At 42.2% G+C, this 144,179-nt stretch overlaps 2 protein-coding genes across 3 annotated transcripts; both read left to right on the forward strand.

Moving 5' to 3' along the window:
- The first annotated feature begins 2,302 nt into the window (after nt 1-2,302).
- BRWD1 (bromodomain and WD repeat domain containing 1) lies at nt 2,303-92,664 on the forward strand. The gene is made up of 42 exons (XM_081138076.1): nt 2,303-2,488; nt 2,598-2,656; nt 2,804-2,833; nt 2,993-3,052; nt 13,748-13,898; nt 15,975-16,073; nt 16,425-16,585; nt 18,360-18,581; nt 20,788-20,888; nt 21,897-21,967; nt 22,719-22,819; nt 23,869-23,909; nt 25,153-25,251; nt 28,362-28,512; nt 28,760-28,894; nt 29,947-30,075; nt 30,255-30,480; nt 36,910-37,095; nt 39,006-39,189; nt 42,878-42,971; nt 44,980-45,111; nt 47,809-47,906; nt 50,722-50,911; nt 52,553-52,678; nt 52,784-52,891; nt 54,021-54,145; nt 54,798-54,880; nt 56,139-56,250; nt 56,829-56,890; nt 59,704-59,859; nt 60,085-60,205; nt 61,341-61,466; nt 62,921-62,993; nt 64,007-64,048; nt 65,173-65,319; nt 66,097-66,249; nt 71,561-71,727; nt 72,275-72,501; nt 74,216-74,383; nt 76,511-77,404; nt 78,755-79,681; nt 89,531-92,664. The coding sequence occupies exons 1-42, from the start codon at nt 2,440-2,442 to the stop codon at nt 89,857-89,859; spliced, it is 6,915 nt and encodes a 2,304-aa protein (XP_080994202.1). The 5' UTR covers nt 2,303-2,439; the 3' UTR covers nt 89,860-92,664.
- Nucleotides 92,665-93,642: 978 nt separating this feature from the next.
- PSMG1 (proteasome assembly chaperone 1) lies at nt 93,643-103,666 on the forward strand. 2 transcript variants are annotated; one of them, XM_081138435.1, is made up of 7 exons: nt 93,643-93,859; nt 95,132-95,238; nt 96,172-96,323; nt 98,301-98,363; nt 100,136-100,334; nt 101,244-101,380; nt 103,461-103,666. In XM_081138435.1, the coding sequence occupies exons 1-7, from the start codon at nt 93,729-93,731 to the stop codon at nt 103,533-103,535; spliced, it is 864 nt and encodes a 287-aa protein (XP_080994561.1). In that variant the 5' UTR covers nt 93,643-93,728; the 3' UTR covers nt 103,536-103,666. The 2 variants fall into 2 exon arrangements, with proteins under 2 accessions (XP_080994561.1, XP_080994562.1); XM_081138436.1 differs by lacking the exon at nt 98,301-98,363 and having other exon boundaries at nt 93,697-93,859.
- Nucleotides 103,667-144,179: the final 40,513 nt, after the last annotated feature.

The following is a 144,179-nucleotide window of genomic DNA, read 5'->3' on the forward strand; positions in this document are numbered from 1 at the left end:
GCCCGCCCGGGGCTTGCAGCCTGGCTAGGTGCCCTGGGACCCCTCTCAGTCTCTCTGGGCCTCAGCTTTCTCAGCTGTGAAGTGAGCATGTTAATGGTACCTAAGAGCTGTGTGAGCATCAGTGATGTTGATCCAGGGGAGGGGTTGCTTGCTAAAGAGTAAAACATCGTAGTTCCCTTATGGGGAGATGGGTGACAGCATTATATTTTATTATCTATGAAATATGCAACTCCTTGGTTAATCTTCGACAGTCTAAGTTCTCCCCTTTTTGTCCTTGATGTTTGCTAACTTTGGTAATCTTGTTGTAGCAGATCAGACCGTCCCACAGGAATATGCCCGGAACTTCAACCGATCAAGTTGTTCCACGTAGTTATCCATCTGAACGATTTAGCTACAGCCTGTATGCCCTCCCTCGGCTGGTGACACAACCTCGACCTGCTGAGCCCCAAACGGAGATTTTTGTGACTCCTCTCACTGGACCCCAACCTCATCTTGCTGATTCACCCCCCTACACATTTCCGATCCTGCCTCTTCCTCTCCCTCCTTATAGCTATTGTCCTAACGTAGGGGTTTACTAAATACTTTTCCTGCCTCTTGGTTTTAACCCTCTCAGGTCTATTCTGAAATGAGAACTGCCTTAGAACCTTTCACTGGCTCCCAATTTTAACTTCCGAATTACTGGGTCCCATCCGCAGCTCTCTAAAGCCGCCCCAAGCTGTCCTGCTGGCAATGGCCCCTCTCTCCTTGCTCAGAGGCTGGCACCCCTTTGCACAGCACAAGCCTGGAGAACCCAGCCTTCTCTACCCTCCTCCCGCTCCCAGGCAGGCTGATCGCCCTTCTGCCTCCGCCCTGAATCTTGCCGTTATTGGCTTACACCTGTTATCCCCCAAAAGACACCCAAGTCTCTCAGGCGCAGCTGCGGCTCATTCATCCGTTTCCATCTCCCCACCGCGTCTGCAGCACCAGCAGGTCAGGCGCCGATGCCCGTCCCGGCGCGTCGGGCTCGTCGGCTCACACGTGGGAACTTTCGCTCCTCGGGGTCAATAATCATAAAAGCGAGCACGTTAGACAGATGGCGCTGACTCCGCGGGAAGGACACCTCTTAACCCATTAAACCCTCACGACCCTAGGAAGCAGGCCCAGACATTAGCTACAGTTTACAGGCGATAAGCGCCGAGGCCCCGAGGTTGAAAGGATTTGCTCCAAGTCACACATCCGATGGGCGAGTCCCAGCACAGCCCGATCTGAACCGTTCCCGGGGACCCCTCTACCCTCTGGGGGCTACCCCAGCGGGCGGGACCCCGAATGCCAACGTCTATCCCGCGGGGCAGGGAAACACCCTCTCACCGCCGCGCTGGGGCGCCGCCCGGGACCTCGGGACGCGCCGGGCCGGGTCGGACGCCCAGCGTGACAAAGGACATTTTTTGGGGGCCCTTGTCCGCCGCTCCAGCCTCAAGCCTTGTCTTCCAAGAGAGTCCTGGTGGCACGTGGTCGCCGTGTCCCCCCAAGTCTCCTGTCGGTGTCCCTGGCGCGGAGCCCGCCCGCTTCCCCCGCCCCCCGGTCGGCGGCGAGGCTGGGGGCGGCCTCCCGGCCTCGCGGGGCCGGCGGCCTGGGGGCGCCGAGGCGTCTTCAACCCTTTCTCGCCTCTGAGCCGCAGGGTTTCCCGGGGACTTGGCGTCGGTCTCGTCCCTCCGACCCCCCTCCCGCGGCGGGGGGCAACGCGGCCTCTCCGCGGACCTTCGCGGCGCCCTCGGACCCCGGCCGCCCCCCAGCTACGAGCGTCCGTCCCCTCGGTCCCCGGCCCGGCCCCGGGGCAGCTCCTCGGGCCGTTCTCTTGCCGGGCGACGCGAATCTCAGTTTTTAAGGGTCTCGCGTCTTCGAGGGGAGACGGACGACCGCCCGTGGAATCCCCCTTCCGACAGCCCGAGGCGGGCGAACCCGGCGGGCCCGCGGCGCGTCCCGAGCCCGGAAGGTCGGGCCCGGGGCGCCGGGACGCGTCCCCCACCCCCACCGCGGCGCCCGGCGGGGCCCCGGGCGGCCCCGGCCCCCGCCCAGCGGGCCGCCGACCTCCGCCCCCCGCGTCGCCTCACCGCGCGCAGGGATCCGGCCACGCGCCACCCCTCCCCCGCTCGCCGTGCCCCGCGCCGGGCCCGTGCGCTCCAGACTCGCCTTCCCCGCGGCCGCCGAGGCGGAGGGCTGCGGGGACGAGGCTCGCCCTTCTCGGCGGGGCCCGACCGCTCGGGGTGCGGGGCGTCGGGCTGCCCCTGGGGCGGACTACTTTTCCTCCCGCGGAGGGACTACTTCCGCGGAGGAGTCGCGCTGGCGGCGCGCACGGCATGGCGGCGGCGGCGCGCCTGAGGTAGAGGGACGCCGGCCCGCTCAGGCCTCGGCGCGGCCTACACGCTTCGCTCGCTCCCGCCCCTCGCCCCGCGCTCGGCCATGGCGGAGCCCTCGCCCGCCCGACGCCCGGTGCCCCTCATCGAGTCCGGTAAGACGCGCCGCCCGCGCCCTCCCCGCGGCGCCCCCGGCCCGCGTCCCTCCCCCGGCCCCCTCCCGCGGCGCGCCCGCGCCTGACCCGACTCCCCGTCTCCCCTCAGAGCTGTACTTCCTCATCGCCCGGTACCTGTCGGCCGGCCCGTGCCGGAGAGCCGCCCAGGTGAGTGCGGGCCTCGCGGGCGGCGGCGGCCGTGGCCGCGTCCCGCCGCCGCCGCCGCCGCCACCGCCTGGGGTTGCGGGAGGAGGGCGCGGGGTGGACCGGGGTGCGGCCCCCTCCCCTCTTAACTGCGCGTCTCGTCGGCTGCAGGTGCTGGTGCAGGAGCTGGAGCAGTACCAGGTCTGTGCATCGCGGCGCCCCCGCCCCGTGCCCCCCGTTCCCCCGCCGGGCCTTGTCCCCGGGTCGCCCGCCCGCCGCCCCCGCCCCGCTGCCCTCTCCCCGCTGCCCCCACCCCGGGCCCGCGCGGTGGTCACTCGTGTGCATCTCGTGTCTTTGCAGTTGCTGCCGAAGAGGTTGGATTGGGAGGGCAACGAGCACAACAGGAGCTACGAGGAATTGGTGAGACTTTTGACATTTCCGTCCCGGGGTTCCCGAGCACCCGCCCCCCGCTCCCTTTTCGGGGCTCCCGGCCGTGGGGCCGAGTGTCCGAGCCGCGCGCGGAGGCGGGTGGGCCGCCTGGTGTCTGCGGGGCCGCGGGGCTTCGCGCGGTAGGTTTGGTTTTGCTCTGGGGTGCCTGTGTTTGTTTTGGTAGGAAACGGCCCGGGGGGCCCCCTTGGGGCGGCGGCGGGGGCGGCCCGGCCGGGCCCGGCGGGGCGGTTTGCGGCGGGGAGGGCCCCCAGGTGCGCCGCCGGGGTGAGGAGCGGGGCGCGCGTGCGCGCGGGGGCGCGCCGGCCCTCGGGCGAGCTGCGCTCCGCTGTCAGTCTTCTGAACCCGGCTGTAACTCTGGCTCTGATTGGTCGTCTTCCTTGGGCCCCGCCCAGGTCTCCAGACCACTTGTTCCGCCAGAATAGAACCTCTGGTGTCAAAGGTGGAGAAATGGTCCTCTTTAGCATTTTTTTCTTTCACCTCGTCATTGTAGTAAAAATAAAAATATTGCTGCTGCGAGAATATGCCACGCCTATTCCGTTAGTGTTGCTGCTCTGAATTGTGCACTTGCTGAATGCTTTAAAAAGCATTTATTTTGATGAATGTTTACAGTCATTTGCTGGACATAATGTAGGTTCTAACTATGCAGATTCTGTTTTTGGAGAACCATTAACGTACGTTATAGTTCTCTCTCATACTTTGTCAACTTACCTAGTGGCCCTCACAATATATAATTCAGTTTTATCTATTCATTTGTCCTTAGTGGAATGAAAACATTTTCCAGAAAAATATTTTTGTCATTTTGTGTATTAGGACAAAGGATTTCTTTAGTTGCTGGGCCATGTTCAGCATCTTGTATTTGCAAAACAACTGAATAAAGAGCTGTTGAATAATCTTTCACCACAGTTCTAACACCTGTAAGCAGAAATTGTAGGATATGATTACCATTCTTGAATTAAAAAAAAAAAAATAAACAAGGGGTTTTGTCTGCATATGAACAGTTAAGTGTTAATACTTCAAAAGTCAGGTGAAAGTAACAGGGATTCTATCTCAATTGCCAGTTTTAATTGCCTTATTAGAGAATTTTTTTGTTGCAGACTTTTAAAAGCAGGTAATATCTTCAAGAAAGTGCTTAAAATTCTGCATAATGGCAGAGTTTTTTCTTTGAGTTTGATATTTTGAGATTTTTTTTAATGCAAGGAAACGTTTAAAGGACTGGTTTGTTTTACTTTTGGTGGTGAGAGAGTTTTTCTGGTGAAGCAGAGAAGCATTGATGTGACAGTAGAGTCATGCTACTGAAGAGAAAATTGTTTAAGTTTTGAAGCAAATGTAATGTTACACCTACAAGAAATAGACATATATTTAAGTAGACATATATATTTTTTGCTGTTAGAATTGCTTAAGACCCTACTTAACATTTGACTTAAAATTATTCAAAATCTCTGATACCCTCCTCTGGGATGTGGCTGTGACTGGTCATTGCTCATTGCCTGCTGATTTGGTGTGTCTGGTGGGTATCCCCTTCCTCCTCTACCTTCCTCCCCCACCAGCACTGAGTGGGACAGGATGAGCTTCCTGTCTAGAGGAGAATTGTTTTGTCAGGGGTGTGTGAGTAGCCTCTAGTTCTTCAATGAAAGTCGTCTGTTTTTTTAATATCTTAAGAAGTATTTCAAATGTATATTTGTGAATTCTCATACCATAAACAAATTCTTTACTAATTTGCTCTATTTACTTTGGTTTCTGTTTGAAATATATATGTATTTTAATAAACTATCAAATCTTCAAACAGAAAATAGAACAAGTCATCCACTGGCCTTAGTGATTCTCGGTGCACCTGTTACCTCCTTCTCCCAAGCTGTATTTTTAAGCAAACTTCAGGCATTTCTTTCTTTCATTGGTTAATATGCTGAAGTATTAAGAATTTTTTTTAATTTATTGGTTTTAGAGAGGAAGGAGAAAGAGGGAGGGCGAGGGACGGAGGGAGAAATGCTGATTGTTGTCCCACTTATCTATGCATCATTGGTTGGTTCTTGTATGTGTTCTGACCAGGGATCCGACCCGTAACCCTGGCACATTGGGATGACGCTCTAACCAACTGAACTGCCCGGCCAGGGCCTACCCTGTTTCTTTAACGAAGAAAAAAATTACATTTAAAAGAATGAATTGAATTGGGTTATTACAGAAAAAGTTTTTAATCGGAAAATTGTCAGCTGGAATTCTGGAGAAGAAGAAACTGTTAGTTGTCAGCCTTCTGCCCTTTGGGCTATTTTTTACTTTTATCTGTGCTAAAAAACTTTCCAGATGTTACTGCTATTGTTAAAGTCAATACTCATTTGTTTACCCAATCTGTATACCTTTTCTGATATTTTGTTTTTATTTTTATTTTTTTATTGATTTCAGAGAGAGGAAGGGAGAGAGAGAGAAAAACATCAATGATGAAAGAGAATCATTGATTGGTTGCCTCCTGCAGGCACCCTGACCTGGGCCAGGGATTGAGCCTGCAACCGAGGTACATGCCCTTGGCCGGAATTGAACCCAGGACCCTTTAGTCCTCCGGCCAGTGCTCAAACCACTCAGCCAAACTGGCTAGGGTGACAGGTTTTTCTTTATTCCCAACAGAAGGGCTCATCAGTGTCTGGGGTATAATTAATTTAGATTTGTTTCCTCAGTTCTGTGATGGGTTAACAAATTGTTTTTAAGCTAATCCAGCTACTTCTCATTGTTAAGAGCAGTAGTTTCTCACATCTCCTTTTAACAGTTGGAATAAATAAATGATTACTTTAAAAAATTACGTGGGCCCTGGCCGGTGTGGTTCAGTTAGTTGGGCGCCATCCCATGCATGGAAAGGTTGCTGGTTCGATTCCTGGTCTGGGCACGTGCCTGTGTTGGGGCCTCAATCCTTGGTCTGGGGGCATGCACGAGGCAGCCAGCCGATGTTGCGCTCCCACATTTCTCTTGTTGCTTCTCTCTCTCAAAATCAATAAACTTTTTTTTTTTTTTTTTAAATTATGTGGTGCATGTAACTATCTGTAGTTATCTGTGGGTATACCTAATTATACTTCCTGGCACGTAGTAGGCTCTCAGTATTTCTTTTTTTTAATCCTCACCTGAGGGTATTTTTCCATTGCTTTTCAGAGAGAGTGGAAGGGGAAGAGAGACATAGAGAGAAGCATCGATGTGAGAGAGACGCACATTGATTGGTTGCCTCCCGCATGCACCCTGACCAGGGCTGGGAATCAAAGCCTGCAACGGAGTTATGTGCCCTTGGTCGCAATCAAACCCAGGATCCTTCAGTCCGCAGGCTGACACGAATCACTGAGTCAAACCAGCCAGGGGCGGCGCTCAGTATTTATTGAAAGACTTAATGTTGTTTCACAATTAGTATATTTTCTAGCTAAGAACCAATCAACAATTTAGTTATTAAATTTTTTTATGATTTTTGATTTCTTAAAATGTGTACTTTATTTGTAGGTCAGTTAGAGCAATGTTTAGCACTGAATGGCCATGAAATACATGGTAGTTATACATCCCATTAAAATTTTGTTTTTAAATTAAATTTGAGTGACATTGGTTAATCAGATTACGTATTTCAAGTACACAATATAATGCATCAGTTTCTATTTCATTGTGTGCTGTGTCCCTTTATAAAAACTTCTTAATCCATTAGGCATGTATAAAATATTTTGGCTACTATCTTTCCTTTTTAAAAAAATTACTTACTGTTTTTTGGGGCATAAATGGCAGAGAGAGGGAGAGAGAGAGAGAGAGAGAGAGAGAGAGAAAGAAACATCGATCTGTTGTTCTACTTGGGCATTCATCGGTGGTTGTATGTGCCCTGACTGGGAATCAAACCCACTCTAGTAGGGAGCCAGCTGTTATCCAGGAGGCCTTCCATCCTTCTAAGTGCAGACTCGGTGCTGCCACCCACTGGACAGAAGCTAACTTGCGGTATGTAGGGCCAAAGAAAGGAATGTCAACCCTGGTCTGCCCATTGGTACCAATTCAGCACAAGAGGAATTCCCGTTTTGTGGGTGTGCTGAGGAAGGAAACTATTTGGTGCAAACAGCTCAATTATGAAATCTCATGGAGGTGGCCCCCTCTGCTCCAGCTAGATGTCTTTAGTGTCTCAGCTCCAGTTGGAGGAAATGCAGCCTTCAGGAAAAATGAGCTCCCAAACCAGAGGGGAGCTGACTTACAGAGAAGTACCCCCTACCTGGTCCATAATTGGTCCATCCTCATGGGATGAGGACTCCACATCCTCAGTTTGATTGGTCAGAATGGAGGTGATCTGATTGGTTGGTGTGAAGATGCTGACTAGGATTTAGTTGCACAGCTGATTAGACAGGAAAGGCCTCAGTCCTGTTGGTTGGAATACAAGTTCAAGAACTTCTTTACAAGATCTGACTCAGATGGTAAGAACACAATTCAGAGCAGGCTTCTGCCTGAAATGTAGTTAGCATAAGAGACCCTATGTGTAGAAATGGCTGCTAGGATATACTTTTAGATTTGAGCCAAGTCAGTCACCAGAAGCCCTTCTTGGTGTTCGGTACCTCCTTTCTCTATATCCACAGGAATAACAGACACTGGTAAGCCATACACAGAATCTAAAATCACAATAAACCACCAAGGAACCAAAAAAGGCCTGGAGCCACCTCCTTATAAAAGTAAACATCAAGAAAGATCATGCCTTGGTGTTTCCAGAGATTAGAGAAAATTAAGTTATTCCTTTGGATAAAGGCAAAAGTAGCAACCAGCAAGAGACGACCCAAATTATTAGGTACATTTAGAGTAAACTGTAACCAGTGGTGCTATCAGGTCCCCTTGATAGAAGACAAGTTGTTTATCTTTTTTTTTAAATCATCATATTTTCCCCATTTTCAGAGAGAGTATAAGGGCGGGGGGGGAGAGAGAGAGAAACCTCTATGAGAGACGCATAGATTGGTTGCCTCCCGCACTCACCCTGACCTGGGCCAGGGATTGAGTTTGCAACCAAGGTACGTGCCCTTGGCCAGAATTGAACCGGGACCCTGTAGTCCGTGGGCCAATGCTCTGATCACTGCGCCAAAGTGGCTAGGGCCAAGTTGTTTATCTTGAGAACTGGTAAGGGGCTATGTCTCCCTGTGTTTTACAATCTTTTTGCTGGATTATCTCTCATGTGCATCACATTCTAGTTTTGTGCTATAATTCAGTAATACTTTTCTTCTAAAAAAAATGAGTGGTATGTACAATTCACCCTTGAACTGTGTGATTCCACTTATATGTGGATTTTTTTCAGCACATACATACATTACTGTAAATGTATTTTTTCTTAAGCTTTTCTTAACACTTGTCTTTATTATTTTTTAAAAGTATGTTTTTATTTGTTTCAGAGAGAGGAAGGGAAAGGGAGAGGGGGAGAGGAACATCAATGATGAGAGACAATTATTGGTTGGCTGCCTCCTGCACTCCCCCTACTGGGGATCGAGACTGCAACCCAGGCATGTGCCCTGATGGAATCAAACCATGACCTCCTGGTTCATGGATGGATGCTCAGCCACTGAGCCACACTGGCTGGGCAACACTTTATTTTTAAAAATATATCTTTATTGATTTCAGAGAGAGGGAGGGAGAGGGAGAGATAGGAACATCAATGATGAGAGGGTCATTGATAGGCTGCCTCCTGCATGCCCCTCACTGGGGATGGAGCCTGTAACCCAGGCATGTGCCCTGACCAGGAATCAAACCTTGATCTCCTGGATCCTAGGTTGATGCTCAACCACTGAGTCAGACCCAGCCGGGCAGGGCAACACTTTCTTGTCTTTAGCTTATTGCAAGAATACAGTGTATAATATCACATCAGTAGACTATTAGTAGTTAAGTTTTTGGGGAGTCAAACGTTATACTTAGATTTTTGACTGCATGGGGTTTAGCACCCCTAATCTTTGCATTGTTCAAGGGTCAACTGTAAAATTAGTTCACTAGTCTTTTCTCTCTAAACTGACTAAAAGTTGTCTTAATGTTAAGTAAAAATTGCTTATGTTTATTGTAGAACGTTTAGAAAATGCAAAAGTGAAAATAGAAAAATCACTAAAATGAAAAGTTGATTTTTCTTTATGCATATGCTCTAACAAAAATAGGATATGGCCCTAGCTTGTTTGACTCAGTGGTTAGAGCATTGGCCCCCACGACTGAAGGGTCTTGGTTCGATTCTGGGCAAGGGCATGTGCCTTGGTTGCAGGTTCAATCCCCAGCCTTGGTCAGGGTGAGTTCGGGCGGCAGCTAATTAATGTGTCTCCCTCACATTGATGTCCCTCCCTCCCTCCCTCCCTCCCTCCTTCCCTCCTTCCTTCTCAAAATATCAATGGAAAAAATACCCTTGGGTGTCAACAACAAAAAGCCGAGGGGGCTTATTTAAGCAGGGGAGACAGCGCTTTGTCACTTCTTTTCATTGTTTTACTGTACTCTGTATAGGAATTGTGATATATGATAGTTCTAGATATAGTTTAAAGTAATTGAGACTGTTCTCACATTCATGTGTAGGACTTGAGAATGTTGAAGAGATTATTATACTGACTTGGTCAATATGCTATTACAGTAAAACCTCGATATAATGGACTAATTTGGCCGAGGGGATGTCCATTAAGGCCGAAAGTGTTATATAATAAAGTAGGGTTTTTCGAATGTGTATGTTAAGAAATTTACAAATTAGTTTACAAGTTTCTACTTATGTAGACACATTTGTGTAATTAAAATTAAGTATGTATGAAAAGTTTAATTTCATAGAAAAGCTTTCTACATGTATTACTGTACTTTTAAATTCATACTGAATAGATCTAGTAAATGCGTACATTCACCAGTCTCCTTGAGTAAACAAATGCACACAACTGGGGCGTGGCTTAGTGCACCTCCAAACATGGCCATCACGCATTAAAACTGCTTTGGAAAGTCACGCCACAGGCCAACAGAACCAATTATTGCTTGATATACGGTGTGATCATGTGCTAATCATTCGTGGAACGTTGTTTACAAGCGGTGACTCTTGGATTTAAATAATGTAGACTAGAGTTGTGGACACGTGATATTTCTGTCAATGAAATTTCTAGTGTTTTTTCCTCCAACATATGGCTTACTCCCTAAAATTTGTTAAAAATAACAGTGAATTAATAACAAAAAAATCCTGTTAATTTAATTATAAGCAAATCTTGGTTAAAAGCTTTTTAAAATTAACGGGCTGTTAATTTTTATGTAGACTTACAGACTGGAAATTTTATCTGTTAAATCTGAAGTTCGTTAAATCGAGGTCCTCAAAATCGAGGGTTTACTGTAATTATAATAATCCGGAACCATTATTGATTATTTTTATTGCTTACATTGGGACTAGAACCAAAAATTATTTTCCGGATGCACTTTGTCTTATACAAAAATAGAATAACTCCCCCACTCCTTTTAGATCTTTGATGGTTTTGTTAGAATCCTGAGAAATGCAAGGAATCTGTAATTCTCATGAAGGGAATTACAACTGCTTCCTGGAACTAATATATCTGGATGTTGCTCAAACTGTGTTGAAGCCTCCTATTGTTTTAATGATTAGTTTCACTGCTTCTTCAGTCCAGGGAGTGAGTATAATGTGCATGTTTGTAAAGTTACCATTCCATATCATTTAAGAGAAAAAGATGATCATGTCTAGCACTAGGAAGCAACCTTTTTAAAATTTCTTTCCATACCTTTTCTATCTAGAGAAATTCTTTTTATCCATACCTTTTCTATCTGATCTTCAAAAACAAGTTTCCATTTCCAGATAGACTTGGTTGTGTAACCTCAAAACTTAAAGTCAATTGTGTAAGTTCTCTACCCATCTGAACAGTGGAAATCTCAAAAAAAACTGTTAGAGATGAGTGATTTTCTCCCTTATAGAAGCCATGTTGCCATTGTCCAATGTCAATTTATCTTAATATATATATATTTAATATATCTTTATTGATTTCAGAGAGAGGAAAGGAAGGGGGGGAGAGAGGAATAGAAACATCAATAATGAGAGAGTCATTGATCGAGCCCACAACCAGGCCATGGGCCCTGACCGGGAATCGAACCCCGATCGCCTGGATCCTAGGTCGACCCTCAGCTGCTGAGCCACACCCGGCCGGGCTTAATATATTTTATATGAGTTTTACTTTTTAAAAATTTCTTGATTGATTTTAGAGAAAGAGAGGGAGGCGGGGAGGGAGGGAGAGACAGACATCGATTTGTTGCTCCACTTATGCATTCATTCGTTGATTCTTATATGTGCTCTGACCAGGGATTGAACCCGCAACTTTGGTGAATCGGGATGATGCTTTAACCAACTGAGTTACCTGGCCAGTGCCTATCTTAAATATTTAACCCTTTTAGAAATATTGTTTAGATTGATCAATGCTGTTAATTGAGTGGGGTTTTTTGTTTTCAGATTTGCATCGCTGACAAGTTTCTTAGATCTATAGTTTCTTGGTTCCTGTTGGAATTACTTTCTAGTTCCTCCTATCTTTCTTTCCCCTCCTGTGATGAGTTAATTATCTACAATAGGTTTTGGACTTTTACATACTGACACTTCGAAGCACAGAGTGCTAATTAGTAATATACACTTTTTGAGGTCTTCTTGAGTTTTGATATATCCTTTGAGTTATGCCTTGGAATATCTGTCAGGGTGGGAAATAGAAGGTTGGAAAGTTGAAGATGTTTTATTCTTTTCTGTACTAGGGCTTTTGAGCAAAAACTTGATATTGAATCCAGTCTTATTTTATTTTTGAATTCATGATTAAGAGCCAAAAGTGAGATCTATAACTATGTTTTAAATTTTCTTTGGAGCAGTGTTTCTCAGGGAATTTGAAAGTGGGGCATTTTTGGTGTCAGAGTGGCACGGGGGTACTGTTGGTATTAATGGAAGGGAGCCAGGCATACCGTATGTCCTGAATGTGGGGACAGCCCTGTACACTGATGTGTTGTTCTCAGATGCCGTTAACATCACGATTGAGAAGCCCTAGGGATAGAACATTAAAGTTTATGCCAGATACATTCATATCTGGTAAGATTAGGCATGTTCATGAATTAAACTTACACATTCTTTTTTTTTTTTTGAGGTATAACTGACATGCAATAAACTGCATATATTTACACAATGTTCAAGTTGATAAATTTGGATGTGTGTTACGCCTGTGAGCCCATCACCACAATGAAGACAGTAAACATGTCTATTACACCCAAAAGTTTTCTCCTCCCCTTTGTAGTTTCTCCTGCATCTCTCCTGCCCTCAGCAATCTCTGATTTGCTTGCTGTAACTATATATTAGTTTGCATTTTGTGTACTTTAATGCAAATGAAATCATACAGTGTGTACTCTTTTTATGCCTTCTTTGAGCATAATTGTGAGATTCATCCATGTCCTTGTGTATTATTAATAGTTCATTTCTTATTGATGAGTAGCATTCCATTGTAAAACACAGTAATTTGTGTATTCATATTCACCTGTTAATGGACATTTGAGTTGTGTCCACTTTTGGGTTTTTAAAAAGAAAGCTGTTTACAAACTTTTATGTGGACATATGCTTTAATTTTCTTGGGTAAACACCTAGGGATAGAATAGCTGGATAACAGATAGGTGTATGTATTTCTGTTAAAGAAACTGCCCAACTGTTTTCCAAAGTGGTGTACTGTTTTATGCCTACCAGCAGTTTCTCCACATTCTTGCCAGTCTTGATCTGGTCAACCTTTTTAATTTTAGCCTTTTTAGGTGTGTAGTGATATCTCATATTTTTAATTTCTATTTCATCAGTTACCAGTGATGTTGAGCATCTTTTCATGTTTATTTGTCATCTGTATATCTTCCTTGGTGAAGTGTGTGTTCAAATCTTTAGCTCGTTTTCAAAAATAAGGTGTTTTTTTTTTTATTTTAAATTAATGAATTTTACAAGTCCTTTTCAGATAAGTGCTTTGCAAATATTTTCTTTTAGTTTGTGGGTCGTCTTTTCATTCTTTTAACAGTGCCTTTTGGGAAAAAAACAAGTTGTTTGTTTTGATGACATCCAGTTTATTAATTTGGTCTTTTGTGGATTGTGCTTTTGGTGTCATTAGAAATATTTGCCTAATCTGAGCTCATCAAGATTTTCTCCAGTGTTTTATTACATAAGTTTTATGGTTTTAGAGTATACATTTAATCAATGATCTGTCTTGAGATAATTTTCATTTATGGTGTGATATTTGGATCAAAGTTTTTTTTTTTTTTTTTTTTTTTTTTTGGCAAATGGGTATCCATTTATTTTAGCACTATTTGTTTGAAATATTATTTTTCCCCCATGAACCTTTGTCAAAAATCAGTCATCCTTCTATCACAAGTCATGAAGTGAAGTATTGTTAGCTTTCAATCTTTTTATTTTTTTATTTTATTGGTGCTTTGGCTTTTCTAGGCAATTGCATTGCATTTCCGTATGAATTTTAGGTTGAAATTGTCAATTTCTACAAAAAAGCATGCTGGGATTTTGATTGGGATGGTGTTGAAGCTGTACGTCAGTTTACCATTTATTTAAATCTTCTTTAATTTCTCTCAGCAATGTTTTCTAGTTTTCATGGTTTTTTACATGTTTTTTCAGATTTATTTCTAAGTATTAATATTTTTGGTACTATTTTAAAATGATATTTTTAAAACTTGCTCTCCAATCAGGTCTTGTCCAATAAGCATGTGGCTCCTGATCATCTGTTGCAAATCTGCCAGCGCATCGGTCCCATGTTGGATAAAGAAATTCCACCCAGTATTTCAAGAGTCACTTCTTTACTTGGTGCAGGAAGGCAGTCTTTGCTACGTACAGCAAAAGGTACCTTAATTTGAAGAAGTGTTCTGCTTTGTATTACTAGCTTAATAATTATTATAATTGTGAAGTAATGTGAGCATTGTGGAAGAAAGGTGATATGTAACTATACACCATGCTGTGGACTATAAAATTCTCTGCATTTAGCATAGACATTGAATTTTATTACATAAGTGTTTAATGGGTCCTTCTGCATTTAAAAACAATGAAGGTATAGATGTTAAGCTAAAAAGTTTGAATTTATTCTGAGATGTGTTTTGAGGTTTTATCAATGTGAGTTCTTAATTTTCCATTTTGTAGCTCACTTACAACTTCGTTGAATGTAATTGTATGTGTCTAATAAACTCTTTAAATGCTAGAAGTATTTCATTTGATATTTAGGTCTTTGAAAGCCCTTTGTTATAAAGGGGAAGTGATTTTCTAAATTTGGTAGCAGTTTGAAAAAAAGCACCCAAAATGTATAATTGCATGGTTCTTTTTTCTCACCAACTTAATTTTTTTGCTAAGTTATGTGGTAGTAAACTGTTGGAATTGCTGTTCTTTTTCTGTTAGCTTGGTATAAATCACTTAGACTAAGTATATGTGTATGATATGATCTATGTATAAAACATGGCTTACCTGCTAATGGGCAAGAATGTTGGCTCTCTTGATCTTGAGCATACGTCAAGTTCATCCCCCGTGATTATTTTTAAGATCTGTTGCTGATGTGATGTTGCCTTAGATGTACCACCAGTATAAAGCTTGACTGAGAAAGAACTACCTTCCCTCTTGGTTCCATACCAGACTGGTTTTTCAGCTTTAGTTGTCTGTTAGTGCTCTATGGCCATGCCACACTGTGGCTTGAGTCAGGAAACTGTTCATATTCTTCCTCCTTCTGTGTCCCTATTCACCTTGTAATTATTCTGTTTTAGGTTGTTATATAGTGGTTGCCTGGGTAGCCTGTTTTCTTTACTTGTGTCAAGCTCAATGTCATTTTGTGATGAGCACTGCTTTAGAACTGACAGACCTTAGAAGAGACTTCAGCAAGCTGTCCTAGGGGTAGGGACCATATTTCTCCGTTTTTTCTGTACTCACTAGTGCCATGGGAGGATGCCTGGTAACTGCTCTTTGATCATGATAGTGGTAATGAATCCATTCATGTAAAACGTAATATGCCTGTTAGTTTGGGGCACCCGAGGCTCAGTGGAGGTTTATTTAGTAGGATGCCTTCCTTCCCATCCTCTTTCAGTTGTGAAGAAGCTAATTTCTAGCGCAGCGTAATCTATGTTCTGCTCTCTCCTATAGAGGGGCAGACATTTTTTCTTGGTATATATTTACTGGTAGGTCAAAGAGGGATGGGATGTTAGAATAGTGTTCAGACTCACAGATCCTACGTATGTGCTCTTGTGTAAAGATCAGCTATGACCCTTAAACAAGAGGAAAGCCATTTAATTTTGTCAATATTTCCGAAGGAGATTAAAGTCATGGTAATATTGGCCAAAATTAATTTTAAAACTCAATAACATTTAAATAGTTAATTAAGGATTTTCAGGTAAATCAAAGAAATTAAAAATTTCCTTGCAAAAATTTCCATTTTTGGAAAGTTGGATCAGTTGTGATTAAGACTTTTAATCATTAATATTGTATGCTATAATTCCACATAAAAATAAAAACTTATTTGGCATTGAATGGGACTTGGAGTCAAAAGATCTGGTTTTGTGGTCCATCTTGACTAATCATTTGCAGTGGATCTCTTTAAAGGTCCTGGAACCTTTGAGCCTCAGTTACCTCACTTGTAAATTGGCGACTAATACCTACCTCACAGGGTTGTTGTGAGGATTCCATGAGATAATGTATGTGGAAAGCACTTTGTAAATTGTAAAGTGCTACACAATGTTAGTTGTCGTTATTGTATCTGAGATGTCTTAAATTTTTTTTCCCCTTCAGAAATAGTCTAATAAAGTTCTAGGGCTTTTCTGTTAAAGTATATTAGTTGGTAAAACTTTGAATAAACAGTTTATTAAAATATACGTAAGTATTCTATAAAATCTTTCTTCGGGTTAACTTTCAAGATTTTATGTGTATCTAAAATTCATTTTAAAGACTGCAGGCACACAGTTTGGAAGGGCTCTGCCTTTGCTGCTCTTCATAGAGGAAGACCTCCTGAAATGCCGGTGAATTATGGTTCCCCACCAAATCTTGGTAAGTGAGGCTGGCTTTTTGGATGCCTGAAACCGTTCTTTTAATTTCTTGGTCAACTTTGTAACTGCTGTGTTAAAATTTAAAAGAAAATACTGGTGGTAGCATTGTTTCAGTAGTAACAAGGATCAATTTTCACGTTTGTTTTCCTAAAATATTACTAAAAGTAATAAAAATTAATTAAAAACGATTTTATTATAATAAAAAGTCTGTACCAATGATTATAGTAGTGCAGAACGGGGAAGAAATTTGTGTCCTTAGGATTTCTTGAACATAGATTTTTGTTTTGGGGCTTCTCTTAGCTTTTTACATACTGGCACCCCCTTAACCATTTTTGTTGTTTTTATTTCCTAGTGGAGATACATCGAGGCAAACAACTCACAGGGTGTTCCACTTTTAGCACAGCATTTCCAGGAACTATGTACCAGCATATAAAAATGCACAGAAGGATTCTTGGACATCTATCTGCTGTTTACTGTGTAGCATTTGATAGGACAGGACATAGAATCTTTACAGTGAGTTAACATTTTAAACTCAATTTGTTATCATCTGGAGCACTTTGGTGTTCATCAGAATCTTTTAAGAAGTCTTATACAACCCATAGGTTCTGTGTTTCTCAGTCTTAGGATTTTGACTCAGTAGGTCTGGTGTGGGGCCTGTAAATTGTGTTTTTATTTAGTGTCCCAAGTGATTCAGATGCAGGCCTTGTGTTGTGGTTGTGAGATATTTATGTTTTTATTGATTTCAGAGAAAGGGAGAGGGAGAGAGGTAGAAAGATCAATGATTAGAGAGGCATTGATTGGCTGCCTCCTGCACGTCCCCTACTGGAAATCAAGTCCACAACCCAGGCATGTGCCCTGACCGGGATTCGAACTATGATCTTCTGGTTCATAGGTAGATGTTCAACCACTGAGCTATGCTGGCTGGGTGAGGCATTGATTTAGAGCAGTGGTTCTTGGGCATTATCGTTAAGGATGCTTAAAAATATTCATCCCTAATACTTCTTCAGTCTATTCTAATCTAGACTTACTCAGGTTAATTTCTACTATGCGTATTAACGAAAATCAAACCAAACCCCTCCCACAAATATCCGACTCTCCACAGGTTATTCGTATTCACGTTGAGTACTCACTGATCCAGGGAAATCGATTACTTGAACATTGAAATATTGTTTTATTCTTATAAAGCTATATATAAGTATTTGGAATTTAATTTTACATTTTTTATGTTTTAAGGGAAAATTAGGATGGGTAAGAAGTTCAGATTTTATTTCTCAGTTGTGAGATTCAGAGTAGATACTCTACTCACATATTTATGGAATGAATGGATGTTGACTGGTACTATAAATTTTAGACTCTTGGTTATTTTTTTGCGTTTTTCTAAGTATTTTTAATTGTTAGACCTATTTATGGCTCACTTCTATTTTTCTTTTTTTATCTTTATTGTTGAAAGTATTACAGATGTTCCCTATTTTCCCCCATTGATCCCCTCCACCCCACCCCCAGGCCTTCCCCAAGCCAATGTCTGTGTCCATGGGTTATGCATATAAGGATTTAAGTTCTTGATTAATCTCTCCCCATCCACTCCCCCACCCCCACCTTCTTTCTGAGATCCCTCAGTCTGTTCCATGTTTCTATGTCTGGTAGACTCTTGGTTATTTAAAATGAAGGTGCTAGTCCCATTATTTTTTAGTTGTTTTGGGAACAACTACTCTTGTATTTCATCCTGTGAAATGTAGATCTGTCCTGACACTTACCAAATTACTTAGCTTGACATGGACTAAACTGACATTTAAAAAAAATATATATTTTTATTGATTTTTAGGGAGAGAAGATGGGGGGGGAGAGAAACATTGATCAGTTGCCCTCCCGTAGGCACCCAGACCATGACTCGAATCTGAAACCTGGTTTATGTGCCTTGACTGGAAATTGAGTGGTGACCCTTCCATGCATGGGGCGACGCTCAACCAACTGAGCCACAGGGACCAGCGCAAACTAAACTGACATTTAACCATTGTAATTGAAATAGGCGAGCCATGAACTTTTATTGGACTTAGTAGTTGGCAGAGAATTTTGAGAAGGTAGTTTTTATATTTGATCTGATCCATAGAAATGAAAACTTCACAATATCTTTATGTAGACATTCTTTGATTTGAAGAAAAGCTGTTTATAAATGTTCTCAGCAAGAGAGGATGAGTTTTAGACACTTAATTTGAGTGACATGTAAATAGTATTTTAAATGATGTAAAAGACTTCTGTATTAACATTTATTTTGGGTGTTTTTTTTTAGGGTTCAGATGATTGTTTGGTGAAGATTTGGTCAACACACAATGGCCGCCTATTATCCACATTAAGAGGTCATTCTGCAGAAATTTCAGATATGGCAGTAAACTATGAGAATACAATGATTGCTGCAGGGAGCTGTGATAAAATAATTAGAGTGTGGTGCTTGAGAACTTGTGCCCCAGTTGCTGTGCTCCAAGGACACACGGGGTCAATTACATCTTTACAGGTAAACTAGCGTTCATGGGCACATTTGTATATTATCTCCTTTCCTTTAAAACTCTTTCTCTTTGGAGATGAGAAATAGTAAGATGCTTAGTAATTATATGATCTAATTTTAAATTTAGTAATCAAGAAAAGGTGTAATTATACTTCCATGAATCTTGGAAGGGTGATTTAATAAATATGTAATGCGGTTAGAGCTTTAATTTCAGGCTTAATGGATGACTTATTGCTTTATTTAGGTTTATGGTTGAACTGAATGAGTCAGTTACAAACTGGTGATAGGTTAATGATTTTTCTACTTTAAAATTTGTGGATTTTGTTAAGCTAATTAATTTTCTGAAGTATATTTAAACTCAGTTTTAGTCCATATTCTAGAACTTAGATTTAAATAGTCACATTCAACATTTAAACCCTTCATTTTGTATGCTTGACAAGATGGAGCTTGGAAGAAGCTTCTTCTTTGAAGTCATAGGTTAAATCCTACCTCCCTTACAAAGTATATAATCTTGGGGAAAAATAATAAAACAAATAATAAACTATTACTGTCTGAGATGTTATAATGATAAATATGAGAATCATCTAAAACCCCACCAAAACCAATTCTTCATCTTTTCTGCTAATGGCAGTACTGGCCTTCTTTGCTAAGCTCCTTCTCTTGAATGTCTTGTGTGTCAGCAAGTTGTGTTGCTTCTTTCTTCCTGGCTTTCCTCCCCGTTATGGGGGAAGGAAAGGTTAAGGTTCTTAGATTAATTGGATTGATTGGATTGATTTCTTGGCTCTTTTATCTTACCTGTTTCCTTTCAATCAGTATTGTATATTGCCATCAGACAAATCTTTTGGTTGCCTTCTGTGTTTTATATGATAATTACAGTTAACTCTTTAATTTGCTGTTGTTATTGGGCCCAGATTCTCTACCCATTTCACCACTTCCAAAAATGAACACTTCAGTCATGTAGGTCTTTCCATTGCTATCACATACCATATTCTCTATCACATTTCTACTTTTTTCATATTATTTCTTTGCCTAGTATGTTTCTTGTTTTCTTTGTATTTTCCTCTTCATCTTTTAACCCTTCTTGGATATCTCTGGACCAGATCGAACTTCCTTTCTCTAGCTTATATAGCACAGTTGGTACTTTTTATTTTACTTTATTGTATTTTTTTACAAGATATGCCTTTATTGATTTCAGAGAGAAGAAGGGAGAGAGAGATAGAAACATCAATGATGAAAGATTCATTGATTGGCTGCTGCTTGCATGCCGTCCCTCCTGAGGACTGAGCCCGCAACCCTGACATGTGCCCTGACCGGGAATCGAACAGTGATCTGGATTATAGGTCGATGCTCAACAGTTGAGCCACACTGCCTGGGCTATACTTTATGAAATACAAATGTTAGCCCTATTCTGAAGTTAAAATTTAATTTTTGTATTTTTTTAAAACATATCTATATTGATTTCAGAGAGAGGAAGGGAGAGGGAGAGAGAGAGAAACATAATGATGAGTCATTGATCGGCTGCCTCCTGCCGATTGAGCCCGAAACATGGGCATGTGCTCTGACTGGGAATTGAACCACGATCTCCTGCATTCTAGGTTGATGCTCAACCACTGAGTCACACCCAGCCAGGCAACTTTTGTATTTTCTTATATTAGTTTTATGGGGTTTAAAAATGTTTAAATTGTGATTCACTTGGAATTTAACCTGGTGTACAATCTGGAGGGTAGATCCAGTTTTTCCCCTCAAGATTGCCGCACAGTTGTCCCTTTACCATTGATGCAGTGATTCATTGTTTCCCCAGCTGATTTGAGATGTCACCTTCGTCTTAAGTCTTGTATTAGTATCCAATTTGGAGTTTATATTTTTTCTGTTGGTCATTCTGTGAAAGTACCTACAGTGCCCCATAGTTTTGATTATTGAGGCTTGGTGATAGGCTTTCATATTTAGAACTAGATCTTTACTTTCTCTTTGTAAAAGTTTTTCTGGCTCTTACTGGTTTTGACAATTTTTTTTCTGGGATCACATTATGTTTATAAGTTAATTTGAGATAGACTTTACTTTTTTATAGTTTATGCTTTTATTACAATAGTGTCACCTATATTTTTGGATTTCTTACATATTAGAATGTCAGTTGAAGTTAACTTTGAAAAACAGTTTAAACTACAACTTTAGTAGAAGCTCAGGAAACTGAGTTGTATATGTTATTGCTTTTTAGTTTAGCCCAATGGCCAAAGGCTCTCAAAGATACATGGTCTCTACTGGTGCTGATGGGACAGTTTGTTTTTGGCAGTGGGATTTAGAATCCCTGAAATTCAGGTAAGTGACTTTAATTGTGTAATAAGTTTTCTTTTTTAATGTTATGATTTAGTCTAATGAAGTCTGGGCATAAAGAGAAATTATGGATTGTGGTTGCCTTTTTACTGACTACTTACTGTTTATAATTTGCTATTTAGGTGGTTGGATATGTAAAAGAAGCATAGCTATTCTTAGTGGGCACATTTTTGTGGGGGAAAAAAGAGTATGTATGTGAAACATTTTGAAAAATATTAGAAATATGTAATTAGATACAGAGAAGTTTAGGTAGGATTATTTAAGAATCAGAAGACCTGTGCTGTCCAATATAGTACCTACTAGCCACATGTGATGATCAAGCACTTCAGGTGTGGCTAGTGTAATTGAGGAACTGGATTAATTTATATTTAAAAACTGAGACTTGATTCAGTTATTATGAAACTTTTAAGCATATTTCAAACCATTTGAGTGTATAAATTTAGTTTTTCAGCTGTAAGTTTTATAAAAACTATTTGATGAAAACATTCAAATAGAGATGCATTATAAGTGTTCAGTATACTTAGAAAGATTTCAAAGATTTAATGAGAGGAAAGAATCTAAAGTTCTCATTAAAATGTTATTAATACTGTTGTGATATTTCGGATATATTGGGTTAAATGAAATAAAACTTATTTCATCTCCTTTTACTGTGGCTACTTAAAAAATACAAAGTTACACATGCGGCTTGTATTCCATTTTTGTTGGACAGTACTCGACCCTGGTGGTTTTATGCCCTGCGCTGCAGCCCTGATGATGGGCTCACTTATACTCTGAGTTGTGGTCACCTCAGTTATAAGATGGGGGCCTGTCTTTCTGTGTAAGAGGATCGCTGTGAAGATGGGGATTAGACAGTCTTCCAGAATCCATCCAGCTACAATAGCATATGTGGAAATACTTGGTATACTGCGAGGCACTACAGAAATAACGTAATAGTTAAATGTGCTGGCTTATAATGTGTAAGACTAATATATTTTAAAACATCATCTTTTATAGTCCACGTCCCTTAAAGTTTACTGAAAAGCCTAGACCAGGCGTTCAAATGCTTTGTTCTTCTTTTAGTGTTGGTAAGTACTTCTTTTAGTTTCATTTTAGCATTTATTGAATGACCCCATTATTGTGAAGGGCCTTTATCAAATAGATGGTAAATGACTTATGTTCATTTCATTAGGTTTAATCTGTCATGTTCATTTTATTAGCCTTTTTCTTGCCTTTCACGCCTCCATTCTACCTTTTTCTGATTTTGAATAATAATCGGAGTTAGTGATGGAAGAGATTGCTGGCTAAAATGAGGTTCAGGGTGTCAGTGATTCCTGTGTCATGTATGCCCGGTGTATGATACACCAAAATTGGGATTTTCTTTTAACAGGCTAAACTATATTTTTGGTAGTTAAATTTGTTTTCCACACATCTTGGTGAAATTATTCCCCATTTTCTCTAATGCCATGGCTGGTTCTCCTGGCAGTACCCCCCCCACCCCGCCCTTAGGTGATTTCCAAAAGTCATGTTGTTAGTATAAACTGGTGTGGTTGAAATGGGTTTGTTAAGAATATCAAGACACCTTTATCACTCTTATCACTTAGGAAATTCCGAAGGTTTTAGGCACTCTGTGCCATAAACAGGAATGAAGAGCAAATATATATTTACTATTACAAACCTCATATCAAACTATATTATATTCATTTAAAAATGTCTATATAGTGAATTGGAAAACGGATCTGTTGAGATAAACTTTTGGAATAAGAGATATTGCTTAATTTAATATAGACATTTGGTTTGTGGAGATATTTGTTATAAACCTTAACCTTTTTATTTCAGGTGGTATGTTTTTAGCCACTGGTAGTACCGATCATGTAATCAGAATGTATTTTTTGGGTTTTGAAGCACCTGAAAAAATCGCAGAACTTGAAAGCCACACTGTAAGTATTCGTGTTTTAAAATTCTGTAGGTTAATTTTAATAATGTTCCTGTTGGTGTATAGTCAAATATTGATAACAAATTGATTCTTTTTTAAAAAATTGAATTTATTGGGTTGTAATTTTAACTTAATTGTAGGAGGAATTGCATTTAAAGGTGAAGGATACTGACAACTCATATAGCACCTTGACAGTGCTACTATTTTCCAGTGATTATTTCATCTTTAAGTCCAGAATTTTGATTATGACAGTTGATTTGGGTGGGTTAGGTTCAAGTGGCCTATTTATCTTAACCCAGCTCATGAAATCAGAGTGCTATTTTATTAATATATGTTAAGATATATAACTCAGTATTTTGAGTTAGAGATCAATCAGGTCATGTTTTCTCCTAAGAGTTTTGTGAGGTTATTTGATAAACGTAAATTCAAGTTACTTTAAAATAAAAGAAGCCCCGGCTGTGTGGCTTGGTTGGTTGGAGTGTTGCCTCTCACAGTAAAAGGGTTGTGGGCTGGATTCCTGGTAAGGGCACATGCCTAAGTAGTGGGTTCAGTCCCCTGTCAGGGCACATGTGGGAGGCAACCGGTTCATCTTCCTCTCACGATGATGCTTCTCTCCCCCTACCCCTGCACCTTCCTCTCTCCCCCTTCCTCCTCCCCCTCCCTCTTTCTCTAAAAGCAGTTAAAAAATACATGTCCTTGGGTGAAGATTAAGAAAATTTCTTTCCATGTAATCATAAAACAAATTATTCAGCCTTGTTTTTAGCTGCTTAAACCTTTATATTTTGATGACTTTACACACATACCAATTTTTATACAGGTATTTTACTGCATGTGTCTGTCTTTGTGACGAGCTATATTTTCGAAGTCCTGTTAGGTTCATAGTTAGATTCTTTGCACTTAGTGTGTAATTCATGTTTGAATGACAGGGCTAAGCAGCACAATTGCAAATCTCCTGCTTTAAATCAAATATGCTTCTAGCTTTAAAACTTTTTTGTTTGTTTATAAACTATGCAGATGATGACTTTTGTGTTTGTTTTCCCCCCTCTGATTTAGGATAAAGTTGATAGTATCCAATTTTGTAACAACGGTGATAGGTAAGTGTTGTTTGCATTTGTGCATATGTTTTTAGGCATATATACTGTGCTTCATATTAGTATAGGTAATATGTCATTTTGTACATTGCAGGTACTTATTAGTAAATACATATATTAATTGAATGAAAAGTCTGGGGCAGTGGGAAACATGAAATACAAGTTTTTGGAATTTAGTTTTTTCTGTCTCATGAGACCAAATGTAGGTCTCCTTTAGTTTACGTCAGCTAAATTTCTGATTTACAGGAAAATTAAGTGAAATTCTTTTTAAAAAATATATCTTTATTGATTTCAGACAGAGAGGGAGAGAGAGAGAAACATCAATGATGAGAGAATCATCACTGATCAGCTGCCTCCTGCCCACCCCCAACTGGGGATCCAGCCCGCAACCTGGGCATGTGCCCTGACCGGGAATCGAACCTCGATCTCCTGGATCCTAGGTTGATGTTCAACCACTGAGCCACGCCCGGCTGGGCAGTGAAATTATGTTTGAGTAGTTAAATCTTTTCTCATCAATGACTGGGCTGTATCCTTCAATGAAATTATCACTTAGATTTTATCTTTTTTTGTGTGATTCCCAATATCTCTCAGGCATCTTTCCTAATCTGAAGCTTTTAACACTTTGTTAAAAGATTATTTTTGCACAGTGACCAGCATGAATCAATTTGAGTTTAGAGTTAAGTTGCTTAGAATGGAGCTTTTGTTCTTACCAACTTTTAAAATATGTCTTTATTGATTTCAAAGAGAGGAAGGGAGAAGGGGGAGAGAGAGAGAGAAAAACCAATGAAGAGTCATTGATCGGCTGCCTCCTGCATGCCCCCTACTGGGGATTGAGCCCGCAACCTGGGCATGTGCCCTGACTGGGAATGGAACCATGATCTCAACCGCGATCTCCTGGATCATAAGTTGATGCTCACCTGCTGAACCATGCCAGCTAGGCACCATATGTCTTTTAGTCTTCCTGTTTTTCCCCATCTTCCAGATGTTGTCTTCTCAATCTATTTGACAAGCTATTGTTTGCGTTTGAAACGTGCTTTACTTTGTAGAGCCAGGCACATCATAGCAAACCAGATTTTTTTTCCATTCAGATATAACCTAGAGCTCTCTCTTTTGACTTAACACCTATAGATTTACCTGCAGTCAAGAGTGCTACATTAAAAATTTTTTTGCTTGTGATTTTTAACTAGCTGTTGGTGGCATGTATCTAAGTATAAGGTCGTTTTTCCTCCCTTTTTTAATATTTAAGGTTTTTAAGTGGTAGCAGAGATGGAACAGCACGGATTTGGAGATTTGAGCAGTTAGAGTGGAGAAGCATTTTATTGGATATGGCGACTAGAATCTCAGGGTAAGTTGAGATGGTTTGTTGTAAGTAGATACATCATAAGTACTTGGTTTCTCCCTGGTTAGTTACCTCCTGTTACGAAGAGCTAAATGGAAGTGAATGGTGGTTACCTCTTGCATGTCTGATATAGATACTTAAATTTCAAATATCCAGAAGAATTTATTCTTAACATTTATTTAGGAAAGAATAACATATTTGTTCTGTTTCTCAAAGCATTGACTTCCTCTTAGGTGTTGCATTTAAAACCACCTATAATTTTTTTATATATATGTTTATTTGATTTCAGAAAGAGGAAGGGAGAGGGAGGGGAGAGAGAAAGAGAAACATCAGTAATGAAAGAGAGTCATTGATTGGCTGCCTCTTGCACGCCCCCTACTAAGGATCAAGCCTGAAACATGGGCATGTGCCCTGACCAGGAATTGAACTTTGACCTCCTGGTTTATAGGTTGATGCTCAGCCACTGAGTCATGCCAGCTGAGCACCTATAATTTTTAAGAGATACAAAAATAACGTGGGTATGCCCTGGCTAGGTAGCTCAGTTGTTCAGAGCGCCCTTATAAGCCAAAGTTGAGGGTTTGATACTCGGTCAGGGCACACACAAGAATCAACCAGTGAAGGCATAAATAAGTGGAACAAGAAAAACAGATGTTTCTCTCTTTCTCTCTTCCCCTTCCTCTTTAAAATCAACTTAAAAAAATATAAAAATACTCAAGCATGTCAAATACAGAAATTTTACTTTTCTGTAGATAGGATTTTTGGAATTAAAAAAAAAATCACTGTAGATAAATCTGAAGAATAAAGTACACAGTCAGCTTATTGTTAAGGTCAGAAAGTTGTGCTATATTGGGAGTGATTTTTTTCCCCCACACTAAAATTTTGGCTTCTAAAAGTAGTTTTGAAGGCAAGTTTGTCCTGTCCCTAGCTCCCAATGCTTCAAAGTTTTACACATGTTTTTGAGCATCTTTGAGGTAAGCTTAGCACTTCCCAAGAGAAATATTACAGATTTGAAAAATACTGCTGTTTTTGGTTTGTACATATTGCGAGGCAGTCCAAGTTATGGGAAGAAGACATGTTCTGGGATCAGACCTGTGTTCAGACACTACTTAGATTGTTTATAGCTATATAATTTTGAGAACATTATTTTATATTAGTCTGTTTTATCATCTGGGAAATAAAATAACCTTCCTTTAAGTATTACTGGGAATTTTATGTTTTATTTTTTTAAAACGTTTTCATTGATTTTTAGAGAGAGAGGAAGGGGAGAGGGATAGAAACATTGATGAGAGAGGAACATCAGTCTTCTCCCTCCTGCATGCCCCCTTGGGGATCAAGCCCACAACCCGGGCATGTGTCCTGAATGGCAATCGAACTGTGACTGATTGGTTCCTGGGTTGATACTCAACCACTGAGCCATACCTGGCCAGGCCATTATTGGGAATTTTAAATGATAGGATGAAAGATGCTAGCACACTTCCTTGTCCAGAGTAGGCATATCAGTGTTCTTTTGCCCAGTACAGATATTTACTTTAGTTACACTTTAATAGAAATCTGAAGTTACAAATTTTAGTTTAGAGTTTATACTTTTTCATAACAGTTTTTCTGGGGAATGTTATACATTTTGTCTTTTGGAAGTCCTTATGTCTCCTTTATTTTCAGTAATTGTAGGAGAAATTAACTTACATTCTCTGCTGTGGCTCAAACAGTTGTACTGGATTTCAAAATAAATTTCATCTTAATATTTTTGTGGAATGATCTGTGGTAAAGGTTGGAAGGAATGTGTACTAGAAATCTGATAATCCTTGTTCACAAATAGGTCTTTACCATTATTTAAAAATGTTGCACCTGGATACTCAAAAGCATGTTGATGTGAGAGGGAATACGCAGTGGAAAGTCACTCCTTGATTAGTTGAGATGAGGAACAGGAGTGAAGAGCATTCGAAACCATATTCACATATGAAGAATTGTTTATTAGGAAAATAGGAACATCGGTGTAAACACTGGAATAAAAAATAAAAAGATGAGACTGAAAACTGCTTAGTGTTCTTGCTGCCATGCTCTTCCTGGACAGAACTTTTCCTGTAATTCCCTTTGTGGTAGAAATATTCTTTTCTCATGTAAAGTTTTGCCTCTTTCAGATCTTGAAAAGCAGAGTTTCCTGTGTGTAAGAATTGGTGGGTGTGTTTGTTTCACTGTTCTAATCTTGGCTCATCAACGCAATGAACTCTAACAAGTCTGTTAGTAAATTCAAGGTTATTAAGAGGGAATACCTATTAGTTTAAAGGGGAATGTGGAGTCAGTCTTTCTTACATTTCCTCTCTTTTATGTTACACTTTTTCTTTGACAAATCTAGTAAGAATTATTCTCGTCTGTGTTCTACTGTTTACATAGATAGTTATTACATATCACTTTCTATACTCTTATAGCCATTTTCTTTAAAATATTTACTTTATTACATGTTTATAATTTTTCAAAATGTGTATGATTTCAGAAGCCCCTAGGCCTTTCCTCACCTTCCCACTGTTTACTGCTGACTATTTTACAGACGAACTTTGCATATCACTTTCCTAAAGGCTGCAATGCATTGTAGACACATGTATCCAAGATTATTCTTACCTTCCGGCCCATAGGAACATTCTATAGGGAAGTATAAAGAGATGAGTACAGTCGTGTTTACAGTTCAGCAAATTGAGCATCTGTGTGTCAGACACTTCTGTACATTGGGGATATGAAGATGAATTAACTTCTTTCTGTCTTCCTAAAATTTTTTGTTATCTCTATAGAGAGAAATAGTTAATACTATTGTTAGGGCTTGAGTTCGGAGGAAAAGAATAATAGAAAAAAGGTAGAAGAAAAAAACTTCGCTCTTACAAGTAGCAGTAGTGTCCTAAAATCTGCCTTTATATAGTCTCAGCACTGCTGCTTAATTGTCCCCTCTCCCTTTGGGTTTTGCCCCAGTGTGTTTATAGATAATCTGTTAGGGATCAGATATGGTGAACCCTATATAGACTTGGTAAGGTAAGCACAGGAACTTTATTTTTGTATAGATAAGGAATTGTATACATTGTTTAGCCTACCATCTAGGTAAATTTACACATTGTGTATTTTTTTCTTAGGGACTTAACTTCTGAAGAGGAAAGGTTTATGAAACCCAAAGTAACAATGATAGCTTGGAATCAGAATGATAGCATTGTTGTCACAGCTGTGAATGATCATGTCCTCAAAGTGTGGAATTCTTATACTGGACAACTGCTTCATAACTTGTTGGTAAGTCTTATCCAATATAACAAATTAAGATTTTTTTGAACTATAATTTTATTTTTAAAGCTATGAATTTAATTTATTAAACATGTTTCACTTACATTATCAAGTAAATAGAAATTTGTACATAAACTGATAACAATGACTGTCAATACATTTTTAAAAGCCCTTATTCACTATGACAACATGAGTTTTTAAATGGAAACGTAAAACTTGCAAACCTTCCTTAACTATATGACTTTGTTGAATAAAGGGACATGCTGATGAAGTATTTGTTTTGGAAACACATCCCTTTGATTCCAGAATTATGTTGTCTGCGGGACACGATGGCAGCATATTTATATGGGATGTTACAAAAGGCACCAAGATGAAACATTATTTTAATATGGTAAGTGAAGTCCAGTGTGTCTTCATGCATGTTTGCATTTGTTTCAAGTACCTGGATTATAAAATTTAGTCAAACAGATCTGCATGTTTTGGCAGTTTATATTTCTAAAAATCGGGGAATTTAAAGCCTAATAAATATCTGACAGCCAAACGTACATACATACATGAAATTCTCTGTATAGCTGATTCACACGAGGGAAAGATTTTCAAAAGTTACTTAGCTTTGTGTGTATGGCTGAATGTGTGTCTGTCTGGGTTTAAATTGGCAAACTTATGGTAATTATACACAACTTGAGACTTCACAGCATTACAGGTTTTGCATGGTGGTCAGTCATCTTAGTAGCAAGTTTAAACTCCAGAAAAGTATTGATTTGAGTTAAAGAATATCACACTTTATTAATCTTAAATTATTTACCTTATAGATTATTAGTCAGTAGCCTTTTGTGTTTGTATTAAAACAAAGGTTTACAAAGGTGCTTGTCATTCACTTGTCAGAAATAAAGCCTTCACTTTGGATTGGTTTATGATCCTTTATTCAGTCATTTTGAGAACAAATTCTTAGAAAATCTTTCAAGCATTCTTCTAGGTTAGTGGTATCTAAAGTGAATTTTAGCCCTGGCTTTTGTGGCTCAGTTGGTTGGAGCAATGTTCACACACCAAAAGGTGGTGGATTTGATTCCCAGTCGTATATACCCAGGTTTCGGGTCCGATCCCCTGTTGGGGCACATATGAGAGGCAACCAATCGATCTTTCTCATGTCGATGTTTCTCTTCTCTCCCTCTCCCTTCCCCTCTCTCTAACCTCTTCCCTTCCCTCTCTTCTCAAATCAGTTTTTAAAACTGTGAATTTTATTTCCTGAAAATATAAATTGACATGCTTAATGAAAAAATTTGTTTTTCAACATGAAAACAGTTGATGTAGCAAAAGCATGTGCATAAAGTTGGTCATAACTTTGTCCCCCCCCCCTTTTTTGTTTTGTTTTGTTTTGTTTTGTGAGCATGTGCCAAACTTTTATTCAACTAATGAATGAGGCTTTTTTCCTCTGTTCCCTAGATTGAAGGACAAGGGCATGGAGCTGTATTTGACTGTAAGTTTTCACAGGATGGACAGCATTTTGCCTGTACAGACTCTCATGGTCACCTTCTGATATTTGGTTTTGGATGCAGCAGGCCATATGAAAAGGTCATTTTAAATACTTTCTTACAGTATGTAAGATAAGTACTTACAAAAGATATTTTTTCTTTGTTTTTTCTAATTATAATTAACTGCTTAACATTTGTTTTCTTCTAACATGTATAAACCTCAAAATACCAGTCTGTAAACTTCCTTTTTTTCTTTTTCTTTAAAATTCCCTTTTATAGATTCCTGATCAGATGTTCTTCCATACCGACTATCGACCACTGATTAGAGATTCTAATAATTATGTCTTAGATGAGCAAACCCAGCAGGCTCCTCACCTTATGCCTCCGCCATTCTTGGTAGATGTAGATGGAAATCCTCATCCAACTAAGTATCAGAGATTAGTACCAGGCCGAGAAAATTCTGCAGATGAACATTTGGTTCCACAGCTAGGCTATGTGGCAACAAGTAAGTGCAAAGTCCTCTTTTTTTTTTTAAAACTGTTTTTTGAAAGATGTAAAGAAAAATACAAAGAACTCTTGTACTTTCAAAATTCACCAGTTGTTAATAGTTTGTAATGTATGTTTTATCATTTATCTCCAGATACATATTGTTTTGAACCACTTGCTTAAGTTCTGGACCTCGTGTTCAGTTACCCCTAAATACTTTGTGTTTTCTAAGACCAAAGATACTCTCTTATATAATCATAAACAATAATCAAAATCAGGACATAAAGCACTCAGGTAATACTGTTAGCAAATGTATAGTTTAATCAAATTTTGTCTGTTATTCTAGTGACGCTTATTACAGCGTTTTTGGTTCTCCTAATGTAGGTTTCAATTTGGGGACTGCACATTAAATTTAGTTGTCATTGATTAAGTCTGGTTATGCATTTTTGGCAGATACAACATAAACAATGTTGTAGCCTTCCTGGAGCATCATCTCAGGATGCTTATGATTGCGGTTTTTTCAATGGTAATGTCTTTGGACACTCAGTTAAGGTGGTGTCTGCCAGGTTTTGCCACAGTAAAGTTACTTTTTTCTTTGTAACTAGTAAGTAGTTTGTGGGAACATGGCGTAGTGCCCTGTTCCTTGTCAGACTCGCGTTCTAGAGCTCACTGATGATTTTTGCCTGAATCAGTTGTTACTTGAAGTTGAAAAATGATTTTTTTCTAACCCTGTCATCACTGAGCCTACATTTTATTAGTTGTCCTTCCACTACCCTTCCTTTTATTTATTTATGTAATTCATTAAGTTTTAGCTTGATGGGTTGTAATGTAGTGGGTTATAGTCCAGCACTGTTACTCTTTTGTTGCTCATGTTATCCTTGGATTTGACTATGAGAGCCTTCTTAACATGAGTTTTGTATCTTCTCAGGTCTCCTTGAGCACTTCCTTACTTTTTGGCATAAGATGTTCCAGTCTCATCTTGTACTTTGCTTGTCCTAGCGAAGTACATAGTTTTTGTATTTTTTCATAGCAGTGCAATATTTTTCCTGAATTATTATTGAGCAAAGGAAAAAAATGCATCTGCAGGCATACCTTGGAGGTATTGCGGGCTCAGTTCAGACCACTGCTGTAAAGCGGAGAATGCAGTACAGCAGATCGCATGACTTTCTTAATTTCCCAGTGCATATAAAAGTTATGTTTACACTGTACGGTGGTCAGTTAAATTTGCAATAGCATTATGTCTAAAAAATGTACATTGCTCAATTAAAGAATACTTTATTGCTAGAAAGGGCTCACCATCATCTGAGCCTTCAGCGAGCTATAATCTTTCTGCTGATGCAGGGTCTTTTCTTGATGTTGATGGCTGCTGACTGATCAGGGTGGTTGTTACTAAAGTTTGAGGTGGCTGTGGCAATTTCTTTAAATAAGACAACAACAGTGAAATTTGCCACGTTCTTTGACTCTTCTTTCACAAGTAATTTTTCTGTAGCATGTGGTGCTGTTTCATAGCATTTTATCCACAGTAGAACTTCTTTCTGTATAGGAATCCTCTCAAACCCTGCTGCTGCCTTACCAACTAAGTTTATGTAATATTGTAAATCCTTTGTCATTTCAACCATCTTTACAGTATCTTCAGGAAATTCCTTCTCAGGAAATCACTTTCTTTGCTTATCCATAAGCAACACACCATCTGTTAATGTTTGGTCATGAGATTGGATCAGTTCAGTTACATCTTCAGGCTCCACATCTAATTCTAGTTATCTTGCTGTTTCCACCACATCTGCAGTTAACTCCTCCACTGAAGTTTTAAACTCCTCAAAGTCACTCACGAGGGTTGGAATCAACTTCTTCGAAACTCCTGTAAATGTTGATATTTTGACCACTTTCCATGAATCACAAGTGTTTTGTGTGTGTGTGTTTTAATCCTCACCTGAGGATATTTTCCACTGCTTTTCAGAGAGAGTGAGGGGGGGGAGAGAGAGTCATCAATGTGAGGGAGAGACAATTGGTTGCCTCCTACACGAGTCCCAACTGGGATCCAGCCTGCAACTGAGGTATGTGCCCTTGGTCAAAATTGAACCTGGGACCCTTCAGTCCACAGGCCAAAGCTCTAACCACTAAGCAAACTGGGTAGTGGGCACAAATGTTGTTAATGGCATCTGGAATGATGAATCCTTTCTCAAAGGTTTTCAATTCAACTTTGCCCAGATCCATCAGAGGAATCACTATCTATGGCAGCTGCAGCCTTAAAAATGTTTCTTAAAATAGCAAGACTTGAAAGTCTAAATTACTCCTTGACCTGTGGGCTGCAAAATGGATGTTGTGTTAGCAGGCACGAAAACGTTAATCTCATTGTACATCCCCATCAGAGCTCATGGGTGACCAGGTGCACTGTCAATGAGCAGTAATATTTTGAAAGGAATCTTTTTTCTGAGCAAGAGGTCTCATCAGTGGACTTAAAATATTCAATAAAGCGTGTTTACTTTCAACAAGCTTCTCACTAAGCTTCATCATTTCTAGCTTTTGATTTAACGTGAGAGAGATGGCGGCTCTTCCTTTGACTTGAACACTTAGAGGCCATTGTATAGTTATTAATTGGCCTAATTTCAGTATGGTTGTGTCAAGGAACAGGGAGATACAGGAAATGGCTGGTCAGTGGAACAGTCAGAACACACACAATTAAATTAGCCATCTTATATGGGTGTGGTTCTTGGCGTCCCAAAACAATTACAATAGTGATATCAAAGATCTCTGATCACAGCCCTGGCTGGTGTGGCTGAGTGGTTAGAGCATCGGCCCAAGTACTGAAGGGTCGAGGATTAGATTCCTGGTCAAGGGCACGTACCTGGGTTGCAGGTTCAACCCCTGGCTCCAGTGGGGGCAAGTGCAGGAGGCAACCAATGGATGAGTCTCTCTCACATCAATGATTCTCTCTCCCCTCCTCCCCTCTTTTTCCTCCCCCTCCCTCCCTTCCAGTCTCTCTAAAAATCAGTGCAAAAAATATTCTTGGGTGGGGATTAACAACAACAACAAAAAGTTCCCTGATCACAGATCACCATAACAAATGAGTAATTACCAAAATGTGACAGAGACATGAAGTGAGCACATGTTGTTGGAAAAATGGTGGTGATGTACTTTCTCAATTCAGGGTTGGCACAAACCCTCAGTTTATAAGAAGCAAACCATACTATCTATGAAATGCAATAAAGTGAAGCATGGTAAAATGAGGAATGTGCTTGTATTTTGTTTGGATGAGCATGGATTTACTGAAACTGAATCACCAGGTTAAGCTTAATGTGAAGCACTGTATGTTTACTGTTTCAAATGTTTATTCTCTTAGTTTGATGAAATCTCCTTTGCATCCAACAAAATTCACTATTTTTAAGTGCACTGTTCAAACGAGTTCTGACAAATGTTAGTCATGTAACAACCACCACAATCAAGATATAGAACATTTCCATTTCCCCAAAAAGTTCTCTTGGGCCTACTCGGAGTCAGTCTTCTTCCTTCTTCTGGCCCCTTTGTAACTTCTGTTTCATTTTGTCACTTTAATTTTGTCTTTAAGGAATTTTGTACAAATGGAGTCACACAGTCTGTGTAGTCTGTGTCTGGCTTCCTTCTCTGCCATATTGCTGTTTGCTGTTTCTTTATCCTTTCTGTAGTCGCCCCTTTCTCTCTTTTCTGCCTTCTTTGGTTATATTTTTTAGTGTTTCTTGTTATCTCCACTAATGTCTTATTAGCAACACCTGTTTGTCTTATTTATTTTTAATGGTTGCTATAGGTCTGGAACTGTCAGTGTGTGGTTTGCAGACCCATCATTTTACCACGCCCTTTAATGGGGTCTTTGAGGTCACAACCATCTTTATAATAGGGACATTTTATTTGCCTTTTTTACACTGTTGACATTTGTACTGATGGAACAAAAGCAATGGTGGGTAAACTTTTGGCACCTTAGCACAGATCAAGGCCTTGGCACCAGACTACTAGCAGTCCCTGTGTTCTTCACTGCCTTGAACACACATTTAAAAATATCCTTTGTGTTAAAATTAAAGGTGTGCAAAAAGCAGTCCTGTGTGCTGTGAAGTCTCTCTGTTCTGCCTATGAGAACACAAACTATCTCCAGCCCTGTGAGAGCTCTGGGATTCCCCCTCCCCACCCCACCCACATAAGCTTTTTCATGCCCCCCCCCCCCAACATGGTGGTGGTTTACCATATGCATGCCCACATTGTTAGTTAATCAAAGAATTGATTGGTCTGTGCTGTGTGTCTGAGCTTTCTGTGCATTCACTCCTGATATTCAGCCTGTATAGTTTAGTCTTCCCCCCTGCTCCCAAACTCTGACCACTGTCTCCTCCACTCAGTGAGACTTCTGGTTGCCATCTGGCTTCCCTCTCCTCATTTTGCAGCCTAGAAACTGCTTCCAGGCTTTTACCTGTAGTGATCAAAAGGCTGGACTCATTTGTTTGTCTTCTCTCAGGGATCACAGTCCTGTGCTGCCTGTTTTCCAGTGTGTGAAAGCCCTTGTTTCCTGAAATTTTTTCCATTGTTGTAGTAGTTTATAGTGGAAGGACATTTCCTGTAGCACTTAAGCCTTCATGGGTGGAACCTCCTTTAATATTTGAATAGTGACTGTCCCAAATAGTGCCAAGTAGAAACAGTTACCATTCAGATTATATACTACTCCAAGTTATGATTAAATGTTTTGTGCTTTGAAAGAAAAGATATATAGACTTAGGGTTTTTTTATTTTTGGAAAAGACATTTTAGAAGTCTCATTTTCTATTGTTTCCTTTTGGGTCCCATGTTATATTCATAGGAATTTTATGATATACCCACTTTTAATTAAAATCTTTTTATTTTATTTATTTTTTAAAAAATGTATATTGATTTCAGAGAGAGAGGGAGAGAGAGATAGAAACATCAGTGATGAGAGTCATTGAATGACCGCCTCCTGCACGCCCCCTACTGGGGATTGAGCCTGCAACCCCGGCATGTGCCCTGACCAGGAATTGACCCTTGATCTCTTGGATCAGAGGTTGATGCTCAGCTGCTGAGCCACGCCAGCCAGGCTGAAATATTTTTATCGTTTTAGATTAGAGCTCCACTTCTTGCATTTATAGTTCATTTTTTGAGAGTGATGAAAAATTTTTAGTGATATTAAGATAGTTAATCTAATGACAGTTATGACATTCAGTGGTTGTAAAGTTCTTCATTGATTTCCATAGTAAAATGGAGATGTTAGTGAGCTATAAGAGAATTAGTTCAGATAGTAGGATGGAAGTGTTTTTTTTTTCTTGATATGGTATATGACATTTTTTAGTTTTTGGATCTGTTACCATGAAAACATTCCTTTTGCTTAATTCTCTACTAATTTCAGTTAGAGTTCTTAATTTAAAAGTTGGTAAGAAGTTGATCTGTGTTACATATTATGGTCAAAGAAGATGTATCTTATGGTGGGGGCTATGTAAGGAATTGTTTGCATGAAAATGTTGTTTTGATAAATTTTTAGACCCCCAACCATCTAACACTTTTTACTCATTAACACTGACTCTGAACCTATTAAATATCTCTGAAAAATAAAGAAACAGACACTTTTTAAAAACCTGATTTTGTACTTGAAGTAAGAATTATGGCTACTGGCTATGCTAAAAGCATATCTGAGAGAGAGAAACTTAAGCTTAGTTGGAGAGGCATGTGTAGCTACCTCCCTCAACTGCACATGTTTTTTCAGGACATTGGGGACAGGGGGAGAGATAGAGTTATAGTTTGTTGAAGACCAAGAAGGTGTTATTCGTCCTTTTAAAGTTTTTTAAAACAGTAGAGAAGAAATGCCACTGCTTTTCTCTACGTCAGAAATCACACATTGTTGCTGTTTCTAGTTAGAGACCTTGGGCAATAAGATTTTAATGAAACATATCTTGTGTATATTAGGGATGTTAGTGTGAACTAGCAAAATAAAGCTTCCACTGAAACATGTTTCTACATGCTCACTTGCTGGGAGTTCAAAAGCTCTGCTGAGGTTTTTGTGGCACTTACTACTCTCTAAAGGAAAGGTTGTCTAGGTTTTGAATATTTTTCTTTCCTTTTTTAATTGATTTTAGAGAGGAAGGGAGTGAGAGAGAGGGACATCGAAGAGAAAAACATTGATCAGCTGCTTCCTGCACGCCCCCTACTGGGGATCGAGCCTGCAACCTGGGCATGTGCCCTTACTGGGAATTGAACCTGCTACCTCTTGGTACATGGGATGACATGATGCTCAATCAACTGAGCCACGCCAGCCAGGGCTTGAATCTTTTCTTTGACTTAATTATGAATATGTAGAATTATGTTTATTTTTTTCAAAAAACAGGAATTCTGACAATTGCTAATGTAATTTTAACTATAGTCTATTGAAAGTTTTTTCCCATTTGTATAGATTGTGATTTTACGTTCATTAATTGACTTTGCAGGTGATGGAGAGGTAATTGAACAAATTATAAGCCTACAAACTAATGACAATGGTGAAGGAAGCCCAGAGTCCAGTATTCTGGATGGAATGATAAGACAGTTGCAGCAGCAGCAAGATGAGAGAATGGGAGCTGGTCAGGATAATATTCCAAATGGACTTCCAAATGGGGAAGAAACACCACGAAGAGGTAATAAATATATGAGATATTTTTCCTTAATATGACTGGATTGAAATTGAATAAAGGACGTCATCAGGTACATGTTATATGAAAAACTTGAAGTAATCATGATATTTTCATAAGTATTAGTCTGGAGGTAGCTTTATTAGATGTAGAGTTGATGTGCTAACAAATAGACATTTGATGTTCAAGTACTGTGAAAGGTTTTCTAAAGGAAAACGACAGTTTCTGGGTATCTGTTGCTTTAATCGTTTATAATTTAACAAAACACAAACCAATAGTGTAGAGCACTGATGTTTTTTATTGTGAATCAGAAGGCTTGAAGTAAAATTTCAGGGCCAAGTAGTTGATATTGGAATGTAGTAGTGATTACATTAGTAGTGGAAATAATCTAGAGGAGATTAGCAATTATTAGGCAAATGACAGCTCTCTCTGGGAAATTGTTAGGTAAATGCCTGTGAAAGCTTCAAGAAGTCTATCAAATGCCATAAATCCCAACAGTGAGATATATTCATATATATATTAATTGATTTTAGAGAGGAAGGGAGAGAGACAAGTTAGAGAGACATCGATGTGAGAAACATTGATTGGTTGCTTCCTATATCCACCCCAACTGGGGACTGAACCCGAAACCCAGATATATGCCCTGACTGGGAAGTGATCCCAAGGCTCTTCAGTGCACAGGATGACTCTCCAACTGATTCACACTAGCTAGGTCATGGTTCTCTTTTGTTTTAAATTATGATGTTAACTTACATCTATTTATGCGGTCTTCCTGTTTTCCTCTACCAAGATAACAATTATTTCGGATGTTGTGTTGGTCCTTTTAAAGTAAATAAAAAATACATTCTTACATGTATTACTAGAAAGCATTTGCTTTCAAACTTTATAAAAAGGTTAGTAGGTTGTACATACTCATTTGAGACTTAATTTTTTCATGTAATGTTATATTTTAAGATTGCTCCATTGTCGCATCAGGTTCATTTTGACTAATGTGTATTACTCCATTGTATGAATATATCTGATTTTATTTATTCATTTTCTCAATGGGCTTTTGGGTAGTTTTGAGATTTTGCTAATTGTGAGACGAAATGATGTTAGTAGTCTTGTATGGGTCTCATATACATTTGAAAGAATTTCTCTTGAACATTAATCTCAGAGTGAAATTACTGGGTATGGATACATTGTGCCAAACTACTGCCACAGAGCAGCCCCCAGTTTCTCTGCTGCAGTAGTAGTAGGAGCTTCTTCACCCTGTGTTTTAAGAAAACAAGCACTTTGCCTGGTACTCCCTCTTCCCCTAGACAGGTCTCCACCTTCTGTGACTTCCAGTTCGTGAGAGGGTGCCTTGCCTCCTGTGCCTTCCTGATTGTCTCTGCACAGCTCAGGGCTCACTGTTGTCTGCTTTGCTCTGTCACCCACTCCCCAACTCCAATTCAAGTGCTGGCAGCATTTCCCCACTTTGCAGTTTAGTGAATTTACTTACTCTGGCAGCTGCCTGTCTGAGTGGCTCAGATTATCTTTGAAGTTGCAGTTAATATTGTTAGAGCTCTTGCTACAAAGCCACCACAGTTTGAGTTGTCTAGCTTCAATGCTAATTTTTCCAAAAAGATGTGGTTTTAGTGTTTGGTTTTAAAGAAGGCAAGGTTTTTAGGAATGCAAATATGTTATAGAGAATGCCTGTACATGAAAAAATTTCAGAAAGTCTAGTAAAAATAGAAATTGAGATTAATAGTTAATGTTTGTTCTGTAGTTTACATTTTGATCTCAGTCACATGAGGATTCTTTTTCCTAGATTTTTTTCAGTAGATCTTCATTTTTGATTTGTATCTCAGAGGGAATGTATACTATATGCTTATTATATGTTAAATGCGTATAGATTGAACTTTGGGAATTTTTTCTTGACAACTTTTCCCTAGGTTTTAGAAGACTAAGCTTAGATATCCAGTCCCCTCCAAATATTGGTCTGCGTCGTAGTGGACAAGTTGAAGGTGTTCGTCAGATGCATCAGAATGCTCCCCGTAGTCAGATTGCTACAGAGCGTGACCTGCAGGCGTGGAAACGAAGAGTGGTTGTACCAGAGGTACCACTAGGCATATTTAGGTTTGTTTTAGGATATCTATTAATATTGTTTTATCAATGAAAATATATCTATATGGTTATTTACGTATCTTAATCCATTAGTGGTGCAAATAATCATATAAATATATTTTAGTAATGAGTTGAAGTCTATTTTAATTGTGGTAAGAAGGAAGTCTATTTTAATTGTGGTATAGTGGAAAATACCAAACTTGCTTTCTAAATTCTTTTTTTAAATGTTTTTATTGATTTCAGACAGAGGAAGGGAGAGGGAGAGAGAGATAGAAACATCAATGATGAGAGTCATTGATTGGCTGCCTCCTGCAAGCCCCCTCCTGGGGATAGAGCCCTCCACCTGGTCATGTGCCCTGACTGGGAATCGAACCATGACCTCCTGGTTCATAGGTTGATTCTCAGCCATTGAGCCATGCCAGCTGGGCTCTAACTTTTCACTATGGTAAATTTTTAAAATAATCGATCTTGTTTCATCTACACAGACACCGACTTTTTTTCCCTTCAGTATTATTTTTAAGCCCTAAACATAATTTTGGCGAAAGCATGTCAGTATGTATTTCTAAATGATAAGGAATTGTTTTAAATATAACTATAGTGCCATTATATCTTGAAAACAACAAACAGTTCTTCAGTAGAACTAAATATCTAGTCAGTGTTTACATTTCCAATTATCTCAAATGCCATAAATGTTTTTAGTTCTTTTGTAAGACTTCATTAGTGGTAGTAGTTTTTCAGGGTTCATAATATATATGTATATATATATTTGTGATGCTAGCAGGCATTGATGCTTACTGCTTAGATTCATTAATTCATTATGGTTTATAAAATTGTGATATTTCAACTCTATGAAGTCTTCATTTATTACCTTGCATACTTCTAAAAAAGAAATTTTCTCAAGTCTAATATTTGATTATTCAGTAGTGAAGTTTGTATATAAAACACAGGATAGATGTTCACTTATTTGCCTTTAAAGATATATTCCCTGTTATCTTCCAGTAATGACCCAGTTTATGTGTGTTTGTGTTTTTCACTGTGTTGATCACGCTGTTAAGGAATATTTTTAATATTCCTTATTGCTATTTAAGTTGTCCTATCTTTGACCAGGAGGAGCCTTTTTAGTTTAGCTTCTGAGTCCTTTTGGAATGATTGTAGTAGCCTTTCATTGTATCCTTGCTATTGGGCATGGTAAGGTGTTACAGGTTTATCTTGTGAATTCCTTGACCTAGACCTGGACTTAGTCTTTTCTCTTAAGGAGCTCTGTTTTCTTTTAGTGGGAAATGGTATTTCATAATTATAGTCTGGACAGTGGAGTCTTCCTTGCTATTGAGTTTTTGAAATGGAGGCAGCAAGTACTGTTTTTGTTAATATCTTAAACTCAGTATTCTGTCATGTTTGTGTCTTATAATAACTAATACTTTGAAGATAATTTTGTAAAAGTGTTTATGTGTATAGCAAGAAGACTTTCAGTGATTGGTGGAATAATATTGGATTCTTATAAATTGTGCAGTGAATTTGAGAATATTTAAAGTACACAATAAAATAATGAAAAGCAAAATCTGAATTGGCATGAGAAATACAGAAAATCAGTTTCGTGCAAGTAGAATGCTATAATTAAGCCTTAAAATTGTGTCTGAGTTGTACGGTCATCAGAACCCAAAGTGTTATTTTGGGATACTTTTTGTTGTCAAAACCAAGGGAAGCAAACATATCAGGAATGAAAGAACCTGAAGAATAGTTCCTTAAACGTTAAACAAGCATTTGTTCTCTAAACATAAAGGAAGACTGGAAATAGTTTAAGGCTGGAATCATGGTTCCAGTTAATCAGAGACTCAGGTTCCTCTGTTTCTGATCTCCATTTTAGAGTGTGACTTTTAATCTTAAGGTCAACTCAAAGTCCAAGATAGCTGGTCTTTATATACTAGCCATTACATATCTGCATCTGTGAAATACAGGCCAGAAGAAGGAAGAGAGGCAGAAAGTAAAACGGACATTCCTTTATTTAAGCAGCGTTAATGACCCACATGACATTTCTGCTTATTTATTGGCCAGAATGTCATCATACGACCATACTAAGCTACAGAAGAGGCTAGGTAATAGTTTTAATTTAGGGCAACAAAGAACCTAGGTAAAAACTGAGATTCTGGTTCTAAGGAAGAAAGAATGAATTTTGAGAGTCAATTAGCTGTCTACCACAAAGTAATTTTTTCAAAGAAGAATGTTGCTCTTTCTAGTGCTATATTCTGATATACACGTGAGAGCTTGTGAAGGTGATGCTGAGTGATAGAATAGTGGTCAGTGCCCTTGACAACATTCCTTACAGTGGAGAGCAGTGGCAAATCTTACATGACGTTCCAGTGTCATTTAATAAAGATCAAGAGAAGCTAAAAATTTGTTTTCTTCCTATAAAAGTAGTATGTATCCACTGTGAAAAATTTAGGTAGTAAGGTAAAGGCATGAGAATATAAACTACCGTATTGTGCAGAAAGAGGAGCACACAGTGTTGCTTCCTAGCAGAGGAATTCTGTTTGGGGCTAGAGTTCAGGAATATAGTTTGCGTTTATCCAATAATAAACTTTTGTTCATTCTAAAATCTTTCATAATACCACTTTTCTTAGCTGAGTGATATTAGCGATTCATTAGGCATGGAATTGCACACAAAGATGATACTTTTGAAGGCTAGAGTGTTCCTTTGTTTTATTGTTAAGAATGAATTATATGTAGTGTTTTGTAAAAAGATATGGGATAGGAATTTCATTTGGCCGCAAGTGAAAAACCTGATATAATCCCTTAAGTACTTATAAAAGTGGTGAAATTGACAGCTTGTGAAAGGTTGAGTCTAATTTAGAATTTCCCTGTGGATAGAATAATGTTCCACTGTAATTTGAGTGTGGGTTGCAGATGAACCTTGAGAAAAAAGTGATTTTCTTAAAAGTCCGTTTTTGTTCTTACAGAATTTGTGCTTATACTCATTTGATTGTCCAGTTATTTCTTGGGGCATGGTCATGATGTCAGTTTTGAATCTTTTCTGGTGGGATTTTAAAACGAACAAAAACAAGGCCATGTGATTTCAGTAATGTTCAACTTGGAGAATGAGGACCTTCACTCATTCTCTAAGCATGGAGAAGGAAAACAGTGATCAGGAGTACCTTCCTCGTGGTGAAAGGGTCCCCTGCTCTGAAATTGGTCACAGAAACATTATACTGTTCTTTTGTATTATGGAAGTAAAATACAGATGATTAGAAAAAGTAGGAACATTGCTATTCTGGTTTTCTGCAAAGGTATAAAACATGCATTGTGAATAGGTTAGAGGAGGATTCTGCTCTTATTTTTTCTTTAGAGAAAGGAATTTTAACCTTGGAAAATTACAGGGACACTTTGAGTAGCTAATTTGAGAGATCCTGTTTGACTTGGTTGAGATAGGGCCAATCAGAATACAAGCAAATGACCATTTCTGTGTAAAATATGAAAAATAGGACTTCCTAACTGCTGCTGAGAATTTAAATTTTCATATTAGATTTCTAACATAAAGTACAGCTTGACTTAAGTTTTTCTCTAACTTTAGGAAATCCTATATTAATTTAAAAAGTAGTATATAAGCTTATGATTTCTAAAATCATGATGATTACTTTTTCCTGTTAATATCCTCTACTTATCCATCAGTTCAGTAACTAATATAACCGGGTAATTAAATTTCTAGGAAATTGGAAGACTTCAGAATAGAGAAAGGTGAAGAAGAAAGAAGTCTTTATGTAATTGGAAGAAAAAAGAAGACTCTTCAGCTCTCACAAAAGGTAACCTAAATTCTATTTTTCTTAATAATAAGCAAATTAGAAATTAAACTGGAATTCTTAGTTTTCTTTTGATCAGTGAAAATATTAGTAATTTTCACCTGAAATAGAATAATATATCTTGCTTAAAGCCTTCTGTGTGGGATTTAGAATAGTAGACATAAGGTTGTACAGCTGTTAGGAAAGATTAATAGTTTGAAAACTTGAGGAAAGTAGCCTGGTGCCTAATAGTGTTAACAGATTCTAGGAAATTACTGTCTAATGACCACTCAGGTCAAGAACTAGAACATTACCAGCCCATCAAAAGTATTTTGTGTTCATTCCCAATCACTACCCTCTCCTTTCTCCCATAGGTAACCAACTGTCTTCTAAAACTGTTGGTTAGTCTTATTTATGAAGTTATCCAAATCATGCATCTGTAAAAATTTTTAGATGTTACAATGGTTTGTAACCCTCTAAACTCAAGAAAATTTTATTCCTTAGTATTTAATTTCTATTTGGAGTTTCTTGAACATCACATGAACAGCATTAACATGGAGTTCATGGAAAATACACAAAGTGTATGTAAGATTAGTGCTACAAAACTGGTGAAAATGGTTGCATATGTGCACGATTTTCTCAGACTTGATCACAAGGATGAACTAGTTCCTTGGGAGTACTGTCTAATTCTTCGTAGCCTTGTTAAGTATAGAGTGCCCTCAAACTGATTTTTTTTTTAACAGATTTTTTTTTTTTTTAACAGATGATTTTTTCTTTTGAGTGGTAGTTTTCATCCAACTGTGTTTACACATTATAAATTATCAAACTTATTAATATTAACGAGTTTTTGCTTTAACAAAAATTAGTATTGACAAATTAAGGAAAGTGTAATTCATTTAAAAATCAGCCAGTAATATGTTGAAATGGTAATACACACTATTGATTATCAAACAAGTTACTAATGTGCCAATTTATTTGTATATTACCAAGGACTATGTGCTTTTATTGAGTGATTTCACATATGACTTTGGTGTTTGAGGAATATAGTTTGCCCCTACCCCCCTTTAAAATACACTCTAGCCTGGCCTGACCGGCTCAGTTGGTTGAGTGTTGTCCTGTGTACCAAAAGATTGCCAGTGTGATCCCTCGTCAGAGCATGTATGGAAGGCAACTGATTAGTATTTCTCTCTCTCCACACGCACACACACCCCTCTATCTTTCTCTCTTCCTTCCTCTATCTAAACGTGTCCTTGGGTGAGGATTTAAAAAAAATTTACAATGTCAGTATTTTATTTGGATGATTTTTAAAAATTATTTAATTATTTTGTTTTGATAAAAATAGATTTTAAAAATGTAAGCAGAATTGGCAAGTACCAATAACAAATCATCCAAAAATTTTAAACCTGGACATAACTAGGGTTAATATTTGAGGATTATTTCAGATAGTATTTCTCTATACCTGTGTATACACATAGTGATATATTTTTTACGGCTGGTTACTGCATTATAATACATATTTTCATTTTTAAGATATATAAAGTGATAAACTTTTTGGGTCATTATTCATGGTCAGCTAATTAACTTAGTTTTATTTGGAAAATGCTCATCTAAAGTGTCTAATTTAGCCACGTCTTCTAAGTATCTTAGAAGACAAAGATTGATTTAATAGCATATGGCAAAAATAAAATCCATTAAAGAATATCTTCCAACTATTATTATTATTTATTTTTTGCCTTAAATCTTTTTGGGAATTTGATAGAATGTGTATTTGGTTGAAATTGTGGTAATTTAGGTATTGATTTTTAAAAAAATTTATCTTTATTATTGAAAGTATTACAAATGTTCCCTTTTTTCACCCATTGATCCCCTCCACCATGCACCCCTCTCTCCAGGCCTTCACCACACTGTCCATGGGTCATACGTACATGCATACAAGTTCTTAGGTTAATCTTTTCCCACACACCCACCCACCCACCCCTACCTTCCCTCTGAGAGGTATTGATTTCCATCTACATGTTTCTTTATGTTGCAGTCTGATTCGGTGGTTTTAATGTCACAGTTTAGGCAGAGGACATGTAGGCGTAAATATCCAAATTATGGTAGAAGAAATGTTGGATGGATTGAGTTATCTTCTGGAAATGAATCTTCAAGCTCTATAAGACATGTGAGTTTGTAACTTTAAAATATACAAAATAATTTTAAATAAATTGTCTTGCTTTGACTCTACCCTTCAATTGTGTGAAGATACAGTATTCTGTAAAGGTTAAGATGAAATTTCACATTTTGAGTTTTAACAGAAATTGTGCACAGCTTTGTTGAGGTACTCCCTGTACTAGTGTACCATCCAGTAGTCTTGTGTATTAACACAATTGTGCCATTATCACTACTATTTAATTTTAAAATGAATACTTGTTCATCAACTCTAAAAAGAAACCCTATACCCATTTTTTGTTACTCTCATTCCCGTCCCATCCCGTCCCTGGAAACCACTACTTTACCTGCGTTCTCCGTGGCTTTGCCGGTCCTGGACGTGGCATATAGGTGGAGCCCTACCGTAGGATTTTGCTGCTGGCCTGGCTCAGCGCGGTGTGCTCGTGGTTGCCTCGCCTGTGGGCTGTGGAGCGCTTTGTCCTTTCCTTGCCCAGTGAACGGACACACCGCGTTTTGTTTATTCACTCACCGCTGGTGCACGCCTGTGTTATTTTCACCTTGTCATTAATGAATAGTGCTGCTTACTAATATTCGTGAAAGGCTTTTGTTTGGACATAAGTTTTCAGTTCATTTGGGTTTCTGTTTAGGAGTCTCATGGTAGCCCTACATTTAAACTATTGAGGAATTGCCAGACTTTTTTAGAGTGGCTGCACTATTTTATATTCCCATCAGTGTTGTATGAGGGTTCCAGTTTCTTCACGTTCTTGTCTACACCTGTTGTGATTGTAGCTGTGTTAGTGAGTGTGAAGTGGAATCTCACTGAGGTTTTTTTTTCTTCTTTCTTTTAAATATATTTTTATTGATTTCAGAGAGAGGGAAGGAGAGGGGGGGAGAGAGAAACATCAATGATGAGAGAGTCATTGATCCACTGCCCCCTGCATGCCCCCAACGGAGGATTGAACCCCCAACCCGGGCATGTGCCCTGACCGGGAATTGAACCCCAATCGCTTGGATCCTAGGTCGATGCTCAGCTGCTGAGCCGCACTGGCCAGGCTCTCCCTGGGGTTTTGGGTTGCAGTTCCCTACTGACTGATGATGTTGAACCATGTTTTCATTTGCTTATTTTCTATTGGTACATCTTTGGAGAAATTTCTCTGCAAATCTGTTGCCCATTTTTCAGTTTGGTGGTTATTTTTAATTGCTGTAAAAGTTCTTTTTGTATTCTGGATCTTTTTATCAGATACATGACTTACAAATATTTCTCATTCAGTAGGTTGTTTTCACTTCTTTGATGGCTTCTTTTGAAGCACAAAAGTTTTACATTTAATGGAGTTCAGTTTATTTTTCCCTTAGTTGCTTTTGCTGTCATATCTAACCCCTTTACTTGACTTTCAATAATCATACGTTAGTCACTGGTCTTCATTTTGATTTTTCTTGGGAAACCAATACTTTTGGTAAACAGTTTAAAAAAAATTGACATTAGAATGTTAATATTTTCTAATTCAGTAACGTTTTGAGGAATGAAATGTTCCATATGGGTGAACAACTTATTTTACTGCTTTATGAAGCATTAGAATAGTAGTCAACATAGGGCTTGAATTTAAATCCAAAGTCTTCCACTTTCATAACTTGTTTAAACTTTCTGTGCCTCTGCCATATCTCTGAAAGTTATTAGTAATAGTACATCCCTTAGAGGTGTTGTGAGAATTAACTTAATCATATAAAGTGCTTAAAACAGTGCCTAATATCCAATAATGTTAGCTGCTCTTATCATCAAAACTGTTCATTTAAATGTTGTATATAATGAGACTAGTTTTACATTTTCTTTTTATTATATATTGAGCATTTTTAACTCTTTGTTAATGGTTTTGGGTAATTATGATAAACCTTCTCATCCATCCTCTCTAGATAATTCATTTCACTACTAGTGTCTTATTCTTCCTGTGCTTCCCTCTCCCCCACATTCAGTCAGATACATACATATTTTATTATTTCTTCTTTGTACAAAACTATAGCATACTACAAGTGCTCTTTTACACTGGGTTCTTTTCACTTAAAATATTCTTGAAGTCACTTTATATCAGTGCATAAATATTTTCCTTGTTTTTCTTTTTTTTTTTTGAGTTGTATCATAATTAATTGTGTGGTTCTAACAGTTTATTTAACCACTCCTAGTTGTTGCCATTTAGGATGTTTCCAATATTTTCGTTATAAATTATGCTATAACGTGTGTATTTTTGTCCTGTTGGAGATGTAATTTGAGGATATATTACTTGAAAGGGGAATGCTGGGTCAAAAACTAAATGCACATGAGTTTTAGGAGATTGATAAAAATTCCTCCTAAAGGAGCATCTGACTGGCACTCCACCTATGGGTCATGAGAGAGCCTGCTTCCTGCCCTTCGGCAGCAGGACGTGTTACATGCTTTCATTTTACCACTTTAATTGCTGAGAGTTGGTGTCTTTTTTTTAATGTTTTGGCTACTTTTTATGTGATAAAATTAATGTGAAATTTACTATTTTAATGATTTTTTAAGTGTACAGTTAAGAGGCAGTTGACATATTTAATTGAAAGTGAAACAATGGTGAGACACTAGTACATACCTGTTACGGTGGCTTTAGTCCAAAACATTGAGAACATTTACATGACTTATTAACTTCACTCAGAGATCAAGATTTCTGTTTTGTTTTTTTCTCCCCTCATAAATTAGACTTCCTGTGACCAAAGTGAAGGTTCCTGTTCTTCCGAAGAAGAAGAAGAAGAATGGAAAAGTGATAGAAAAAGTGAAAGTGATAGTGACAGTTCAAGGTGTGTCTGTTTCTAATCGTTTTTCTCTCTTAAGCATTTTAGTCATAGCCTTGGATGGAACTGTACCTTCAAGATGCAAGAGCTTGTAACCGTAGAACAGTTAACATTGAGTTTTTAATATATTTGAAAGGAGAAGGAAACTGGATTAACAGCTGTTTCTATAGAAAATACTTTGGGTATTTTTATTTGACTGTAAACATTTGAGCTAGGAGTGTAAAATATGTTTAACCAAAACATTTAGTTAGCCTTGCTGGCGCATGGCTCAGTGGTTGAGCATCGACCTAGGATCCAGAAGATTGCCGTTCGGTTTCCGGTCAGGGCACATGCCTGGGTTGCGGGCTCGATCCCCAGCAGGGGGCGTGCAGGAGGCAGCCAATCAGTGACTCTCATCATTGATGTTTCTCTCCCCCTCCCCAGAATCAATAAAGATATATTTTAAACACAAACAACAACCCCCCAAACATCTAGTTAATCTTGGGCTGCATTTATAAAGAGTAGTATATAAGGAATATGTGGTAAAACCATTGTACAGCCCTGGCTGGACGACTCAGTTTGTTAAGCATCACCCAGAACACCAAAAAAGCTTGCGGGTTTGGTCCCTGGTAGGGGTGTGTGGGGGAGGCCGCCAGTGGATGTTTCTCTCTCTCCCCCTTGCTCTCTCTCAAATCAGTGGAAAGGTTCTTGGGTAAGGATTAAAAACAAACAAAAGTTTATCATTACATTCATTACGTATTTCGTATTTTGTTTTGTTTTGATATCCAGATTTCATGGGACTGAGATGTTAACATCTGTTCATCTTGGTAAATGTCAGCTTTGTCTTGACAGATGCTTAAGCCATAAACCTGGACACAATTCTCTTCACAGTGTATCCATCACCAGGGTCCAGAAAGTTTCCTTCTAAATACGATTCAGATAATCTTACTTCTGTTTGCACTGACAGAGTGCGGGTCCAGACTCTCGTGCACACTGCCAGCCTCCTTCTCCTCTTTTATTCCTCCCTCCCTCCCTCCCTTCCTTTTAATATATCTTTATTGATTTCAGAGAAAGGAAAGGAGAGGGAGAGAGAGATAGAAACATCAATGATGAGAGGGTCATTGATGGAGCCCGCAACCCAGGCATGTGCCCTGACCGGGAATCAAACCCTGATCACCTGGATCCCAGGTTGACGCTCAACCGCTGAGCCACGCCTGGCTGGGCTCCTCCTCTTTTATTTCATTATGATTAAGAGCTGCAGTGATTGTTAGAACACTGTGTACTCTTAAAAAAATTTTTTTTCATTGCAGCAAATCTTACCTAACATAAAATTTACCATTGAAACCATTTTTAACTGTACAGTTCAATAGTGTTAAGTACATTCACAGTCTTTGTGCAGCCAATCTCCAGAACTCTTTTCATCTTGTAAAACTGAAACTGTATGCCCATTAAACAACAATTCTCTGTTTCACCCCTAGCCCCTGAGTTTTATCATGCAAATGCTCTTAAAATTTTTTGAAGATCTCTTTTTATAATAAGCTTTTGGACATGTGTATGTTTTATTGAGCCTGAGAGGTAAGTGGTTGGCCAATAATGGCCCCGGTAGAGGTCTTTATGTATTTGCTGAAGCTGGTAGTGGGCTGGCAGCTAGTGTTCTATGTGTAGTTTCCCATTTGACTCTGCTTTTGCTTCAGGATGGGCTAGGATTGGTCTCTCTCTGGATCTTCTGTCATATCCAGGAAAATCTCTCTCTTGGCAAGAAGCTGTGACCACTTATAGCTTTCTGTTTGGTGTGGCAATGCTTTCCTTGGGCTTCTCAGTGTATTCACTGATCAGTTTGTCATTGTGATTAAAATTTCTAGTCCATTTCTAGTCTCCTCCAACTTAGGGGATGGTGATACTTATGGTTCTGTGTGACCTCTACTATTTTCATAACAACACTTCATTATTTTTAAATGATTTTTAAAAATTTTTTAAGGGGGGGAAGGAAGAAGGGTGGGGAGAGAGCGTAAGATCAATGTGAAACATTGTTTGGGCACTTCCTGCACCCCCTACCAGGGATTGAGTCTGCAAACCAGGCATGTGTCCTGAATGGGAATCCAGCCGGTCACACCAGGCTACACTCTTTTTGTTGTTAATGCTCCCCCGAGGATATTTTTTCCATTGATTTTAGAGGGAGTGTGAGGAGGAGGTGGGGGGCGGGGGGGAGACACACACTGGTTGGTTGCCGCCCATACATACCCCATCTGGGGCATGTGATCAAACCTGAGACCCTTTGGTGCCCAGGTGATGCTCTAACCCATGAGCAACACCAGCCTGGTCCTTTTTTTTTTAAAAGGGGGCATTTTTTCTTTTTAAATATATCTTTATTGATTTCAGAGAGAGGAAAGGAGAGGGAGAGAGAGAGATAGAAACATCAATGATGAGCGAGTCATCGATGGAGCCCGCAACTCGAGCATGTGCCCTGACCGGGAATCGAACCCGATCTGGATCCTAGGTTGATGCTCAGCCGCTGAGCCACGCCCGGCCGGGCCAGGTTCACTTTTTAAAAGGGGAATTGTTAGTTGGCTCTAGATGTCTTTCATGTGGTCTCTATTATACTTTAAAAATTCCTCAGGCTTATATTTTTTCTTAATTCTCAGTGTCAGTGAAGATTTCTCTCTTACCACCTTTGGTCATTCCAGTATTTATTGATGGAGAGGGCAGATTGTTCAAATTGAAGTTTCCTAGGATCTCTCTCTTCCGTGTCTCTCCTCCTATCTCATCTTAAGGTTATATGATTAATTTGCTATTAGGGCTTAGATTCTGGTTCCATACAACTTAAAATGTGTTTCTTTTCTAGTGACTCTTCATCTCGATATTCTGATTGGACAGCTGATGCAGGCATCAATTTGCAGCCTCCTTTACGTACTTCATCTCGTCGGCGTATTACCCGGTTTTGCAGTAGTTCAGAGGATGAAATGTCTACTGAGAATTTATCTCCTCCAAAAAGGAGACGAAAGAGAAAGAAAGAAAATAAGCCTAAAAAAGAGGTAAGAAACATATATCTTTATAAGTAACACCTATGTACAGTTTATAGAGGCTTTTCTGCCCATTTTAAAAATTCAGAATCTTCTTGAAATTGAAACCTTCATTTTTATTGACAACATTGTATTATCAGGAGTTAATTGTAAAATGAAAACATTTTTGAAAAAGCTACTTTATTTTTAAAACTTCTCTTTCTAATATGTTCAAAGTTGGACTTGGGACTTAAGCCTTTCTGAATTTGAAACTTAAGGGGAGAGTTCTGTTTTGCTTGGATCTCACCCTAACACCTTTTACCTGTTAATTTCAACATCAGAAATATACTTCAAGGCATTTTAAGGCGTTTCCTTCTTTGGTTTGTTATTGACATGCTTTCCATTTTCATCTGCTACGTTCTATCTGCATATTTTCCTCCTAATTGTAACAACCATATTCCTTATATGTACCGGGCCTGTGCTCCTCTTGTGCAGGCAGCTCTCATTATTTAAAAATGCCGTGTCTTCGTATTAGTTACCTATTGCTGTGGAACATATCACCTTGAAACTTAACTGCATAAAATAGGAAATGTATTATTTCATGTTTTGATGGGTCAGGAATTTGGAGGCTGATTAGCTAGGGGATTTGGGCTCATGAGGTTGCCTAATTGTGTTGGTTATGGTTGCTGTGGTCTGAAGGCTTGATTGAGGCTAGATGATCATCTTTGAAGTTCATTCATGTGGAAGTTGGCTGGTAGCCTCAGTTCCTCACTGCATGAACCTCTCCATAGGTGAGGTGTCTTCACTACATGGTAGCTATGTTTCCCAGAGCTAGTGATCCAAAAGTGTAATAAGCAAGCCCTGGCCAGGGTTTTCTCAGGGGTTAGAGCACCGGCCCATGCACCAAAGGGTCTCGGGTTCGATTCCCAGTCAAGGGCACATACCTGGGTTGTAGGTTCGGTCCCTCCCCGGTCCGGGCACGTGCGTGAGGCAACCAGTCGATGTGTCTCTCTCATGTCAATGTTTCTCTTTCTCTCACCCCTCCTTCCCTCCCACTCACCCAAAAAATCAGTGGAAAAAATATCCTCAGGTGAGGATTAACAAAAAACAGACCATTAAAACAGAACAAAAGTGTAAGCAAGGATGTAAGCCCTGATTCCTTTTATTACCTAGTCTTAATGTCAAACATCACTTTTGTTTTATTCTGTTTGTTAGAAGCAAGTTGAGCTCATACTCAAGCGGACGATACTTTGGAGAGGACGCGTATCAAAGAATTTGTGGTCATAATTTTAAAGTCACCAGTCCTAAAACCTCCCATGAAGAGGAGACTGCCTGTGGTGTAGTCTGTGGTGAAGTTCATACTGGGGTCTTAGGCAGAGCAGACTGAATTGAAGGGGATTTAGGCTGGGAATTAGCCTCTTGCGTAGGATATAAAGTGTTAGGCAGAGCCTGCTACGTCCAGGAGATGCGAGGAAAGCGCCAGGTGGTAGATGTAGAACGCAGACTATTGAGATGTCCCTGTGTATGTTGAGGAAGCAAGTATGTATGGTATTTAAAAACTAACCATTGGGTGACATGCAGTAAATAGTCAGTGAATGGTAATGTTTCTTTTGTTTTTCAAAGAGCACATGCTTCCCCTTTCTTTTCTGTTAAACTGTTTTCTTCCTCTGGCAGGATGTGCGGAGAATGACACCGCCGGGGCCTGCAGATTGGGCGCATCTTCACGAGCTCCATCCGCCGGTCTGGGTAACTGACACCACTCTGCGGAAGTCTCCTTTTGTTCCACAGATGGGCGACGAGGTGCGAGTAGAAAGATTTAAGACGGGAATGCGGAACATGAGGCAAATTAGTGCTGCTCTTAAGGCTTTATTTTTATTTGTTATTTTTCAATGTATCCTTTTGTAGGTAATATATTTTCGACAGGGTCATGAAGCTTATATTGAGGCTGTGAGAAGAAATAACATTTATGAACTGAACCCTAACAAGGAGCCATGGAGAAAAATGGATCTTAGGGTAAGATGATAGTATTATTAAACATTTAGCACATATGTAATTAAGTTACTTATAAACTCATTAAAAAAACCCAGAGACATATTTCATTATTATCGTTCCATTAATTTCCTACTTAAAAACATTTCTGTTATTACCTTTAAGCTTTAAGTTCCATTTGGAAGACTTGTTTATCAGTGGGCAGTCTTCATATATTGCTGATTGACATGTAAAATTCTTAAGTGTGTTAGAATTTCTTAGGAAGGCAGTTTTGCAACATGTATCAGTAGTCTTAAAATATACAGACCCAGGACAGATTTTAAAAAGGAGTGCAAGTTTTCAAAAAAAGAAATACAAATTGGAAAAAAGGTTCAACCTCATGCATAATATAGAAAAACTTAGGTTCCCTCTACAGAAACAGCTGTCAATCTTCTTTATTTCTTTTAAAATATATCTTTATTGATTTCAGAGAGAGGAAGGGAGAGGGAGAGTTGAAACATCAGTGATGAGAGAGTCATTGATCGGCTGCCTCCTGCACACCCCCTACTGGGGATTGAGCCCTGACCAGGAATTGAACAGTGATCTCTTGGATCCTAGGTTGATGCTCAACCGCTGAGCTATGTGGGCTGGGCAACAGTTGTCAATCTTAATTGAGATGGCCCCTAAGTGACTAATGGGTGGGTAGTTTATACAGTGTGGATACGCTGGACAAAGGAATGATTCATGTCCCAAGTGGGAAAGAGTGGAGTAGTACGAAATTTCATTGTGCTACTCAGAATGGCACATGATTTAAAACTTACAAATGGTTTATTTCGGGAATTTTCCGTGTAATATTTTTGGACCACGGGGTACCACAGGTAACTGAAACAGTAGAAAGCAAAACCGTGAATGAGGATGTGTTACTGTATTTTCTAAAGTGAGTGAATATATTCCTTACATTAGAAACAGTATTAAATGTCTGTCTTCCAAAAGGTGTGAAGATTAACTTTAGCAAAAATGATAGTAATTAATAGTCACTTAAACTTGTCTGCTGGTTTGGAAGCCTAAATTGTGAGTTGACTAAATTTTGTAGTATATGGTGAATTACATTCTTGAGGAATTGATTTATTTTAACCATTTTAAACATTGATTCTTTTTAAAAAATCTGTTGAAGGATCAAGAATTGGTCAAAATAGTTGGAATACGATATGAGGTTGGGCCCCCTACACTCTGTTGCCTCAAACTAGCATTTATAGATCCTGCAACTGGAAAACTTATGGACAAATCTTTCTCTATTAGGTATGTGTTATTTTTTATGGAATTAATTAAATTTAGATTTTTTTTCTTGCTGGTTACCATTCTCTTTCCATTTAGTTGCAGGGTAAATAGTACAGTACCGTGGACAGCCTAAGGTGTGGATGTATGTTCTGATAGATGGGAGCCTCCCTAGAAGTAAAAATAGGAATGCTACAGCAGCAAAAATTAGGCATTGGCATGTTTTATACATTTTTTCATGCCACTTAAATGTGTGGAGAATTCTGGCCTGTAGGTGAAATTGCTTCTGCTTTTGTTTTGGAGAAAATATTAGAATAAATAATTTTCTAAACCTGTGCTGTCCATAATGGTAGCTGTTAGCTGCATGTAGCCACTGAGCACTGGAAATGTGGCTGATTGGAACTGAGTGATACAAATGTACACATTGAATTTTGAAAACTTGGTGTGAAGAAAAAGGGTGTTAAAAAACCAATATTTTTTATTGATTACGTAGTAGGATATGTTGGGTTAAATATAATACACTATTAAAATTTAGTGGTTTCTTTTTATTTTTTAATAAGGCTAGTTGAAGATTAAAGTTTACGAATGCAGTTTCCATTGTATTTCTTTTGGACAATGTTGCTCTGGACTATAACCTGCTGTACAAGGAGTTTAATAATCTTTTGTTTCTGTTTAGATATCACGATATGCCAGATGTTATTGACTTTCTTGTGTTGCGTCAGTTTTACGATGAAGCAAGACAGAGGAACTGGCAGTCTTGTAAGTCTATCCTTATGAGTGTTAAACAGCCTTAGAAATTAATCTCTCCTTTGGTGGATGCAAACATGTAAATTCTGGCAAGAAATACAAGTGACTTAAAAGTTTATTTTGCTTAGGGTTTGGCCCTCACTACCACTTTTTTTTTCATCCTCCCCTGAGGATATTTTTCCCATTGCGTCTTCAGAGAGAGTGGAAGTGAGAGAGAGAGAGAAACATCGATGTGAGAGACACACAGATTGGTTGCCTCCCGCACCTGCCCTGACCAGGGCTGGGGATTGAGCCTGCAACTGAGGTACGTGCCCTTGGCCCAAATTGAACCTGGGACCCTTCAGTCCTCGGGCCAACACTCTAACCACTGAGCGAAACCGGCCAGGACTACTAAAGACTTATTAATGCTGAATGATAGACTTTTTTCCCCTTATCTATTTTGTTTGGAAAATAGTGGGGTGGATGGAAAGGAAGAAATAGGGTTCTTACAGCAGTCTATGTTTCTTTTGTAATATATGTAAAACAAATGTATCAGTCAACTATAGTTTATTCCCCTAGAAGTGTCATCATTTTAGAATACATTTAAAAATGTGTGTTATCTAAAATCTCTGAAGTCAGTTGAAGTATTGGTTCCACAGTTTGTTAGCCTTACTAAGATCTGCTTGCCTGCTTTTATGTTATACTGAGATAATGGGATATTTGGATGTTTAACCTGATTTTTATTATGAGATCTTAAGAATTAGAACACTGTTTTGTATGAAGATACTTATATAGGAACTTTAGAATAATCATGGATTAAATTCTAATCATAGTTAACTTTTATAATTTGTTTTGTTCTTCAAGAAGTGTTATATATTTTATAAGTATGTATTTAATATACTTAATACAAAAGTGTTTATTGATAGTATATATTGTTGTAAAAGATTTTTGAGTTTTGTTAAATTTTGTTCTTCATTTTGTGTTGTAAATGTAATAGAACATGTTTTGGAGGGGGCATTTGGATCCACTAAACACTGGAACTTAGTCATAAACCACTTTAGCCTAGTATGTTTATGGTTATATGCCTTCAGTAAATTTCTGAGTGTAACATTATCTCTTTTTTGCCTCTTTTATCACTAAAGATTGTTGGGAAGTAGGGATAGATGGCTAATTCTAACATAAAAAAAATGCTGTGATTATTTATCTTCACTGGAATCTTTATCATGATATTTTACAAATTAAGAAGGTTAGTGTTGGAAACATGTCTCAGACTGGGTCATATCTCCTCTAGGTGACAGGTTCCGTTCTATCATTGACGATGCCTGGTGGTTTGGAACAGTGCTGAGCCAAGAGCCCTACCAGCCACAGTACCCTGATAGTCATTTCCAGTGTTATATTGTTAGGTATGTATGCAGATGAAAATGAATGCTTACAAACATTTGTTCATTGTGGTAGGTTGCATGAACAACTAATACATTGCAGGTTAAAAAAAACCCATGATTTTAATCTGTCATTAAGTCTCATCAGACTCACCTTTACAGTATTTCTTTAGCACACCCCTATCGCTAGTACCCCTCGGGGTACAGTCTCTGCTTGCTTCCTTGGGGCTTTTTCTGTAGCTTCCTATATTTTCTCCAGCTGACATTGCAATATCATTGTCCAGGAGCATGTATTACTTCCTTTGTTTAAAAAACATCTTCGCTGCCTTTCCATTGGCTGTGGAATGAAATCCACATTTTGAATCATCCTGCTTGAGGCCTTCACGCTGTTAGAGTTTTTCTTGCCTTACCCTGGCACAGGGCACAGAGATTTCTGGTTTTGTCCTTGAACCCACCATGCATTTTTACACTTATTATAAACTTTTACTGCTACAATGAGGTTAATTTTCACATTTTCTATTTACTCTTGTAGTGGATACCTAGTTATTAGCCACAGTTGTCTTTATGAAAGGTCAACTAGACTTTTCTTTCGGTTTTAACAGGTGGGATAATACTGAAATTGAAAAGCTTAGCCCATGGGATATGGAACCAATTCCTGACAATGGTATGTAATTGTTAAATAATGAAAGTATTTTACCTTTACGTTTTTAATTTTTTGTCTTACATGGAGCAAATTGTATTCTTTGAGACATGTTTTCAAACTACTGTGGTAACTGAGCTTCACTAAAAGAGGTCAACACAATTATGTGTATCTGGTTCATTATTTCTTACCTCGCGTTTCCAGCTTGATTCTGGCTGTATCTTAGTAGCCCACTGTCATGTCTCATGTTAGCCTGCGTAAAACTTTGTGGACCTCCTTCCTGTGCCTCCCGTTGCCTTTTCCTCACCCTTACTCTCACCTTGTTCTTCCTCCAAAGGAGAGCTCTCACTTGACTTCTGTCTTCTGCTTTACCTCAGCTTGTCTGTCCTATTGAGGATGGTCTCTTCCTTTCCTATGAGACAGTGTCTGTTCTAGAGCCAGCCTCTCCTCAGTACTTGCTGTCCCACTGCATTTAAATTCTCTTGGACCTGCTACTCACACTTAGTTTATTCCCTCCAGCAGTTCTAGTTTCCTCTTTCCTTTCTCCTTTTTGAATTTGAATTTGTCTCTTATATCTTAAAACATCTTTTATTTGGCTTTCTTGAACATTTTATCTGCTGAGTTATTCCTCTTGCAAACTTTTTGGAGGGGTGCTCTTTGTCTCTTGCCTCCATTTCTTCACTCTCAAGCTTCCTTTTATTCGTGTCTATTCAGTGTAAAAACATACAAAAACTTTTTTCCTTTAACCCCCACCATTTTTTGACACGTGAAATCTTTACTCCACAAGTTTTTCTTGTCTCTGCCTTAGGGACCTAGCCCTTCTCTTTGTATTTACTCTGATATATCTCTATGAACCACTGTCTTGGTTTACTTTGGAAATGAGGATTTTTATGGAAATTAGAAATTTTTTTCAAAAAAATGTTTTTCTAATAACTGCAGTCTTGAGAGTGACCAGTGACTTCCCTTTGTTAGATTTTTATTTGAGCTTAGTATCTTAAACAAACAATAGGAAATGACATTTTTCAATATAGAAAGCATATAATAAATAGAAACCAGCATTTTTTCAGAACTTTGTGTGTATCATTTCATGAAATCCTGCTCTGAGGTTGATGCTCTGTTACTAATTTTAGAGATGAAGGAACCAAGGCTCAGAGAGTCTGCAGTAACTTGTTTAAAGTCGCACACAGACACATCTAGAAAGGGTAGGAGTTGGGATTCTAACCCAAGCCACAGGCTCCAACCACTGCTTGTAACTGGTTACAGCTGCTCTTTTTTAGAGGATAGTACAAGTCAGGGAAAAACACTCACGTAAAGAGGCTTTGCATGTTAATGAGATCCATAAGCCTTTAGAAGAGTTGTCAAGCAGGCGTTAAAATAAACGAACGTGAGGAGAGGCTCACTGCATTAACCATCTTTGAAATGTGTGTTAAAATCGTCCGCTGGCATTTGACATTTTTCTTCTCCTTTTTGTTAATCTTCACTCGAGGATATTTCTTTCATTGACTTTTTATTTTTATTTATTTATTATTATTTTTTAAATATATCTTTATTGATTTCAGAGAGAGGACGGGAGAGGGAGAGAGAGATAGAAACACCAATGATGACAGAGTCATTGATCGAGCCCGCAACACGGGCATGTGCCCTGACAGGGAATCGAACCCCGATCACCTGGATCCTAGGTCGATGCTCAACCGCTGAGCCACGCCCATTGACTTTTTAGAGAGAGTAGAAGGGGGGGGGCAGAGAAACATAGATGTTTGAGAAACACATTGATTAGTTGCCTCCTGTATGGGAATCAAACCTGCAGTTGAGGTACTTGCCCTTGACTGGGAATTGAATCCATGACCCCTGGGTCCGTAGGCCGACACCAACCACTGAGCCACACGGGTCAAGGCCAGGGTGACATTTTTTGTTTTTTATTTGTGATTTTCAGAAGAATGCTTTCTGAATATTTACAGTGTCTCCTCTTTTTAAAATGTGCACTCTTTCATTATCAGTTTTTTTAAAAAAAATATATTTTTATTGATTTCAGGGAGAGGAAGGGGGGGAGAAAGAGAAACATAAGTGATGAGAGACTCATTGATGGGCTGCCTCCTGCACATCCCAACTGGAGATTGAGCCTGCAACCCAGGCACATGCCCTGACTGGGAATTGAAATGAGATCTCCTGGTTCATGGGTCAATGCTCAAATACTGAGCCATGCCGGCCGAGCTTATTATCAGTTTTTATCACACTTTTAAAATTCTTTGTTTTGAAATAATTTGAGACAGAATGTTACAAAAATAGTGCAAAGAATTTATGAATACCCAGTTTTCTCAAATGTTAACATCTTAGATAACTGTAGTGCAGCTGACAGTCAGGAAATTATCATTGATAGAATTCTAATCCATAGACTTCAAATTTGAACTATTGTCCTGATGTCCTTTCACATCCTGGATTTCATTGCCATGCTTTCTTAGTCTCTTTTAATCTGGTATCCCTAAGTCTTTTAATTATCTTTTATGATCACAACACTTTTGAAGAGTCCCGCCCAGTTATTTTGTAGAATTTCCCTCAGTTTGGGTTTGTTTGTTGTTTTCTTATGATTAAATCCAGGGTTTGCATTTGGGACAAGTGTGTCAGAGAAATGATGTGTTTTCAGTGCATCATATTGGGAGGCACATGATACCAGTTTATCCTGTTAACTTGAATCATTTGATTTAGGTGGTGTCTGCCAGGTTTCTCTACTATTAAGTAACTACTTTGTCCTTTGTAACTAGTGTCTTTTGTTTATGACCTTTGACAATTGTTTTTTTGTTTCCTTTATCATTTGTATTCTTTTTTAACGGAATTCATAGTTGATCCACCTGAAGAATTAGGAGCTAGTATTTCTGTTACTTCAGATGAGCTAGAGAAATTGCTCTACAAACCACAAGATGGTGAATGGGGCCAGAAATCGAGAGATGAAGAATGCGAACGAATTATTAGTGGTATAGATCAACTTCTGAATCTTGGTAAGTCTTTAGTGTGAAAAGTTTCATGCTCAAGCTTTCTTTTCCACACAAGTATTTAAAAATGTATCATAATTGTGGTTGTGTTTGTTATTACAATTTCTTCTTGTTACCTTTTGGTTAAACCTGCAGTGTTAATGTAGCTGTAGTGTATTTTATGAATGATTTGTGGAGAAATAAAACAGGTTATGAATTTATTGATAAAAACTCTTCTGTCTGCCCTGACAGATATAGCAGCAGCTTTTGCAGGTCCAGTTGATCTCTGTACATACCCGAAGTACTGTACTGTAGTGGCTTATCCAACTGATCTTTACACAATTCGAATGAGACTTGTTAATCGATTTTACAGGTTAGTAGAAACCTACCTTAAAAATAGTTTGAAAGGTTACTTGGCTGTACCAACTAGAATAAATACAGGTGTAGTGGTAATTAGTGGTGACAGTGGGAGAATGGGGACTAACATTATTTTCTATTTCATTTTCTTTTTTTATTATAGTAATTCCTTGGTCCTATAAGACATTGTGTTTAGTTGCTTGTGGGTAGGTGTGGTTAGAACCCGAATAAGAAAAATTGTCAGATTTCATTCCTCAATCTTAAGTAGTCTGTTTTTCTTACAAATTATGTTAAGTAGTTAGAATATATATTTTGAGAGAGAGAGAGCGAGAGAGAGAAACATCCATTTGTTGTTTCACTTATTTATGCACTCATTGGTTGCTTGTAGATGCCTTGATCAGGGATCAAACCCTGCAACCTTAGTATATTGAGAACAGTTTAAGCAACTGAGCTACACAGCCAGGGAGAAATTATATTTTTTATTTGTATGTTTAACATTCCTATTTAGCTGTTCCTTTTAAAAATAACATTTAATTTCGTTAAAAATTGGACTTTAGCCTTTGAAAGGTTAATTCCCTAGAGTCATGTACTTATCTCTGGCTTCTAGAACACTGATAACTATAAAGTTTCCTATTCTCATTGATTTTTTTAAAAGCAGTTGATGGTATCTTATTTTTTATAATTTACCTACTTGGAAAAATTATAAAAAACTGACTTCTTGAGTTCACATTGTTGGTATAATTTAGCTCTGTAGTCAAACATGGAAATGTGCATTTGATCAGGAATCCCTTTGCTACTTTACAGTAAGATTGACTCTTGGGATTGATGTTGTTGAACACATTTTCTTCATTGAGTCTCAATAGCTTCAAATGTACCCATAGGCAGTGTGAAAAGGGAGGGTTGCTCTGTTGGTTTTCTGGATGCAATTAAGTGATCTGTTAAGATTTTTGGTACTTAAATGTATTCTCAGAAGTTTAGCTCCAGGATAATTGCTTATGACTAGGATCAAGTTGTCAGCATGAGAAGGTTATTCATTGTTACTTTGCACTTATTGTTTAATTAATATCTCATGCTGGCTTAACATGCTGGGTTTTTTACTCGGTTTCTGTCTTTTTATTTCCTAAACCATAAATTGCCTTTTTATTTTGAAGGAGGCTTTCTGCATTGGTTTGGGAAGTCAGATATATAGAACATAATGCCAGAACATTTAATGAACCTGAGAGTGTAATTGCAAGATCAGCTAAGAAGATAACTGATCAGCTTCTAAAATTTATCAAGTAAGTGTCTTCATATTGTAGATGTTATGGAAAAGCGATTGACTTTGCATATTGTGTTCTTGCAACCATCCAGTACTTCATTTGTGCTCTCTGAATTTTATACCTTTTTAATGTGTTACTTTAAATGACATTTCTTTACATTATTACTGTGATTGTAATTTCTGTACAAGAATCAGAAATTAATTCAACTTTTCCTACTTTTTAAAATTTTGAAATAATTTTATACTACAGATAGGTGCCACATATATATCTGTATCTCCTTCATCTGTTTCCCTTTGGCTAACATGTTTTTACATATCTGTGTATCCCACTGAAGTGCTAAGGAATTATTCTTGGTACAATACTATTGACTAAGCTGTAGGACTTAGTTGGGTTTTTAGTTTCTATATCAGTCCTTTTTCTGTGTCAGGATCCTGTCCAGAATCCCCATCATATTCACCATTGTGTTTTCTTAATTTTCTTTAACCTGTTCCCCAGTCTTTTTTTCATGACCTCAATTGTTTTTTATAAGTGTTAGTCAATTACTTTGCTGTGGGTACTGAATTTGGGTTTGTTTGATGTCTTCTCAGGATTAGATTTTTAATCTTTGCATTATGTCCTGTGAGAGTGTTTGTACATGCATGACTATCTCACATACTTTCTTGCCTTGGGAAATCATATTTGGAGTAGTATCATGAAAACTGACCTGGAAATCACGATCCAAGGTCTAGCCCAGTGTGTTCTAGTGAATATTCTGTGTGACCTTGGACAAATTACTCAGCTTGTATCTTTTAAATTAGTGAATTTGCTGTATGATCTTATATAAGCCTTTCCCCTTAGCTATAAAAATTCTGTAGAAAAATAATATAGAGAAGATAATTTATAAACTGTGCCATCATTTTCAATATGTAGCAACAAATTGGAGAATAACCAGTTGCAGCCTGTCTCACTTTCCTGGGTTAAATATGTCCTGTGTCTGGAGGACTTGGACTTATTCTCAGTTCTTTTTTCCTTCTGGAAGATTACATACCATTTTTCACCTTTATGCCTGGATATCCCTACTTTAGGATTCTTTCTGTGTTTACCGTGAGGTTAAGATATAATTTGATTTAAGTTCTACTTCTTTTTCTTCTATTTTTTATCTCAAATCAACCATTTTCCTGGTACTAATTAATTGTACGATTATTACTAGTGATGATACTTAGAAAAACTCACCCGTGTGTTCATTAACTGAGGCCATATATATGTTATTTCTGGATTACCAGCTAAATTTCTGTACATACTTAACTGAAAAAAAATACCCTTTTCATATTCTAAGATAGTTGTTTCCACAGAGGGGAGTAGAAACCTGGTTTTTCTCCTCTTGAAATTAGGTGTGCATAGTTGGGCAGCTGTTTATATCTAACCTGTAGTTTGAATCTTTGATAACATTAATGACATCTGCATACTGTTAAAAATGAAAAATTGTTTTTTAGGAATCAAGACTGTACAGATATCTCAGAACTTTCTAACACTTCTGAAAACGATGAGCGAAGTGCCGAGGCTTTGGTATGACGTTTATCAGTTTTACAGTGATTTTTGTTAATTTCAAATGGTAACTTGAAAATAATGAGTGAAGTAGAAAATGTTGATTACCTATATCAATTCTTGCTATATTCCAGTGAACTATGAAAATAGGGCACTTGATAAAATATTTCTAAGTTATCTAGATGGTCAGTGACATAATTTGTTTTAGCCAATAATTGATATCAATATATCAAACAACATAGTCAAAGTGAATAACTTAGGTGTGGAGTATGTTCTCTTTCCAAATTTTAGCTAGACAAAGATGCATTAAAAAATTATCTTGGAAATAGTTTTTGTAAAACCTGAGAATTGCTTTTACTTTTATTTTTTAATTTTTTAAATTTTTTTTAAGTTTTATTATTGTTTAAAATATTACAGATATCCCTTTTTCTCCCCAATGACCCGTTCCACCCCATTCCAATTTTTTAATTGTAATTGAAAATCAATGAACTTGGCCATGCTTAAAGTACCCTGAAGTCCTTCACTCAAGATGGTCTTGAAGTGTCAGCGAGGCAAATGTCAGTGACATTGCACTACTTAAGATCAAGCTGTCGGATTTGGTTGCAGGGAAGGTGTTCTTTAAAAACAGTATAGTGTAATTTCTTCACAAGCTTATTGTAGTTCACTGATTTTCATGCTAATTTATATTGGAATAAAAATGAGTATATATTTAGGGAATAAAAATGTGGAGAGTACAAAATACAGGAATTGTAGGAGACTCTGTTTCTGGGGTTTTATGAATAGAGACAAAACCCAGATTTAAAGCTGCTTTTCGTAACTATGTTTTGGGATTAATGCATGTTCTTAGGGGATGTGAAGGGTTATTAAGAATGGTTGGTTGGTTGGAGTTCATGTGCCACAAAAATCATGTGATAGTCTGTCTTTTGAGACTTTGTTAACGTTATAACCCTTGTCTTTCATATACTTTTAAATTTAGATTATTACATTTCTAATGAGAATATTAACACTTAAGGTGGTCTGATTTTTATTCCTAGGATGATAGTGATCTTCCTAAAACATCTTCTGGAAGAAGGAGAGTAAGTTAATCTGCCTGATTGACCTTTGTTGTTCATTTATTCTTTATATAAAATCAACTTGAGATCTTTGGTGGTATCTTTTGAAAAGTTAAATCGATACAGATACGGAATATTTTGTAAGAGAAAAGGGAATAATCACTGAAAGCTGGATAGTCAGATTTAGTGGAAGAGTTGGGATTTGAACTGTGTTCTCAGAATGAGAATGGGATTAGAACAGACAAAACTCTTGAAGTTGTAATATGTTAATTAAAAGTCAAGGTTATTAATCTGAAAATGCTCAAAAATCTTAACATTTTAAGTTTCATCCAAATGCTGCTTAAGTGTAAGCTTTTTATAACAATTTTCGTAATATGCTTGCCCCAGATAACATTGAAAAGCTAGACTTGAATTACTGTCATCTGATTTGTCATTTTGATATAATTCTCCCAAGTGTTTAGTAGCTGTTTAGAATTTGTTTGCTATGGCTGCTCTAGCAAATTACAAATCTAGTGGCTTAAACAATAAAAACATTATGTTATGGTCCTGTAAATTAGAAGTTTGACTTGGGTCTCACTGGGCTAAAATCAGGGTGTCAGCATGGCTGTGTTCCTTTCTGGAAACTCTAGGGTAGAATTTGTTTCCTTGCATTTTCCAGCTTCTAGAGGCTCATGACCCCCTTCTTCCATCTTTAGGTCAGCAGTGTAATGTCTTCCAGTCTCTTACTCTGACCCTCTGCCTCCCTCTTGTAAGGACCCTTTTGATTACATCAGGCACAGCCAGATAATCCAGGACAGTCTCCCCATCTCAAGATCATGCCTATAGTCACTGCTACAGGTTCCTTTTTACTATGTAAAGTGACATAGTCACAGGTTCTTGGGATTAGGATGTAGACACCCTTGACACATCATTCTGCCTACAAAATTATCCAGTGTGGTAACTTCAGATTCTGCAAAAACATTTTCTAAACGTGGGAAATAAGTGCTGGAATGAAAAATGTTTCTAGAGTAACAAATGTTACTCTATTGGATTATTGGATTTTTACAGAAAAGTGGATTTTTTCCCAAGTAGATAGAAAATAAAATAACGATATTATAGTGTCACTTTTCCAACACTGAAAATACTTTTAATATTGTGAATATTTTTAGGTCCATCATTGGAAAAATAGGAGCAGCAAAGCAACCAGCTATGTTGAAAGCAACTGGAAGAAACAGTGTAAGGAACTAGTGAACTTAATTTTTCAATGTGAAGATTCTGAACCATTTAGACAACCTGTTGATTTGGTTGAATATCCAGTAAGTTGCCATTGTTTGAATGTTTGGGGCTTTTCTTATTTTGTGTAGAGGAGATCGGGTAGAGGTATTTAAACTTTTGAAGAATAAGATGTCTGGCTTCATGTTAGCTTTTTATCTTACCACTAAGTCAGTTATGTAGTGGAGGGTTCTACATGGTATCTGTTATCTAAGTAGACCCAGCTACAGGAAAATTATAAACTGGATAAAAAGTATCTGTCTTGACTCCAGTAAAAGTTGGGTGGAACATCACCTTAAAAAAAAGTCAGATACTAAAGCACAAACTTTCTGTAGAAAGCTTGGAAATTACAAAACACATAAAGAGGGAAATAAAAACAAATTCATGTCTGGCTCTCCCTCTCAGGAGCACGCCTTCAGTTTTCCCGTCCCCCTTTACCTCCCCTCCCCAGGTGCCTAACCTTTGCCTTTCCCTCTTCTAAGCTCCCAAGGGCCCTTCTTTTGCCTCTGGAACTTGTTTTGTGAGCCTACGCAGCCCAGCTGCCTCACTTCTACTATCTTTGTAATTTTTTAAATAAACTTACTTTTATAGTTTGAAAAAACAAGAAACAAATCCAGTCCATGTCCTGCTACAAGTATAACATTTTGGTTATTTGTTACCTTGTTTCTGTGTCTGGGTCTTCTAAAAAATATATTAATGACTTTAAGCTTCTTCTAATTTTCCCCTCTTCTATAATTTTGAATATTTTAGAAGTCTGATGCACTTACATGTCTGAAAGCAGGAATGAAATCTTTGAACTAATTATTGTTTTTAAAACCTAGGACTACCGAGATATTATAGATACTCCAATGGATTTTGGAACAGTAAGGGAAACTTTAGAAGCGGAAAATTATGACAGCCCTTTGGAATTTTGCAAAGACATCCGGTTGATATTTAGCAATGCAAAAGCATATACACCAAACAAAAGATCAAAGGTAATTTAAAAAGTGGTTAATAAAAAAGAACATGATCTGTGTAGGTAATTGTTTGCTTGCCTAGTAGAGGCTGGAACATTAAAGATGAGTGAGTAGGCAGGACTGCTGTTGAGAATAGAACTGCTACTGCCCAGATAATCTCCTATTGCTGCCTCGCCATAATTAATGATTATCCTTCCTAAAGTTTTATAAACAGGATTGGTGGGCGTGAGGGTCTTAATAAAAAATGAGCAAATTTAAATTTGATACGTAGAATGAGAAATATTTATATTTTACCTATGGGAACCTTGAAAAGTGAGTTGAAAATTTACTGATAGAGTTGGAAGAAGATTAAAAATAAGAAAAGGAAAATCTGAAGATGGGGCGGGGACTATGGATATAAACTAATATTTTGGATCCAAAGAACAAGCACACGTGTTATCGATTCTTTAAGAATACAAGTATGGAGCACAGTCCTAAATCCTTTTTTTTCTTCCAAAACTTGTTGAAGCATAATAAATATACAAAAGAGCACATATACTGTCAGGGAATTTTCACAAATGTCATGAACCTTTGTGGCCAGGGTGCTGGGTGATTAGTAAAAAACAGCAATAATTTGAGAAGATTTTAAGGTAAAAGGCTTGATATGATAGCACTTTCTTTGTCTATCCTCAGCGACTCTCATTGCTAATTAATTGTTTTTGCCTTAATTTTACTTTCTCCTCATTACTTATTATCAGACTCCTCCCACATTATTAATTCTTGTCTCAATTTGAGAACCCTTGCGTTACATTCAATATTCGAATCCTTTATTGGATCAGTTTAACATTCAAGTCTAAAATTTTTCAAGCATGTGCTATTGCCAGTATTCACCATTCATGATGCTGTTTCTACCCAGAAAGAAAATAAATTTCATTCATGTCTTTTCCCTCTTGTTTTAAGTACATGCTTGAGGATTCATACCATACAACTTACCATTTAAAGTGTATAATTTAATGGTTTTTGGTATATTGCATTATCAAATTTTCAAAATTGTGGTTAAATCTATGTAACATAAAATATATAGTTTTAGGCCCTGGCCGGGTGGCTCCATTCTTTGAGTGTTCGCTGTACCAGGCACCAAGAGGTCACCAGTTTGATTCCAGGTCAGGGCACATGCCAGGGTTGTGGGCTCAATCCCCAGGAGGGGTCATGCAGGAGGCAGCCAAATAGATGTTTCTCTCTCTCCTCCCCCTCTCTCTATAAAAATTAATAAGAACATATTTTAAAAAAATGTTTAGATGAAATGTATAGTTTTAACCATTTTAAGTGTGCAATTCAGTTGCATTAATTACATTTACAATATTGTTTAACCATCACTGATACCTATTTCCCAAACTCTTTCATCACCCCAAACAGAAACTCTGTAACCACTAAGCAATAACTCCACATTCTCCCCTTCCCTCTCCCTTGGTAGCCTCTAATCTACTTGCTATTTTTAAGAATTTGCCTATTCTAGATATTCATATAAGTTGAAGAATACAATTGTCCTCTTATGTCGTTATTTCACCTTTTCATAATGTCTTAAAGGTTTATCCATGTTCTAGCATATATCAGAACTTTGTTTCTTTTTATGGCTGAATTATTGTCCATTTTATGGGTTGGGTATATGATATTTTGTTTATCTCTTGATGGACATGAGTTATTTCTACTTTTTGGCTTTTGTGGTTAATACTGCCATGAATATTGCAATACCAGTGTCTGTAAGAGTTCTTGCCCTCAGTTTCCTTGGGTATTCACCTAACAGTAGATTTGCTGGTTCACAGGGTAATTGTATGTTTAGCTTTTTCAGGAATCACCAAACTGTATTCCATGTTAGCTGCATCATTTTACCCCCCCCCCCCCCCAAGCAGTGTATGAGGATTCTAATTTCTCCACATCCTTGCAAACGTTTATTGTTTTCTTTTTTAATTGTAGCCCTCCTGGTGAGTGTGAAGTGCATCTCACTGTGCATTTTGTTTTTTGAATCGCATCCTAGGGTATTTTTCCATTGCTTTTCGGGGGGGGGGGGCAACGATGTGAGACGCAACGATGTGAGAGAGACGCATCAATTGGTTGCCTCCCACATGAGCCCTGATTGGGGCCAGGGATTGAGCCTGCAACCCAGGTACATGCCCGTGGTTGGATTCAAACCTAGACCCTTCAGTCCGCACGCCAATGGTCTAACCACTGAGCAAACTGACTGGGTCTCATTGTGGTTTCGACTTGCATTTCTTTTATGATTTATTACAAATTCTACTTGGAATTTATTTTAATCAGGTGTGATAGGACATGGAGATATGGAAATGATTGCCATGAAGGAAGAAGTTTATACTAATAGATTCATAGAAACAAGGAGGCATGACTTACCTTATAGGGCCACATGGGGATGGACCATCCATTGGTCAGTAGGCAGAGGGGAGCAAAGGGAAGATTATATAGCACAGGGTCTATAGCATTGAGGTTTTTGCAGGAAGGCAAGGTAGCACAAAGTAAACTGTTTAGGATTGGCTAGCTTGAATATTTCCCATAGCTTTGACCTATGGGTTGGTCTCTAGGTGTCTGGTTCCTGGCTGGCCCTGGGGTGATTTAGGATGGGGTAAATGGAATATTGGCTTGGTATGTGAGAGTTTGGTAAAGACGATAGGGGTGTGAACTCTGGATTGATTGTTTTGTGTCAGAGACATGCTTGTAAGAGAGTCCTTTGTAGGAATTAGCCACGGGAGGGGCAGTCTCTCCAGGATCAAGTTTCCAAATGCCAGAGCATCAAGAATACAGAAAATAAAAAAAGAGAGTCAGTACACTAATGTTGAGCATCACTTCATGTGCTTATTGACCACTTGTATGTCTTCTCTGGAGAAAGATCTATTCAAGTGCTTTGCCCGTTCTCTAATTGGATATTTTGTCTTTTTGTTGTTGAGTTGAAGGAATTTGTTAAAATATTCTGGATATTAAACCCTTGTCAAATAAATGTTTTTTTCAGATATTTTCTCTTATTCTGTAGTTTGTCTTTTCACTTGTTCATAATGTCCTTTGTTTTGTGCTTTTGGTTTCATGTCTAAGAGTCCACTGCCAAATCATATTCACCCCATTGTCTAAGAGTTTTGTGGTGTAGCTCTTGGATTAAGTTGTTGATCCATATTGAGTTAAGTTTTGTATATGTTGTAAGGTGGAAATACATTCGTCTCAGCACCATCTATTGAGACTATTTTCTTCCCATTTTTGAAAATCAATTGGCCATAGATATGGGTTTATTTTTTAACTCAATTCTGTTCCATTGGTCTGTATGTATGTGTTTGTCTCTATGTCCATCTTTCTGTCTATGTCACTACCACAGTGTTTTGTTTACTGTAGCTTTGTAGTAAGTTCTGAAATCAGGAAGTGAGTCCTCCTACTTCGTTCTTTTTCAAAATTGAACTACTCAGGTTCCCTTGCAATTTGTTGTGAATTTGAGGAATGGCTTTTGCCATTTCGAAAAAGTCTTTTGAATTTTTGATAGAGATTTTGTTGAATGTATAGATTCCTTTGCACAGTATTGACATCTTGACACTATTAAGTCTTCCTATTTCTTAACAGGGGATGCCTTTGTGTTTATTCATGCCTAATTTCTTCCAGCAGTGTTTGTGATTTTCAGTGACAAGTCTTAATACCTCCTTGGTTAAATTCATCCCCAGTTTATTGTTTTAGATGGTATTTGAAATGCAGTTGCTTTCTTAATTTCTTTTTCTGATTGTTCATTGTTGGCATATAGAAACACAACTGATTCTTGTATGTTGTTATTGTACCCTATAATAATTCATTTATTAGTGCTAATAACTTTTTTGTGGAATCTTTGAGCGTTGTTATATGTAGAATTATGTCATTGGTGATTAGAGATAGTTTTACTTCTACCATTCCAATTTGGATGATTTTTATTTTTCTTGTATAATTGCTCTCACTAGAATTTCAAGTACTATGTTGAATAGCAGTAGTGAAAACAGGCATCTTTTGTCTTATTCCTGATCTCAGGTAGAGTTTCAATCTTTCACCATTGTGTATGATGCTAACTGGGGTTTTTTGTATGCTGTCATTCATGTTGAGGAGCTGATAATTTTAGCACCCATTTAAAAAAAATGTCTTTGTTGATTTCAGGGAGAGGGAGGGAGAGAGAAACATCAATAATGAGAGAGTCATTGATCCGCTGCCTCCTGCACCCCCCCACTGGGGATTGAGCCTGCAACCGGGGCATCTGCCCTGATCGGGAATTGAACCTCGATCTCCTGGATCCTAGGTCGATGCTCAACGGCTGAGCCATGCTGGCTGGGCTTTAGCACCCATTTTTGTTAAATAATGTTTACTTTCAATTCAAATGTATTACTGAATTTTACATAAAAGCTAATGAGAAAACATGTACGAAAATGGCGATAAGGTAACCAGAGGTTTCAAACAATATGCTTGGGGGGAAAAATCACTCTTGTTAAAATTGGTGACTTATGCTAGACTTCAGGTTTAAGTGAAAAGACTAAATATGTGCACAAAATATTGGAAATGTTAAAGATTAGATCAAAGATATCAAGGATTATAAATTTCACATATATTCATTTTATATGTATTTATATGGTATCTATAGGAAGCATATAGGAAATTCATTTGTCTCGTATCTTTTTTTTTAAGGTTCTCTAGTGTTAGTCTCTTCACCCTCCTCTGAGGTGCATCAGAGTGATTCATAATTAGCTTTCGAATATAAGACCTTTGCTCTGATTTTCAGGAATGACAGTGGACAAGGAAGGAGCACTTCCAGTCAATGAGCAGTAGCTGTACCAAGTGTTACTTACAGCAGCACTCACCACCACATTGCTCTTTTCAAGACTTGATGTTATTTAATTATAAAAATTGTTAAAACACATTTTTCCATATAAAAGTTTTAGGGCCTATTTTCCTTTTTCTATTCTTTTTCTGTAATTCATATTTAGATCTAAGTGGCATCAAAAGCAGGCAGATTTCAAGTAGAGACTGGTGAAACGTTGCCTTGCCTCAAGGAGACACTTCTCTTTTGCTGCCTAAGTAGCAATCTGAAAACCAACCAACTTCCCATCTAACTTTTGGAAAAGGGGACTTTTTTAGGTGTGTACATGTAGATGTGAAAATGAGAAAAGCCAAGATAGTTGCTCTTTCCTGCAGATTCTTACAGATGTCATTGAAGGGAAGCGGTGAGAAATAGATAAAGACAGTAAGAGCCATTATCACTAAAAGTAATAGGTTGCAAGTAGCCTCAGTGATTACATTCTTTCTTAGAAAAATATTTTGTCGTTATAGTTTTGCTTTCATATTGCAGATTTACAGTATGACCTTGAGATTGTCTGCCTTATTTGAAGAAAAAATGAAGAAAATCTCCTCTGATTTTAAAATTGGTCAAAAATTCAATGAAAAACTTCGAAGAAGCCAGAGGTTCAGGAGACAGCAAAATTGTAACCGTGTTAATCAGGCTAACAAAAATACCAGGTGACTTGGTTATTGCCAACTTTGTATAGGTTTCAGGGGTACAGTTGTATGTATATCATCTATATATTGTATTCTGTGTTCACCACCCCAACTCAGGTTTCCTTCTGTCACCACTGATGTCCTCTATACTCTCTTCTTTCTGTTCAGGTTTTGTTCATTTCTTCTTTTAATTTTATACAGTGTTTAGAAACATAAATAGACTGGAGAGAAAGTTGGGTCATGGTGAGACTCAGATTCATAGTTTGAAAAATGCCTGTATTACACAAATGTTGGCTCCCCTAAGCATTTAATCCAAAGAGCCTAAGGAATTCACTGTCACTCTCTATAACTCTATTAATTGGATCATTTGTTTATTACTCCAGTTTGTAATAAAATAATATCAAATTTAGAGGAAGAGTGTTAATAGTAATCCATGCCAGAATAAAATGTTAATAATGAATATTTTGATGTTTTGATTTGAAATTATTCTCAGAGTAAAGTAATAATACACTTTTAGGCTTTTTCTGTCTCATTAAATACTCTTTCTTTTGTTCATATCTTTGAACAGAAATATCAAGCAGAAGCGTGTAAAGTCTCAGACAAGAGTAACTCCTGAGTTGGTAGGTTCTCCTACCCAATCTACCTCTAGTCAGGCAGCTTATTCTGCAAGCCACAGGACAAGTGCTGGTGTCTCTTCGGGTGTTACTTCTGGGGACTCTTCAGATTCAACAGGATCATCAGAAAGAATGAGAAGAAATAGACCTGCCACTCTAACAAATGGTTCTACATTATCTGGTAAGAAGTAGAACATTATGTTGTTCAACTGCTGAGCACTCAAGTGTGTAACACTGCTAGTGACTATGGGTTTACAGGAAGGAATAAATAAGATGTGGTCTTCACAACTCAAGGAACTTAAAATTCAACGGAAGAGACAGAAGTAACAAACATAGAACAGTAAGATTATGTTTGATAAGTACTGTTCTTTGCAAATGGTACTGCCATATTTTGTGCAAATTTGAATCCTCCACATTTTAAATAATGTGATATAAATATCACACGTATGCAAAATTTGACATTTTTATATTTCTTTAAATAAAAAAAAAAGGCGTGGTAATGATGTAAGTTTAAAACTGATGAGCTAGTAACTAACCTGTTTATATTATTGCCATTTGGCAGTATAACTGGCTGATGCTAGCCCTTCGCTAGCATTGAGTGAATGAGGCTGTGGTGTTTATGTGCCTCAGTATTGCTCTGTGTGGTTTTGGTGAATTGTGATGATAGTATAATAATTACTGTTGTAATTTAAAATAGTAGGCTCAAACAGGTAAGTGCAGCCATGTTTTAGAGACTGGCATGACTTGCAGAAGAGTTTGGATTACTTAATTGGGTCCCTTGTTGAGTAAGGGACATGAGTTCTTTCCTGTTTTGTTCTGTTAATCCTCACCGAGGATAGTTCTTCCATTGATTTTTTTTAGAGAATGGGAGGTAAAGAGAGAAAGATCGATGTGAGAGAGACACATCAATTGGTTACCTACCGCATGCACCCCGACCAAGGCCGGGGATCAAACCTGCAACCCAGGTACATGCCCTTGACAGGGAATTGAACCTGTGACCCCCTTGGCGTGTGGCCAGTGCTCTAACCACAGAGCCATACCAGCAGGGCATGAATTCTGTTTTAAGAAGATGGATTAGTTTGGCAGTGATGTGCAGGCAAGAGGAAGAATCGAAACAGTCACTGTAATGGCTAGTGGAATAGAGTATGAACAGTCAAAGTGGAAACAGTGGAGTAATTTCAAAGGAAACACAGTTTGATGACGGACATTTTCCTAACACAGTCACTTCTCTAACATGGAGTTGAGTGTGTTATGGTGTAAAGTTTTGTCTTTTAACAATATGTTCCCATTCATTTTAATGGTTTTCATTCTGTGATAGGCATGTAAGAAGTGAATCTGAATGAACAGGAAATTTAGGTTTTCTGCCTTGTGCTCACATTTGGCCATACGTTTGTTTATTTGGGGGGGGGGGCAGGGATGACCTGTACTATTTAAATTATGTCATTTTTTTTTTTTTTTTTAGCATGTAGACATGACCATTGAGCTGAAAGGTACAACTATACTGTTAGGAAGGGCTACTAGAGAGAATTGCTGGATTTGAAATGATAGTGTCTTTTCTGTTGGAAATGCCTATTTCATATAACAGAAGGAAGTAGATAATGGGGCTAATTAAAATTTTAAATGGAAATTTGCTTATTAAGTATATAAACTGTTTCTTCTAAATCCAAACCAGAAGCAATATATTACTTTCAGAAATAAGAGAACAAACTTGATTTGGAATGCCAGTTATGCACCTTTTAATACCAAAATTTTTATCAGCTGTTTTTTCAAACAACTTTAAAAAATATACTCTGTATTTTAAGAATCTGTTTTAAGTATTTTTTATGGAATAACTGCTCATATGTGTAAAGATAGGAGAATAATGTAATGAACTGTTGATGTTTTTTTTTTCTTAGAAAGTGAAGTGGAAGATTCCTTAGGTACCTCTTCATCTTCTTCAGCTTCAAATAGCTCCGAGGAAAGTAAAGGAAGTTCAAGAGCTCGTGAATCCTCCTTACGTGGTAGGCTGGCCAGAAGCAGCAATCTCAGAGTGACCAGAATGAGAGCTGCTCAAAGAAAACCTGGTGAGAGACTCTCCGTGATGCTTTGGAGGAATGTATATAAAGAGAATTCAAAAGCTAAGCATTGAATGGTTTATTGATTTAATGTATCTACATATGATTAAATGTTCTTTAGGCTTTTTTTAAAAAAAAATTGAGGTGTAATTACATATAACATTATATTAGTTTCAGTTGTTCAACATAATGATTTGATATTTGTATACAGTGTGAAATGACAAGTCTAGTTACCATCCATCACTATATATCGTTACAAAATTTTTTTTCCATTTTTTTTTCTTGAGGTGAGGACTTTTAAGATTTACTCTCCTAGCAACTTTCTCTTTTTTAAAAAATTCATCCATTTTTTTGTTTTAGAGAGAGAAACATTGATTTGTTGCTGGTACATTACATCCCCACGATTTATTGATTTTATAACTGGAAGTTTGTACTTTTTTGACCCCCTTCACCCATTTCTTCTTCCCACCCCCCACCAGTCTGTTCTCTGTATCTATGAGCTTTGTTTTGTTTGTGTGTTTATTAGATTCCACATATAAGTGAGATCATATGGTATTTCTTTTTCTTTGTCTAACTTCACTTAGCATAATGCCCTAAGGTCCCTTTGTGTTGTTGCAAATGGCAAGAACCCGTTTTTCTTATGGCTGAATAGTATTCCATTGCATCACATCTTCTTTATCCATTCATCTGTTTTTTTCAATCATCACCTGAGGACACGCTTAGCGAGAAAGGCGGGGGGGGGGGGGACACGACGACAGAGAGACACAGACACATTAATGTGAGAGAAACATTGATCGGTTGCCTTCTGTACATGCCCCAACCGGGCATTTAACTCTCAAGCCGGGTATGTCCCTCAACTGGGAATCGGATCAGCAACCTTTTGGTGCACAGGATGATACTCAAACAACTGAGCTACTTTGGCAGGGCTCCATTCATCTATTGATGGACACTTTGCTTTGCTTGTTTTCGTATCTTGGTTAATTTAAGTAATGCTGCAATGAACATGGGGGTGCATAGATCTTTTGGAATTGTTTTTGTTTTCTTTGGATAATACCCAAAAGGGGAATGAATAGCTGGATCATATGGTGGTTCTAGTTTTAATTTTTTGAGGAACCTCTGTACTGTTTGCCATAGAGGCTGCACTGATTTACATTCCTACCAACAGTGCACAAGGGTTCCCTTTTCTTTACATCGTTGGCAAAACTTGTTAATGTCTTTCTGAGAGTAGCCATTCTAACAGGTGTGAAGTGATACCTCGTTGTGGTTTTGATTTGCATTTCCCTGATGATTAGTGATGTTGAGCATCTTTTCATGTGCACGTTGGCCACCTGTATGTCCTCTTTGGAAAAAGTCTATTCAGGTTCCTCTGCCCTTTTTCCCCTTTAATTTTTAATCCTCACCCAAGGGTATGTTTGAGAGAGACAGAAGGGAGAGATAAACATCAAATGATTGCCTCCCATACTCGCCCTACCAGGGATCGAATCTTCAACTGAGGTATGTTCCCTGACCCAGAAGCAAACCTGCAACCTTTTGGTGTATGGGACAGCGCTCCAACCAGCGGGCCCACCTGGCCAGGGCCTTTGCCCATTTTTAATCGTTGTTTTTTTGTTTCTTAGTTGTTTGTTTGCTATTGAATTGTATGAGTTTATGATTTCCTTTGCTGTGCAGAAGCTTTTGGTTTGATGATTTAGTCCCACTTATTTTTACTTCTGTTGCCTTTGCTTTTCATGTCAGAGTCAAAAATTCATCACCAAGGCCAATGTCAAGGAGCTAGTTTTATGGTTTCAGGACTTACATTCAAGTCTTAAACCTATTTTGAGTTAATTGTTGTGCGAGGTTTAGGATAGCAGTCTAGTTTCATTCTTTCGCATGTGCTGTTCAGTTTCCCAGCACTGTTTATTGAAGTCTGACCTTTTCCCATGGTGTGTTCATGTCTCCTTTTTTTGTAAATTAATTGAGTATATATGTGTGGGGTTTTTCCTGGGGTGGCTATTCTGTTCCATCTTTTAGGCCTTTTAGATTTAGAATGGAAATCTATTTTGGCAGTAAAATACAAGGAACTAAAGTAATGAAGTCATTTAAAAAATGTTGAGACGAGGAAGGCCTTTCTAATCTTACTCTTAACTTTATTTCTAGGTCCAGTTCCTTTAGAAAATGGATGTGGCAGAAAAGCCACTCGAAAGAGAGTCTATTTAAGTGACTCTGATAACAATTCATTGGAGACTGGTGAAAGTCTAAAAGCCCGAGCTGGAAATAACCGTAAAGTGCTACGAAAGTGTGCTGCTGTGGCTGCCAATAAGATAAAGCTAATGAGCGATGCTGAGGAGAATTTTAGCTCTGAAAGTGTCTGTTCTGGCCGTAAGCTGCCTCACCGCAATGCTTCTGCTGTAGCTAGAAAAAAGTTGTTATATAATTCTGAAGATGATCAGAGCTTAAAGTCAGAAACTGAAGAAGTGGAACTGAAAGATGAGAATCAGCCATCACCAGTGTCCAGTTCTCATGCTGCCAAGAATACTGTCAATGAATCTGAAAATGGAGATTCAGAGTCAGAAAGTGACTTGCAGGTAGTCCGGAAAAGTTGGCATGCTAATGGTTACAAGTCCCACACCACCACAAGTTCTAAAACAAAATTTCTGAAAATAGAGTCTTCTGAGGAAAGTCATGGTTCAGATAATGGGCATAACAGAACTAGTAGCCCATCAGCATCTGGGCAGAAACTTAAGGCAGGAGGCATCTCGGGGGAGGAGGAAGCAGATTCTGAACCAAGAAAATATGCGGGTAGGAAACACAACACAGGTCGCAAGAATGCTACTTTCCTTAAGAAAGCAAAGATCTTCAGTGATTCAGAAGACTCTGAATCTGAAGATAGAGAAGAAGGTAGATGTCACAGAACGGAAACAAACCTGATGCCAGGGAATCTGAAGTGTGACCCTGTTGCTGGGGCCCACCGTTTCTCAGATCATGTGTCCGAGACAGATGTGGATTCAGATGATGGCAAAACGGAAAAACCACCAAACAGTTTTACGAAAGGTAATTGAAAACATTTCACTGATTCCTACTGTCCTTTCCTTATGTCATACATTGTTTTTCTTTTCTATGGAACTTCTCTTTGCCAGCTGTTTTCTTTCCACCTGTGCAGTCTCTATTAGTCTTTTCTGTGCATCCCTTTATTCCTACGTATGTGCATAACTGTTGAGTAATTTTATTCACATAACAGACAGTCTTGGCCTTAACAACTATTTTTATTAAATATTTCACTTTCTGTATTAGTGATGGGGATATTGTATTGGCAGTGGGTTTAGAAAAAGCAGAGGCACCTGGCCGGTGTGGCTCAGCTGTTAAGCATCAACCTATGATCCAGATCACTGTTCTATTCCTGGTCACGGCACATGCCCGGGTTTCGGGCTCGCTCCCCAGCAGGGGGTGTGCAGGAGGTAGCCTATCAATGACTCATCATTGATGATGCTCTCTCTCTTCCCCTTCCTCTCTCTGAAGTCAATAAAGACATATTAAAAAAACAAAACAGAGGAAACCACATCTATAAACTGTCATGATGATAGTTTGAGGAGGAAAGAAAAGGGTAGAACTGGTTGAAAGGAATGTGGTAATAATCATAGTAGCTAACAGAACAGTTACTGAGATGTTCTTTGTATCATGAACTTTTTCTGAATGCTTTATGTTTTCTAATCCTCACTTTAGGATATGTTTTTATTTTATTTTTTTTTTAGAGAGAGGAAGGACAACAGAGAGAGAGAAACATCGATTGTTTTCCTCCCATATGTGCCCCGACCTGGGATTGAACCTGCAACCTTTTGGTATAAGGGATGCCAACCAACTGAGCCACCTGGCCAGGGCTTAATGCTTTATGTTTATTAATCAGTTTCGTCTTCATATCTTTTATGAGATAGGGACTGTTGCTTTTATTTTCAATTTTACTGATGAGTCGAGCACAGAGAGGTGAGATAAGTTGCTGAATTAAGATTGTACTGGTAAGTGGGGATTGATGAAGAATTATTAAAAGCAGGAGGCAGCTAAAGCTAAGATGAAAAATTGTTGGTGTGATAGGAACTTGTAAAGTTAAGAGTTTCAGGGAGGCTGAGAGTAAGCTATTAGTTTGCATACCTTAGTGTAGTGATAAAAGAGTTTAGTCTGTATTCATGTAAGTAAAATGTTTTAGTGTCAAGTGTTTTGTGTACATAGCTAGACAGGTATGGGATTTTGCTGATGGGAATATATTGTACTTGCGAATGGTGCTGAGGCCAAGTCATTGCTCCCATCCCACTCACTGCCATCCTTACAAGTTAATAAGAATGAAGAATTCTGGACTGAAGTTGTTTAAATGTTCTATTAAAGATTAAAGGAATATTCTTTAATTTTTAGATTCTACATCACAAGACCATGGACAAAGCAGGAAAGTTTCCAGGAAAAGGGTCTGTTCTAGTGACTCAGACAGCAATTCAAAGGTGGTTAAGAAACCCTCCAAAGCCAAAACGGGTCTCCTAAGGATTCCTCGAAGATGTGCAACCACCGCTGCCAGTAAGATTAAGCTCATGAGTGATGTGGAAGATGTTACTTTAGAAAGTGTGTGTACTAGAAGCAAAAGGGGAAGGAAAAAGCCCCTCCGTTTTGCGTGTACCACAGCTAAGATAGTGAGTGATTCCGAGGGAGATGTAAACTGTGAAGTGCCAAATGAACAGGATGCCTGTGACGAGGAGCCACCTGAAGCTGACTCAGAAGGTAGTACAAAAAGCATTCATCAGTCTTTAAATGGAGACTCAGACTCTGAAGGTATGTCAAATTCAGAACAAAACAGGCCTACCAGGCATGCCAATAATCACAAAACAAATGTTGCACCTTCTAGAACAAAGAACTCATTGATTGGGTCTTCAGACGAAGAGTCAAAAAGCCATATTCCTGGGGGTGAGATTGGTAGAAAATTTTCTTCTGAATCAACTTTGGATCAAAAAGCCACTGCAGAGACTAACTTTGAAGAGGAACTGAATTATGGGCTGCGCAGGTGGAATGGCAGAAGACTCAGGACCTATGGGAAGGCTCCTTTCAGTAAGACAAAAGTGATTCAAGACTCACAGGAAGCAGCTAAGACGGAAATACGAAGGAAGAGACTGCATTCTAAATTGGGAAATGTGGAAACTTCAGAAACAACAGGGAATTCAGAATGTGGACCTGACCCTAGTCCCAAATCTGATTCAGAGTTGGGATCCGTAACTGAATCAGATGTTGACTGTGCTGATGAGACAAAAACCAAAAAGAGGAAAACGAAAGGAAAAGCAAAAGTAGTTAGAAAAGGTAAAACTTTTATGGCTAATGTATCTAAAACTGTGAGGCGACAAAGACAGAGCAAGCGCCCTAGGTTAAATGCGGAGGATAATGACTGGGAGGATTTGGACTATGCGGAGTCTAAGCGGGTCCTTCGACGTTCCAAAATAAAAACGCGAAATCAGGGTAGAAGGACCGTGAGGTACCACGATGGGGATGATGATAGAAACTTAGAAAATGTGTTAGGTTTCGATGATTGCACCTTATGACCTTGAGGGAAAACCAGTTCATTTAAAGAGGAAATGGACTGGAATTTATGGTGAAACCTGGCTGTTGAAATTATTTTTTTGTCCTACAATTCAGGGAATATATTTATATTTTTCTATGAAAAGTTATGAATGTGACTAAATCATGACTGTTATTTTTATTTGCACTTGCTTGCCTTTGTAGCAGCATTCAGCACAGGTGCCAAAATATGCTTCATTTTGGGGGCAGATCTACTTAAACAGTATTTAACTACATATAACAAGAGTTTGAAATATGTTAAACACTAGACATCCTGGTTATCAAAACTAATGAGCATTACTTTCATGATAGCAAGTGCCATGCAGATATTTTCTGAATTTGTCAAGAGGTGGTAGTTTCTAACCCATGTCCTATTGTAGTACAACAATTTCACGTGACCTATGTTTACAGATTTTTCATAAATATTATGTGCATACCGACATTACAATCATGGGAAGTGTTACCATGATTAGTAGTAGGCAAGGTACCTACCACTTTTTTTTTTCTTTCCCTGGCTACTTGAGTAGAATGCATTATACCAGATTTGGTTATTTTCATTGACATGGTTTCCAGTTTTCTTTCCAAATGCTGTTGAATCTTTCTCTCTTTTTTATTTTTATTTTAAAGGAAAATATTTTATTTTATAAACTTGAATTTATAAAGTGCTGGTAAATTATTTTTTTTAATGTTTTGATTGTATATTTCAAACCTCTAAGGCCAGACCATAGTCCTAGCATTTTCTTTTAAATTGTGCACTAACAAAATGCTATATAATTTTCTTTCCATGATCTCTTGGTTTCCATGTGAGGGAGTTAACCAGACTCTTGGTCTTCCTTAGTCTTACTCTGTGAAATAGAGGAGTTTGTGTGCCTTAGATTTAGGAAAAGTTTGTTCTTTAATAGAGTGTACAGGACTAAGACAGTATTTAAATTATATGTAGTTCCCCCCTTTTCTGTTGAAATCACAGGGTTGAGTTTTGTTAAGTGTGCAATTGCAAATCTCATCTATGTAGGAAACTAGTTAAATGCTATTCTCCATTTCTGTTTTAGCTTACTGCTGCCATGGGCAAATCTCAAGCAGTCTTTGCTGGGGCAACTAAGTGTATCTTTATTAGTGACCTCTGGTTTAAATCTAAGAAAGTCATGTTTTGTCAGAAAATAATTTTGGAATCCATTTGACATGAAACTTTTATCACATCATCAAATAGCATAGTACACTTTTTTTTCCGAGCCAAATATTTTTACTTGATAGGTTGTGCTACTCCCAACAGTGTAGGTGGCCATTCCTAGCTTGTTTGTGCCTGAAGATGGACTTGATTCAAATGGTTTACATATTTTGTAGCGAAGGGGTATGCAACAATACTCCCACCCTTACTGTTTATTGGCCCTATTTGGTTTCAGACAAATTTAACCTTTTTCTCCTATGAATCCTTAAAGTGGCAGATATGGAAAAGCACCAGACTCTGGTATTATTAGTGTTAGAGAATGTTCTTAAGTGTTGTTACTTTGTGTAGTTACCTATTCTTTTTTGGACAGTACCAGCTGAGATAGGTGGGATACCTGCCTCTCCTTTGGTTGTTTAGAGAGCTATCACTGCTTCAAAACTATGAGACTCTCCTCAAAGCTCATATTCAGTGTGTAATAGTGTGATGCAGGATAATTGTCTTTCACTCTTGACCTGAAAAAATTAATGGAATGCTCTTTACTTCCCTAATTTTAAGAAGTGGTGATAGATGTCACATCCATTAATTTATTTAAACTTTTCTTAAGCTTCTCCGTTTTAAATCTATTCTCAGGGTTATAACTCCATGTTTACCATCATTTGCAAAAAGGTACCAAAAATCCATAAATAAATATGGAATACATTCATAAACACGTAAGTTCTTTTGGTAAAATGATACTTTGACCATTTAGGCTCCATCAATATAACTATTCGTATCTTTTACACTGAATTAACTGGTCATTGTTTGGCTGGTCAACTAATTACTAATTTTTCATTTTGTCCAAAATTGTTAAACCCTTGTTTATATAAGAAGTACTCTGGTTTCATCTGGAAAGAAAAAAGAATTGGCCTGGTAACTTTGAAGGCATGATTGACAATGGTAGCGTCTCAAGTTCTGAAGTAAAACTAAAGGATTATAGGGAGAATCGTTTTTATGGTCTTTTTTTGGTCATGGTGCTATTCTAAGGTTAACTTTGAACATGTGACACACACTCCTAAATACCTTTAAGGAAAATTAATAAATAACTAATAGTTTAAAATGTTTACATTGAGCACTTAGAACGTTTGACCTTTTTTTCCTGCTTCTCTTTATGGGAAAATGCACAGAGATTTAATGCACAGATGTACTTTAATATGTTTGGGATCAGTTTGTATTTTTCTTGTGAGAGAAGATAAAAGGTTACAAACTGAATGTGAACTGATCCAGAAGGGCTACAGCTTTCCATTGCACTTGAAGTAACTTAATGGTATATGGGGGAAAAAAGACTACTGTGGTTGTGTATGTCCAGAGTCCTCTGATTTTATTCATTTATGATTTAAACAAAAAGGTTTGAGGTATTTAGATTTGATTTTTGCTTTATTTGAAAGACTAATTTTACTAAGCATATTAAGAAAAAAAGGTTTCAAACATTTAAAAATAGGTGAGATCTTTAAAGCATTTTTTTTTTCATATCCTACTTATTTTAAAAGGGTATACTGACAATGCGCAGTAACTTCTGAGTAAAAGGGAAAGTTTATCCCTAGGTAATCCCTAGGGTGGTCATGCTCCCTTTTTTTATTTTAGGGGAAAATCTTTGGTTAAATGCTTTCTCAATTTAGTAATTCTTAGCAAAGGATAAAGCAGTTACAGCTTCTAAATCAAAACACAAAAGTTTCTTTTAAATAGTAGAGAGTTGTACCTAAAAAAGGAAATTAGTTTTATAATAAGGAAATGGGAGGAAAGAACTTATGTTTTAGGAAAATTCACGTCAAAACCTAGAAGTGAAAATGGAAAAAGGAGACATAAACCAAAAAAATACCATCTGAGGGTACTGCTGTCCAAAAACAATATAATACACGTCACCAAATCCTTCCCACTCCATTGGTTGATGATGTCTTCAGTAAAAATTCTTACTTAGAATAACATTGGATCCATACTACATTCCCTGTCCCTCTTCTAGTTTTTTTTCCTTTAGAATAGTTAGAACACAAAATTTCTTAACCTCACTGTATAGTATTAAAAACTAAGATGAAAGGATTTTAATATCTTCTGTAAGTACAAATTGAATTTGATTGTACTACCTGAACAAAACGAGGGGTTTATATATCAGAACACATGAACACCATTAAAGGTGCATCTAGTATTTTTGGTTTTCCTTTCTACTCAAAAGTATTGATTTTTCGAATAACTTTTAAATGGCCAAATAAGGTCTTTTTGTCTTGTCCTTTACTAACGCTGAAATACCAGCCCCATTTTTTTCATTGATACCAAGTCAACACATTTACTTTGTCAGGTATCTTGTAGCTGTCACCAAATATTTTAGTTTACTTACAGTGCATGGAAATTATAGCTCAGTTCTAATATGATGGGGTGCAACAAAGCACCTTCATTGTAGAAGAAATTTTTGTCTGTTAATTCAGTATACCTCACACTTCTGCAGTGGATATCAGGGAATAATAAAGCAGAAAGCCTAAGAAATTTGCAACTTAACAGTTTAAAGACTGTCTCTTATTCTAATATTTGGGAACAGAAAGACCAAACTAAATAAATTGGTCAAAGCTAGGGAGAACGTGGGGCATTGTGGGAAAATATAGTCCAACTAGGTTAGTAAATGCTAATCCTGCTTGTAGCTCAATTGTGAATTAATGGAAAGGAGTGAAGTATACAGAGTATAATGATGAGGGCTGTGTTCTCTCTCCTCACATTTAAAGAGTATTTTTACAGCTATTTTCTTAAATTACAGGTGTTGCCTAAGGATACATGAGAATTTTCAAAGTTCAGGGGGATTTTTACCAGTCACTCAGTCTGCCAAGTTTGTTCCTAACATACTGTTAATGTGGTAGGAAAATGTCTAGTCTCTTACTGGTTGTCCTCTCAAGGATTGCTCTTAGAGATTAGGTGGAGGGAGGCTGAGAGGGAGCAGGGCAGCCACAACATTTGGGTCCTACAAATCCGTAGGCTCTTGGGTTTGGCAGCGTGTTATAGACTATATATCTATTTGTCAAGACTAATAGTTTCATTCAATATACTTGCCAGTGTTACAACATGTTTTCTGGTCATACTTTAGTTTTGAAGTTAAATTCAGGTAAGTCTTATCATTTATTAAAACATTTAATGGGAATTTGGACTGGTAAAGAGAAAGAGGTATTCTGACCTAACTAAAATGAGATGACCAACTACAGACTTGACCGCAGCAGCTAGCCCTACTTGCTGTTGGATCCACAAGGAAAATATTTTGAAATAATTACCCTTTTCAGAATCAGTGGTTAAATGTTAACGGAGTCTTTGTTAATATATTGAAGTTAACTAAGTGTTGATCCATATTTCGTCCTTGGACTGTACACTTCAGCTCACCTGTAAAATTCTCACCATTTTACTGGAGCCTGTCAAAGAGGCAAATCTTTCAATTTTCCACTCCCACACAGGATACTTACTTTAACTTTCTAAATTATCAGCACATCTGGGTTTTAGCATTTTCATCTAGGAACCAGCTTTTTAGTCAGTTACTAACTAAAAGAGTAAGAGTATAATACATTTAAGGATGTTTTTTTTTTTTCTTTTTTAAACTACTTCAAGCCTCCTGGCTGATTAATTCAGTAAGGTCTGCAATATGAGGTCAGTTTTCCTTGCAGCTCATCTTTACCTCTTGTTTTAAGCAGCTTCCAAACCTCTATGCATTTGTGATTTTTCATGCGGGCAGAATGCAGCGCTACAAGTTGGTTGAGCCAGGGCACTGAAGGGAGTCATGAGATGTGCTTGAACAGGGGTTGTCATTGGGTTGTCTGTCACCGTGCTGCTTTTCATTAGTGAAGAAATAAAGTTGATTGGAAACTCGGTAGTTACTTCTGATACCTTGTCCTTCCTACATTAGTTTGAAATGCTCTATCTCTTAAGTTCATTAAACAGATAAGTATCAGTTCCCTTTCATACTTCATAGAACTTTCATCAGAATTTTAGAAAAAATTGAGCAGCATACATCACAAAGGTTGTGAGAATCATAAGAATGCTACCAATTAACTTTTCTAGGGATGAGAGAAAGCTGTAAAAGAGCTGTAGGTGCAAAACAAAACAAGGTTCTGTGCTATCCTCATTGGATGTAGTGAAGACTGACTTCATAGGTGAACATAAGTACATCTGTTCAGCCATAAAAGCGACCAGCCTAGTGGAGAGCTCGATTATGGAATTATTTCTGACTGTCTCCTGACCTGACACTCCCATGCTGTAGGAGTTGACTTCTCAGTGTTACCAACTCCCCTAGAGGAATAATTATAAAATGTTAAACACAGAGTTACAGAAAACACTTAACATTCTCTAGAGAGACTTTTCAGTTTATGGGAACACTTTTGGAAATGTATGCTTTAGAGGGGGCCGGATATTTCAGTGTTAAATGCTATTTACTTCCCGAGTTTTGGTCATTTTGAAAGGCAATAAAGGACATCCCACACCAGCTTTGATAAAGACTTGTTTGAAAGGTTATGGTTTGCAACTAACAGGTTTCCCCTCTGTATGGACTTGATTTATCTACCAACCACACAAATCAGTAATGTCAGTATTTGAAAAGTATATGAAATAGGCTAGTATATGGTTTTCATTTTTGATTCAGGCATTCTTTTTCCATTCTCAAATTTGTTTTTAATATTCCAATTAAAATGCTGATCAAATTAAAATTCTGTGTGCTTCTGCAGCAATGATGTTAGTTTACCTTGGATTTAGGAAAACAATTTTGTATCAAGAAGTGTAATTGGAATAAAGTATAATTGGAATATGAATAATTCTTAAAATATAGAAACGAAATTACTGCTTTCAATCAAAGCAATCCATTTCTCTTCACTACAGACCATCTTAGAATACACAGTGACCTGACTTACGATTTAAAGTGGTCATTTAGGTAACCTGACCAAGTACTACTACAGATGTAAATTTTCATTCTACTAAAGAGGTTTTTGCCATATCCAAATAGGGATTCATTTATAGGCGAGCAACAGTGCCTCAAGCACTCAGTGACTTCCCAACATGTGACTGACCCAAGACCATCTGGGACACCAGGACTCTGAGCTGTACTGTCTTATTAGTATTAAATGACACTATCACAGATGTATTGTTAGAGTAGCACCCTCCAAAATTTTTAAGCTTGTACACTAACATATAAATTGGACTTCTCTAACTGAATTATCCTGTATATATTTCTAAAAACTGTTTGTAGCCTTCCAAGGAGAATAAAGCACTTTATAATTTACCAAGTTCTCAGTAATAAAATTAATACTGACTTACACGTATGTATTATTTTTATTTGTATTCCATACAAGTCACTCTTCTTCCTCAGATTGTTTTTATCTTGATGAAATTCCCATTTTATGTTAAAAGACTTTAGAGATACAGCTTTATCAAGTTGAGTTGCTGTACGATTTGTTCCCATGTTCTTTACTCTGGGACGTAGGTATTTACTTGAAGTTCAGGTTTCCTTCAAGTGTTTTTTAAAGCCTACTCACAGTTTATTCTGTAGAATCTTAACTTTCACATTATTTTGGAGTACAAATGAGCATTTATTAAAATGCCCTAGAGTTCGTATTTGCTAGGTTCCTAAATAGTCAGTATGGGGAACTTGCGTCACTACATCACAAAGGAATTAACTGCTGCAACTTAAATCATTTTGTCCCACAAAACTTTTTAGTTGTAATAGGATTTTATCTATGGTAGTCAACTGGGTATGTATTGGGAATGACCAGTTGTCTTTTTTAAAAAATTTATATATGTTTTTATTGATTTCAGAGAGGGAGGGAGAGGGAGAGAGAAACATCAATGATGACAGTCATTGATCGACTGCCTCCTGCACACCCTCTACTAGGGATGGAGCCCCAACCTGGGCATGTGCCCTTACTCTGAATTCAAACCCTGATCTCCTGGTTCATGGGTAGATGCTCAACCATTTAGCCACACTGGCCAGGCCAGTTGTCTATTTTTAATGCCTTTTCAACATGCAAATAGCGGCAGTTGAGTGATACTAGTATATCCTTAACCTACCATAAGTACAAATTTCACCTTAATTTTGCTATATAGTTTTAACTATTTCATTTATCTGTTGTAGCATGTTAATATACAGGGGTTGGCAAAAGGAGGTTTATAGTTATAATGCAAATAATGCAATAATAAATAATAGAAGAATAAACTTTTGTGGACTCACAGCTATAAACCTACTTTTGCCCACCACTGACTTAATGTGCTAAATAAAGATTTGGCTTTGGACCTAGGGTTGTTTTGCAGAGACTAATGTTCACAATTTAAAAATTCCTAAGAAATTATTTGAAGTGGTAACACTGCACTTTAAGCCACTTTCCATTTCACTCCCCCAAATTCATATGCATGACTCCACAGAGCCCAAATAAAGGGGTGGGTATGTTGCATGGGGCACTATGATGTTCAGTGTGGTCTGCCAAAATGCCATTTTTGCAATGTCTGGTGACTTACATTGAACCAAATGTCGAATCTTTAGCAATAGCATTTCACTGGAAAGGCATGTGAACCATAATTGGCAAAAGGAACTAATGCATTTGTGGGGGCTTTAGTGAAGTAGTTCCTAACCTATGTGGGAAGGAGGCATGGTCTTGGAGGAAGCACAGGCACGTCTTTGAAATGAGTTTCACCGACAAGGTAAAACCTGGAGGGCTTGCCTCAGAATTCTCGCTCTGTTGTTGAACTTGTCAATCCTGAGAAGCCACTTTCACCTATACTCATTTGTCTCTGGTGACGCGAGGGCAGACATCTCATCTCCATTCACAGAAGGAAAAGCTAAGAAGGTTGGTTGTTGGTTACTTTGACTGCTAGAGAATGATGCTTGAGAGCTGACAAACCCCCCAACCCGCATTTTCTAGTCTAACCCTTTTTTAAATTTTTTAATTGATTTCAGAGAGAGAGAGGCAGAGAGAGAAACATCAATGATGGGTCACTGATCGGCTGCCTCCTGCACAACCCCTACTGGGGACCGAGCCCGAAACCTGGGCATGTGCCCCGACCGGGAATCGAACCTTGATCTCCTGGATCCTAGGTCAGTGAGCCACACCAGCTGGGCCCAACCCTTATTTGCTAGTCCTTGGTAGTGAAAAGGCAGGAGTGAGTTCTCCAGATGCCGAGTGTGATTATTTCTTGATCTACCGCCTGTCCTTATGGACTGCTGAATCTCTGGGAACTTGAGGCGGGGACCTATACACTCATCCCCAGCAAGAGTTGTTCTTAATGACTTCAAGGCTAGATTGCCAAGAGAGAAGGCCTAACATCCAAGGGCTAATGAACTTCACATGCATTTTTATCATCCTAGAAGAGTACTAATTGATCCTGTGTTTGAAACTGGGAAATCTGGCTTTGGGCCCACCGAAACTGGTAAACGTGGAGTAAGTAGTAGGCCCACCGTCAGGTGGCCCCTCAGCACAGCTCCAGGGGGATGGGTCACCTCAGCCTGTCTGGAGCACTTGCTCTCTGTCCTGCCTTTTGTCTGGTGGATCCCTTCACTTTCCTGCTCCTGGCTGCAAGGACACTTCCTTAAAGGAAGCCTTCCTTGCCCCTTAGTGAAGGTTTGGTTTCTAGAGGATGTTTTCATAGCACTCAGCACATCCTAGTCCTTTACAGCGACTATGCTTGTGCGTGTCGGTTTAGCTTGTTTTTCCATCTTTATCCTGGTCCTCGGTGTGCCTGGCACATACCTAACTCAGAAAATATTTGAGTAATGGAACTAGGATTTAACAATTCCACTTATATAAAATGCTCAAATATTTGGGGGAAAATGAATCTAGGATTAAAACCGCATTTCAGTTCTATAAAACCAATAATTCCTTTTTATCTACTAGTTGCCAATTTAATGTTTTTTCTTAACCAAAGGAAATACTGGTATTCGAGTTAAACCCTTAACAAGGATCTTGAAGTAGAACTGATGCTGTGTCATGTCACGATGGCATTTCCTCCTTGTTTAGGTTCTAGGAAAGTTATCGCAGAACTCCCAGTGAATATTTAAAAGCAGTTCAACAGTACTAGAAATGATGCCAAAAACTTAAAACCTATATATGGTTCTATTTTGAAAATTCAGATTTTAGATTAACGGCTTTATGATGCTGAAAGTACTTAACCCCCTCCTTATAAATCTGCTACTGTTACACCTGACCAATTATCTTTACAGATTATATAAATTGTGCCAGATTGAGGGACCTGAGCTCCTATTTGAGACTTCCTTTGTAGATAAATGCAAGGTTATGTCAGTGTCAAAAACGCACAGTAGTGATAATCGCTTATGTCTTTATTTAATTAGCAATGTGAGTAGTTTTACAATTTAGGAATGTATTGTTGAGGAATGGAAGTAGTAAAATCTAACATTTTTGCATTTACATGAACTTTCACTCATTTTTCAGAATCTGTTCCTAGAGACAGAGAACCCAATACAAAAATGAGAACATGTTTGCATAATCAGGAGGATGCAGTGCAAATGCCTAGTGACACTCTGAAAGCAAAAATGGTGCCTGAGAAAGTTCCCCGCAGATGTGCTGCTGTTGCTGCAAATAAAATAAAGATAATGAGTAATCTAAAGGAAACGGTTTCAGGACCAGAAAATGTCTGGATTAGGAAGAGTAGCAGAAAACTGCCCCATCGAAATGCTTCTGCTGCGGCTAAGAAAAAATTACTGAATGTTTTTTATAAAGAGGATGATACAAGTATACATTCTGAAAGTGAAAAGAGCTAGAAGATATTATAGCAAAATGCTTGTTTTAGATCAGATCCTGGAAAGAAAAAGCACAGTAGTGACTATGAAAACGTAGAAGTGGAATTGAAAACAACCAGGGGCCACAAGGGACCTGGCAGTTGCATTCTGCTCCTAGCTCTAAAGGTAATCCCTTGTCACCTTTCAAGAAATTTTCTGAAAGCCATAACCCAGAGAGTCACAGTGGGTCCTAGGAAGGCTTCCTCCCAGTGAGCTTTGGTGCAGACACTACAAAGAATTCTGAGGAGGAAATAGATTTGTGAAGCCTGTATTTGGAGAGGTGGAATGAAAAGACTAATGGCCTCTCATAAGTTTACTCCTTTTCAGAAAGGAAGAGCCTTGGAGAAATTTCTTGATTCCTTGGAGGAAGAAAAATACAGGTGTCTTTCCATGTCCTAGGGGTGGGGTTGGTTACAGGACCCCCCAAAATCTGCAGATGCTCAAGTCCCTTCTATAAAACGGTGTAGTATTTGCATATAAACCTACGCACATCCATGTACTTTGAATCATCTCTACATTACTTAGAATACCTAATACTATGTAGATGCCATGTAAATAGTTATACTGTGTTGTTTAGGGACTAATGACAAAAAAGTCTCTACGTTCAGCATAACTACATAGTACACGTCGGCAAAAATGTGACTTCCCCCGCCAACACAGTACTCTTGACTTGTGGTTAAGTCCCCAGATGTGGAAACCTTGGATACAGAGGGCCACCTGTAATGGAAGTGTACAGGATCTATAGCAAAAACCTAAAGGAGTGAAAAAATTCAAAATCCAACCTGCTAATTTTAAGAGTTCTGCATTAGAGTATAAACCCTAATGATGACACTGTAGTGTCATTAAAATAAAAAATCAGGCACATTTCAAGAAGTGCCATCGAGCCTATTTGACTTTTGAATGAAGCAAATACTTTAGCAAGACAGTCCCTACAATTCACAGCCCGAGTCAAAGCAATTTAAACTAAGAACTGGGGGTTCTACGATAGGGATTTTAATAATCGAGTTCTGAAGTAGTGCTGGAAATAGAGGAAATCCATAAATGTCTTATTTTGTTTATATTAGAATTCATATTGAATGATGACCACTTGATATGACTAATTCAGGGAATCTATATTTTTCTATGAAAGCCATGAATGTAACTATCACAATGTCATCTCTTCACTTTTACTTTCGGGTAGCAGCATTTACAGAGATGCCAAAATGTGCCTCGTTATGAGGCAGGTCTTAGTTTTAATCAGTTAGAAAATACAAAGTATAGATTAAGATCAAAATAGTCATATTTTTAGATACAGTGACATCCTCTTACGTTTCTCTATAGCACCTTAAAAGTTAGACCTTTTGAACACTTTGAGCAAATTTATTACAATCTCATCACAACAAACTTTAGTGGCAGTATGTCTGGGCTATTTCATTGTGGCCTTCAGGAGGATTAGAAAATCTGGTCTTGATACTATAGAGAATTTCTTTGCAATGAAGTTTAATTTGTTGTCAATAGGTATTTGTTGAAATTAAAATCACCAGATTAAATGAACACATAGAACATACTATTGGAAAACTGAATTGTTAGAAGTTGTTTTCCCATTTAAAAATATCTGTGAATATTAGTATATGATTTGCATGTGTAAATCTGAAAAAGTAAAATGTGGAAACTTAAAGGTCTCTTTTCCTTTTTCATTAAAAGACTAATGTAACGCACTTTGTTCTGTTACACAGATTGGCCAAGTGTCTAGATTACTTGAAAAATTTGTGGTTGCATGTCTGCTTAAAAAAAGGCTTTTTTCTTTTCTTTTTCTTAGCGTAAGTCAGAATACTTCTACCCTATTATAGTTCGTGTCCTTTGCTCTGCTTACAGTGTATGTTCATCTGAAATTCTGATACCAGTATGTTACTAGCGCAGGTGAGAATTCCTAATAACTGATATTTTTAGGTGCATGGGGTTTGATTTTTGATTAAAAATGAAACTATACTTCCAGTCCCATGTTTACACTTTAATTTCATAGAAATTTCTTATTGGGTATATCATCAACAAATACCATAAAATGAAAATATTTAAGTCTCAAGATTATTTTATGCAAAAATTTTTGACAATTTCAGTGTAACAAAAGGGTTTCAATTTTGAATTTACAATTTACTGTAGTGGAGTTAATTTCTGTCAGTACTTGAGACTATCAGCCTTTTTTCATAATGGAAACCTTCTCTGGTTTAGTATTTAATTTGAACATATATTTGCCTTTTTTTAAGTGCTTGGCCTAAACTTGTTGTAACTGCATGAAATAAGCTTTTGTTTAAAACTTAACATTCTTGTAAAATGCTCTCTCTAAAATGTATGCAGAATTTTAATCACGGCCAAATGTATTATCATTACCCTATTTATCATGTTAATCAGCTTTCCAGAAATGATTTCTTCATAATATAATTGTGAAATCAAACTGAGGATCTTAATGGTAAAAATGACATTTATTCAACAAAAGGACTAAGACAAAGTGATACCAAACCCTTTTTATTCTGTAATTCAGTCATTCTATAATGCCAATTAACCCAGGAGTTTGAATGCAGTTTTAAAACATCACATTGGTAATCTTGTATATTCTAGCTCACTATACTTAAAGTTTCCTAAACTCTTACAGGATAGCAATTTGGGTCTTACTGGTTTATACTTAGGTGTTCAAATTTTGCTTTGAAGTCCAGTGTTATATTTTGCAGTAATGTGTAAAATTGCTAAATATTGGTTTTATGTAAATGGTTTTGTTCATCACTGTTTCTCCACATCTTAAAACAAGAGGTTTCTAGCAACTCTCTGAGATTTCTTTTTATTATCTCAAGAGGCTCCCCCGACCCCAAGTTAGTACTTAACTTTGTGACTATTTATGGACGGGGTTCCAAAACGTCAGCAATGCCATCTAGTTTCAGCACGACTAAACCTAGGTAAAAGTTTTCTTTAACTTCCCATGGCAATACCGGATATTTTCATTTTTATTTGAACTCTGTGGACAGTTGTCCTTTTTTTCTTCTGCTTGGAATAGTGCTCTGTGAACTTTGCTAGCAAATTTTAACGAAAACCAATTAAACACGTACTTTGCTTATCAGTGAAAGGCTATTTAAAGCAGAAACAAATTTTGTATTAGAAATACCCGAGTTTTAAAAAAAACGAATACGTTTGCAGTCTTACAAGTCTTTTAGATCCGCTAGCCGGCCGGCCGCCTTTGGAGAGTGAAAGCCTCGGGCCCGAGTCCAGGCCCCTCCCCCCCCCCCCCCCCCCGCGAAGCCCGGTCCCTCCCCGCCCGCCCTCCTTCCTCTGCCCACTCTCCCGCGGGGCGCCCGGCCCGTCCCACGCGCGAGCGATCGCGGTCTGGAGCCGGGTGATGAGTAAACTAAAGCTCACCGGGTCCTAACGGAGGAGGAGGACGGAACCGGAGCGAAAGGCAGACGGGCCGCCGCCCTCCGGGGCGCTCCGGGCGGGAGCGGGCTTCTTCGCGCTTCCCTCACCGCGAGAGTTTCCGGCCCCGCCAGGGGGCCCGCCCTGTGCCCGCCTCTCGCCTCTCCCTCTGCCTCTCTAGCCTGCAGTCATCCGATCTCTCGGTCTCCCCGCCCGGCTCGAGCGGAGTGAGGAAAAGCCCGAGTCTCGCGCGGCCCTCGGGGTCCGGGGCGCGTGCGCGGAGGCGGTGCAGGGGGCGTGGCAGGGAGCGGCTTCTCTAAGGGGCAAGTTCGGGGGGCGGGGGGGGGCAGGAGTGAGGGGCGTGGCGATGCTCGGGCGCGTGCGCGGGTTGGTGCGCGGGGGTGGGGCGGAGGGGCGCATGCGCCGTCGTGCGGCGCCGCAGTTGGGCGGGGCGGGTAGGGGGGCGGGGAAGCATGGCGGCCACGTTCTTCGGAGAGGTGGTGAAGGCGCCGTGCCGAGCAGGGACGGAGGACGAAGAGGAAGATGAGGGGAAGACGGACACGCCCGAGGACAGGGAGGTCCGGCGGCAGCTGGCGCGGAAGAGGTGAGGTCCTGGGCTCCGGGGGCCGGCGGCGCGCTCGGGCCTGTGGCCGTCGGTCCCAGCCAGACCCCGGCCCCGGCTGTCGCAGGAGCGGGGCGGGCGCGCAGGACCCCGGTGGCTGCCGCTCGGCCGTGCCCCAGCCTTGCCCTTGGCCTCGGGAAGTCCTCGGCGGGTCGGGCAGAACCCGCTGCCGGGACGGTGGGTGGGGGCCGGCGGGCGGGCGCCGGCCTGCAGTTCGGGCGGGTGGTCGGCTCACGTGCTCGTCAAAGGCCCGGCCCGCAAGACCCCCCTCAGCGCGGGGGCAGGCGGCCGCCCGCCCCCTGGAACTTCGTCCGGACTGCAGCCTGTCTCCTGCCCCACGTGTGTCATGTGTTTGGTTCATGGACATAAGGCAACCTCCTTAAAGCTTTATTCTCCGCCCCACACTTGGGTTAGCATCGTGTGTCAATAGCAGGTGGATGTCTTGTTTTTTAAGAAAGGATGATTTCCAAACACACAAAAATTGGAGAAAATAGCGAAATGAAGATCTTGCCACCCCTAATTGAGTCCAGACCACGATGGCCCTTTCACCTGTACATTTTTTCAGAATGCGTCTCAAATGCCATAGGCATTTTCTTCCTTTTGCTATTGTCACCCCTGACAACATTATTAATTTTTGGATAATTATTTTCTAGTCTCAGACGTGACATTTTACAGTTGCGTTTGTGTAACTCAGAACCCTAGACGTTTTATCTCTGCAGCCTCCTTTCGTGTAGAGCAGCCCCCCTCCGTTTTCTCCCTTGCTGAGAGGCTGGTTGCCCTGTAGGATGCCTTATACTCTGGGTTTATCCGATGCTCCTTCTTGGTGTCCTTTCGCATGTTTCCATCACCTGCATTTCCTGTAAGTGGAAGTTCCTTCTAGAGGCTTGGTCAGATTCAGGTTCAGTATGTTGCTGGGAAGAGTGCTTCGGAGGTGGTGGTTGGTGTTCCCTATGGCACCCTCTGTCCAGTTGTCCCACTTTTAGGGATGCTAAGATTGGCTGGTCGGTGGGTCCTGTGGGCAGCTTGGCCTCTGCTGTAGAGTTCTCCGGGAACTTTGTATGGAATGGTTTTCTCTGTTGTCATGGCCAGATTCCATTGTTTCCTGAGGATTATAATTATATTCTTTATAAAATCAAAATTTGTATTTTACTTACTACAAAATCATATGTATAGTAAGTATTCTTTTTATCATAATAAGGTACTATTTATATTTAAGTTACTTTAGTTTCACCTTTTTTTTTTTTCTTGTGTTAGGGAGGTGCGGCTCCTTCGAAGACAGACAAAAACATGTTTTGAAGTTTCTCTGCTGGAAAAATACCCTTGCTCCAAGTTTATAATTGCTGTTGGAAATAATGCAGTAGGTGAGTGGAAATGCATTAGACCAGACAATTTGTTGAAAGAATAAAATCTCAAGTTACTTCTTTTTATCATAAAAGACTTCAAATTTTTTTTTCAAGAAAAAGTCATAGTAGAGTTGCTTTGTATTTGAGTAAAATGTTTCATTGCTCATGTGGCACTGTCTTTTTGATAAGCTTAAAAAGTAAGATTTACAGAAATGTTTTTGGCTTTAGGAACTAACACACTCAAGGAAGTGGTTCTAGTGTGTTCAGGTATCTAGGATTCCTTAAGTTCCAGGGCCTGTTTAGGCCAGACTTGGAGTGACAGAGGTGGCATATGTGTATAGCCCCTTTGTAGCATTGGTTCTTAAATGTTTATGAATTAACAGACTCCTTTGAGCACATGATGAAAACTCTAAAAATAATAATCACTAACATTTTGAGTACTTAAGTTCTAAGGTCTTTACATAAATGAATCCATTTGAGAAGGTAAAGTTAGAATGGTGCCTGGTTCAGCTAGAACAACGTACACATGCAAGTGCACAAACCTGTGTAATTATAGGGGTTCCCTGGTTCAGAGAACATTTGGGAACTCTAGTTAAGATCCTTTGTCCTTTAAGGTAGCCCTAGTACTCTCAGAACAAGTACTGGGTAAATAACTACTGACTCATTTATACAAAGTTCTAGCCTAAAATATTCCAGGTAAATACTGCATTGTGAGAGTATGTGTCAGTAAACCTTGTCAACTCCTGGCTCTAATACCGTCTGTACTCGGGGCGTGACCTTTGACTTCTTAAGGCCTGCTTCCTTTTCTGCAAAATTGTGGTGTAAAGTTGATGGCCTGGAATGGCTCTTTTAGCCCTAAAATTCTATAGTCACATGAATGAACTTGTTTTTTATTGACTAGAAAATGCAACTTGCAGAACCAAATGCTAACTTATGTAAATTTTTCTACAGCATTTTTGTCGTCATTTGTTATGAATTCAGGAGTCTGGGAAGAAGTTGGCTGTGCTAAACTCTGGAATGAATGGTGTAGAACAACAGACAACATACATCTGTCCCCCACAGAGGCTTTTTGTGTGTTTTATCATCTAAAGTCAAATCCCTCGGTATGTGGAACTTACCTTGTATGTTTAAGACGTGGTTGTGTAGGCATCATTGATGTAGTGTTCATTTGAATTCCACCTTCCTTTCTATCTACTTTTGGGCTGAGGAGTTCTGCCTGTAGACAGGGTAGTGACCACTTTGTTGTTTATACACCGTTGGTAAAGTCCTTAGGAAATTCTGATATAGAAACAAACCATAAACATTAGGTATTTAACTGTTGCCCTCATTCAAAAGATTATTTTAGTTGATGACTCCAAATGAGCAAAAATGTCTTGGTTCTGTTAAAGTAGGGAGTTCTGCTGTGTTGCTGTATAAGCCAGTGTTTAGCCAGTGCCTGGTACATGCTAGAAACTCAGTTAATGTTTGTTGAACAAATGAATGCTTTATGCATTGTAAATACAATTCAGGTTACATCAAGGTTTCATCCTAACCTAATTTGTCCTGGTTTTTTAAGTCAGAAAAGACACTCTGTAGCCGATGCTGAGTGATTTCTTTGGGTTGTATTTGTCCTAATTTTTCTCTTGGGTCCATTCAGAGAACGCAGTGTGCTGGGCAGTTTGGGAGACAAGTCAGGCAGATGAGGTGGCCAAGCAGGTGACATGTCTGCCCGTCTGCTTGTCTGATAAGAGTTCTGTTCCAACACTGCTGGATACTAGAATAAAGGCCAGGGCAGGGATTCAAACAGTGGAGAAGTCAGTAACCCATAATATTATCATGTTGCTTATTTCAAAAGATAAAGAGCACGTGTCGGCCCCAAAGCTGTAGAATTTGATTTTGCAATACTCATAGTTTGTTTCTATAGGGTTACTCCAAAGTTATTGAAATTTTGCAAGGATTTTTATAAAACATCCAGAATTTATGGAAATTAATCAGGAAACTAAGCATGTTCTTTACCTGATCATTAGTAGGAAAGTTTGACTTTAGAATAGATAGTGAAGGTCAGGTAGGATAAATTTCTGTTACTGCGTCTGGTTGTATCATTCATTGGTTAGATATCTCTTGATTATTATTATTTTTTTAAATCCTTCAGGATATTTTTTCCTTTGCTTTACAGAGAGAGTGGAAGGGGGAGAGAGAGAGAGAGAAACCAAAACATGGATATGAGAGAGACACATCAATTGGTTGCCTCCTGCACGTGCCCTGATTGGGGCCTGGGATCAAGCCTGTGACTGAGGTATGTGCCCTTGGCCGGAATCGAACCCGGGACCCTTCAGTCCACAGGCTGACGCTCTAACCATGGAGCCAAAATTGCCAGGGCAGATATCTCTTGATTATTCAGAATCTATGTGTGCAGCTAATTATGTATCCAGTCTTCTTCTTTTCCCCTGTCCTGGGACCCACTTTCCCCTTTTGTGCTTGCTTTGTGCAGTTAGCGTATCTGGCACTATTTTAAGAGAAGACGTGGTTGACTTCTGTGGATAGAATTGCTCCATGAACGTTCGTAATCAGGGATCTCATCCTTTTCTGGCCTCGTGGCGTCGCAAGTTATTTCACCTGGAGCGTGTGGTCTGGAACTTGGTTTCTAAACTAACACCATCCTCACAGTCATCAGCAGCACTTCCGGATACAATTTGGGTTGAGGTCCTGTCAGGCCGCTGTTGTTTGCTCTGCTAGACTTGTTGATATAGTGCTTGCATTCCACAGGGTACTGATTTTGAGTGTGGTCTTCACAGTGTGACCTGCAGCAGGGCTGATACTACCCTGTTTTATAAAGAGGATTCTGGCCATCTTTACTGGGAGTATCTTCATTGTCTCATATGCCAGCTCCCAGTCAGTGTTCACTTTATTCCAATAGTAATTGCCAGTAGTAGCTTGATTCTTAAATTTTAAATTTTAAAGAAAAGTAAGCCAATAGCAAATTCAGGACAATAAGTGTTATCTAAGTGTTATGTTAGGATAGTCACGATGTATCCGGTGACAGTGTGGGGTGTGTATAAAATTTATTTGACCCTACAAAAACTTGGAATTTGGTTTTTCAGGTTTTCCTTTGTCAGTGCAGTTGCTACGTTGCTGAAGATCAGCAGTATCAGTGGCTGGAAAAGGTGAGAGATGCGGCCAGGAGTCCTTGAGGACAGGAGTTGCCATAATCTTTACACTTAAACCTACATGGTCAGATACTGAAGTGGGGGGAGTATTTGGGTTTTTTTTTCTTTAAAATATTGTAGGAATTTGTTAGAGAATAAAAGGAGTTATTTAACAAACAAAATTAGCATGGTGCTAAAGATTGTAGGTTGTAGAGGCATGGAAGTAGTGGAACATGAGTTGAATCCTTCCCATCCAGGCTCTTACTTTGTTTGAAAGAAGTACAAGCTACACGCATGGACTACAATAGGGGTCATGGCCAAGGGTGAAGACGGCAGTACTGGAAAGTCTCGGAGACGGGAGGCAGGCATTGGCACTCAGCTGCCACTCCACACTCCAAAATGTACCCATTGTTCTTAGCATTATGATGAATTGGTTGAGGCTTCACTTCAGGGGAAAATTATGCACCATAGTATGTGCCTAATAATACAAAATTTTCAGCGAATTTAACTCAATTAGGAATTTTAGAGAATAACCATAATTTTGGCGGTCATATTATTTTTAAATGAAGTCACAAAGCTGTGATATAATGAAATTAGTCTTGCAAATCACTTATGACATAATATAAAATCTTCACTTCTATTGTTATTATTTGAAGTAGCCATTTCTTCATACAATATTTTCAAACAAGGTGCTGTGACCTAAAACCTCTCTCTTTTTTTTTTTTTAAAGAAATAGCTGTTTCCTTTGTTTACATTATCATAAATTTTTAAAAGCTGGAAGAATCCTTGGAAAACCATCAGATACAAACTTAGAAGGACATTGAGGTTAGAGCGATTGAAACTTGCCTACAAGCATCGTATATAGTCATCCCCCCTTATCTGCAGGGGATATGTTTCCAGACCCCAGTGGATGCCTGAAACTGCAGAGTACCAAATCCTGTATATACATACATACCTATGATAAAGTTGATAAATTAGGCACAGTAAGAGATTAACAACAACTAATAACAAAACAGAATGATTAGACAATAATTGAATACAAGCACAGCAATACCTCAACAGTCGATCTGATAACAGACGGCTGCTAAGTGACAGGTGTGTGTACACAGTATGGATACACGGACAAAGCGATGATTTTCACGTTCCGGCTGGATGAAGCAGGATGGCGTGCGATTTCATCGTGCTACTCAGAATGGTGCCTAATTTAAAACTTAGGAATCCTTTATTTCTGGAATTTTCCACTTAATGTTTTCAGAACTCGGTTGACCACAGGTAACCGAAACCACGGAAAGCAAAACCTCAGAAAGCAAAACTGTGGATGAGGGAGGATTACTTAAAATTCATTTAAATTCACTTGAAAGTGATTTTTAAGAGGACTCAGTTGCAGGAGTCATTGGTGGATAGGAGAAGGAGTGAACGGGACTGCCATAGGGTTCAAAGTCGAGTGACTCATTTACCCTGGATGACTTCTGGCTGTTACAGTGGCTGCTCTGGCCATCTTTATTCCTGATTTCATTTTCTCAGACTGCAACTCCCTTAGGTAGGTAGTGCTGTCCTTCCTTCATAGGAGAGCAAAGCGACTGGAAGGTCAGTCAACTAGAGAGAGACAGAACCAAGATCAAATTTAGGTGAGGGGACAGCAAAGCATGTGTTTGAGTTTTCCATGGACACTTCTACCCCTGCAAGGCATGATGTTCCTGTGAGTGGTGTTAGATAAACACCTAGGGAAACGTTTCTGTTCTGTAATGAAGTTATATATATATTTTAATTTGAAATTAATTATATGTTAGGTTTTTGGCTCTTGTCCAAAGAAGACTATGCAGGTAACTGTTCTCACGTGTCGACACGTTACTGACTATAAAGCTTCAGAACCTACCAGCAGCCTTCGTTCTCCTTTCCTGAAGGCCCTAAAAACACAGAATTTCAAGGAGTCTCCATGCTGTTCGCTGCTGGAACAACCGAATATCGCGCACGATCTCCCTGCAGCAGGTGGTATTCAAGTTCGTAACCTCTACATTACACCTTGTTCTTGCTTTGTTGATAGATAGTACTTTGCATGTGAGAGAGCTTTTTGAGGTGGTTTGTTAATGATGGTTAATAATGCCTTGCTGTTTATCCTCAGTGTCTGTGGTTGCTGGTACGTTCTATATGGTTTGAGTTTAAAAACTTTCCACACACACAGTTATATTAAATAGCTCAGAGTTCTTAACTGTTACCCTTCAGAGTCGCTCTGTTTCTTCTTGGTCTTTGGTAACTCGTCATGTTAGATAAAAGTTAGTAGTATGTGAAAGTATGTTTTAATTGTCAAAATAGTAGGTTTTAGGTACTGAATCTTGGTAGTTTTAATATTTTTTTGTTCCTGCTACTAACATCATATCCAAATTAGATTGTCACTTTTCAGTAGTAAATATTACAGTATATAATTAGGTGTTATTTGTTAATAAAGAAAAGGTTTTTTTTTCCTTTAAATGTTAAGTTTATTAGAATAAGTGGCTCAATATTTTATACTATGCTTCATATATTTATTACATTTATTTTGTTTATTATAGTCAGCAAAATTTTAATCTTGTAGCTACTTAAGATGTGACTCGGCAGTATGTTCAGGAAACGCAAAATAAGCAATATTCACTTCTGTGATGCACCTGAAACTAATATTGAATATAAACTGTCATTGAAAAATAAAATAAAATAAACAATATTTGCAAAAGCAGGAGACTATTTAGGAAAATAATTGGCTTTGAAAAAGTATGCATTGTAATTCAAAATGGCAGTAAATGCTTTGATTAAAAGAGACAGTAAATGCTTATTTTTGAAAGCAGTCTTTATTTTTTAGAGATGTTTAATTTAAAAATCCTATAATAGAAAACCTAATTGTTTTTTTTTCTTGTATATTCCTAGTTCTGAGTTACTGTCAAGTATGGAAAATCCCCGCCATTCTGTACTTGTGTTACACTGACGTGATGAAATTGGACCTAATTACAGTTGAGGCTTTTAAGCCCATATTTTCTTCCAGAAGCTTGAAAGGTTTGGTTAAGGTAAGGTTTTATTTAACTCATTGACTTAATAGCCGAGCTATTAAAATGAACAAGCATAACAACAAACATAAATGTATGGGGTCAATTTAAAACCTGAGTAGCACTTAGAGATCCTTTTTTCTTAAAGTAAAGCTTCCCTATCTGGTGGTTAGAATTTGATCAGCACCCTCGGCACGCTCTCGTATAGATACCCCTCTGTAACTTGAGTGTTTGTTCGTGTGTGATAGATCAGTGCCAGGTGTTTAAATCCCAGGGAGCTGCGTTGAAAGATGAGTTTTACTGTTTGAGAAGTTTCTGTAACGAATTAATTTGGAAGGTTGGTAATTTCTGAGAAGGCATTGAATCAATTTGGAATGAATTAATTTGGAAAGTGGTGGTTTTTGAGGAGGCATAGCATGGATCAAATTATTATAACATTCCCTAATTTTTAATGGGACTAAATGTGTGAAGATGAGATAAACCTGTACCCTGCTTTCAGTTTGTATACCTCTGTGGGTTCTTTCCCCAGAAAAGTCTGTATTGGAACTTATGCACACAAAATTCTGCCGGTAATTTCAGGTAGTTTAGGAGCTCCCCTCCTTTCCCTAAGAGATTTGCTGAAAGTCCATGGACTCCCAGTTTGAGAACAACTTCCTTAAAGGGAAGAGGTTGTGACAACATTGTCCCACAGCCCCGTTTTATTCAGAGTGGCCATTAGTGTTAAGACAGCTTCTCTGGTGTGTGGGAATTAGCTCACCTCACAGGTCTCATAAATTAGTTTGCTGGCTAGAGTGTGAGTTCTTTGTGGGAACAGACCATGTTTTTCCATTTTGGTGTCTCCAGATCGTCACATACCTAGCATATAGAAGATTGCCCACAGTAATCATTTGTTGAATTAATAAGAGTGAAACTGTAAGACTCTTAATTTAGTGTAATGCAAGCACACTCGGCATTCCGTATCCATGGATGGCAGGCAGGGCCGACTGTTTACATTTTTCTACTCTGTTTTATGTAAGGGACTTGAGCATCTGAGAACTTTGGTATCCTGCAGTTACCGAGGGACAACTGTGTCTCTTCCAAATCCGCTAGAGTAATGAATAATCTTTCTGACAAATTGAGCTATTTATATACAGCATCTCTTTTGAAGTATATTCTAATACTTTTGTTTGCTTGGTTAACTGATTGGCTCTTCCCACTTCATGAGAACAGGGCCGGGCTGTTTTGTTCATGTTGTGGTATGGAGCTCAGCGCACAGGCACTCCAGAAACATTGGACCTGTTCTGAGAATTGTAAATCATGTGTCATATAGTGTTTAAGTCAACTTTTGGCTTTAAGAATATTCTTTGAAGGGGAAATTTAAATAATTTCTTAAACCTTTTCATTTCTTGCCTTAAACATAAAGATTGTGGGAGGGAGGGTGAATCAGGTGGCTGTTTTGGAGAATGGTTTTCTTAGGGAACACATACAGTTATCCTGAGTTTATTATTTCTGTCGCTCTAAAGTGGTATTTGGTTAACACAGTGGAATTCTCTTGAGTGCCTACTGCGAGGACCCCGTAGTGCTAGGTGGTCCACCACTGTGGGGCCTTCAGTGGTGCAGATGATTTCATGACAGGCCAATAGAGGGCACTATTGTGTGCCAGCCAAGGGAAGGGGGTGATCCATCAGAGGAGAGGCTCTACCAGGGATATGGCACTTAGTTGGATTTGAAAGATGGGTGAATCCTAGTGGGTGGACGTGTACAGATGGCAGCATGTGAGCCCAGAAGTGGGGCGAGTTCAGAGAGCATTGAGAATGGTGGTGAACGAGGGAGAATGGTGGTGCGCTGCAGAGGGAAGTTGGAGCTCATGGGGAGAGATGGTCCAAGCTAGAGTGTTGTGGCGCCTCCAGGCTTTAGATGGCCTGTGGAGGCTGAGAGGTTCCTCTGAGTTTTGGGTGATGGGAGGATACCTTTAGATGTGTGACCTACATGCCCTTTGATTGAAAGAGGAGGTGAACAGCAGTGCCCTTTCCAGTTGGGTGCTGGGACTAGGGGTTGGGGTTGCACAGTGCTTCTAACTGAATTCTCAGTCTCATCATGTTAATTTATTTTCTCCTTTCAGAACATCCCCCAGAGCAAAGAGATACTAAAGAAACTGGTGATGACAAATGAGATTCAGAGTAACATCTACACGTGATTCCAGATGGTTTTGTCATGTGTGTTACGTGTCCATTCCTTTGGGGGCCACAGCGGCACTGTTTCATAGGTTTCTTTTTTCCAAGGGGGTGTTGTGAGGATGTTAAAAACAATAAACTTATTTAAAATTCATTGTTGTTATAGTTGCTTTTTATGGTGCTGCTCTTCACAGCTGAAATAAGCCAGGCTTTTTCTCTGTCCACTAGGTGGGAGTATTGTTTTAGTTGAGTATTTTGAGGTGATATAGTTAAGTTTTTAAAAAGCTTTAGGTTGTATTAATATGGCAAAGTATAGTTAATTTGGTGCAGAAATTCTCTGTGATAACTGAAAGTTGTGCCGTTGGTGATTCCTAATATATGGAAAGCTGCTTTTTTAATGAATTCTACAGTTTGTTTTTTGGATAAAAATTGGGGATAAGGTAACAAAGTTATGTATTGGCTCAAAATGAAACAAAAAGAAAGTTGCATGTCATCACTTCAGTAACATCTGACAGGTAACCTCTTCACCCAACTTTCCCAGGGCTCTTGTGCAAGTTTAATGGAATTGGTACCATCAGCACAAATGGGATGTTATTAGAATGTGACTTGAGTCATGAACTCCGAGTGGCCACACTATTTCACAAAGCCACAAACTGCATTAGTGAAAGTAAATTCTAAAATGGTGGAATTTAGAAATGCTGCTTTTCCTTTTTCTTCCTTTTTAGTTATTGAATCATTTATATTCTATGGATTTATACATCTTACCCATTTATATCTTCTAGATTCAGTTTATTTACTGTTGTTGATCGTGGTTGGAGGTGGGTGGGAGGCACTGACGCCTTGAGGAAGTTTGGTTGCCTTCCAGTAGTGAAGTGTGGAAGTTTTGTGTTTGACCCATGTATGACTGTCTCCTGATGATAAGAATGGAAGTGTTTTCCTTGTTGCAAAAAAAAGGCATGCATCCATTTAGAAATGTGTTTGTAGAGCCCAGAGGTGACATCAGTTGTGAGAATGAAAAGGCGTAAAATCTAGATATATTGACTTTTAAGGCCAAAGTATCCAGGCAGATAAGAACAAAACAATTACCTATCTTGTCCATCAGCTATTCGTGCCTAATACCCACACTTAACCTTGGAAGCTTAAAACAACCACCATCCATTTTTCCTGAGTGTGCAGGTTGGATGGGTGCCCTGCTAGTTTGTGCCATGTGCAGCTGGTCTTGGCTCCAGCATCTGCAGTCACGTGTCTGACATGACTTGGCTGTGGTCTGGCTGGTCTAGGATGGCCTTGCCTGGCATGATTTGGCTGCTTGCCACGTGTTACTTGTTCTCTCAGCAGGCCTGCCCAGGCATTTCTCATGGCTGTAGAGGAGCAAAAGAGGGAACAGAAACTTGGAAGTGCCTTTTTAAGCCTTTGTATTAAGTTTGCAGCGGTCCTAATGTGTCATGTACAGAGGCAGTATTGGGGTGGGCGGGCATGACAAATTGGAACCATTAATACTATCAATGTGCCTGCATCTGCCTTCTGACCACAGTTACGCATCACCTGTCTCCCCGTCCCCCGCAAAGTATGCATACCCCAGTCCTAGGATACCGAGAGTCTTACCCAGTTATATCAGTCCAGGGTCTTGTAATCTAAATGCATCTTCTACAGAAACCTACAAAGTAAATAGACAAGTTGCCCTCTATATACCAAGTGCACAGTAGTGAGACGGACAGGCCATCTGCAAGAAATTTTTCCATTTGACAGGTGAAGAATAGGACTCATGAGTTGTCATTTGCCTACCAATTCTGCAATTCCACTGGACAAAGTGTCAGACTCTGGGAGTGAAAATTGTTCTGTGATGGGGTCCAACTTCTGTTCTCTGGCAGAGGCTCTTCAGTCTAGTTCTTGGTTTTAAGATGTCCTTTTTCATCACATGCCTTGCCTAGTTCCAAAGAAATAGTCTTTGGTAGCACCCGAGTAGCTTTCTTATTCATAGAAAGATGAATGCCTGAAATACAGTACCCTTAAAAACATTGTGGGTTTCCTGTGTATCTAATTATAAGTCTCCATGCTCCAAATGTTATATGTAATACTGTCAAGTGGGATTTTGCCACCTTAAAAACTTACAGGAAAGCCTGCCATAATTTCCTGGATCCTGGAATAAGACACACAACTTCTGGGTTACAGACAGAGGACTTACAGCGTAGCAAGGAGCCTGAGCTTCACGTCAGATTCAGAATCATCCAGATGGGTGCTGTGCACGTAGTGGGTCTGCCTCACAGCTAAGGACCCTCGAGCTTAGGGAATCCAAATCTTTTATGAAGGATGGCAAGCAAACCTGCCTTTTATCTTCCTGGACATTAAGGAAACCTACCCTTGGCTCTAGGAGACATCTCTGTCTTCCAAGGCTGTTTGTGTAGCAAAAAAAGATAGAACTTTTGCTCTCGAGTGCAGAAAAATGAGACCCATGAAGAATTGTCTCCCAGTAATGTTTACCTCTTGGATCTATACTACACCAGTGGCCGCTCTGAACAATAGGATTTGCGAACAGCTCGGACGTTGGCATGAAAGAGGAGCCAGGATGAACCCCAGCCCTGGCCTGTGGTCCTAGTGACTAGAACAGTGTAGCTAGCTGCACCAGCTGAGGTGGAGGACACTGCAGGTGACAGAAACCCAGTGTGGTTCTGGATGTAAGTTTGAGATGTCAACTAGATGTTTAGGTGGAGCTGTTGAGTAGGCAGTTGGATGTAGAGCCTGGTGTTTGGGAGACAGGTCTCGGCTGGCAGCTCAAGATGGGTGTTATCTGCAAAGGGACCATTTAGCGCCGTGGGCCTGGGTCATGTCACCAGGCAGTGACTATAGAGAGGACCAAGGGATGAGCCTGGGGCCCTGCAGTGTTGGTGGCCAGGGAGGAGACTGAGAAGAGCCCCTGATAAGGTAGGATGGGACCGGGGCACATGGTTTCCTGGAAGCCTGTGACGGAAGCTCTTGAGGCAGGAAGGATTGCTTAGCTGGGTGTCGTGCTGCTAACTCATCAGGGAAAACGAAGACCAGTGCCTAATGGTTGGAGTTAGCAGTGTGGTGGGTGGTCAAGTGCGATGTATGTTCCTTACTTTCCACTGGTTCAGCTGACGGATAACTATTTAGAGGGATAGAATTTGTACATATATTCTCACGGTAAATCACTAATTCGAATTGTGGTTTCTGGAGAAAAGTAATCAACAGAATGATGACACGTGATGACCTGCAATTCTGATGTCTCTCTTGTTACTGCCACTGGAGGCTCATTCTGAAGTACTCACGACTTGCCATCTTGATTTGGTCTGGGGGGTGGGGACAGAGAATAGAAGGACGTGTGAGAGAGACGCGGAGAGAGAAGTGGGCCCTGCCGCAGTGGCTGCCTGGAATTCTGTGTTTTCGGGAAGAGGGATGAGAAATTCAGCATGGATTCCCAGTTGGGATTCTCCCCATAAGTCTGGTTTCGAGAACAGCTCAGACAGACGAGGCTCGGCTGGGGGGCTCCAGCCACAGGAGCTCAGCTTGTGTGCCTGCCCCCAATCCTGTGTGGCTTCTGACTCAACGATCCGCCTTAGAATCTGCTGCCGGTTATCTGATCTGTGGCTACCCCCTCACATTAAGTACCGTCACCCCAGACGTGTTTGAATATGAAAAATAGCACCGGCCCCTACCTGGGGACCTACTTAAGAACTATCTGCTGCTTAAAGAAACCCCATTATGGCCATTCTGTGCAGATGGTATTTGATCTGGGGTGAGATCTCAGGGCAGAGCTCTTCATTCGTTCTGTCGGAAAGGAAAGGAGCGGAGATGGAAGTCACGTCACTGATTCTTGATAACACGCCCCGAAAAGGTGATCCCGAGTTCCCTGCCAATCTATCTGCACCCTCGCTGGTTTTGCCACAACACACCCACGGGAGACAGTGGAAGGGAAAGGTTTTCCAAGAAGCCAGTGTAGTGTAGGCCCTTTGTGAATGGTGACTTGGAAAGGCAGGGATGTCAGTTTTGCTTATTTAGAAAAAGCACAAGCAGTAGGAGCTGTGGCTCCCTTTCCCTCCTTCATCAGCGTTGCCATGGTAGCTGCGTTCAGTCCCCTTTCACCCGAATTCCATCCTAAACACTTGTCAGGTCCCCAGGGTGTGCTTGATGTTGCCGAGACAGGTCATATTTGTCATCTCATATCATTTTTTTAAAAAGAGAAAATGGTTCTGTTCCTAATTTCTTTCCCACACAGTGCACAAACACTTTTCCTCTGATAATACCACTTTGCAACAAAAACAAACAGGCAAATTGCTAATTACATGGTTTGAGGTTTAGGATGCAAATTTGTAAAAATTAGTTTGATATACAGCGAAGTTATACAAAACCCAAAACCCAACTGTTTAATAGTTTTGCCCCTATCATTCTTGACACAGGCCTAGAAAGAGCCTGTTTTACAAACACCAAGGCCCACGGCGGTCGAGTACAGCAGGGTCGGCCCCTGGTAGTGCTGAGCTGAGCTCTGCTTTTCCTGCGAGCCCGCCCTGCCTGGGGCTGCAGTGCTGGATTCCAGGCCTCACGGCTGGAACCACCCAGAAGACTGGATACCCTGTGGCCAGGGGAGACTGGGCTCAGCCTCGCAGGGAGGGGAACAGTCCAGAAGAACCAGATTCCTGGCCTCAGCAGCTCTGCATCTCCGGTCACAGCTGGTGGACCTGGGGGCCAACCGGCAGCCTGTTGCCAGGCGAGGCTGACATCGGGCAAGGCTGTTGAGCTGCGGTGTTGCCAAGCTCAGCAGCATCTCCCTGTCATAGGCTTCTTTGGAGGGTGAGCTCTAGCTTCCAACCTGTCTCTTCTGACACTCCTCCCCTTCTCTGAATTCAGGTCTCTGTCAGGAGCCAGTTTCTCTTTGTGCCAATTGAACGCTATGGGCAGCAGGCTGGGCCGAGCAAGGACCCAGGTCCTCGACTCCAGTCCTGCTGGGAAGGAAATGAGAGGCCATGTAGGCCGGGGCTCAGAAACATGTTAGGCTAGAAATCGCTGCAGGTGTTTAGTTAAGGGTAAGATACACTGAAAATAGGAGAACTGGCCTCGGGGCCATGCTCTAGATGGCAAAACAGAATCTGGAAGCCTGTCTTCTGGGAATGTGGGCTCCTCTGACAGCCTGGTGAGGCCCCGCCAGCAGCCGCCTGGTGCCAGGGCAGCCGTCCCAGGGCACGTCCACCCGCTGCATCGAGTCAGCATCCAGACTGTCACCCGTGAGGCCTGGCCCTGCAGACTCCATGGCCTACGCTAGGTGCCAGCCAGCTCAGCCAAGATAAACCCCGCCTGCAGGCCCCGCAGCCTAGCTTGTTTCTGGGCTCTCCCCAGGAGAGGTTGGGTTTCTCTCTCTGATTCCTGAATGCCACCAACTGCAAGAGACTGAGCCTGAGGAGAGGTCCCAGACACGCAGCCTGCCCTGCCCATGAAGTGCAGGCCCGAGGCGGGGTCCCTGGGCTGGGCAGGGACTCTGGGCGTCTCTGAGGCCTTCTCAAGATCTGGACCCTGCGTTCCGCATGGTGGTCTTGCGTTGCGAGCCCTGTGAGCGGTGGGGTCTCCATGGGGTCAAGCTTGGGCCTTTGATGTTTATGACAAAACAACCTGCGTCTTGAGCTGCCATGTGGCTGCCAGACTGCGGAGCGCGGCTGGCGGTGACTCAGAAATTCCGCTGCGTGCTCTCCAGCCGCTGGGGTGCTGGTTTAAACCACATGGTAATAACTTGGCCGCCTGCTCCATCTCTTAATATTAAAATGTGAGATTGCTCACATATTCATGTCTATACGTTGTAAACCCGATATTAAACATGACCGATACCAAAATAGCTCCAAGTGTATTTCTCTCAAAGGAAACGGAGTGATTTACGTCGGAATCCTCGTAGCCGCGGGGAACTTTACAGGCCGCCTGGGGAAAGAGGGAAGCACCGAGCGGCTATTCCTGCGGGCTCACAGGAGTGCTCGGAATTTTCAGGGATGAAGTCCGTTCTGTTTGAAATGCTTAAATGTTACTTATAACTGTGGAAGCCGCTCTGCTTTTAGACTACTGGTGTGCTTAGAGTTCTGGCGAAAGCTGCGTCCCGTTTCTCTCCCTGAGGTTCTGTACTTCCACCAGCCCCCGTGCTCCGACCCTCCCAGTCCTAGACGTCCCAGCCTCCCTTCAGTCCCGAGGCTGCCCTGCGGTCCCCGGCCCTCTGCCCTCCGGCCCTTCTGGAAGCGTCTGCCAGGGTCCCCAACGTGCGCTCGCTCGCCTAGCTCACCGCTCCAGCTCCTCCTGAACGCCAGACTGCCTTTTCTCAGATGAGCCTTGTGGGAGGGAGTTAGGTCTCAGGTAGGCAGAAGCTGCCTCTGTTTCCCCCGTGCACCCCTCCCCATGCTCCAAAGGACATGTCACACGGGCTTGGGACTCCTGGGAGTCCCGTCATTCAGCAGATAAACCCCAAATACCTGATGCCCACTTGGGCTCCTGCATGGTCCACATCTAACTCACCTTTCCCACCTTATCTCCCCCTTTCTTCAAAACTCAGCTCCGACAGCCCCCCCACCCCACCCCAGGCTGCTCACCTAAAGCCATCTCTTTGTCTCTGGACTTCCGCAGAGCTGAGCAGCACGTGGGACCATCTGTCTGGCCATTTTATATATATATATATTTAACATTGAACATGAATTACTTTTATAATTAGGAAAAAACTCCCAACCCAATGAATTATAAAAACGATCTGCTCTGTTTCATTTTCAAACGTGTCTGGTGTGGATCTCGTTTCAGAGTGTGCCTTCATGTACACCCATCAAGTCTGCTGTTTATTCTTCAGAAAGAGCCAAGTTAGAACTAACTGAACCTGGTCATTCACCTCCCTCTGGCCACCATTCTGCATGTACTCACTTCCAGTACCTGGGATGCAGCGACGGGCAAGGTGGACACAGTCTGTCCTTCTGGAGTCTGTGGTCAGTGAGGAGCCCCTCTGATGGATGCCTGGGGCTGACCCAGAGCCCCAGTCGTGGATGAGCAGACGCAGGAACAGCCCACGTACAGATGTTGTCCTCACAAGGCTAATTTTGGTCCAGGCAGCTCATGTCACAGCAGCAGAAAAGGTACAGTCAGTCCTCAGTATTTGCAGATTCCATATTTGCAAAGTTGCCTGTTTGCTAAAATTTATTTGTAAGCCCCAAGTCAATACTCTTGGTGCTTTTTTGGTCCTTTGTGTGGACTCGCACAGTGACAACAACTTGAGTCCCCTGACACATGTTTTCCAGCTGAGGTTGAACAAGACAGGTTCTGCCTTCTTGTCTCTCCTCAGACAGACATGGCCAGAGGAAGGAGACAGGAGGGGACAGTGACGTGTAGAGAAAGAAGTGCCACTTGGATTGGTGGAATCCCAACTCGGAGGGCCTCAGGCAAGTCACCTAGCAGTTCTGAGCCCTGTTTTCTTTTTTGTAAAATAAAGAAAATAGAATGTGGCCCTGGCCAGTGTGGCTCAGTTGGTTGGGGAGTCATCCTTTGCACCAAGATGTCGCTGGTTCGATTCCCGATTAGGGCACGTGCCTGGGTGGCGAGTAGGGGGCGTGCAGGAGGCAGCCGATCAGTGACTCTCTCATTGTTGATGTTTCTCTCTCTTCCTCTCTCTCTAAAACTCAATTTTGAAAATCTTAAAAGAAAAAAAAGAAGAGAAAATAGAATCTGCCTGGATGAGTTGATTTTAGGATTGGAGCCTATAGCCTATGTGAGATGGGTTTATCTCGCACAGGGGTTCGCGCCTCCCCTAGGAGCAGCGGTTCAGTGCTCGCTAATTCCTGGCGACTCTTCACCGCCATGGATACTGATGACCAACCGCACTTGGTTTACAGGCCTCCAGACAGAGACGCTCTTCTTGGGTGGGCATCTCTCAGGGTGACAGTCTGTCTCCTGCGGTCTCTGGGAGACCTCGCAGGTGGTATGGGGCAGGAGAAGTTTTGAGGAGTGTCTTAGTGCTCAGGTTGCTACAACAGAACGCCACAGACTGAGTGGCCCAAGCAACAGAAATTTAACGGTCCTGGAGGCTGGAAGTGTAAGATCAAGATGCCAGCCGACTGGGCTCCTGATGAGACCCCCTTTCTGGCTCGCAGGCAGCCGTCTTCTCTCTGGGTGGAGAGAGGAGGCCAGCTCTCTCTGTCTTCGTACAATTCCATCGTGAGGGCACAACCTTCAAGCCTGATTACCTCCCAAAGGCCCCGCCTCCGAACACCGTCACACTGCGGGTTAGGGTTTCAGCCTAAGAATTTGGAGGGGACACGAACACCCAGGCCGCAGCAAGGAGGGAGCACCATTGCCCTGGGGCCCAGATAAGGTTACAGAGAGACGTGGGAGGCCGGGGAGGATCACTCTGCACTCGGCACTCGGGCAGAAATGGGACGAAGGTGCAGAGAGCGGATGAGAGGCTGCCGAGGACAGTTTCCGGGGTGCGGAGTCCTCGGACTACCATGAAGAGATGCCAACAACACGCTGCAGGAGGAGAAATCCAATTATATTTATAACTTCTTCTCTGGGTTAAAAATTATTTTTTTAGATATGGTTTTGTTTTTCATTTTCAATTACCATTTCTTTCCCTGACTTATGGATGCTTTGGAACATAAAAATACAGTTCTTGGGTTGCGGCCACCGCATTTGCGTCACGGCCAACAACCACTACCTTAATCCCTTCATTACTAAGGAGAGATTTATTTTCCCAAGTTGACAATCTTAGCTGAGTGAAATACTTAATAGAATTGCTGAGTTTCTTTTTGTCTTGTTTTTTTGGCTCTCCCTTCCTCCTCTCCCTAACAGGCTGGCCTAGGAGTCCCCTGCAAAACTTCTGAGCTGGGGTTCAGGCTGAGGAGAGGAGGTGGTGGTCCAAAGCCTCTTTTCTGGTGTTGTGGACTGAAGTGTGCCCGCCCTGCCCCACTGCCCCATTCATACCTGGAGGCCCTAACTCTCAATGTGACTGCGTTTGGAGAGCAGGGTTTTAAGGGTAATCAAGGTTAAATTTGGTTATAAGGATGGGGCCCTAATCCATTAGGACTGGTGTCCTTATAAAAAGAGAAGACATCAGAGCTTTCTCTTCCAGGCATGTGCCCAGAGAAAAGTCCATGTGAGGACACAGGGCAAAGGGGGCCGTCCACAAGCCAAGGAGAGACGTTGCACCAGAAACCCACCCCACTCACACGATCTTGGACTCCCAGCGTCCAGACTGTGAGAGAAGAGGTCCTGTTTAAGCCGGGCGGGGCTGACGGCTGCGGCTGATCGGCACCGAAGGATGGGCGAGGCCATTTCACTCTTGATCCCCTAGGCCGGCCCTGGGGCGCCGCCTGAGCCTCCACTCAGCCCGCCCCCCCTGACGGGGCCCAGGAAGCCCCAGCCCTGGGCTTGGGCCGTGGTCCGTCCTAACGAGTTGAGCTCTTTGGGCCACCTGATTAGTTCAGGAGTGAGTATATTCTATATGTTCATATGGATACGCAAAGAACAGTCAAAACAATTGTGAAAGGGAACGAAGTGCGAGGACTTACAACCCGATTTCAAGATTTACCACAAACCTGCTGCAATTAGAAAGCATGGGGTCAGCGTAAGGATAAACATATGGGTCAAAGGAACAGAACAGAAAGTCAGAAACGAGGTGCACATGGTTACGGTCAATTGATTTTTGGCAAAGGTGCCAAGGTAATTCAACGAATTTTATGAAAGACTCTTATAACTCAACAATCATTAAAAGTAACTCAATAAAAAGTGGGCAAATGGTTTGAAGAGATGCTTCACAAAGGAAGATATATGAATGGTCAATAAACACATAAAAAGGTGCTCAACATCACTGGTCTTTAGGAAATGCGAGTTGAGACCACAAATGAGAAGCTACTGCAAACCTAGTATAACAGCTACAATGAAAATGAATCTTGTTGGCAAGAATGGGTAGCAATTGGAACCCTCAGCTACTGCTGGTGGGAATGTAAAATAGCTGGAAAAACAGTTTTGTAGTTTCTTATGTAGTTAAACATAAATGTACCATAAACATTAAACTTACCATATGACCCCGCAATTTCACTCCTGGGTATCTACCCATGAGAAGTGAAAACCCATGTCCACAAAAATACTTGTACATGATGCTCACAGAGCCGAAAAAGTGGAACAACCCAAATGTCCATGAACAGCTGCCTGAGTAAGCAGAACATTGCACATCCACACGGGATACTACCGAGCCACAGGGGGAACAAATGTTGACACGTGCAGTCACATCGCTGAATCGAAAAGGTACTAAGCTGAGAGAACGACACCAAGCATGAAAGACGACACACTGTACATTCATTTTTATTAAATTCGAGAAAACCACAGAGACAGATAGCAGGCCAGTGGCTGCCGAGGTGGGGTCAGAATGTGGCTGAATGCAAAGGGGGGCACAAAGGAAGTTTTGGGGGTAGTGCAAGTGTTCTACAACTTGATCATGCTGGCTGGTATGTAGGACAGTTTACATACATCAACCAAAACTCACTGAACTGTACATTTAAAGTGAGTCTTTTTTTTTTTTTTTTTTAGTGTGTAAATTATACCTCAATAAAGCTGTTAAAAAAGCCTAGCCTGGCCTTTCACGGTCTGTGTAATAGATCCTATCTACTTCTCGCCACCTTTCCTCAAGGCCTTGACACAGGACAAGTTTATTTTTGTTCTTGTTACCATCCTGTGCGGGTCAGGGTCGGGGGAGGGACTCCGCTCCACAGGGTCACTCGGGGACCAGGCTCCTTCCACTTCTTAGCTCTAGACCAGGCGTGGGGAACAGCTGGCCCGGGGGCTGTAAGCATTTGGTCTTGCCCTGCCAAGGAAACCGCAGGCGGGACTCATAAATATTTTGAATGTTATTGTCGCAAAGAAATTCACATAGAATAAAGGAAACCGCTCCAGCCAGTCAGCCCACCGACACCACTGAATTAATAACGTAGGAGGAGATTAACGGGTGACGTCTCCTGGACAACCTTTTGGAAACGCCTTGCCCTCAAACAGTTTCCCCCAAAGCCCCTCTAGATTTAAAGAAAAAAATGATTAAGGGACTATGCAGAGTGAGGTGGCGCTATTTTTAGTTAAAGTTTATCAAACGGGCGTTTCATGTGCTATAGGTTTATTTTTACTCAAGTGCCCACTGCATAGCAAGAAAACACTGTACTGATACTTTCTGGTTTACAAAGCGTTTCAAGGACGTTTATACATTTTTCCACCACAGCCCAGTGAGGGGGCAACAGTTCTGACCCCGCAGGGCCAGGTCTTCCCGCAGACTGTCCGCCCCTCCGCCAGTGCCCTCATGGCCCCTCTCAGCACTGGCCGCACCTCTGTGGGCTGGGTCAGGGCAACAGACCTTGCCCATGATGCCGTGGGTCCAGGAGTGCACCAGTGACACCTGGGGACCGCCCACCCTCTGTCGGCACCCGGTCTGCCACCTTAAAAAGGTGAGGACCACAGCTTTCAGATGTTCAGAAACAAGTTCAGGGGAATGGTTTTAAGTGAAGTGGATGTGGTTCATCTGCTGGTTTTTCTTTTTTTCTTTTTTTAAATATATCTTTATTGATTTCAGAGAGAGGAAGGGAGAGGGAGAGAGAGAGATGGAAACATCAATGATGAGAGAGTCATTGATCGGCTGCAGCCCGCAACCCAGACATGTGCCCTGACCGGGAATCGAACCCCGATCTCCTGGATCCTAGGTCTACGCTCAACTGCTGAGCCACGCCCGGCTGGGCTCCACTGGTTTTTCTTAATCCAACCCCAGCAAGTGGCTGTGGGGGTTGCAGGCATCAAGATAGCAGCCTGCTCACTGCCCCAGGGCATCCCAGCCTTCTCAGGACAGCTTCACTGCTTCTCTGAAGCTCAGACTGACCACTCTCCCTCCCTCCCTCCCTCCCTCCCTCCCTCCCTCCCTCCCTCCCTTCCTTCCTTCCTTCCTTCCTTCCTTCCTTCCTTCCTTCCTTCCTTCCTTCCTTCCTTCCTTCCTTCCTTCCTTCCTTCCTTCCCTCCCCCCCTCCCCGCTCTCTCCTGCCCCACTGGACAGACTCCACGCTGTCCTCCAATGCCAAGACCTTGTTCTGTGTTTTCTCTTAAAGAGGACACGCGTGGGCTCCCGGAGAGCCTTCCCATGCATCAGAATAGTCTCATCAAGCACTCACGCAGCTCAGTGACTTGCTATGGTTCCCAACTTGGCTACCTGTTCGAATTGCGAGGGGGGATTTTCAACCGCTCAGGGCCCAGCCGCACCCCACGCTGCTTCAGTGTTTCTGGAGGGAGGGGGCACAGGTGTCCGTATTGTTTATAGCCCCCGGATAACACCACCACGCAGCAGGTGTGGGACCCAGTGTGGGCCTCAGGTCAGCACCACCTGGGACTCGTTAGACATGCCCGTTCTCGGGCTCGCCTGGGACTCACGGAGTCAGACACTAGGGCGGGCCCAGCCGTGTGGGTTTAACACGGCCTCCAGGTGAGCCTGATGCTCACTCACGTCGAACCCGGGCAGAGCATCTCAGACTGATGCGAACCACGTGGGGAGCTTGTCAGTGGGTGGGGGTGGGGCTGAGATTCTGCGTCTTCCAGGTGCTGCGGCTGCTTCTGCTGGTGGGACGGCCCCTGCTGGGGAGCGAGGGCCTGGGGTCCCAGCGACACAGCACATGGCAGGCGCTTAGTAAGTAGCTGCTGGATCCGGTGGCCACCTGGAGGATGTGAGGATTAAGGGCCGTACGGGACAGGCCCGACGCGGACCGGACGCATCATCCCGGGGAAATGACCCCGGTGTTGAAGTCGCGGGAAGTGGTGTGCACAGCCGTCCCTGGTTACTGCCAACAGCTGGGAGGTAAGTCGTGGGCTGGGAGGAATTTACACTTCGCCCCCCTCGGTGCCTGCAGTTCGCTCGGTCCTGGGGAATGTTAAAGGCCCGGGTGGAAGTGAGGCCTCACGTCAGCGGCTGGATTTTCTTAAGTCCCACTGGGGACTCCATTGTGCACTCGCGATGACAGTGTCCTTAATCCAGCGCCCCTCACGTAGAAGTGGTTCCACACCTGCACGCTTCCGACTGGAGTCCCAGGGCGTTGAAGGGGGTGCAATACATACGAGTTGCATATCCAGGCAGCTGGGCCTGTTTCTGATGAATCTGCAGCAATAGTCAACAATGGTCACAAGGGGGCAGTCTTGCCCCACAAAGATTCTTCGCTGCGGCTGGTGGCTGGCGATCGTGACCTGCTCTCCCCTAAGACTTCCTTGTGTCGATAACACTCTTGTGGGTCCTTGACCAGGACCCGTAAGCAATTAAAAACACGCCAAACAGGTCTACATGCATCAGACTGTTAAAAACGTCTGTGGGCTCTTTAAAAAAACATTTCTAAGGATTTCTTTCTCTTGCCGTTTTTATGCAACTGGAGCTGGTTATACCAACGTCTCCGGGAAGACGCTGTTCCTTCCGAGCGGTGCTGGAACATTCCGCCCCGAGGTGCTAGTACTGCTCTGATTCAGGAGGTTTTGTTCTCGAGAGGACATTGATCTAGGGGAAGCCTATCGGTTTAGAAGTTAGGCTCCTGTTATGTTGAATGTTTCCATTGTTGTCTTGGTGTCTTCCGAGTGGACACTGTTGCCACTAGTGTTGGGGACTGCTGAGGGCTCTCCCAGAACACGCGCCCGTCTCCCCGCGCCCACCCTCACCTGCTCCAAATTTAGGCCTCGGCATCGCCCGGTCATGTCCTCATCAGCACTGGCCTGAGCGAGTCTCCTGTTACAGGGTGACATTTATGGAAACTCAGAGCACAAGGATTTCTCCGCTGTCCCTTTTCAGGCGTCTTGCCTTAAAATGGCCGGGATGCCACGTATTTTCCCCATTCCAGGAGCCCTGGGCCTGTGCAGGCTGTTTAGACGGCACGTTAATGAGGCTCCTGTTTCGGTTAATTGTGCAGCTCCTGACAGGGCCTCGTCTCCAGATGCCTGGGCCCCTCCCTGATATGATTTCCATATGTGACCCCACGTGCCCTCGAGGGCCACCTCTGAAGGAGCTGACCCCCCAGCTCCCTTCTTGGGAACAATAAGTTGTCTGTGTCTCCTGGGCTCCCTTCCAGGCTACTCGTCCACTCACACTCGGCCACGCGTGGGAGCCATCAGGCAGGTCCCTCTGAAGCCTCTGCCTCGGGAAGCCAGGTCCCTCTTGACACAGGAGGAAGGGGACAGGTCCCAGGGTTCGCTCTGCTGTTTTCCATCTGGCCTGCTGAGCACTCTCTCCTCTGGGCTGAGGCCACGGCAGGATTTCAGCAGGGGCTTAACATTGTCTGACAAACATCAAGGGAGGCTCCACTTGGTGCCAGGCACTGTCCAGCCCTGGGGACCTGCGGGTGGACGCCAGGCCTGTAGAGCAGCGTGGAGCATCTGCAGAGTTTGGATTTCAGCCTCGATGTGAGCCCTGCGTCATCTCGCATATGGGTGGCCATGAGAGACCTGGCTGTGGCCTGGGCTCTGTCTGGTCTCTCGGTAGGCTCTAGTCAGTGGCATTTGCCCAACCTGGCCCCCAGCTCCTGTCCGCAAAACCCAGGACTGTCCTGTGGCTTTGAGGGGAGGTGGGTCGGCCGAAGGCAGCGGTGTGCTCGTGGACTCGGGTGGGCTGTTTCCCAGGCCTTCACCGGGAAGGGAATTGGGTTCCGTGAGTTCCCATGGGGAGGAGAGAAGGCAGGTTGTAGCTGGTGTCAGCTGGAAGTGCATTTGGCCACAAATATCAGGACACCTGGCTTCAGAGTTGGACACAAATAGGGATGAGTAGTCATATATAGAGTATATATTTTACATTAATAGACTTTTTTTAGATCAGTTTAGGTTCACAGCGACATTGAGTAGAAGGCACAGAGATTTCCCATCCACCCCCTGCTCTCCCACACCCATGGCCTCCCCTCATCACCACCCTAGAGTGATGCACTTGTTACAATCGATGACCTACAGTGAGACATCATCACCCGGAGTCCACAGCTGGCATTGGGGCTCGCTGTCGGTGTTGTGCATCCTGTGGGTCTGGACAAATGTGTAATGACACGTGACCACCCTTATAGTACCATATGGAGCAGTTTCGTTGGCCTGAACGTCCTTTGTGCTCCGCCTGCTGCCCCTTCCCTCCCTCCAGCCCCTGGAGACTCTTTGCTGTCTCCCTAGTTCCGCCCTTTCCAGGACGTTGGAATCACACAGCGTGTAGCCCGTCGATTGGCTTCTTTCACTTAGGAATAAGCAGTAAGTGTGCCTTTCCGCGGCTTGACAGCTGCGCCCTCTTAGCTGAGTAACTGGGTAGTCCGGTTCACAAGAAGCCCTGGCGGGCTGCTGCCTGGCCCCAGGGCCCACGGTTACTCTCGGTTCCCCTCCGCTGCTGGTCGTCTTTTCCCCTCGTGGTTGCAGAGGCGGCTTGGTCTCTAGGAAGCAGGGCCAGGACTGCAGCGGAGGCAGAGGGAGGCGGGGGGGTGGTGTTGTCAGCCAAGGCCTTCAGCTTTGTGCAGAACAACAAGAGGCTTCCCAGAAACCCCTGCAGGGACCGTCCACTGACATCTCCTTGGCCAGATGGGGTCACATGGCCACCTCTGGAGGGTATAGGGAAAGGTCAACCCTGGCTCACCCCAGCTCTGGGTAGGGGTTTACCCTCCGCTGCTTCAGAGCTCATCAGGGCTCTGCTGGCAGAGCAGTGCATGATCGTGTGTGTGTGTGTTGAAAAACGTGGGAGAGCTATTGGCAAGTGTCTGGAGGCCACAAATCTCACTAAAAGACCATTTTCATGGCAGGAAATGGCAGTGCTCCCTCCCCTGCAGGTGTAGAGGAGATTCAGGGGTCAGCTCTGGGAGGGACCATGGAAGGTTAATTGTTACGTGAATGGTACAGATAAACTTTGGAGGGGGAAGGAATCGCTGTGAGTTCAGAGAACTGATGGTATGGATTTAAGGATGGGTAGAATTTAAGGATGCTCTTATATAATAAAACATTTATTATATAAGAGCATCAAAGGTGTCTAATTGTCTTTTAATATCCACTTGTCTCATCTTCTCAGCCATAACCCCAACTTTGGGTTACACGAGGCCCACCTTTCCCAGCTTCCCTTGCAGCTAGGTGTGCGCAGGGAGGTGAAGGGAGGCAGTAAGTGCCCGCCACAGGAACGGGCCCTTCCCTTTCCCTTCTTCCACCCACGGGTGTGAGGCCAAGGGGGTGCCGAACCATTTTGGGGTGCTAAAGCCACCCCTAGGGGTAGAGAAGCAATGAGACCAAGAGAAGTAGTCATGGCTACTGTGGACCTTACACCTGGGCTGTTATGTGAGAGAAAATAAAAGACTTTCTTGTTTAAACCATTATTAATGTGGTTATAGCTTTGAGTCTATGTTATAATTAAAAGTAATAAGCTTTTAGTGTCTCCTGAAAGCCACGTTAATCATACTTATCTAAATCGATACTCACCTCGCCTCGCATTGTTAAGGAACAATTCATGGCTTCCTTTTTTAAAGGAGTTTTCTGCACTATGATTGGCGGTGGTCCAGTTTGCTTCTTGAGTCTGAATGTCCCTGTGGGTGTCAGCCTCTTTGACAAGAATGACGAGCTATAAAGTTGACGCTGTCCTATCTGCCCTCCAACCCTTCACTCAGGTAGGCATTAGTTGTCGCAGGGGTGGGAAGGGACAGCAGACAGAAAAAACTGGAGCCAGGTCTGTGCTTCTGATTTTTCAAAGTCCAGCCCTCGGGGTCGTCAGCAAGAACTCATGTGTTCAGACCACTGAGTGGGGGAGGCAAGTGGAAGAGAGACACAGGCAGAGAGAGCCCAGCCAAGGGGGCCTGGGGACAGGAGACAGGGAAACTCAGCAGGACCGATAGGAATGAGGTCACCTGAGCAGGCAGGGACATATGACCCCTCGGCTCCTCGGCTCCTCTCAGCACCTAGGGCTTACGCAGGTGCCCTAGGACTTAACTGCAACTCAGGAAAGGGGAGGGGAGCTGATCGGACCGGTGGAAATGCTGCTGAGCTGTGGAGACGTGGCCGGGATTCCACTTCTCGCACACCTGCGTCATCGACAGAGCCTGGCCTCTACTGCGCACGCATCCGTTCATGGATGTCGGTTCTGCGCTCGGCAGGGCCTGGCCTCTACTGCGCACGCATCCGTTCATGGATGTCGGTTCTGTGCTCGGCAGGGCCTGGCCTCTACTGCGCACGCATCCGTTCACGGATGTAGGTTCTGGATATTGCAGATTCCACAGAGATGCGGCTGAAAGCTGCGTGAGCCATTGGCCTCTTTCCCCGCCCCGTTTACTCTCTGCTGTAGCCACCAGGCCCTAGGTGGCCACAGCTGAAGGTCTTGATGCTACTGGGTAGTCTGAAGAATACTGGAATATTATATTATCACACGTGTAGGATCTGTAGAGCTAAAATGTGGAGTTCCTGTGCGGGTGGCAATGTTTCAAGGTATATTTTTTTGCTAACAGCTACTCACTTTTCATGGGGTCCTTTGCCCAGAAACGGGGTGCCCTAAATATTTGCTGAAGAAAAGAGGGACATGTGTTTCTCTGTGATTTCCCAACAATTTAGCCTCTGTTTGAGAGGCAGGTGACTGTAAGTGAATTGTCACAATCATGATTTTCTATTTGTAAGTTAACACACAGCAACAGAGCGACCCCTGAGGGTAAACACCCAAGGCCACAAAACTCTGTGCCCTGTACAAGGAAGGCTGAGAATCACTGGAATAAACTGTATCATTGGCTACATGTGAATGATGCTGATTTTGCACCAAAAAAGAGCTTTCCATGAAATTTTATTGCTTATCTTAGAGCCATACTAAGAATTGTATATTCAAGGGTGAAAATAATTTGCTGAAGTCCCACTTCTTCCCCTTAAAAAGTCACTGATTAGCAAAATTGTGAACAAATAGCTTTTCAAGCAAGTCAGCAGCAAAATAGTTTATACAAACAAATTACCCTGGTGGCGAAGTAAAAGTTCCCCCCAGATGGGAAGCTTGGCCACAATAGTGAGTTATTTTTAGGAGACACTGTGGATGGAATTTCATACAGTCTTGGAGGGAGAAGATCTTTCATTACATGACATAACTCATAGCAAAATTCAGAAGCTGTAAAGGAAAATATTGATAAATTTGACTTCACATAAACTCAGAGCTTTTGTACTTCAACAATACCATAAACAAATTTAAAATACCAACCACAAAATAAGCATCAAATTAAAATATGAAGCCGATCTTCAACCTGGCAATTTTCCACTACTAAGAAAAAAAGTATTTGCGACGTCCTGTGGTGGAGGCTGTCAGCTGGATGTTCCCTGAGGTTGCTTTCCTGCATGTCATGGAATTCTAGAGAGGCCTCTGTACAGCTCCCCCCGCTGCCCACAGTCCCTGGCTCCTGATGGTCTCGCCCTTGCATGGTCTCCTCCCCTTGAGTGTGGGTGGGACACGTGAGTTTCTTTTAGCCCATAGAACATGGCAAAGTTAGCAGGACATAAAAGACTGTGTGTCTGTGTGAGTGTGTATATAAAATGGTAGCACCCATCTTGCTGGCGTCTCTCTCTCTTCAGCTGGCTTTGAGGAAATCCCATATGACAAGGGACCGAAGTGGCTTTGAGGATCTGAGGGAAGCTTCTGGTGGACCGCCAGCAAGAAACTGGCACCTTTATCTACAACTGGAGCCTTCATCTACAACTGCCAGTAACTGAGTCCTGTAAACAACCAGAGTGAGTTTGGAAGCAGATCCTTCCCCAGCTGAGCCTCAGATGAGGCTGCAGCCCTGGCCAGCCCCTGAATTGCCATCTTGCAAAGGACCCAGATAAACTGTGCCCAAGCTCCTGACCCACAGGAACTGTGAATAAGAAATGTTGAGTTTTCAGCTACTAGGTCAGTGGTAATATTGGCAGGCAGGATAGATAGCTAACACGTAGCCCGACTGCATTGCCTCTCCCAGCCTGCCTTGTAGTTGGATGTTGCCAAACGACTAAGCTCTAACCCACAGAATGTAAACAGAAGATACACAAATGGCCAATGAGCACGCGAAACGATGCCCAGCATCACTAATCGTTAGGTCATGAGGGAAATGCAAACCCAAATCAGAGTGAGATACCACCTCACACCCATTAAGACGGCCACTGTAAAAAATAATGAAAATAGTGTTAGTGAGGATGTGGAAAAACGAGCCCTTGTGCCCTGTTGGTGGGAATGGAAAGTGGTGCAGCCTCTATAGAAAGGAGCGGTGGCAGGCCTGGCCAGCGTGGCTCAGCGGTTGAGCATCGACCTAGGATCCAGGAGATCGAGGTTCAATTCCCGGTCAGGGCACATGCCCGGGTTGGGGGCTCCATCCCCAGTGGAGCAGGAGGCAGCCGATCAATGACTCTCTCATCATTGATGTTTCTCTCTCTCCCTCTCCCTTCCCCCCTTTGAAATCAATAAAGACATATTTTAAAAAAAGAAAGAAAGGAGTGGTGGCGGTTACTCAAAAAATTAAATAACCGTATGATCCAGCAATTCCAAAGAATTGAAAGCAGGGTCCCAAGGGACAGTTGTACACTCACGTTCACTGCAGCACTATTCCCAGTAGCTAAAGGGCAGAACCACCCAGGGTCCAGCAACAGATGGGGGAATCGGCATAATGCGGCCCATGCCTACGACGGGATGTTATTCTGCCTTAGAAAGGAGGGGAGGCGACCCTGACACAAGCTACCACATGGATGGACCTTAAGGACATTTTGCTGAGTGGAGCAAGCTGGTCACTAAAAAGAGCAAATACTGTTTGGTTCCACTTACATGAGGTCCCCAGGGTAGTCAGATTCAGAGAGAGAGAGAGTGGGACGGTGGTTGCCTGGGTCCGGGGGAGGAGGCCATGAGGGGTTGCTCGGTGGGGACAGAGCTGCTGTTCTGCAAGGTGGAAGGAGCTCGGGGGGGGGGGGGTGTTGCACAGTGATGCGAGTGTACATGACGCTGTTGAACTGTACCCTCAGAGACGGTGAAGATGGTAAACTTTGTTACGTGTGTTTTACCACAATAAAAAAATTTAAAAAGCAGCCTGCATAAACAACGTGTGCAAGCCCCAATGTATAAGAAAGTGTGTGTGTGTGTGTTGTGTGCATGAAGAATTTCTGAAAGAAAAAACAAGCGCCGTTGGCAAGGGTGACAATGGGAAATCAGATGAGAGAGACCTACCCGTTCACTGTAACGCCACTGGTGCTGTTTGGAATTTGAGTTTACGGTGAAGGTGGCTTACTTTTGAAATTTATTTTTATTTATTTTTTTAAAAATATATCTTTATTGATTTCAGAGAGAGGAAGGGAGAAGGAGAGAGAGAGAAACTTCAATGATGAGAGAGTCATTGATCGGCTGCAGCCCACAACTGGGGCATGTACCCTGACCGGGAATCGAACCCTGATCGCCTGGATCCTAGGCCGATGCTCAACCGCTGAGCCACGCCTGGCTGGGCTTACTTTTGAAATTTAAAACAAATGATTGATAAGGAGATCCGATTCCCGATCCGATTCCCCCGACACTGGTTCTGTACATTGCCCGGGGCAGTCACTGAGGGTCACGCTGGTTCCTTATGTTGGTTTCTGCTGAGGCATTTGGAGCCGCTGGGTTTTGGTTTCTTCTATACAATGTGTTTTCCAAAGGATAATCCTTAATTCTTCAAAAGCAGAACAGCTAGAGTAAGTTTTGGAATTTGGTTGGATTGGGTTTCAGTGATTTGAATTAATAAATAAAAAGTTACTAAAAGAGACTTCAGCCCTGGCTGGTGGGCTCAGTGGTTAGAGAGCTGGCCAGTGCACCTAAGGGTCGTGGGTTCGGTTCCCCATCAAGGGCATGTACCTGGGTTGCGGGTTCACTCCCTACCCCCACGGTCAGGGTGCTTGCGGGAGGCAACCACTTGATGTGTCTCTCACGTTGATGTTTCTCTCTGTCTCTCTCCCCTTTCTTCCCCCCCTTCCTCCCTTCCGCTCTCTCTGAAAGGCGATGGAAAAAATACCCTCTGGCGAGGATTGAAAAAATATTTTATGTATAAAAAAGGAGACTTCAGTGTTTCTAAAGCACCACAGAGAGCCACGAGCTAGGAAACACTTGGCCCAAAATGAACACACAGCGTCCCTTGTTTGCAGAGACTGTGACCTCGACCTCGTGCGTCCCAAGGCATCCGGTAAATTCCGTAAATTCTGCGCAGTAGTAAATAAACGCTTAAATTCATGGGGAGTAGAAACAATTTTCACAGCTAATGTCGACTACCACAGGTCATGGGACTAGTTCACTTTGACTGTGACTCTCAGTTTAAAGATAACTGAAATGCGCCGTTAGGCAAAAGAAACGTGGACCAAGACATCAGCCCGGGGGAGGGAAGAACGTGCAGAAGTGCGCACATCCCTGGGGTCCGCACAGGGCCCGCGGCCAGGCGGGCTGAAGGGCGCGTTGGAGTGTTCGCGGGGCTCAGTGGAATAAGCCGGCAGAGAAAGGTAAGTACCGTTTCGCTTGCCCCGGGATCTCGTGGACAAAGTTAACTAGCAAACAAAATAGAGACAGGCCTAGACACAGAGGACAGACTGACACCGGTCAGAGGTTGGGGGGCCTGGGGGCTGCGTGAAAAAGGTGAAGGGATTAAGCAAAGACAAACACGACTCACTGGCACAGACGACAGTGTGGCGATGACCAGAGGGGAAGGGGCCTGACTCGGGTGGTGAACACACACGCGGTGCACAGACCATGTAGAGTTAGGCACCTGAACTGAAGAGGCACAGCCCTGGGAAGCACAGGGTGTCATTCTTTGACGTTTCCATCCCCCAGCTTCCTGCTTTCGATACAGGCGGATGCATTTACGTGATGACAGGTTTCTCTATGTTCATTAGAATTTGTGATTCTAAATTTGTAGCTAAAACGTCTGCTTATTTAAAAGCAGCAATAATTTACAGCACCACCCCACAGCCGAGCGCTTAAGGCAGGGTTCTCCGCCTCACATGACTGACACTTGGGCGGATGTCCTTCTTTGCGGGGTCTGCCCTGTGCACTGTGGGATGTTAGCAGCACCCCTGGGTGCCAGTAGCACCCCTTCCCCAGCTGTGCCAACCAAATATGTCCCAGGCATTGCCAAACGTTGACAACTGCTGCTTGGCAGGTATGGCTGGAGAGAGGGCAGGAAGGAAGGGGCCATCCACACCTGTGATGCCACTGCGTCTGGGAGTCACCTGGGTTCCCTGACCTTCCTCCAACTGTGCCCACGTGTCTGGACCTTCCCCTGCAAGGGCGTAGGGCACAGCTGAGAGGGCTGGGGTCCTCTGGGCCTTATTCCATCTCCCTGGGTGGGCAGCAGTGGGACTTTGTGTCCATGTGTGTTGGGCGTGTGCCAGGAGTGACCTGTGCTGCCGAGGCCTGCATGTGGCCACTTGTGACAGAAAGTGCCACAGTTTCACAAGGGACTGGCCAGCTCCCACCCCTGAGTGGTGCTAGAGTCCCAGCTGCTCCACAGTCTCAGCGACACTTGGCATCACTCACATGAGCCTTCTGGTGGGTGGGTGTGATTGTAGGTTGCACTTTCTGATGACTAATGATGTTTCCCATCTTTTCCAGTGCTTTTCTTTGATAATTACAAAAGCAGTCAATGTGTGTGTGTGTAAAAGGAGGAATTGTGAATATATAAAAAGGCGGAATAGCAAAACTGCAGGAGGTGTTGACCACTCCCAGCTGTCTCGATGGCCTGGCCAGCACCTCTAGGGGGCATCCCAGGCCCTCAAGTCCTCTCCCCCTCCTGAGGGCAGCCTCTGGTGTTCCCTTTTCACTGCAGAATTGCCAAATAGTGCAACAGAGGAGCCTGTAGGTGGCGCTCAATCCTGGAGGTTTAGAGGCACAACCGTGGCTACCAAACTGGGTGACCTGGCTGTGACCTGTGGTGCAAGCTGAGCCCTGTCCTGCACCTGAGTTGGGAGGTGTCCTGTGGGGCAGGGGTGGAGAAGTGTGCTTCCTACAAATGCACACGTGTGTGTGCACGTGCATGTGGTGTTTGTGAAGATGTGGGGAGGTATGTGCTGTGTGTGGTGCATTGTATATGGTGTGTGGGGTGTAGGGTGTGTGTTGGGGGTGTTTGAGGTGTGTGTATGTTATATGAGGTGTGTGTGTGTGCTGGGGTGTGTGTGGTATGTGTGGAGGTATGTGTTGTATGTGGTATGTTATGTATGGTGGGGGGTGTAGAGTGTGTGTTGGAGGTGTGTGAGGTGTGTGCATGTTATACATGGCGTGTTGAGATGTGTGTTATATGTCATGTGTGAGGTGTGTATGTGTGTGTGCGGGGGTGAGAGGGGAGGGGAGGGCATGGTGTGCTCTGAACCAGGGTGGGCGGTTGCTGGACATTAGGAAGTTGTGCCAATATTTCTTAGCAGACAAGAGTTCATCCGCTGGACACACACGCACAGATTAATGTTTCAAGTACAAAATTCAAAAGGCACCGAAAGATATAAGTGTAAAGGAAATATCCTTTTTGTTCTGTCCCCAGCCTCTACTTGCCCTTCGCTGCAGTGGAAATATTTAAACACAGTAAAACAGACTATATATGTGTGCGTGCTCTTGTGGGTGGGTGGTGGGAGGGTCTCCCCGGGCCCTGGGAGCAGCCCTTTGCCGCTTGGGCTCCCTTGGGGCTGTGACTCTTTCCACTAGAGATGGTTTCTTGTGACCAAAGGGATGGGGACTGTCTGGAAGGCCGAAGCGCCACCCCACACCTGGGCCCCCACCGGTTTCCTCTGGCACCCAGCCTGCGGTCGGCTAGTGACAGATTTGGGCAGGGTCCCCTCGAAACGGATTCTGCTTCCTTTGCAAGTGGAAATGTTTCTTAGCGCTATTGTTTCCTCCTTTGGTGATGCTTTTTCAAATGGAAAAATGTCATAAATATAATCAGGAAAGGAATTAGCAGATATTTTTGCTCCCAAATTATTTGAGAAACGAAAGGTCAGATTTCTTTAATTAGAGTTTCCTTTTTAGCGTTTTCCGGCCTCAGGACTTTCCCAGCAGGGCTGATGCTCAGAGGCGCCAGGGCGTGTGGGGCCTGAAGGAGGGGATGTCCTGACTTAGTTCTGCGTGTGGCCTGAGATTGGACATGCTCTTCAGGAACACGGATTTGATGTGTGCGCATGTGTGTGTACATATGTATATGTTGTTAAAAAACGTCTGATACCATTTTGGGGGGGGGAGCAGTCATTGCCAATAAGGGTAAAGAGAGCCCCTCCCGTCCCCGCAACCACACACTTTTTGTTGACCATGAAGTTGCAGGGATGCTAGTCGAACCCTTCATGTGGTTCCTGGATGACATTGCGTGTTAGGCTGTAAGCTTGGGCGAGCCTTCTGTTCTCTGATGTCTTTAATTGGGGTTAATGAAGAAAGCGCTCAATTTCCCAGAAACAAGTTGGTTCTATTTTCTCGAAATGAAATTTGTAAGAGTCTTTGAAGATGACTGTCTCTTCCCATCCGCAGTGAGATCCGCTGCCGGGGGGCCGCACTCCCAGCCCTTCTCCAGCGTCATCCCCTCGTCTCCAACAAGATGGGGCCCCAGTAGTTTCTCAAAGCGCCACTTGCTCGGAGCTCCTCTGTTCCAAAATCTGTAGCCCCGAGTAGCACTGAACTACCCTGGACCTCTGAGACCTCCTCTTTAAAATGGGGACACCGGCAACCCTTGACATCATGGTGGCCAGCCCTTTATAATTGCTTATTCCCGCCTGCCCCACTAAGAGGGTGAAGGGGGGGTGGCAGGGCAGAGTGACATGGCCAGTGTCAGGAGCCACATGCCTTCAGCTCCTTTCTTTTCCTTGGTCGCCTGGGAGCCCCAGCAGCCTTCCATGGAAATCCATGCTGCCCACCAGGGTGAGCCACCCACTCAGAAGAGCCAGGCAGGCTGAGCCACGAGGCAATCTCCCCCACTGGAAAATCTAGTATTTTGGATTCATTCTTAATTTTGACAACACCTTTTTTTGACACCAATTCTATACTGACTCCTAGTTACTATATCGTTCTGATTTCTTCTGGATTCATTGTTTTCTTCTTGCTGGAGTAAACCCTTAACAGATTTTCTCAGACAGGGCTTTGTAAAATAAATTCTTTGAAACCAGGTATGTACTAGAATAATGTTATTACTTTCTTACGTTGAATAATAATTTAATTAGATAGACTGTACTAGGTTAAAAATATTTTCCTTTCCAAATATTTAAGCTAGTACTCGGTTGTTTTCTCATATCATTACCCATCAGGAGGCCCAATGAACACCTTGTTTTTGTTATTTTGTAGGTGTTATGGGTTGGATTGTGTCCCCTAAGAAGATGTGTTAAAATCATAGCCCCGGTACCTGTGAATATGACCTTATTTGGAAATAAAGTTATTGCAGATGAAATTAGGTAAGGTGAGGTCAGACTAGAGTGGGGTGGACCCTTGATCCAATATGACTGGTGTCCTTATAAGAAGAGAAAGACACACAGACACAGAGAAGAGGAAGCCACATGACGATGGAGGCAGAGACTGGAGTGATGTGTCTACGGGCCAAGGGCACCAGGAGTCACCAACAAACCTCTAGGTTCTCCCCTAGGGCCCTCAGAGGGACGCGGCCCTGCCGACTCCGTGATCTGGGACTTCTGGAAGTATGACAGAATGAGTTTCTGTTGTTTTAAGCCACCCTGTTTGTGGTCCTTTGTTACAATTGCCCCAGGAAACTAATACTAGGTAGGCAATCTACCTTTTCTTTAGGCAGATATGAAATTTCACCTTTTTCTTAGTTCTTACTACTATCTAGTTGATGTGTGTTTTAATCTGTCCTGTTCAGTACTGTCTGAAGATTTATACACACACACACACATTTAATCTGGGGGGACTTTCAGTCATTTCTTCAACAACTTCTCCCCGGCTCCCCTTTCCACTTCCTGTCCCTTTAGGCTGTGCTGGTGACATCTCTCCTCTGCCCCCCCCCCATTTCTTATCCCTTCCCAACCCCAGATCCCCAGTTCACTCTTCAGTAGGGTCTGCCCTGAACATCCTATGTTCTATTTTTGTTTTTATTTCTTTTAAAAGAATTTTTAATTTTTAAATTACAGTCTGTGAATAATGTTATATTAGTTTCAGGTGTACGGCCCCGTGAGTGACACCTATGTAACTTATGAAGTGGTCACCCCATCAATCTAGTACCCACCTGGCCCCATACATAATTATTACACCACTACTGACGGTGTTCCCCGGGCTGTACCTTCCATCCCGTGACTGTTCTGTAACTAGCAACCTGTCCCTCTCAGTCCCCTCCCCTTTCTCACCCATTTCCCCAGGCCCCTCTCTAGCAACTGTCAGCATGTGCTCTTTATCTGTGAGTCTGTTTCTGCTCTGCTTGTTCGTTTATTTTGTTTTTCAGATTCCACATATAAATGAAATCATCTGGCCTTTGTCTTTCTCTGACTGACTTATTTCCCCGTTACATACCCCCTAGGGTGCTGCTGCAGATGCAAGGTCCCATTTGTTATGGCCGAGTCATAGTCCCTTGTATATGTGCCCCGTTCCTCTCCACCCCTCACGGATGGTGGCACTTAGGCTGCGTCCGCATGTGTGCTGTTGTCAGTAGTCCTGCCGTGAACATGTGCATGTACATGTCTTTTCAATTTAGTGTTTTGAGTTTCTTCAGATAAATACCCAGAAGCGCAGTTGCTGGGTCCTTCTTTGTCTCTTGTTACAGTCCTTGTTTTAAAGTCTATTTTCTCTGGTATAAGTATTGCTACCCCAGCTTTTTGTTTTTATTAATTCTCACACGAGGATATTTTTTCCATTGCTCTTCAGAGAGAGTGGAAGGGGGAGAGGGGGGGGGGGCAGGGACATCGATGTGAGAGAGACACATCGATTGGTTGCGTCCCGCTCACGTGCCGCCTGGGGCTGGGGACTGAGCCCGAAACAGAGGTACGTGCCCTTGGCCAGAGGTGAACCTGGGACCCTTCAGTCTGCAGGCTGACGCTCTAACCACTGAGCCTAACCCGCTAGGGCATACTGTTTGTTTGTAACATAATCAGTGTTTTGAACTGAAGAGCTGGGGATGAGAAAGGTCTGGGGGCTTGTTGTATGGGTGAGGGGCCCGCAGGTTGATGTGCAGCTGCGCTGTGCACAGATAAGCCGCGTGACCCCAGTGCTGGGCTCTTGAGACTTAGGGCCGAGGCTCCAGAGTCCTGAGCTGTGGCAAGCTCATTGCGGGAGAGGCACTGAGACATCCCTCAAGGACGGTGTCCCCGGGTTAGAGACAAGGTTGGGATAAGGCTGGTGGAGGGTTTCCCCCCTAAACCCCAAAGCCTGGCGACTTTTTGACAGCTCTCCTGTGTCTGAGGGGCTAGAATGCACCGCTCCTGGGGGGGTGGGAGGTTAGGAATAATATTTAGGTTGATTGACAGCACATAAGCCTGAATGGTGAGCTGGTTCCTGCTCCACCATCCTCCTGAGCAAGTCACTAGAGGGACCATCACCAGATGTCACACTGAGAGAGATGGAAAACCCTGTCCAGGGAAAAGTGTGGTGCGGGCCAGTTTTCCCCTGGGAGCCAGTTGTGGCTGGCACCTGTGTGCAGAGAAAACATTCTGGTTTTCTGTGTTGGTTCCCACTGTGCTATTTGGAGGCCATTTAATACCTTCACAGTGAGGTTTCACTTTCCATCTACCCCTGTTGTCTGAAAGGGCCTGGAGCTTCCCAAGCTGTAGGGTATCACGTCTGTCGTCTTTGAGTGTCATCACTGGGCACTTCACCCTTGAGTGGAGACACTACTTCAAGAGCGAGGTCAGCAGGGGGTCCCCCGGGAGGCCCTGTAGCATGGCGCTCAGAGTGATGCTGAGGGGCCTATATTGCTGTGGGCAAGCTTGGCTGTCAACCCTCCAAGGGGGAGCTGTGCCTCCCAACACACAGGGGACAGCTGAGTGGGATGGGGAGGGGGGGCTGGTGGAAATAACTACATGACTAAGCTGGCCAGGTATGTCTTGGTTTCGGGGTCAGCTCAGAAGAGGGTCTGACATCTGCACCAATTGTCCCAACTGGGGGCACCTGTGCAGCTCGAAAACGCTTCCTGAAAGGTCTTTAGATTCTATTATGAGGTCTACAGAGCAGTTCGTAGATTGCAATGTCTATCTACACAGCGACAGCTACTCTCGAGAGAGTCCAAGGCTGGGGATCCAAGTCAAGAGCCTGTGTCTGTGTCAGGGGAGGTGCAAGCTGTGGGGTGCAGGTGGTTGGGTGGGCAAGGCTGAACCAAGGCAGATAAAGAAATGTCTACCTTCTTCTGGAACCGTCTTGAATCTGTGACCAACCTTCACAACCCCCAGAGAAGAAATCATTGTTTCCCTCAAAACTGTGTTATATGGCCCGGCTGGCGTGGCTCAGTGGTGGAGCATTGGCCTAGGATCCAGGAGATCGCGGTTCGATGCCCGGTCAGGGCACATGCCCGGGTTGTGGGCTTGATCCCCAGTGGGGGGCACGCAGGAGGCAGCCGATCAATGACTCTCATCACTGATGTTTCTCTCTCTCCCTCTCCCTTCCTCTCTCTGAAATCAATAAAAACGCTTCTTTTTTTTTTTTTAAAAGTTGTGTCCAGGAAGGGAGAGAACATCCCAAACTGACGGGTCTTTAGAGGCCCTTCTTGCTGTGTGTTTTCCCCTCTTGTTAAATTATAAGGTTCTTAATGGCAGAGGCCTTTCCGGCGCCCACCCTTTTCACTGGGATTGTGTCGGCGCCTCGTCGCATGCCCTGCAGGAGTACGCGTGTCCTGGCGATTGCAGTCCTCTTCAGGACAGCCGGGAGCTGCGGCTCTCACCTTCCTGTCATCTTCCGAGACCACTTGTTAAGCAGGTGCGAGCTCGGCTGCGGCTGTTGAACGTGATGCCTGGCCCGCCGCGGCGGGAGGGCCCGCGCCTGGAGACTGACGGACGCTGCGGGCGAAGGTTTCCATCTTCCTCCAGAGCTGTTCCCGCAGAGCCGGCTCCACCGGGAGGAGCACCGCGTCACGGGGTCCTGGGGCAATGAGGACGTCGCACTGATTTCTTCCCCCTTGTCCAGAGAATAAACTTCAGCTAGGCTTTTTGGCTTCCTGGAATATATATATATTTTCCCTGAGAAAGCATAAATAGCAATTCTTGGCTAAAGATGGGTAACTGGAAATAACCGTCATATCCCCGGGCACACGTGCAATCAGAATACAGACAGCGCCTCCTTCCCCCTTCCCCTCCCTCCCCCTTTCTCTCCTCCCTCCCCTTCCCTTCCCCTCCCCTCCCCCTCCTCCTCCCCCTCCCCTTCCCTCCCCCTTCCCTTCCCTTCCCCTCCCCTCCCCTTCCCTCCCCCTTCCCTTCCCTTCCCCTCCCCTCCACCCTCCCCTCCCCTCCCCTTCCCTCCCCCTTCCCTTCCCCTCCCCTCCCCCTCCCTCCTCCCCCTCCCCTTCCCTCCCCCTTCCCTTCCCTTCCCCTCCCCTCCCCTCCACCCTCCCCTCCCCCTCCTTCCCCCTTCCCTTCCCCTCCCTCCCCCTTTCTCTCCTCCCTCCCCTTCCCTTCCCCTCCCCTCCCCCTCCTCCTCCCCCTCCCCTTCCCTCCCCCTTCCCTTCCCTTCCCCTCCCCTCCACCCTCCCCTCCCCTCCCCTTCCCTCCCCCTTCCCTTCCCCTCCCCTCCCCCTCCCCCTCTCTTCCCTCCTCCCTTCCTCCCCCTGCCCCTCCCCTCCCCCTGCATCTCCCCCCCCTCCCTGCTCCCCCTTCCCTCCTCCCCCCCCTCTCCCATTCAGCCAGGAAATTTCACTGAGGGGATCTAAGACTTTGCAGACACTCAGAATTTTAAACCACAGGTTTCACTGTCATCGTTTTAGACACTTATTTACTTCAAAGGAACAGTGGGGCGGGAACTTGAAATCCAGTTAATACTGGGGGCTGGCTTTCTGGAAGTAACTGGCCGTGTGGGGAGATGAAGGGGGCTCACCTCGGCTGCTGGGCCGCGTTTCCCGGAGCTTTAAGCCTGCCCCAGGCCAGGCGCCGTTTCTGGAGGAGTGATTTGCTCTCGGCTCCGAAACGCCCGCGCGCAGGGCTCAGCGGTGCCTCTGGGGAGGCCCGTCACCCCTGAGGTTCTCCGAGGCCCCGTGCTGCCGGGCCTGGTGGATACGCAAAACTTTGGAGGTCTGAATTTTCTTTCTTTTCAAAATATATTTCACTGCAGTAAACCTTCAGCCAAGCTTCTTGCCGATGGCAGACAGTTTAATTGCTGTGGTGAACTCGGCTGACGCTTTCTGGAAAATTTTGGGCGCTATAATCATCCATCGAACCCAGAGAAAATAGATTTCAACCCAGACAAAGATGTGCCCGTGGCCCAGCCTCTCAACAGAGCTGCTCTGTCCAAGGGTGTTGTTTCCCTTCCCCTCTCAGGCTTTCTTGCACGCCTCGCAAGTCCAGAACATACTATTCGGGTGGCAAACCCAGAGAGGCCCAGGGTGAGACGAACCGGGGGTTTCTGTTTCTCCCCCCCACCCCATCTGTCTTCCCGGAGCACCTGAGATAGTGGATGGCAGGACCAGTTGGTTGTTATCACTCATTTGCTTTATTTATTATTTTAAAATTTCGCAGGTGCTGGTGCCTCTGGGTAGCTCAGGACGTCAGCCCTTGGGGTGGCTCCAGTTGTGTATTGCAACAGACCCGGCACCTTTCCTGAGCGCCATCCACATGCCCAGGCGCTATTTCCTTGGGCCCCTTGTTTTCTTTCTTTCTTTTTAAATCAATAAAGGATATTTTCTGAACGAATGATGCCTGGTTCAACATGGAAATTATAATTTGGAGCCTATCAGAAAATATTCAGCATGAAAGCTGCGTTAGTCACCACACCCAAGATTGCTGCCATCTTAGTGGCAAAATAAAAACCACCACCCAGTGGAGAGTGTCTTTGTTCACTGCAGCCGCCAAGGACTATGAAGTGTGTTGATGGCTTTTTTTCTCAGCTGTGTTTATAACACTTGCACACACCCTGTGGCATGAACAGCCAACCCAGGCTTGGACTTTAAGTGGATTTACTTTAACGGGCTCCCCTTATGCGTGCCACTGTGCCGGTAAGAGCTCTGAGCTTCAGCAGAGCTTCTCAGCGTCTCACAAGGACTCCTACACGTGGTGGGAAGGAAGGACCAGAGGGAGGTGGCACCTGGTGAGCCGAGGGACCTGGGATCTGGGCCCAGATAAGGGGCCGGGGAAGGAAGCAGCTGAGACAGAGGCAGTGATTGGACGTTTGGCCGGTCTGTTCCCAGAAGGGGCCTCCCTCACCCCTGCTGGGAGGCAGAGGCAGGGGCCTGGGGTTGGGAGGAGCTGTTAACAGCCTCATTTATCCAGCTACTTGTCCTCATCAAAGCCGCCTGCACCACGGGCATGAGGTTCCTAGATGGGGTTGCTCCTGTGGGCGACAGATTCCACACCCACGAGCTCCAAGGAAAGGCGTCCTTCATGGGATCTCGCTCACCCACTTGCGGGGCCGAGTGGCTTTGTCATTGCTCCCTGTTTGGAGGTGAAAACGTTGAGGCTCGGAGGGCTCGGCGCGGGGTTTTGAGGGAGGCCGCCGTCTTCCACGCCCCCCGTGATTCGGAGCCAGGTCACTCTGGGCTCCTCACTTACCTCCCTCATTTCCTGGCCAGCCGTCCCCTGCCGCCTCCGTCAAAGCTGCCCTTTGTTTCATCAAATACTTTCAAGTGTTTTTCTCTCTCACAAGAGCCGGCCCTGCTCAGACAGTTTCTTCTCACGAAACACTGGGGGTGACTGGCGATCTGCTCGCCTTCCCTCTACTTTCTCCAGGGAAAGCAAAGATGTTAAGTCTTTTTGCAGAAAAGAGACTTGCGGTGTTTCAGCAGGAAAGGATTCATTTGCATTAAGAAGCTTTGGGCTATGAGCCAGGCAGAACCCTAGTGAAAAAGGGGTCCATCCTCCAAACCCACACTGTGCAGCCCGGAGGTGGCAGCACTTCTGGGGCCTGGGGACTGAGATGTCATCAGGGGCCTGGATCCCTTGGCTCTTTGGAATGGTGACTCCTCCTGCGTGTCCTCTTCTGACCCAGAGATGGCTGCCGCTGCACCAGCCATCACCTCCACACACCCTCGGCAGACCTGTTTCTCTTTAACAGACTCTCTTTATCAAGGAGGAAAGGTTTTCTAGATAACCCTGCTGCTCCCAGACTTCTCCCAGCCCGCCTGCACGCTCTGACAGTCCACACTCCCCCACCAGGGCACGTGGTCCCCTGCATGCCGTCCCTAGGCCAAGGGGGCGGCTCCTCAGGCTCATCTAGGTCTTCATGGACCCCCCAACTCTTCCTTCTCCTTTTCTGAGCTGAAAGCTGGAGTTCTTGGGGCTCGCAGCCTCCCCTCCTCTGTGCCTGGGATATTCTAGGGCTCCCAGATAGCTTTCCGGATTTTCTAAGGACTCTGCATGCCAGTGATGGAGGCGCGGACACAGGGTTCAGGCTTCACTTCTTCCTGCTCCGCCCTCTCCAGTCTATGACACAGGCCTGGGTTTCTCACGTTTTCAACCTCACTTTCTCCTACCGATGGCTTGTGCACCACGGAGAAAGGGGGTCCTCCCTTCCTCCAGGGAAGCATCTTGATGACCCGACCCCTGCTGCAGTCGCTGTGAGGATTGTGAGGGCCGATAACTGAGCTGTACATCAGAATAGTCCTGCCCTGAGGCCCGGACAGGAAGGGCCTCACCTTGGCTTCCCCCCGGGGCCAGGAGTCTGCGGGGCCTTGCCCGTGACCCCTGGTCTACACTATGCTCCAGGGACTGGGGCGAACCTGTGGCAGGTGGTGGAGCCTTAGCCCAAGAGGTGGCCGTGGAGTGGCCGTTTGGGAGGGTGGTACATGGCCATCCAAGCAAGCTGGACACCCATAGGTACGTGAGCTTCCCTAGGGGTGGACAGAGCCTGGTGGGCAAAGAGAAGGGGAGAGCGAAGGGGGTGGGCTGGGCCTGGGGTGGGGGCATCCTGGCACTCCTGGGGGTTAGAGGTTTCTAAATTCACACAGTGTTCCAGGCTGGTATCAGGAGCAATTATCAAGGTGGAGGCCAGAACATAATTGAACAGTTTGTCCCCTTGGTTGATCACTTTTAAACGTGCAACATGTGGTTTGCAGGCCCCCGGGTCACTCTCACCCTGGGCAGCACCACTGTTTGGGGTGCGCTGGTTGGACGGTGGCCTGAGTTGCCATATGGTGCCTTATCCATCGACAGGGAGCTTTTAATTTTTATCCACTTGTTCCACTGCTCTTATGTAACTTTCAAAGCAACCGTGGGCTGGTATTAACTCTGATTCCTACTTGACGGTGTCAAGCGCTCTGCAGCTAATCATCATGTAACTCAATCGTGTAGTTTAAATTTCTTTTCTAGAAGAAAGACGATTAGGGCTCTGTAGACACTGGGCCACTGGCACCAGCGACGGCATTCTCTGTGCAGCAGACCTGTCCTCTCTTGTCTAGTAAGAGAGCGGCCTCCTAATGGCTTTAAAAAATGCCACCTCCTAGCAAGTACTGGACGCCTGGCAAGAGAAGCACCACCGAGGTGTGTGTGCTCTGTGCCAGGTTCTGCCAGAGAGGGAAATCATGGCACATGGTCCCCGCTCTCAGAGTAGTGGCTAGAACTGAGGAGGGATGCAGAGTGAGAGAGCACATATTAAAAAAGATTTGCTCTGGCCGGTGTGGCTCAGCGGGTAGCTGGCCGTGGCCAAGGTCCGCGGGTTCTATTGCCAGTCAAGGGCACATACCTGGGTTGTAGGTTTGATCCCGGGCCCCGGTTGGGGCACATGCGGAAGGCAACTAGTTGCTGTGTCTCTCTCACATCGATGTTTCTCTCTCTCTCCCCCCACCTCCCCTCTAAAAATTAATGAAAAAAATCTTCACTTGAGGATTAGCAACAACAACAAAATATTAACAATTTTAATTAAAAAGTTGAATAGGTGATAGAGTCACACGGTTCAAAATCAGTAAACCACAAGAGGCCCTCCCTCTGCACAAATCCCCGACCACCCAGGTCTGTTCTCTGCGCACCAGGGTGCCTTTTCTTCACATCCTGCCAGCAAGCGCCTTCTCCTGTCTTTTTGATAATAACCATTCTAACAGGGGTGAGGTCACTCTAGCCTTCTCGACTGGACGTTCCTCCAACACGACACGCTTGTTCCTGAGTCGGGACAGCTGTTCACTTTGCTGAGAAAGTTCTTCCCAGATGTTTGTTCCCAGCTTTCTGCTCCGACATCACCTCCCAAGAGAGGTTTTTTTCTGGCCATTCTAAGAGTCCTGGGCCCTGCCATGGTTCTCTGCCTGCCCCCGTGGTGGTGTTCTCCTTCACTGTCTCGCTCAAGACTGCGTGTGTGTTTGTGTGTCACTGGAAAGGGCCTCCATGAGGACAGGGCCTCGTCTTGCTCACTTCTATATTCGATATACTGAGCACAGTGCCTGGCCCAGAGCAAACCCCCAGTAAACACTGTTGGGCTCATTACCAAATGAAAAAAATCAACGAGGGACATCTTGGCACTTGCTAGGTGCTATAGGCATATAAAAAAATTCTAAGTCATCCTATGCACTGAGAGACGGGAGCTTCCTTCTGATGGATTAATCAGGGAGCACTCCCCCTGCGGGGTGCGTGACCTCCGTATCAGGTGGGGTCCGTCCCCAGGTCACCAAGGAAAATAGATCTCTACTTAGTAGAAGACCACTGCTCCCCCCTCTATGAAGTCAAAACTGTGTAACAGCAAATTCTCAGAGCCTTCTGGGAAAGCCGGCCTCCTTTCCAGGGAGCCAACATTTGCTCTGGCTCGGATGATGTGTTTCGTGATTTTTGAGTCTAACTTAGAAAACTTTAGGACAGCCAATTAATCTACTTGAAAAGACCCGGTCAATGCAATTGAGACTTTTTCCCTGACATAATGGAGACGAAGCTTGAAAGAGATTTTTAAAAAGTTGTCTTTAAAACAGGCTTTTTATTTATTGAAGAGCCAAAGGTGAAGCCATCTGTTACTGTAATGATCATCTTTAGGGGACAGCCATAAAGGTGCCAACAAGTAAATACGCCCCTGAAATGTCCACCAAGGTCCTGCCAAGCTCCTCCGCCTCCTGCCTTCTCTCTCCCCACTGCCCTCGGGTAACCGAGGGGTAAACGGCTCCGAGTGTTTGCTGGTGTCACTGATGAGTTCAGAGGTTGAGCGGCACCGAGGTTCATGGCACTAATATCTGATTTGTTAGACATGAGTTTCCTGGAGACAGAGCTGGGAGGCCTTGGGTGCTGAGGCCGCATTTCCTCTTGGGGTGACTTTTGACCCTGCCCTTCTCCGAGGGGGTCACTGACACACAGACCTTCCTATGTTGTCCTGGGTCAGTTTACACCACGAATAATGAAGCAGGACCTGCTGCGGGAAACCCAAGGCCACTTCTCACCGATGGCTCCAGTGCCCACCACACGCGCTCCAGAGTCCTGTGGCCTAAGGGGGGAACAGCAATGTGGGGCGATGATAACACAGGCTTTTTATAGTCTACGCCACATCGGGATTGACAAAGGACACGCCATGCTACGTGGTGCCGGCTGCCTGCCCGCCCCTCCCTGCGAAGCTCGCTCTTCATCAATCGACTTAACTGAAACCTCAGGCTCTCAGGCCCCTTTGATCCCCCTTGCAGGTTTCTGGTGGAGACTGCATTTGTGCTGAGGATCATTTTCACTTTGCAAAGAGGTGTTCAGGAGATCTGATGGCAGCGTAATGTCAGAGACGCTCTAATTCCTGAGCCCTGGTTTGGGTGAAGGTGGAGACTCTCCAGACCCGCTATATTAGATTTTCATCCCAGTTATGTGGGGCTGGGCCCCCAGCGGTTAGCACGGACGCGGTAATTAGGGGATAGCTCCGCTCCCAGGCATTATGACCAGCTGGCCCCAGTGCCAAAGGGCCGACACTTGGGCTTCTGATGAAAAACAGATGCAAATGTGACCAGAGTAATTGCAGGAAACATCGTTAACAGGACTGGGAGTCTGCAGAGGAGGGCACACGGGAAAGGGCAGGCTTTATTTCGGTTTGTCTTTAAACAAAGGCAGTTCTTTCCTCAGCACTTTGAAATGCTGACATGACTGCCCTTTATTGTTTAAGAAATCACGCCAGCGAGTTTTGCACGTTTGACACTTGTCTACTCGGAAAGTGGCAGGTGGTGGGATAAGACAATACCCCAGAGCTGTCGGTGCTTGTGGGATGAGCGTTTAATCAGGGCTGTTGTGACATGGGCCCTGTGTGGACTTGGGACACTGTCAGGGGACACATCTTCTGCACTGGAAGGCATCCAGTCCATGGGCAGGCCCAGGCCACTTTTGCAAGAAAGGGAAATAGCACATTCATGTTTATTGCTTAAAATTTGAACCTTCTGAGTCCTGTTCCATCCCCCTCAAAGTTTACTTCCACTTCCCTGCCCCGATGGTTTTCTCACTTCCTTAATATCTTGTTAAGGTCACAGGAATAGGAACAAATTGTTTCTTGCAAAGGTCATCTTTTGAAAGAGCATGTTTGGCTTTCCAAGGCGCCAGGGTTCCTGGCCTCGAAGGAGAAATGCGCGCACTGATCCAGGCAGAGAAGACAGACGCTGGAGAGGCCCGGGATGGGCCAGGCCTGGGTGTAAAGAGGGTGGAGGGGGCGAGTTCTCCGAGGGGAAGACGGAGCTGACCAGGAGCCTGAGGCAGGCACAGGGTGGGGAGGCCAGGGATGCAAAGGGAGGGGAGAAAGAGCCTCACTCAGGAAGGATTTCAGTGGCCCTGGCGTTTCCCACGATGGCAGCGGGTTAAGGAGGTGGGTCCTCCCCCTCCTAACTGCTCCAGGGAGTGGGCCAGCTGACCCAGGGCGGCAGTTCCCCTTTCTGTTTTGAGCATGGTCACTTGCGGGGCCACGTCTTGACCTAACTTCTGAGAAACCCCTTCACAGCCCAGGGCCTCCACCGGGAGGGCGGGAGCAGCCCCATGGCTCGGAAATGCCCTCCGAGGCTTCACAGGTGGGAGCTGCCGGGTGAGATTTAGCCCTGGGCCCGGCACGCACACCCTGGCGAGCTGCCTCGATTCACCGGCTCCCCTTTGTCACCCCCCGTCTCCAGTTCCTGCGCTCCAGCCGACTAGGCCCTGGTGTGTTCCGACGCCCCTTGTCTCCACCATCTGGAATGCGCTCTCTGCCTTTTGCACCCAGCAGTGCCATCTGCACTCATTAGGCTCAGCCCGAAGGCCGGTTCCCTGATCCTCCGTGGGCACCGCAGCTCAGTTTTCTAGCTTCCTCCTCGGAACACGGACGAGCTGATTTACTCACCCAGGGGGTGTCCAGGTGCTGCCTGGCCATCCAGAGCCAGCGCGGCCTTCTCGCCTTTGTCTCTTTGTACCTGGTCCAAACAAGTACAAACAAGAGATGTTCAATACATGTCAGATAGAGGAACTAGAGGTTTTGTGGTGGGAACCTCTTCCAGATTTTCAAGAAACCAAAAAAAAGGGTCCACTTTCAAAAAAAGGGTAGGTGAAGCTTGTGTCAAAAAAGAAGCATCTAGGAGGTTTGGCTGTCATACCAAAAATAGCAGGTGACTCATATTCTGGCTGAAGAGATGATGCTTTGTTTGAAAATTCTGAGTCCAAAAAGCCTGTGATTAATGCCTTCAATCCATCCATCCCTCCATCCATCACCTGTCCTTCCACCCACCCACCCGTCCATTTATTCATTTCCCCCAAGAACTGTTGAGACTTTGAAAACAAATAGGACAAGGTTCCAATCTGGAGAGGCATATAGATGTTTTTCTCAGGGATAGTCATGGCTATGTGATTATTATTAGGATGAAATTCAAAACAATATTACATGTAAATTAGAGTCGCCTAGCGATGGAACGTTATACAGCCATTAAGCTAAGCGATGATTGTTAAGAGTGGGTGACAATATGGAAGATGGTATGATATAATATTAAGTGAAAAAGTGCATCTAGCAATTGAAATAAGCATATTCAACGAAAAAATCGTGGGAGGAAATGGAAAAAATGTGAACAGTAGCTCGAGTGCTGGGAATGTGGGTGACATCTCACTCTTCTTCCTACTTCTGTGCATTTTCCAAGTTTTCCTTGAAGAGCCCATTCTCTCTGCATTTTCCATTCTTTGTGAGCAGGGTACTTAAGCAGGAATTTCTCCCATGCTCCTTGTATTTTCTCTTGGCCATTTGAATGTCTTAGTAGAGTTTGCTCTATAGGACAGGAGAGATACACTGTCTTTCTGTGGTTAAAAAAAAAGTATGTGTCTGTATATAAAATTTTAAAATGTATTTATGTGTTATAAATCCATAAAATAATATATATGCTTTTATCCCCACCCCCCAAGGTGTTTTCTATCTTGTTTCCAACCAGATTAAACCTGGGTGGGCTTTGCTGCTGGGCCTTTGTAGGCCCCCTAATGGGAGAAGAGCCCGAAGACTTCAAGTCAGTCACTTGAAAATGAGCTTCTCCTCTCTGTGGCCACACTGATGAATCAGCCAAGTTTCTTCCTTGGGGAGAAATGATTAAAAGTCCTGTTTATAAGCCTTACTGTGAATGCACCTCCTTCCACTGAGCTGATCATGGTTTCTTGGCTGATGTTAGCTCATGGTATTTGTCTGGGCTTCAGATCCTTTGCGATTTAGAACTCAGTGTCACAGTTTCCCCGTGGGCACTGTTCACTGCGTGGCTCTCGAGCCTCTCATTTTATCTACCGTCATTCCCTGGCTGGTGGTCCCCACATCACATTGCGGCTCCCCGTCCACTGCGGGAGCTCATGCGGTCATGCAGCGGGCTCGCTGTCCTTGGCAGGCCCTGCACAGAGTGAGGCTCTGGGTGTAACATGCTCCGAGGGTGTTTGTACGTGGTCCCTCTGCTCGAAAAGGACAGCAGCGTCTCTGGCGCTTGAGCGAGGTCTGCGGGGGCTTCTCTGCAGCTGGCTCAGACCTCGGCGCCCTTAGATTTGGCCAATGAGAGCTCCGAGGGCAGCTCTTCCAGGAGGGCAGGACACCCCCTGGGTGGGGAGGGCTTTTGGTTCCCATGCAGGCCTCTTGGTGGGGCCACCTCCAGCCGATCCCTGGGCCGGTGTAACATTCAGCATGGGACAATCCCAGTCCCCGAGCCCTTGCTTGGGCTAGAAAGGACTCTCAGGGCTTTGTATGAATGGTCTCCTTTCCTCCGTGAAAACAGCAATTGCCCACGGTCACGCAGGGAGGCGCAGAGCCAGCCTGCGCAGGTCTGCCTGGCTCCCACATCTTCACTCTTAGCCTCTGCGCGCGGCCATTCCTGCCTCTCACTCTGCTACACGGAGCAAGGGACTCCCGTGTCCCTTGGATTGAAAAAAAGAATCAGGGGGACATGGCAGAAGCAGGGTTGATCTGAAATGAGTCTCTTCCAACAGAGACGGAGGGGCTCAGGGAAACTTCAGAGGGGGACAGATTTCAAAAATGCAATTACTTTAAGCTCATGGGGACTCGATGGGGGAAGACTAGAACTTGGTGTCACTCTTGGAAAAGAAGGTAAATGACCTCAGGAAGACCAGTCAGGAGGCCATTGTGTGTCCCGTGTGGAATTGTGCGCCCACCCCCTCGTAGGCCATGTGACGATGGACCCTCTGGACCTCATCCCTTACAGCCTCTGCCACACTATGTTCTCACCTGCTGCCACCCTGGAGGCGAGTACACAGCCCTCCAAGCATTCTGTTCGCCTGTCCCAGGCCAGGGAGGAAAGCTAGGTCACCATTTGCGCCCAGTGGCGTTGCATCTTGAGGGGTGAGTATGGTTTTGCCACTCTGTTTTTGGATCAAGTTGAGAATTCATTACTCACACCCAGAGCTTTCAAAGGGTTCAAGTCCTGCCGCGGCAGAGCCAGCGCGGGGCCGTGACCACTGAGCAGAGCTCTCCTAGCCTGCTGGTGGCTGCGACTTGGCCCTCGGGAGGCCGTGGGGCTTAGGGGACAGATGTGTCCTTGAGCCAGGCACACACATCCCTCAGACACCCACTCAGGTTCTGTGGCACGCTGGGAAAGAAAACAACGACAAGCCATAGTTCCCAAATCTCACAGCAGGTACGGTGCGTCAAAGAGGCCACACCTGCCCTCCGCCCCCACTGACTCACCGTGGGGTGACGCGCCGCTAATACCAGGAAAAGCGGGGCGCGCGTTCCTCCGTATCTCCAAAGAAGAAGTGAAACAAACGAGCAAAACAATTCCATTCAAGAGAAAACCCCAAGCTGCTCTAGAAACCGACCGGCACCTGCAGTGAACGAGCTTCTCCGCGAGGGTGCTGCTCAGCCGGAGGCCCGAGGAGCCTTTTCAGGAATGACGTGAGCCGCCGAGCCACCCGGGTTCCCTGGCGTGGGGCTTGAAGACGCCGCCCTGCCAGGCCTGTGCCCGTCCCAGGGCCATGGCCTGTGCTGGGACAACTGCCCGCCGCCCAGACGAAGTGAAAAAGAGGCCGGCAAAGTTCACCTCCGAGCGTTGTGTCTTGCAGGTGCCTTGGAACGAGGTCGCAGCTTTGCCTATTGCGTTTCACTGAAGAGGCAGCCTGTCATTTTCAGGACTCTCACCTCTTCCAAAAGGACGGAGCCTTCCCGTGGGCCGCCTCACCGGGCAGGGCCCCATGGGCCACCTCGCCGGGACAGGGTCCCTCCTCACCCAGCAGGGCCCCTCCTCACCCGGGCAGGG

Source organism: Miniopterus schreibersii, assembly GCF_964146895.1.
Source record: "Miniopterus schreibersii genome assembly, chromosome: 5".
Lineage (NCBI taxonomy): Eukaryota > Metazoa > Chordata > Mammalia > Chiroptera > Miniopteridae > Miniopterus > Miniopterus schreibersii.

What these genes read in the sequence shown, in the direction of transcription:
- PSMG1 (XM_081138435.1), top strand. Translation starts at nt 93,729, where the DNA reads ATGGCGGCCACGTTCTTCGGAGAGGTGGTGAAGGCGCCGTGCCGAGCA. An exon ending in CGGCAGCTGGCGCGGAAGAG is followed by an intron (nt 93,860 to 95,131) that starts GTGAGGTCCTGG and finishes TTCTTGTGTTAG; the next exon opens with GGAGGTGCGGCTCCTTCGAA. An exon ending in GCACGATCTCCCTGCAGCAG is followed by an intron (nt 100,335 to 101,243) that starts GTGGTATTCAAG and finishes GTATATTCCTAG; the next exon opens with TTCTGAGTTACTGTCAAGTA.
- BRWD1 (XM_081138076.1), top strand. Translation starts at nt 2,440, where the DNA reads ATGGCGGAGCCCTCGCCCGCCCGACGCCCGGTGCCCCTCATCGAGTCC. An exon ending in GGTCAATTACATCTTTACAG is followed by an intron (nt 18,582 to 20,787) that starts GTAAACTAGCGT and finishes ATTGCTTTTTAG; the next exon opens with TTTAGCCCAATGGCCAAAGG. An exon ending in AGCGAAGTGCCGAGGCTTTG is followed by an intron (nt 62,994 to 64,006) that starts GTATGACGTTTA and finishes TTTTATTCCTAG; the next exon opens with GATGATAGTGATCTTCCTAA.